The 144,179-nt window shown below is 42.3% G+C and overlaps 3 protein-coding genes across 3 annotated transcripts in view; 1 reads left to right on the plus strand and 2 right to left on the minus strand.

Annotated features, from left to right (window-relative positions):
• Positions 1–9,947: 9,947 nt before the first annotated feature.
• On the minus strand, positions 9,948–67,320 carry ETFA (electron transfer flavoprotein subunit alpha). The gene is made up of 12 exons (XM_080930406.1): positions 67,163–67,320; positions 57,350–57,496; positions 54,451–54,532; positions 54,268–54,350; positions 49,901–50,000; positions 48,445–48,555; positions 47,740–47,841; positions 41,213–41,281; positions 38,717–38,799; positions 20,629–20,694; positions 17,619–17,699; positions 9,948–10,205 (listed from the first exon to the last, which is right to left on the minus strand). Exons 1-12 carry the CDS (start codon positions 67,199–67,201, stop codon positions 10,167–10,169), a joined length of 1,002 nt encoding a protein of 333 aa, XP_080786532.1. The 5' UTR covers positions 67,202–67,320; the 3' UTR covers positions 9,948–10,166.
• Positions 67,321–94,161: 26,841 nt separating this feature from the next.
• On the plus strand, positions 94,162–98,445 carry ISL2 (ISL LIM homeobox 2; the record flags this gene model as incomplete). The annotated part of the gene is made up of 6 exons (XM_080929707.1): positions 94,162–94,219; positions 94,995–95,184; positions 95,305–95,567; positions 97,004–97,287; positions 97,841–98,008; positions 98,329–98,445. The coding sequence occupies 6 exons, from the start codon at positions 94,162–94,164 to the stop codon at positions 98,443–98,445; spliced, it is 1,080 nt and encodes a 359-aa protein (XP_080785833.1).
• A 5,202-nt stretch (positions 98,446–103,647) lies between these two features.
• SCAPER (S-phase cyclin A associated protein in the ER) overlaps positions 103,648–144,179 on the minus strand; it is a 322,094-nt gene continuing 281,562 nt past the window's right edge. The window contains exons 29-33 of the mRNA XM_080929740.1: positions 136,049–136,283; positions 129,395–129,544; positions 108,583–108,774; positions 106,039–106,090; positions 103,648–103,779 (exon numbers count right to left, since the gene is read on the minus strand). Coding sequence (XP_080785866.1) covers positions 103,676–103,779; positions 106,039–106,090; positions 108,583–108,774; positions 129,395–129,544; positions 136,049–136,283 — 733 coding nt within the window. The 3' untranslated portion in view covers positions 103,648–103,675. The remainder of the gene's footprint in view (positions 103,780–106,038; positions 106,091–108,582; positions 108,775–129,394; positions 129,545–136,048; positions 136,284–144,179) is intronic.

Consider the following 144,179-nt stretch of genomic DNA (forward strand, 5'->3'; position numbering starts at 1 on the left):
GCGAGTGGTAGTAAAGTAAGCAGCCACAGCCGAAGGGAATCAAGACAACAGACCTGCCTTTAGCAGTGCCTAACCTGAGACCGTGCCTGGCTGGACTTGCTGTAACCAACAGCTCAAAAGCCTGTAGCCACAATCAGCTACCCACAAATGGAAACAGACAACCCAAAAAGCTCTCTCCATTTTTCTTTATCTGCTACTAAGAAGTTCTGGGAATATGGGGATGGGGGGGCTCTCAGTTCTCTACCATATCCTGCAAGAAAAACATCCCAGGGGAATATCGGGGCTGTACCTCCTGACAAAAGACAATTGGAATTTTGTTTGTTTGTTTATTTGAGATCTAATTCTGCCCAGTGCTTTAAAATGTAGGTGAGTAGTGACTTTGGAGGGATCTTGGGACGAATTTGTCCCATCTTCGGTGAGATGGTAGATGAGAGATGAAGTAATCTTTGGTCTGGGTTGCTCGTTCCCTCCCCACATCCCCCAGTCCACCTGCCGGGCAAGTCCAGCCTGTCATCAGGAAGCAGTTAGTGTGATTTAGTCTTCCCAGGAGAGGCTGGATCAAGCAGTGGGATTTCCGTACCGTGTTCTTTGGACTCCCTTGTGGCCATGTTGACCCAGGCCCACACAAAGGTTACTTTCTATGTAAACCACACAAGCTCCAAGGGGCAGCAGAAACTCCACTCTTTGACTGGGTACATGCTATATGGTAAGTGTTTCTCAGCTCCAGCCTCACATGATCCCCAAACCCAAGGTCTTAACTTTTAACTCATCCAAGGTAACAGCATGGGAAGGCAGAGCCAGATGCAGAATGGGAACAGTAGACCATATCCTATTGGCCCATTGCACAAATGGCCAAAGGTATATCCCAGAGCCAAGAGTTATCTGCCTCATTCTGCAGCCCACCCACCTACCAAATCTAGTGTTAGACATTTATAGAGAGCCCAGAGCCAGGCCAGCTGGCAGACAGGGTTGTCATTCCTCACAGTCTTCCTCTGCTGCTCATTGCACCCCTATGTGGTCCCTGTAGAAGCAGGCTGGAGAGTGTGACTTGGCCCTGAGTCTAATGCCAGCCAAATGACACAGGGCCATTGGTTCTCTCAGACTGTCAAGCAAGAGGTCAGCCATGCGCTGGGCCTGCATTTAGGTCAATGCTACTTTGCCCATTTTTTCAACAGAAATTGGCCACTGGTATCCACCTTCCCTAGCACATTAGCAGAGAGGGCGGATCCAATATCTGATCATCCTCTCTGCTGCTCTGGGGTGCTGTTCTGGGAATGCTTCCTTTATTGACAACACTTGGCAGAAACCGTAGAGCACTTAGGAAACGCGGGAACCAATGACGGCCACAGCCTATCAAGCTTCACCCAACAAGAAACTGATCTTTGTTGCCCTTAAGTCATGCTCACAGCTGTGGAGACTCTTCACCCTGCTGTTTACTCATCCTGTCACTACACAGTGAGTGACAGGTCCCACCAAAGGCTACCTTTTATCCTCTAGTTTTCTGAGAGGCCTGTGTTCAGATAAATTCCTTTCTTAAGGCCCATGGGTCAGAGAAATCCCAATGGTTGGGGCACAGAGAAGGGGATCTGTCATCTCCTTTCCAGAGGATCCTCTGAAGACAGTAAGGTGGGTGTGGGTACCCATGTTCTCCTCCTCCTCATTAGCAACCATGAAAGGAGGGAAGCCCGTTCCAAATATCTGTTTTTATTGGTCTAACTCTTCAATTGCCTGTACCTTAAAGAATTCCTAATCTTATACAATCCTTTATTCAAATATGCCTCGGGAGAAAATGTTCCAGGCGACCCCTTTTCTCAGGTTTATAGTCTGTAAGCAAGCAGGGTAATCACTCAGAATGAACAGTTTGCCCATGATCTAGAGACTGGAAAGTGAAAAGGCTTATAAAGGAAGCAGGAGTGCCCAGGGCATGATGGGACAGAACCTAAAGCTGGCCATGAAGAGCAAAGAATAGAAGAGTAGGCAGGAAGAACATCATCAAGACTCAGCAGAGTCCTCATCTCCAGCCTCCCACCCAAGCATGCCGGTCCTTCTCAGCCTCTAGCTGTCACATGTACCTGGGAAACCGCTCCTGAGGCAGAGGGTCCTAGACACAGTTTGTTAAGCTGTAAGCCCTGTAAGGGCTACTGAGAATAAACAGGTGAGCAAACCACGAGTAAGGGAAGTAATAGCCTTGCCGCTTTGGGATAAGAGCACGTGGAGATGAGGTGTGGGGCTGCCGTTCCAGTTCTGAGTCCTGATGGGTGAGATGGCACTACTCTGTCATTTGCAGGACAGGAGCCTATCAGGTCCGTAACCAGGAACCTACCCCCCACAGGACTGAAACCAGCCACCAATCTACTGAACTCTGTTGTCCCTGGTCCTGAGCTTGTGCAGCTGATTAAGCAGATTATCCACTAGGGTCTGAGCCAGGTGAGCGCTGCAGGTCCTCTGCCAGCCAGCACCCATCTCTGCTGTGAACCACAGGGCAGTGGGGGAAACCATGACAGGGCATTTTAAAAAGAAAAAGAATATCACTCTTTAATCGAGCACTTTTGACACAACTGCAAGATCGAACCACTTCCAGAAAACACGAGCAGGGGGTTATGGATTGTCTCTCCCAACTGAGAGTCAGCTGTCAGACCATTAGGATAAATGAAATGTCAGGTAGAGATGGAGAGACAGCCATGCAGCAGAGGTGTAACATGGAAGGGAGGCAGAGACCTGTGAGAGCAGGGAGAATTCTTGTGTTAGAAAGCAGACAGCAGAGTTGCCAAGCTGTAGGGTGAGGGTGTCTGAGACCCTGGTGTGTAGATAGCTGTCCTTGGTATCACAAGTATACACAGGACATTATACAGCAGTACCGTTTCTTCTCCGGAGCCCTCTCAGGAGAGAGGGCCAGGGCCAGGCCTAGGTTACACCCTCATTAAAGAACGACCCCAAGGCAGATACTCCAGGCCTGTGGTAAAAGCTCTGGCTTTCATGGCTCCCCAGAGTGCTATAGCTGGGGGCCTATGAAGGTGGCCCAGCACTCCTTAGAAGGTCTCCAGCCCAGGGAAGAGGCTCCCTGTCCATTAGTCCTTCAGAAAAGCCCACTCTGGGGTCCCAAGGGAGACTCCACAGAAGGGGGGCAGCTTAGGTAGCAGTTGCTGCGTGCTACAGAAGTAAGAAGGTGACAACAGAAATGGCTATGATTATTTCCTAAGGGGAGAGGTGCTTTGGACAGTCTTGCACCCTTGTCGCTGCCCTGCAAACAAGGCTTACTTCTTCTGCTTTGCAGGGGAGGAAACACAAGTACCCCAGGATGAGATCGCGAGCTCCTGCTACAGACAACTCACTAGTAAAATTTAGTGGCAGGATTCAAACACAGGACTGTTGATGATGCCATGTGGGAGGTGGGGAATCAAACCAGGCCCCATCAGGAAAGCCTAAGACATACAGAATTCTAGACCCCACCCTCCCAGTGCTCTGCTGATGCTGTGCCCTAAAGGGCTGCCCTCCTTGCTCAGCCTCGCCTTTGGAGCCTTGAGAACTTTGTGACCATCCTAGCAAGCTGAACCCAATAGTAAGGAGAGCAAGGCTCAGAGCCAGCAGTGAATGCCCAGCCTGCAGGAACCCTGCAGCCCTGGCCAGAAGCCATCCAGGGCTGGGAACTGGAAGGCCTTCTCTCAGTGGCATGACCGGTCACCCTCCTGAGCTCCCAGCAAGGATTCAAACCCAGAGCCTAACTTTTCAGGTCAGGTCTCATACAGACAGGGATGGGAGAGGAGTAGAGGAGTTCACAGACCATGTATGGACAGAGGTTGGTATAGGGTATTTATTCCCTCCATAGCTGAGTGGGTCCCTGTTCACTCCAGGACTACCCTGGGCTAGTCAAGAGAGCAAGGCTCTTATCACTAAAGAGAGACCCTAGAGCTGGGTCAATATTACCCTGAGCCCTACCAGTGATTCTTATAGCTGCTGAACAAAGGCTCTCTAGAGCCTAGAGTTGTGTGTCTGACACAACTGACAGTGTGCAAAGCCTGGGTGTCTGTATTCCTAGACCAGCTTTGTGTCTTGCTTTGTGACTCCAAGAAAAACCCTTGAGCTCCTCCCTCTATGCGCCCCACCCCTGAGGGTTGCTGGGATAGCTAATGACATAATGGAAGGGAAAGCCCTTTGAGAATGTTTCAAGGGAAACACAAGCTGAAGGCTCCCTTATCAATAATAGATGCCTGGGGTGTGTTTCTGCTAGCCAGCGCACGCTCAGCACTTCTGGGGCGGATGCCCATGAGATGCTGCTTATTTCATTTGCTGCAACTGAGAGTTCAGAGTTGGGAGCACGGTGCTGGACTGATGGGTACCCTGTCCTAGCTCCAATAGCCAGCTCCTGAGCTCTTGCTGCTGGCACATCCTATCTGTGCCCTTGTAAACAATGTCTCAGAGTCACCCAGTTTCAGACAGAAGGTACCTGCCTTTTCCTTCTCCTATACTGGCACTAAACCTACCTTTCATACATTGAGGAAATCACAATATTGCAATTTTTTTTTCTTGGCTCTATTGCTCAAAAGTTTGGTTTTTGTGTCCTGATGCATAGTTAATTTAATTATCCAAGGAAAATGATGGAACACTCGCTACTAATTTATTACCAGCTACCAAGGACACAGCGCTGACATAATTTCATACACAGTCTGAGGCTGCAGCTTAGGAAAGCAGGCTGCCTACTCACCCTGAGCAACCAAATGAAATTGACTACCCAGGAGGTCAGCCAGGACATTAAACAACGTGATGACTGTGGCAGAGCCCCGTGCCTGAGATTTACAGCACGCCTTTCACCTCACACTCCAGGAGCCTCCCCAACATCAATTAGGCCTCATAACTAGGAGGACTCACCTCCGCCTACATTGCTCAAAGAAGAGGCATGGACCGAGGATCCTGGTTGGGACAGTGCTACAGGAGGAAGCAGACTGGAGCCATTCTGTGGCTCAAAATCCCCTGCTTCCTGAGGAAGCACAGGGGAACAAGAACCTAGAAGAGGCCTCAGGAATGACTATCAGATTGTTCTTGGGAACGCCTGTGTTTGTTTATGCTTGGCCTTCTGCTTCAAATGCACCCCTTCCTGTACTCCAGACTACCCTGGCTGGGTCTCAGGGTAAGGCCCTCGGTTGTCTAAAGTTACTACTAATGCTCAGTCCCCGAGGCTATAACTCTGTCAGCTTTGGTCTTCTCATCGGTAGTATGTCGGATTCATGAGACTTTAATGAGACCATGCGTCTAAGCATCTCAGCTCAGCATCTTGGGCATACAAAGCTCTCAAAAACAGATGGCCTTCACCCACACAGTGTGAGCTCTGTCTACACACCCAAGAGTATCTAGTTCAAGCCACTGTCTTGCAGATGATGAAAATGAAGTCTAGGTGAGGAAGAAAACCAGACACGGTGAGTCATGCTGTTATCCTGGTGCTCTAGATGAGGCAGAGGATAGCTTTGTGAGTGTGAGCTATATGTTGAGTTCTAGGCAAACCTGGCTTACAGAGTATGGTAGTGTCTCAAATAATTAACAATTATGATTATAATATTTTATAATAAAAATAATTATCATTCAAAAATTAAGAGAAGAGAAAAAATAAATAGGCACCTTTCAACTAGGGTCGGGTGATCAGCCTAGTTATCCCCAGGTGGCCCAATACAGGGACAACAGCAGAAACTTCTAGAGAGATGGAAGGAAGTCAACATCTGCCCTGACTGCCTAGGCCATGTGACTAGTTGTACAAGGTGATAAAGGTGATGATTCTCAGCAAGCCACACTTTTCAGGGCCCCGACCCACTAGATGACATGGAAAACAAGTGCCAGCCTCCTTCAGAGGACACCTAAGAGCTACCACTGCACCTTGCTGCTAATGACAAGATGGGAGCTCTGAAGCCACAGACAGATGAGGAAGCAGCTCATGGAGAGGACAAGAGTCCTGGAGGAGCTGGGGTGTGAAAGAAGCTGGGGCAGCGGAAAGGCCATGCATCTCCAAGCCAGAGTCCAGTGTGGCCCCGTATGTCAGTACCCACATCTGTGGACATTATCTCTGCCCTCGGCTCTGCGCAGGAAGCAGCGGCAGTGTGACCGATGCATTAGGATCATCCAGTGTGCAATCAATTCTTAGTAAGCCATATTTGCCAAAAGTTCTGCTTTATGTTCCAGTCCTCCCAGTTGCTATGTGACCTGGGGCAAATTCCTGGGCATCTGATTTCCTGAACCGCTTTCCTACTCACTAGCAGGATGGTGTGCACTAACATTTTAAAGGCCGGGGTTATCAGCCAGTCTTCCTCACTCAGGCTCCAGAGTCCCCCCAAACCAGGGTTACATGAAATCCTGACAGTCTATCCCCGTACATGCTCTTTTACAAGATTATCAGTCATGAGCCTCCAGCTAACTACACCCATCTGGCACCATCGGCCGTGTTCTCTGGGTTTGTTCTCTGGGTTTCACACTTTCTCCAGCTCACTTTTATGTCCACCAAAACAAACCCCCCAGTCAGAGGCAGCATGAAACACAGCCATACTGAGCGTTCCTTTTAGAATGAGAACATAAGGCGCATTTATGGCTGGGGTTTCCAGCCCTCCAGCCGGCGCAGACACGCCCAGGCTCTGGCGGCAACCCGGCTCCCCGGCTACCCTGGGAGGAAAAGCTTGCTCTCTCCCAGCCTCACCCACAGCACTGGACCCATTTACACAGTCTCCAGAGACCCATTTTGTAACCAGAGCATTTTCAGCTAAACCAGTTCAGGGCATGAAGCCAGAGGACTCCTGTAACCACCTCCAAATGGCTTCCATCTTGTCCTCCCTCTGTAACCGAGAAACACCACTAGGTCTGGCTAGTCCACTAGGCAGGTCATAGGCCTTCCACAAAATCTCAGTAGCTTTCCATTACCAAGACCTGCTCAAGTGGCAGGACCTTAGGTTGTGGAATTCTTTACAGAACACCCAATAGGCTGATTTTTTCACTTTGATTTTGTTTGTGTGTTTGGTATACATATGTATATGAGTGGAGTGTGGGTGTACATGTGTGTATGTGGACAACCAAAGTTGAAATCTGGGAGTCTTCTTCAACGGTGCTTTATTTATTGAGGCAAGGTCTCTCGGTAAACAAAATTCTAGCTAGTTTGGCTACTAGTTAGTCAATCCTAAGATACAGCCTCTTGCAGGTGACCCCCACACCCACCAGGCTTTCACATGCCAAACCCTGGTTCCCATGCTTATGTAGGAAGCATTTTACTGGATAAACCATAATCTCTGCCCAATATGCTGAAATTTAATTATAAAACACTCAAACAATAGCTACCAATTAGCAGAGGATTTTGAAAGTATTCAACAAAATCACCCGATATGCCCCTAAGACAAAACAAAAGCAATGGATCAACAGGCTGAGCCCTTTGTTCATTCTCTTGGGCATCTGCTCATATTGCCTAAAAAACAAAGGATACAGACAGCAAAGTTTTAGCAAAGGATGTGTAATGGTTTACCACGGGCACATTTCTACAGACTGACTGTCTCTCTATGCTATACTTTCATGGAACCATCCTGAGATAAAGTTTGAGAAACACTGAGTTAGGAGAGAAAGTGCCTAAACTTGTCAATGACTCCTACAAACTGGCTTCTTTAGCCCACACTTCCCAAACTCCACCTCTCTGCCCCTCACTGCCTCAAGTACCCTCAGGAACTCTGAGCTCAGCTTCCTCCTCCTTTTCTACATGCTAATGCAAAGCCTCCAGCCCAGGAAGAATGGACAGATCTGGCCCACAGGGGGATCCAACAACAATGCCAAGTGTTTGCTCTCGGCTTTTGCATCTCCTCTCTTCTTTCTGAGTAAAATTCATGCCTTCAACAGTCCATGACTCAGAGATGTCTTCTCTGACAAACAAAGCTAAAGCTACTCCAGGTTGTGGCTCTCACACATCACAACTGTGGAGCCATCAAACACTGCAAAAATGCTCCCTGCAGCATTGCTGAGCACATGCACACACTGGGAGGGTCACCACTAGGCCTTGGGCTGGAGAAGTCATATAACCTCACAGTGGTTGTAATTATTGCTGTAAACCAACAGAAGCAGATTACAACCTATGGATCATTATGGAGACTGGAGGGGTAGCAAGTGTTTGAACAGTACCTGGCTATCTGCACAATATAGTCAAGGACTGCAGAACACCTACCTAAGAGACAGTGGTCCTGTAAGACCACAATGTGGCTGCCAATTCTCTATTGAGTGGTAGTACCAGGGCACAATGTATTAGCCACACATCTATGAGACAGGTGTAAACAAGTCAACTGTGCTGCTGGTCACATGAACACACACACTATGGACACTATAAAGTTGGCTGGGCCATCTAGGTTCGTACACTCAATGGCATCTGGAGATCAAAACGGCCATTTCTCAGCACTTACCAGCTTGAAAAGTGACTTGGCTAAATGCTATGGTGATGAGCAGCAGCATCTAGTAAATGCTGGTTCTTGGAGCTAGAAGAGAGCTGCTAGGAGGAATCAAGTGGGAAAAAGATAATCAGTTCAACTCAGAGAAGAGGTATTACTTGCAGTATTCTCCGATCAGCTTATCTCAATGGGGGTGTCCCTACAGCTACACCATCTGCCATTTCTCCTACCCCCACAGTTGGGATAGAAGGTAAATGGAGAAGCCCTTTAAAAAGTGCCTCAAAGACAGGGAGATACAGTAATCACTTTCATGAGGTGACTGAAGTCATATATGCCCAGGTAGTTCAAATCATGGTTTCCTCTCCTCTGTGCCTCAGTACTTCAACTGGGGCAACCAGAGGCACAGCAAGAGGCCCCACAGCTCTGGTATCCTAGGATCACACTGTACTGATGCGTCCATAACTTGTGAAGAGCTATCGCTTGGCTGCTGTCCTCTTACCTAAAAGGCTGAAATGCTGCAGCTTCCAAAAGTGCTTTGTAGCAAGTGATTCTGAGTCAAAATAGGCTCAGTCAGGCAGCAGCAGAGGGCCAGGCTGTCCACATGGGGTCTAAAGGTCCCAATCCCTTCCCTCACTGCTCCCTCACTGCTCCTCCTTGTGGTGCTGCATGCTCAGTCCAGGGCACACCTCAGTTTCTGAAGACATGCTTCCAGTTGGCAGCACTTCTGATTCGACTTTGCAGATGACTCCCACGGCCTCCCCGCCTCTCTCAGACCTTCACTCATACTGACTTGTACTCTTGCTACATCAGAACCCTAAGGCAGAAGAGGGCAAGTGATGACTGCACGTGTGGAGGATGCAGGAGCCCAGTTCCTTTTCCCCACACAGAGGAAACTACCAGGGGAGTAAAGGGAAGGACAGAGCATTTTTCCAAGCAGAATTTTAAACATCCACAGTAGTACCAAACTATCTGCATAAGAGGTTATTCTGTCTCAGTGTTGTCCCTCCCTCTCCACTCCCCATACTCCGCAGACCTATAAACAGACAAACTCTTAACATGGACAACTGACATGTAAGTTAAACCAGCCAAATACTTCCAGCACAGTCAGGCTTGAGTTAGGTTTACTTCATCACATTAGCTGTTTTTCTGAAGACTAGACTGTTTCTGGAACATTCACACTTTGAGATCAAGGTCAAGCTTCTGTAGCTCTAAATTTGCCAAGCCCATTCCTATCTTTTGGGATATGGCATTCAACAATTATATTAGGGTGACCAAGCAATGAGGATTTCCATGCTCACAATCTTGCCTAAAACAAACGACACCCATGAATGAGACAAGTGGAGAGATAAGTGATGGTGACGGTGACAAGACCTAACTGTGCCATCCGGTTTGTCCAGGAACTTGCTATGTAAACTAGGCTAGTTTTGAGTTCAACAAGATCCATTTGCCTTCAGGGTGCTGGAATTAAAGGTGAATGCCACCACACCAGCCTAAAACTGTATTTTATTCCTTCTTCAGTTTGTTCTTTAATTAAGAAGCTAAGCATGTTCCTGATAGTAATTTTAAAAGATGACAAAACTTTATTATATTTTTATTACAGAATTAGAAAATGTCAAAAAACAATTGTTTGGAACCACAAATAATTAAAAAGGAACATAATAATTGATTCATCAAAAGACATTCTAGCTGCTGTTAGCATTTTTTCTCCTTCGGATTATGAATTTCTGTGATTTCAGTGGAATACTTTTGACAGTTTCCTTAAGATATGATTTTGACTTATTTTTTCTTCAGTATTTCTGTCATTTCAGGAACCACCTGCAAAACAAACAGAAAAACCAAAACAGTGGTTAAGCTTCTTGAGCCCTCCCTGAGATAGGGCCATTAGCTTTGGGGAGGCCATAGGCTAAAATCATGGCAGATCTCTGTTCAGCAATAAGTGCCATCCAGGCACACATATTTCCTGCTCACTTGCTCTCTCCCTCCATGAATGGTAAACCCTCCATGAGGAGACCATGAAGAACAGAGGCTGTCAGGGGCTACAGCCAGTTTCTGCCCAGACATCACTGGAAATACTTAGCAGTGGGCTGTTTTTCTCTCCAGGGCTTAGAGTAGTGAGACCTTAACTCTGTATCCCCAGCATCTTTCCTTTTTACCTCTGTATCCCCAGCATCTTTCCTTCTTACCTCTGCATCCCCAGCATCTTTCCTTCTTACCTCTGCATCCAAGCATCTTTCCTTCTTAACCTCTGTATCCCCAGCATCTTTCCTTCTTACCCCTGTATCCCCAGCATCTTTGCTTTTTAACTCTGCATTCCCAGCATCTTTCCTTCTTACCTCTGCATCCCAGCATCTTTCCTCTCACCTCTGCATTCCCAGCATCTTTCCTTCTTACCTCTGCATCCCAGCATCTTTCCTCTCACCTCTGCATTCCCAGCATCTTTCCTTTTTAACTCTGCATTCCCAGCATCTTTCCTTCTTACCTCTGCATCCCAGCATCTTTCCTCTCACCTCTGCATTCCCAGCATCTTTCCTTTTTAACTCTGCATTCCCAGCATCTTTCCTTCTTACCTCTGCATCCCAGCATCTTTCCTTCTCACCTCTGCATCCCCAGCATCTTTCCTTTTTAACTCTGCATTCCCAGCATCTTTCCTTCTTACCTCTGTATCCCCAGCATCCTTCCTTCTCACCTCTGCATTCCCAGCATCCTTCCAGCATTTTTCCTGTTTTCCTCTGTATTCCAAGCATCCTTCCTTCCTTCACTGTGCACCTCACTTTCCTTCAAGTCTGCACACAGTGTCACTTCTCACAACTGCCACCTCCTTGAGCAACTCTCTCTCGTTCTTGCACTGCACACTTCACAAACATTTTGTTGGCTTTCTCAACATGTGTTACTATCAGATAGCACATCCAAATGAACTGAACATGCCAGTGTAATTGCTTTTCATTAGAATCCAGGTTCTGCCAAGGTGTACAAGGAACTCAAAAAGCTAGACACCAGAGAATCAAATAACCCTATTAAAAAATGGGGTACAGAGCTAAACAAAACGTTTTCAGTTGAGGAACACCGAATGGCCGAGAAACATCTGAGGAAGTGCTCCACATCCTTAGCCATCAGGGAAATGCAAATCAAAACAACCCTGAGATTCCATCTCACACCAGTCAGATTGGTCAAGATCCAAAACTCAGATGACAGCAGATGCTGGCGAGGCTGCGGAGAAAGAGGAACACTTCTCCACTGTTGGTGGGGTTGCAAGCTAATACAACCACTCTGGAAATCTGTCTGGCGATACCTCAGAAAATTGGATATAGTACTACCTGAAGACCCAGCTATTCCACTTCTGGGCATATACCCCAGAGACACTTTAATACACAACAAAGATATATGCACCACAATGTTCATAGTGGCTCTATTTATAATAGCCAGAAGCTGGAAGGAACCCAGATGTCCTTCAGAAGATGAATGGATACAAAAATTGTGGTACATATACACAATGGAATACTACTCAGCCACCAGAAACAATGACTTAACCAAATTCTTAAGAAAATGGCTGCATCTAGAGAATATCATCCTGAGTGAGATAACCCAGTCACAAAAGAACAGACATAATATGCAGTCACTGATAGTGGGATGCTAACCCCAGAGGCTTGCACTCCCCCAGAAACAACTCACAGACTGTATGAAGCCCAAGAAATAAAGAAAACAAAACAAAACAAAAATATTTACAAAACAAGAAAACTTTAACTATTTCCATGTTACATTTTGTTTTACATGTACTTTAGCTCATTGTAACTATTAAGTTTTCAAGGCATACAACCAAACCTTGAAAAAAAATCAAGTACTGACTAAAAAATATATTCATATAGTTTTATATAAAAATTATGTTAAAATCTAAAAAAAGTACTGACAAAAATGTATAATTTTAAGCAAAAAATGTTTAAAATCTGTACATTTATCTTTGTTTTGTAAAATAAAGTTGTTTAAAAAAAAAAAAAGAGAATCCAGGTTCTGTGCTGATGCCCATTCTGAACAGCTAACTGCAGCCCTATCTTGTCAGGACAGTGGCTGCAGCTACAGTCTCGTGTTCTCTCACTGGTTGGACAGCCTTGAGCAGAGAGTGGGACTGTGGGATGACAAACGCACATTCTGAACACTAGCTGGGCTACTTGTGTAAAATATCAATTTCCCAGTCCTGCAAAGGGCTGTGGGCTGCCCTAGCTCACAGAGATCTTTGTTGACCATTACACTGATGAATGCAGCCTCTCAATTATTTAGAGAGCTACATTTCCACCAGGTGGAAATAATGTGTTCCTACAAAATTTATTAAGGAAATTGTCGACATGTTGTTTCTTCCGAATGTCACTTTGTCTCCAGCCTATTAAAAGGCCTGTGTTTACCATGCAGCCAGCAGGCATTCGCTCAGGGCAGCACTAAGTGCTGGCACCGCTTCCCCTGGCTTTCCTCAGTGGAGGGACCATGAGCTCATGCCAGTCACAGGGTTGACATGCTCCATGTGGGTCCAACGTGTTTCATGGGGGAAAAAAGGCATAGCCCAACATCTTTCCCCAGGAGGTCAAACATTTGTAACAAAACAAAACTACACTCCAGAATGTCCCTTCTCCACACTCCCAGTCAAGGGGATTTTCTCTTGTCATCATCTGCTACTCTTAGAGCAACACAAGAACTCTATATAATCCATTGGGGAAAATGCTAAGTGTAAAGGCTGAAAGACCTGGATTCTTACTTTCATTTTCCTTTAGATATTGCAGGGGTACCCATTCTACCTAGGAAGGGCACATCAAAGGAGACTTGAATTTAAAAAGGAGGCAATCTACTGCCATAAACATATGAGCATGTTCCCCTTAGCCTTGGAAGAGTGGAGATGTCTGGTAAGTGATTCCTCTTCAGTGTGCTGAAATATACTGGATGAAGTGATGGCTGTTCAGCTCCACAGAGATTTTAAAAGTCAACCAACTGCATATTGAGTTTGTTGAGCAATTCTACAACGAGAGATAATACTCTAAATGTGGTCATCTTATACCAAAATGTAGGAGGAGAAAAACAGTGTTACATGCTACAAATTCAGAAATTCATAGAAGAGACCAATGTAGCATAAAAAAATTCAGGACATCATCCTCGAGGAGAAATGAAGTTTGGTTGAGGGTGGGAGGCAGGGAGATAGAGAAGCCAACAGAAGTAAATACTGCAGGTTCGAGAGGGAGCAGAGAGTACAGGGGTTGTAGTGGGAAGATGGGCTTAACAAGTCCACACTATAGTCTCTTCAACACACAGTGCAGAACAAATGGAGATCCATATGGAAAAAACAAAGGTAAATGTACTCAGAACGGATGACTGTAACCATGAAGCTGTTAGAAGAAAACCTAAGAGTAAATCTTCATTACTTTAGGTTGGTCATCAACTCTCAAGATACAGTAACAAAACCCCAAGGAATGAAAGGAAACAAGAGACAGACTGGAATTCACCAAAATTAAGGACATTTGTATATTTGATATTACCAAAAAGTTAAAATAAAGTTGGACATAATGATACTACCTTTTATCCCAGCACTTGAGAGGCAGAGGCAGGCAGATCTCTGTACCCAGCCTAGTCTACATAGTGAATTCCAGGCCAGTCAGGAAAACAAAGTGAGGCACTGTCTCAAAAACCAACCAACCAACCAATCAAGCCAATCAAACCAAACCAAACCAAACCAAACCAAACCAAAGCAACAACAAAACTTTACTCAGTGGGAGGAAATATTTGGAGATCGAATATTTGATAAGAGCTTTGTGTTGACATACAAAGAACTCCTACAAGCCAACAAAAGACAAACCTAACCAAAGACTTTGGATATGGCTCAGTATCCTAAAATGCATAAAGTCCTGGTTCCCACCTTTAGCACTGAGAAAAAAAAAAGGAAGAAAGGAGGAAGAAAAGGAAGAGACTTGGGTAGAAATGTTCAATAAGCATTATGTGCTTAACTCTCCTAAACATCATTAGTTACTGATAAATATAAATTAAGACTATAACTGAGGCACTTCAGCCCTTAGATGGCTCTAACTGAAAGAACAGAAAACAGTACGCTCTGGTGAGGCTGTGGGAACAGCCTTATTTATACACTACCAGCAAAAATGTGAACTAGTCAAACAGTCTAGAAGGTCTTTGAAAAGCTAAGAAAGAACTACTATATGACCAGGAAATTCTGTTCTGTGTACATGCAAAGAAAATAAAAGCAGGGATTTGAACATGTACTTGAAGGAAAACATTTTCTTAGGTATACCAGTTAAAGCTTAGGTAAAAAAAACAAAACAAACAAGCAAAAAAAAAAAAAAAAAAAAAAAAAAAAAAAAAAAAAAAAAAGGACTAGTGAAGACTTACTTAATCAGATTTAAGATGTCTATACTCTCATGAAAATGAAAAGCCTCAGAATGGGACCACACTGGAAATCACTCCTGATCAGCTTACTTCTAGAACCAATATTACTTACAATATTGTTAATTCATAACAAAAACAAAAAGGCAACAAAATGTAAAACCACAAGAGTCATTTCTACAGAGAAAATATGTAAATGGCTGAGAAGAATCCAAAAAGATGGTCAACATCATCAGCTATCAGAAAGGTAAATCAAAACCATAAGATACCACTTGAGATCCACAAGGACCTGTATAATCAGAAAGACAAGCAGTAACGTGTTAGTGCGTGTTAGTGCATGTATAGAAGACTCAGAGCCCCACTTCCTTCTAGTGGGATCATGAACTGGTACAGCCACTGTGAAAGCAGAGAGACAGACTTCTACATCAACTCTAACTGAGAAAAGAACTCCAAAGAAATAAACACTCTTGTCTCTACACAAATCTATACACTGATGCACACAACGTCACTATTCACAATAACAAAAAAGCAGAAACAACTAAATAGACAAACGTGGCTTATTTCAGCAACAGATGCCGTTTATCTGGAGAAGGAAATGAACACTGAAATGTGCTATGGCAAAGCTGAAACCTGAGCCTTAAGCTCAGGGAAAACAGCCAGAAAGATGACAATATGAATCATTTCAGTTGTACAGTAAGGCCAGAATGGGCAAGTCTGGGGACTAGAGGTAGATCTGGGGAGTGTACTACAGAGATGCGAGTACAGGGCTTCTCTACAGTGGGACACAACTATATGAACATTAGGTTAGTTAATAGCAGCATGAATAGACTACCAGTGTATTATGTATTTTTATCTACATTTATTCACGTATAAGTATGCGGATGCATGTGCATGCATAATTATGTATGCAGTGATGATAACTTTGTGGGGCAGGAATAACATATGTTCTCTCATTTTACCATGTGAGTCCTAGCAATCAGTTTGTCAGGTATGGAAGTGAGTATAATTATACATTTTAAAGAATACATAATTAAAACTATCTAAATTGCATGTCTGTGGAGGTGTGTGTGTGTGTGTGTGTGTGTGTGTGAGAATGCAGGTGCTCACACAGGCCAGAAGAGAGTGCTGGATCCTCTGGAGCTGGAGTTCCAAGCTTGTAAGCTGCCTGATGTCAGTGTTGGAAACCAAACTCAGATCCTTCACAAGAGCAGTATGTGCTGAGCCCTTCAGCCCTGAATGCTACATTTTACAAGGGTAAATTTTCTAGTATGAGATTTTTTTATATTAATAAAACCATTATAATAAGAAGGTCAGGTCATTCTAATAACTTTAATAATATTTACCAATTACTTTGAACACATACTCTATATCTGAACAGAAGAACATACAAACAGGCTAATATTTATTATAGACTGCAGTAGATACAGTATAATCACAATTTTTATTGCCTTCTTTAAGGAAGGCAGTAAAATAATTACAATACTTATGATGAAGGTAACATTCAGCAAGACTGATTTGGTTGAGATAATCTAAGTGGTCTCAAGACAGGACAGAATCACAGTAACTCCACCTTGTGTCCTAGTTCAAAACTTGTGAAGGGATAAGCTGCAAAGAGACAATAACATTTTTTCTTTTGTGGGACTGGGTATAGCTCAGTAGTCGAATACTTGCCTAGCATTTGTAAGACTGTGACTTAAATCCATAACACACGCATGCAATCACACCTACATGCATACACCCACACCTCTCCCTTTTTCTCACACCAGCTTCTTCTCTCACCAGACATCTCAGTGGCTAAACAACTCCCCTAAGCTACACATCTAGGTCAGCGAAGAGGAGCTGACCGACACACTCTCCTTAACTTAGAACCTCAGCATCACTGAAGTGAGGTTATATTCCTCTGAGACAAGGCCTAGGCCCTTTAGAGGGTCCCTGAGTGGAAGGCCGACTTTGTTGAGTGAGAGCAGCCTCCTAGTTTTTACATGCAGTCTGAGCCAACAGAACTGTCACTGAGTAGTTGAAGGGTCTCCATCCACTCTTCACTGCCCTGAGCCGTCTTCTGAAAACTGTGCTGTCTTTATTCTCAGGCTTCAGCCTTTCCAATGTGCCTTGCATTCCCTCAAGGTAGTTCCTTGTCAGGGATTCCTACTGCAGCAAACCGATTTCTCCTAGGGCTGAATGCTTACTTTCAGTGTTAATTTCTCTACGAGTGATTCTGTACAGACAGACCAGTACAACAAGAGCAGCCCTGGCCAAGCACGAGCTATGTACCTTTAAATGTGGCCAACTACACTTCAGGTGATCAACTATAATTTGCTAAATAAGTTTATATGACTAAAGTAGTCTTTCTTGTGGGGAAGGCAAACACATATAGAGTAGCAGGGTAAAATGGAGGGGAAAATACACTTTCCTTAAAACTGTCACATGAGACTTTAACTTTCAAACTCAGTAAACAAACCATTCTTGTTGAGCCAGTTATACTAGACCAAGTGCCAGCCCCTCCCTGAAAAGCTTCAGGTCCTCAGCAATCCTGGAATGAAGAGCTTGATGGTCATGGCTTTAGTGTATCTGCCAAATATGGTCCTAGGTTCTACGCATGGTGTCACTTCACACTGTGCTGATTTAGTATGTGAAATGCCGAGAGCCCTGTGGATATTTTACAATCCAGAGTTCTTTGAAAGAAGCTACGTTATATAGTAACATCACAAAGCTGTTAGAGAGATTACATTTTAACTAGGATAAAATTATAAAACATGTAACAGCAGTATACAGACACTCAACACACATTTTGTCTTTCTTTGAAAAAAAACCACTGGATGACAATGTTGATAATATCAATCCCTCTCAAGAATAGCTTACCTTAAATAAATCTGCAACTATTCCATAATCTGCCACTTGGAAAATTGGAGCTTCTGGGTCTTTGTTAATAGCCACAATTGTCTATGAAATGAAAATACAGAAGTTGGAATTTCATTAAGAAAACAAACCATTCTGTTTGGTGGTTCTATTTTAACCGCCCTCTTACAATATACCTAATATTATTTAAATATTCATCAAGACTAATTTGGAAGTTCCATGCCAATACTATATATGTATATAAATTATATATGTATTAGAAGTTTGGGTTGTATTATAGTAAAATATTTACCACCTAGCCTATCTCAGAGTAAAGAGTTAAATTATTATTTTCTTGAAATTCTTTCTAGACTGAAGTAGGAAAGAAGGTTGATTTTTAGGTAAAATAGTAACAAATCTATAACCCAAATCATTGTTTGTCAACTTTTGTTTCCTATATATTCTATCCCATTTATTATTCTAAAATCATCCTGGGTCTGTTCTGAGAATATAAGCTATTTATCTTGCCAACCTGCTATTAAAAGAGAACTCAAATGTTCTCGTGTATCTGGCAAATATATACAATAAAACAAGTTACTGGGTCTCTTGTAAAAACTACCGAATACTGGCCTTAACTATGAAAGGTTATGTTGGTTATTTACCAAGTAGGGGAAATGGTTTTGTATTTCTCATAGTTTTTTGAAAACTATTGCAATAAGCAAGGTTAGAGTGGTGACTCAAATGTAGTTTTAATGAATAGTAGATTATAATTCAGTTCTCTAGAGGCAAAGTTAAATTTCTAAGTACCTGTCATTATATCTTGAGAAACACACTGGTATTATTTTGATGTAGTCTGACCTAAAATAAAGGCTTCAGAACATGTCTAATTCCTCTAATAGAGCTCCTGAGATGGACATCAGAACATGCCAGAATAACTGGGATAGAGCCAGCGTAGCCTTGATGGTGGCTAGCTCAGAGGCAATACACAGGTTTTACTGTGAGTCTTAAATCTAAACCTGTAAGGGAAAACACACTGCCTCACAGGCCCCAGTGTTCACTGAGGTGCTTCTCTTCTGGGAATGTGTACCTTGATTCACAGCTAGAAGTAAAGATTTATTTAACTGATGACGATTAACGATTCTCTTGGAGGCCACCTAGTCAAACATTTGACAGTTTAATCATCTAAAAGCATTTCATCCTACTACATAAAAGTTATTTTAAAAGAAAGCACATAACAACGGGCTGGGAACCACAATGACATTAAAAAGAGAGTGGATGGGTATACTTTTCTGGATTGCTGAAATAGTATTCTTATATTATCAACTGTAAATTTGCTATGATAAAGCCTTACTTGCTCTCAATAGCTCCTTGTAAATTCAAGATTTCCTCCTCCTATTTTAAATGGACACATTATATTCAACTACACTACTGAACTATCACTGTGTATATAGTTCAGTATACTGACTAATTTGCTACAATAATCAAATCTCACAATATACTATCATGCTAATTAAAACTGCAGCTCATACACAATGTAATTATCAGATTTAAGCCATTCTACTATCCCATTTTAGAATTTAATCAAAATTACTAACAGAAATCATTGGCTCCCACATAAAACAGACATAATAATAGTTGGATTTTTTTATTTTTCTACTTTTTTTTGAGTCAAACACTATATAGACCAGGCTAACCTTGACTTGATCTCCCTGCCTTAGCCTCTCCTGTGGTGGGGCTGAAAGTGTGTACCGTCACATCTGCTAGACTAACTTTTATTCACTTAATCATTTTATTATGTATCTGTTGAGTGAGGAGATGTCACCATTTACTGTCACACATTATACCCCAGCCCTGGTCTCCACATTTCAGCTGTCCCTAGCTTGCTTACACATACACTATCAAGTCTGTTTGATTTCCCTCAGCAACTAGTCCTGTTGCCAGGTGAGAGGAATATTCACCAGGGTCTTTTTGGCACACATGATTCTTTATTTTGGAGAAGCAGTATTCTAGACAAGAATTATTCTAGCTAAAAATGTTAAGGTTTCTGATACTGAAGAGGTTTTGTGTGCGCGCATGCGTGCATGTTAGTGCGTAAGCCACATTTCCCCAGTGGCACTCCTGTCTTCAGAGCTCAGTAAAGAAACCTGCCATCCAACTGTGAAATCTGACTGGATCTGAACCAATTCACTTAGAAGCTACAAAGAGACACTTCATGTATTTCTTCAAGTTAGAACTTAAGCCTGTTAAAAGTTTTATCATCTTTTATATCCAGCTTCCATCTGAATGGATAAATGTAGGTTTTCAGATCCATCTCTGTCTTCATGAAAGGTAAGTTCATAATTCAAACCGTACATTGTTATGCATGAGTTAATATGTCATACTTTGAAATATATGTTCAAAGTTATTACGGAGGATTTCCAAATGTAGTCCAAGTAGTGAGTTAAAAATCAAGTGTTTGACTTCACAGTGCACCATCAACAAAGGTATAAGAATGGCCTGATATTCTAACCCCGTGCTTTTCAGTCTTCCGAACATGCAGCCCTTCCTCATGTTGTGCTGACCCCAACCATACAATTATGTCATTGCTACTAAACTGTCATTTTTCTACTGTTATGAATCGTAATGTAAATATCTAATATGCAATCCCCAAAAGGTCTCCAACCACAGATAGAGGATCACTGCCCTAATACAAAATGTGTCAGTTACACATTGCTAATAACCCGAAGAGGGTGGTTCTGATAGCCCACCAAGTGAAGCAGATTAGAGAATCAAGGATCAGAACCTGGTTAAGCTGCTTAAGTCTCAAATCTACCAGAGTGTCAGAGCCAAAATGGACACTGGTAATCACCTAACACCCACATTTAGTGAAACTGAGGCACAAGCTGGCAGAGCCCAGCACATAGTAATCGAAGCTTAGGTTCAGCTGTGCCTTGTGATTAATTATAGTGCATAGTGCTCAAGTACACATTAATTACACGTACATAGAAATGTGAAAGCTTTTCCTCTTGGCACCCGAATTATAGCACAGAATTACCTTGCTGTCCTTCATCCCAGCTAAATGCTGGATGGCTCCAGATATTCCAACAGCAATATAAAGTTCCTGAAACAAGAGACCACATTATTAATATGCATTTATATTATATAACACTTTTGAGGCAGAGTCATAGTTATCCCAGGCTGCCTCAAACTATCTAGTTGAAGATAACCTTGAGATTCTGATCCTCTTGTCTCTGTTTCCCAAGTGCTGGTATTATAGGCATGCACCACACCTGGTTGATAAAGTGCTGAAACTGAATCTTTGTTCTATATGCTTTGTGCATGCTAGGTTAGCACTCTATACCACCTATGTGCTACATCCCCAGACATATAATAGTTTATAAAGAGTATACCATTAGCAACTGAAGTCTTATGCAAAAGATTTTCGAAATGAGTTACCCAGCAGGCATGACTTAAATGCTTTTCTTCTCCAATTTTTGTACCATAGTTCTCTTTTTCTAGTGACTTCCTACAGTAGTGGTGTTATAAAATACACATACACTGAACACTTACAATGCATCAAACACTGCTCAATGTACCACAGCAACCACCCCACTTCCACACTGGCACCTATAGCACTCACTTGGGCATCTCTATGCAACTCACATGCTGTATCTACCCATTTGCAGCATGAACACATTGCATATTAACATATAAACACATTCAAGTGTATGAAAATACATTTTTTGCTTGTTTGCCTTCTCACAAAAGAATATTTGTAATAGTAGTAATTAGGAAATTAATTAAACTTAATTAATTGATTAAACTTCCTATTTATAAAGGCCAGAAATACAAATTAGTGTCAAGAGGTTCTAAGCATGCCTGTGTTCAGACAGATGGGTAGATGGATGGGCGTGTACAGGCACACAACAAACTTCTTAAAAGCACTGGGTGAGGCTTTCCAGAACACAACACAAAGGCTCCCACATGGGAGTTTCTGAGTAATGATGGCATTTGCACCTCTTCCTGCCCCCTGCCCCCAATAATTACAAGAAAATCATAGGCAACTACTGTTCTATCCCCTTATCTAAATTTTTTAAAGTACCGATGTTTGGAAATTAAACTATCATCATGGAAGAGTGATTTAACAAGCACTTAATTACACTTAGCTCTATTTTGTCTACGTATAATTAAAACTTCAACTGAGAACCTTTTCCCACCCATAACCTGGCATGCCCTGGCCCCGGTGGGAGGGGCACTGGCCACATGTAACCAGAATGTCACTACTTTGGGGTGAGTAATATACTCACTTTATTACAAGGCAAACACTTCAAAGCCACTGGCAGTGTCAGGTGGTCTCACCTTGCTTTTCTATTGCTTATGATTTAACCTAACAACTGCTCACTACATCAGAGAACATTCAGCAGGGATATGGGAGTAATACAGTCCTTCATTGTTATACTTCATAAAACCTAGGCACACATGGACATGTGTGCGTCATTTCCTCTCCTGGGGTCTCAGTCTACGGGTGATTTTCCAAGAGCACCACGATACTCTCAAGAGAAACCAGAACTGTGCACCATAAGCAGTGAGATCTTCAAGTTTCCTGCAGCCCCTCTCACACGTTGTTAGCATAACCATGAGGCTTCTTTTTAAGAGTCTAAAGTGCCCAAGTGCTTCCAGAACATCACAGTGCCTCTATGTAACTTGAAAGCAGTCTTATCTCCAGTAAGTTAATCAAGTTAAAAGGAGCTGAGCTTGTTTACTGAGACAGCCGTATTAGTCTTTCTCCAAGTTATTCTTATAAAGAGACCATTACTATCAGCTGTTAAAAAAAATAGTACTGTCAATGTGACACAGGAGGTATGACTCCTTTCCTCAAGCCTGCAGACAGCAAAAGCAATTTGCCTTAAAGATTTTGTATTTTGGGATGATGTGTCAACTATAGGAAGTGGAGGTGGCCCGCTAACACAAGTTCTGTCCTGAATACACCAGTACTTGCACAGCTGGACTGCAGCACGTGCTACCACACCCAGCTGACGTAATGATGTGAAAGCAAATTATTCAGATGGATATTCATTTGTCTCACTAGTCCCTCTTTCTGATCACTCTTCTAAGTAGATTCTCAAAGCAAGCATTGGGATGGTTCAGTAGTCCTAGTAGATATGGCTCCTTTTGACATATAAATTAAAATTCAACATGTCTTAAAAGCTCCATTTGTAGCATGAAATGCTAATAAAAATGTTAGTTCATTCCGGCAGTAAATACAAGCACACCGTAAGTCTACTTTGAGCTTTTGCCTCCCATAAATGAATCTCATTGCCTTTCACTATACATGTACCAAGGAGACAACAGAATTTTGGCCAAAGTCAACCCAAGGCAGGTGCTTCAAGGTTACAGGACAACTCCTCTATAGACATCAATCTAATGGCTCCATGTGACCAATGAGATTTCATGTTTTGTCTTAAAACCTGGTTCTCTGAGTAAAAACAAAAACACTGAAATAAGAGCTCAGGAGGAGCTGGGGCTCAGGCTGCTGTATTGAGTCCTGTGGCTCTCAGGCAGGAAGAGAAGCTTTCTTCTTCCTTTTAAAAAACATGTCCAGGCAATTAGACTAATATCCAAGGCTGCTTCCTCAGGCTTCAGAAAGCATTTTTCTGTGTTTCAATAGTAATAATTAGTATGTACAAAACTCTACAGATGCTAATTTATGGAGCATTTCAGATACTGACTGTTTCACAACACAAGGCAATCCCTGCCCTGAGGCACTTTCCTTCTAAATCAGTAAAATAACTGGGAGAGAAAATGAGAGAAGATGTAAAAGAACAGCAATTAAGGTTCAAGAAGAGGTGGGGTTAGAGACAGAAACATCTTGGAAGGAGAATGCATCTTGAAGCTAATCCTAGGGGCTTTAGTAAATGTAGGAAGAGAAAAGGAAAACGGGAAGGAGGAAATGAGGGAGGGAAGGGAAGATAGGCAGATGGAACAAGAAAGATCAGGAATAGAGAAACAGACTCACCACATAGCAGTGGGAAGTTATAAAGCTATGGGATAGAGAAGGACCAAAGTGATATAGAAGAGAGACAGCACCAATAACCTTCCCCAGAGGAAACGCGAATGCTTTTGTTTCCCAAATGTTAAAACTAACAAAACCCTACACCTACAGACCCACCAAAGAACTCAAGGGCTGAGCTCTCTCAATGGACTGCCAAACACCAAGTCTCCGCTGCTGCTTATAGATATGTACAGAAGAGCAAGCTGGGGGGACTAACTCCAGCTCCCGAGACTGTTCAGATTCAAATCGGTTACTTAACTTCTTTATGCCCCTGCCACTTGCTTGTCTTAAAACTGGGATTGTAACAGTCCCTACTTCTTAAGATTGTTGCTGAGGGTTCAGTCTTTAGCAAAGTATCTGGTTTCCCAAGGCACACTGATGCACCACCATCTCTCACAGTCTGAAATCTGTTTAAACCTTAAATTCCTAAATTCACTAGTGGATCTGAGTGGACAACTCTAAGGTGGCCTTAGAACTACTTTGTACAGTTAAACAGGTTGTGTACACTGAGCAACTCTGGAGAAAAGCACCGTTTATGCCAGTCGTTATTAATGTACACTTCTATTACAACCATGTTCCAACAGATGGCAGCACAGGAACTTGAGAAAAGGGTACTTTTTAATTCAAAGGCACCGAATGGAGTGAGGCAGCCCAAACCCTCTATGATGCTAGTAATAAAACGTTTAAGCATATCAGATCAGGAAAAGTTTGATGGTGATGGTTAGGTGGAGTTTTTTTTTTCTTTCTACCTTATATGTATACAGCCTCAGGCGAGAGGTCAATACCGGGTGTCTTCTTCAATCTTCTCCCCTTAAATTTATCCCTTGGGTATCTCATATAATCACAGAACATATTTTGCTCCTATCCTCCCCACTCTTCCACATGTTCTCTTTTTTTAATAACACACTAAGTAGAATTAGTGATGTCTTATGGAATCAACTACTTACTGGAGCCTGGGTAGCCTCTCCTTCATCCTTGAAGAAGAGTCATCAACTACCAATAGCTCCTCAGATACAGGTGGGAACCCCTCCCAAATCTATGCTGAAATCCTGAACGGCCTGATATTGACCAGATCTTATGCAAGAAGCCACAGCCACTGTGAATTCATGAGAACAGTCTTATCATGTCCAGAAGACTCTGGAGGTAGTCTTCTAAAATCTCTGCCCCTCAATTCTTCTGTCCCCCTTTCTGTGATGTTCCCTAAACCCAAAGGACAAAGAGGTATGGCACAGATATCCAAAGTCATTTACTCTCTTCATTTGGAGCTGTTATGTGTCTCTGTCATAACCACTATCCACTGCAACGAGTTTTTCTGATGAGGTACTAATCTATGAGTATGAAGGCAAGTATTTAGAAACAATTAGATATGCCATCTATTCAGTAATAATAGTCATAGATTTTCCTCCAGGACTTATGACCTCCCATGGGCTCTTGACCCAGATTACAGTATCAGGGCATGAGGTGTGTCCTATGCAGTGGGCCTTAAAGTGGTTGATTACTCAGCCCCTCTGCTCACTCCATGATATTCATGACACTACTGTACCACTATGCATATCTTACCAGACCAATCATTACAATAGCTCTCCAAATAAGATTGTTAATGATTTTTCTCCTGTCAACTTATATAGCAGCACCCTCTAACATTACAAAAGCTAGTCAGTAGGGAGGAAGCTTCCAGATTAGCACGGCCTTGATTTCTCCATGTTCTGTGTCACATCTTCCACATCAGGGTTGTACTATCAAGTTCTGGTGGGTAACCAGGAACAGTGGTAATAGCTTGAACTGTTTGTGTGTGTGTGAGGTAGGGCATTCCCTGACCAACGTCTTAAAGAAAGTATCCCATGGGGTCTTTACATGGACACTGGGGCTTGAAATCAGGTCCTCATGATTGCATAGCAAGCACTTTACAACTCAGTAAGCTCCCCAGCTTCGCTGTCTGGTTTTCCTATTGTTAGTGTTGTTGAACCTTACAAATAATATAAAGCTTGCAAGTTCTTTGCCCTTGTCCTCAAGAAGTGTACAGTCCAACAACACAGCTTAAGCAAACTCATAACAAAGGAAAGGGGCAAAAAAGAATGACATTTCTGGTCTCTTGTATAAACTCTCAGTTCTTGATTGGCCATTGAGAAGTATAAAGGCCTTTAGGAGCAGGAAGCAGACAGGGGTGGAGGGGACACCACAGTGCTTTTACTCTCTTGCAGTCTATCTGACCCTACTTTCTTAGTCCTTCAAAGCAATACACAACTTTTATAGTTCTAACTCAATACATCTAAGGCCAACTGAAGGAGGCCAAACTTAGTACTTCCACAGAAATCTAAGGACCCTGATGAGTTCAATGATCAGTGAGGTTTGACCTCTGTAGAAAGCATTAATATCACTGATTCAGATCTCAAGCTGGAACTCTAAGGCATGTAATCTGAGCCCTGCTTCTCCAGGGAAGCTGAATGCAGAGGCTAAAGGGAAAGCTGTCTCCTACTTACAATACTGATTGTAGCCTAACACTATTAAGTCTAAAACAGAGATATTCAATATAGATACCTTGTAAGCCACATGTTTAAAAATTTTATTCAGTCGTGTTATGGTAAAAGGAAACAGCTGAGGCTAATTTTAATAATATAATCTCAATTTAGACTAACCACATTTCCAATGGCAAAAGCTTACAAATCCAAAATAACAGAACGAACTATAGAGGAGCTTTTTATAAGCTCTGCTAAGGACACTGCAGGAAGAGGAACTCTCTAACCAGTAAATTTTATTTCTTAGTAATATATATATTTATAGTCTAGTGGAATCTAAAAAAATTTATCCTTAAAACCTTAGGCCCTCAAAATAAAGACCTAAAGTATCAAAAAATTAACATGGAAATTTAAAATACCTGAAATGAAATACAAAAAAAGGGGGCAGAGTATATCACAACATGTGAGATTTAGCTGAAGGGATGGCTACAAACATATTAACCTGTTAAGTTAGAATTTTTGTCTAAATTCCTAAATGGTGAAGCAGGAAGCTGGGTGGACTCTGATGCAAATTGTTAAGACAGTGTGTGTGTGTGTGTGTGTGTGTGTGTAATGAATAAAGCTGAAATTAAACTAGTTTATAACATGAACTCATGAATTCTTTTTTTTTTCCCTTTTTTTCCTGTAACTGGGACTGTGCATGGAGCAACTTAAGATCTGCCTTAAACAATAGAGAATGAAGAGATTCAGACATTGACTTATTTGTTTATCTGAAATATGGATATGAGCAAGACTGGTTTTATCTAGAGCACTCCGAACAGAAAGCTAAGGCACTATTGTTTCTACTGTCAAACTTAATCAGGTTTTACATTTCTTTTTTTTACCAACACTTCCCTTCTCTAGATAGAGTTGGAGGAAGGAACATGAAAAAACTACATTTTGCCAGGGGGGGGGGGGGATTAAAGCACACTATGCAAGTAGTTCTCATTAAGTAAGTACAGTAAGTACAGACGGTCAATGTTATATGCCCAGAAATAAAACTCCATGCTGCCTGATACACGAGCTCTGCGTTTACTTCTCAGCTCTTTACTCAACAGTCTGGAGGCAGAGGCTAAGCAGCAACTGTCACAGCTACACAGAAAACAGGCCACACGCCAGGTGAGCCTAGAAATGAATTTATCTCAGCAAATAACAAATGTATCTTTGAGGAATAGGTTGACTGAACCATATTTTCTAATTATTGCAAGCCTCCTACGCATTAATGTTGCTATATTTCATCTTCCTGCTGTTCATTTTAAAAAGCCAAACTATTTCTTCTGTTTGCCAAGTTGTGTTTAAGACTTCTTTTTGGAAGAGGCTCAAAAACTGCAGAGACAACTATCTGTGACTCTTCTCAAGCAGCTCTCTGCTTCTATGACCAAGCTGTCCAGCAGGGTTGTGGCTAAACTACATTTTACATGAATGGAAGTTGGACTCAGTCTCACCTTAGAACTGGAATTGTATCCATGATTTTCTTGCTTCAAGGGTGATCAGGATTCAAGACTGAATGCCCATCACCCAAACATGTTGGTAGTGATATGCCAGCACTGATTATTTTATTTTACTGACTTAACAAAAACTCTACAAGAAAGAACCTATTCCCCTTGTATAAAAGAAAGCAGACTTAGGCAGGTTTACTAGGCTATCTGAAGCTATATCCACCTAGAAAAAGGCAGGCTTTTTATTCCTAGCTTTATTAAGGTATTTTTTGAAAAACCAGTTATTGATGTGGAAACACTGGGTGCACTACAGTGTACTGTTTACCACAGTCAGCTGGCACACTTACCACCTCCTGTCATCATGTTTCCCTTCTTTGCTTCAGAGATGGAATACTTGTGATCCACTGTCTTAGGGCCAGAGGAATAACTCAGGCACAGACACTTGCCTACATGTGCAAAGCTCTAGGCTTGATTCCTAGCATTGAAAAACTTTTGTAATGTACTCTCAACACAATTCAAGTATCTAACCTAGTATTAATTACAGTCACCATTATCATTCTGGAATTAGATCCCCAGAGGAAACTTCATACCCTTTGGCTATCCTCTCCTCATTCATTCATCACCAACAACCCTCTACTCTCAAAAAAAGATAGGCTTCTTAACATAAGTCCTTGATTCTAAAGTCGACGACACCTTTTCTACTATACCATGGATGGTTAAATGAGGTTACAGTACTATAATATGCTTCAAGTGAAGTCATCAGTCAGCTGAAACCACAGCAAACAATACACCTACCATAGAGAAAATCCCTGCAGCACTACAAGGTCAGATGAGACTGACCACAGAAGTGGCAAGACCCCGAAGTTACTGCTATCTTTAGTGTTAGTGATGCTTATTTAGTCCGTGAAGCCTACATTGAAAACTAGCTGATAGTTTTTGGTTAACAATCAATAAAGTCAGTATCTGGTTCCAAATAATCATTACAGGAAAATAGAAGCAAAGCCACTGAGTGGGTACTTCATGACTTAGTAGATGGACCTGGTGTTTATAAGGAGTATGTAGCTGTGGCTTCTCAGTCATGGGTTCTCCAAACACTTAAATTCATGTAAATTCCCCAGTCCCTCACCTGGAAACTGGCGTCCTCTTCACAGCCAGCTGACTTACAAATGCCGAAAGCTGGTGATGCACCTGCCCACCACCTTCCAAATTGCTAGGGTGATACCACTCAAAGCTTTATGGGTTTTATTTATTTTAATTTTTACTTTTAATGTGGGCATTAAAAATATTATACATGTTGGTGGTATACATGTTGAAAAATTATATATAAACAACAAAATAAAAATTGCCCTTGACCTTTTTTAGTATTATTTTAGCTACTGGTTTCAATTATACAGTTTATATAGGACCTGAAGCAAGTTTTCCTTTAGAAAATGTTTTCAAAATATGATTTAATTAGATTTTCCTTTACCTAATTTGATTCTATACTAATTCATAATTTCTTCCATTTGGAGAGATATAATTTTAGTATACCTAAAATAACAGAAAGCCAAATATGACCTTGTACACTTTGCTAAATCTTCTTATGTGGTTAATTCATATTGAAATGTGTGGGTATAAGGCATAAAACACCTAGAATAATAACATACCATAGTCAAGTCTATTACAAAGTTTTTTAACTTACAAAGTCACATAGAAAGCTTATTTTGACCACAAAATTGTTATCAGCAAATTTCTTAATGGATCCAAGTATGTAATATTTTACTTATCTGTAAAATTTGGGAGCTGTAAAAGACCACTGTGATTACCTATGCCATATACTTCAATCATTAAAAATAAGTGTAGGGGGCTGGAGAGATGGCTCAGTGGTTAAGAGCACTGACTGCTCTTCCAGAGGTCCTGAGTTCAATCCACATGATGGCTCACAACCATCTGTAATGGGATTTGATTCCCTCTTCTGGTGTGTCTGAAGGCAGCTACAGAGTACTCACATATATGAAATAAATCTTTTTTAAAAAGTAAGTGTAGCTTACAGAAAGGAACCCAGACTCTGACCTCCAAACAGTATTTCCACTTACCAAGCTGTTCTCTCCCAAAATTTCTAAAATCAGGCCATTACTTAACAAAGACTGCTCGCTCCTTCCTTCCTTCCTTCCTTTTCCTTCCTTCCTTCCTTTTCCTTCCTTCCTTCCTTTTCCTTCCTTCCTTCCTTCCTTTTCCTTCCTTCCTTCCTTCCTTCCTTTTCCTTCCTTCCTTCCTTCCTTTTCCTTCCTTCCTTCCTTCCTTCCTACCTACCTACCTACCTACCTACCTACCTACCTACCTACCTACCTGACTAGGTTTCTTTGTTTCTCTACAATAATATCATTTTAGGAAGTGAGCTAAGTCGGTGGCATACCTGTAATCACAATATGGGAAGAAGCAAGATAACAGCCACAAGTTCAAGGCCAACAGCAGACACTGAAGATCAGCCATGTCTACACAGTGAGCTTCAAGCCTCCAAAGCAAGACATGGAAACCCTGCCTCAACAACACACACAAGGGAATGAAACATATACTCCTGTTCTCTGTGGTGGGGGGAACTATTTCCAAAATTCCATTGTCTTTAAATATGAATATATAGTTAAACTAAGTTGTTAACATTTTTTTTCTTTTTCATTTTAGTTTCCTGAAACGGTCTTGCTCTAGCTCTATGACACAGCTAACCTGGCTCTAACCCTAAATTCGCCCTGAGTGTACAATCCTTCTCCCTCTGTCTCCTAAGTGAGAGTATGGCACTTCAGGGGTATGGCACCATACTCGGCTTTAACTTTTAAGTGTGTGTGTGTGTGTGTGTGTGTGTGTTTGTGTGTGTGTATTTGTTTGGCCTCAAAGTAAATCTAAGCACTGAATGTGCTAAATCCATTGGCTGTATTTCCATCTGGTACAGTGTCTTATTCTTTGACATTCAAATGTACAAGTATTTAAGTCACACACACAAATATATATATATATATATATATATATATTCATTTTTATATGAAAGAACACAAACTACTACACTGTGTTAGTTTTTCAGAATGGAAATTTACAAGTTTTATCTCTTTCAAATTACGATTTCAAGATGGCTAAAGTAGATTTGCTATCGGCTCTAATTGATTTTCATGTCAGCTGTTAAATTAGGTTGACTGTACAAGACATGTCAATCTATCATTCAGTAGCTTTTAAGCAGATAAATGAGACAAAATGGGGGGATGAATATAATAGTCTCTGAAATTTAAATAGTTTAACTTTCTATAATAAAGAGGTAATGGGTAAAAAAAAAAAAAAAAAAAAAATCCCACTAATCTAAACCTTCTGGAATAACTGGAAAGAAGTCATCTTGATAAATGTTAGCTGAGAAAATAAACCAAGGATATAAATAGAACTGCTAGTTTTTGGCAACTGCACTACTGCACAATGTACACATGCAGACCACAACCTACAAATGCTGCACCTTCTCTTTGTCACTGACGCTTCCTTGTAAGGGCTTTGATCATCCAGGCCTTGTAATTACCTTTTAAGAAGCATGCTTAGGGTGTTTTCTGGACTGTGGGTCCACACAGCATCTCTCTTTGTCCTCTTGGGGACAGAACATCAATTGCTTTCAGCCAAATGCACTCACATATGAATATTTTAGTACAATTTAATGCTTCTATACCAACCCCAAAGGAAAAGCACATCAATTTGTGAACACAGTTCTCTTAGAGCTAAAAGCCAAGCTAGATAATGCAGCATGAAAGCAGTTGTCAATCTTAGCTTTTTAGCAAGTTAGAGGGCAGCCCATCCCATAAACTCATTCCCAGTTGTATACAAATAACTCTAGAAAGTTTGTTTCCACACTGACTTTTCAACACTATCAAAATTTTTTTTAAAAGGTCAGAAATAAAATGTACTGTCTTGGTAAATTCTCCTAAACTGCTTACTCATCTGGGAACTTTGATTCTATTAATTTAATCCCAGAATTATAAACAGGAAGTTGATTCATCAGTAAAATATCAAAATAGAGGCAAAGTAATCCACACGTACTAAGAAGCTGCAGTAAGTGTAAGGATACTGCCTCTGGCAACAGATAGTAGATTCTCTAGTGATTACAACATGCCTATGTGTTTGGATAGTTAGGAAGGTCAGGTCAGCATAATCAAACAGATCACTGAGAGCAATCCAAAAGAGTACTCCCAAATACATCGACTTAAAAAGTCATATTAACTAGATATTAACTAATTATATTAACAATGTAAACTTAAAACTCTGAACTCTAACAATCAATAAATCATAATAAAATCCAATGAGCTTGACAAATATCAGAGAAATGACTTAATGATTGTTCATGATTTCAAACAACAGTATCTTTTAAGAATCTATAGGGGCTGGGGAGGTGAACCAGTGGGTAAGAGCATTTCCTGTAAAAGCAAGAGGGTCTGAATTCAAACACAAAGTACCCATGTAACATCTGGACATAGTCCATGTACCCTGTAACCCTAGCACCAGCTACTGGAAACAGGCAAATCCCATGCCTGTTGGCAAGCCAGCCTAGTTGAAAAGGGGGAACCCCAGGTTCAGTTGTCTTAAAAATTAAGGTGAAGACCAAAAAAGAGAAACAGACATTATCTTTTGGTCTCTGCAAACACATGCAGGATGCACACCCTATGTATCAACACATGTGGTAACATATACACATACAGATAATACACATACATAAAAAAGAATTTGTAACAGTTACTGTAAAATTATCTAGGGCACAGCATTTGTAACATTCCAGACAATTCTATGTGACATATACACATGGAATCTCTCATTTAACCTGTTTTACATAAATCAGTTCACTTATTAGGAATAAATCTGTGAAACAGGGATTATTATCGCCATTACATATCCCAAGAAACTACCACAAGAGGTTAAGGTCAATAGAAGGCAAATGGTAGGTTAAGAGCAGAACTCAGGCAGCTTGACTGCCATCTAGATTCTTAACCAACCTTCCTTCCTTCCATCCTTCTTCCTCCTTCCCTTCTTCCCTCCCTTCACCCTTCTTCCTCCCTCCCTTCTCCCTTCTTCCTCTCCTCTCTCTCATTTTTTTAAAGATAGAGTCTCGCAGTCTAGCCCAGCCTGGAACTATGTACAACCTGATCATCCTGCCTCCATTTCTTAAGCAATAGGGTTAGAAGTATGTACCACTATCTCAGACCCTCAACTTGTACATTTTATAATGTGGGTATTGCTATCACTATCCAAATAAACAACCCAAATCAAGAATTTACATGGGTATGCATGTAAGGTTTAACTTATAAATCTAAGTAAGACTATACAATCCATTCAGCAGCGGTCCCTTAATCACTCTCCAGAAAGGATTATACATTATGCCCACAGTGTGTAACTGCTAGTAAAGAGAACACAGACAAATCCATTTTGAGATATTTCTGAGTATTGCTTTTTAATTCAAGGCTTTAGACCATGGCTAAAAGCCACTGATTCTAGTACTTCAGGAGCTAAGAAGACAATCATCTCTTCTTTGGATCTGAGAGACCTCTTCCCCCTTACTTTCAATTACTCTGACACCACTGAACAGTGAGTACTCCTCCCTATCCCTAACATACAGGCCATCTATAAAATATCTATTAGAAAATGAGTCAAGTGTGATATATTCATGTAAAAGGATACTGCAAATTGATGAACAGACAAAAAAAACCAGCTGCCTGCATTTACATGAATAATCCTCAAAAATAAATTATCTAGGCATAAAGAATCCATATAGTGTGTTGTCACTGATATTAAAAACAAAACAAAATTGTGTATCGGCGCTTTTCCTTAACACATTATTATACTCGATAAACTATCCTAAGTATAAAATATATAAGGCACATATATGTGAACACCTAAGGAGTCATTCAGAAGCAAACACATCAGGCATCATTGAACTTCAGAAGTTAAAGGAAATCTGTGAGGTCCTCTTGTTAGTTTCTCATCAATTTAAAACAAACATTAGAGTCACAGGGGAAGAGGGATGCTCAGCTGAGGAATGGCTTCTTTCCTACTTCCTGTGGGCATATCATACTATATTTCCTTAAACGATGACTACTATGGAAGGAGCAAATGTCCTCTATGGTCACTGCTTTCCTGGGCAGGTGGTTGTGGATTGCATAAGAAAGCAAACAGAGTGAGCCAGTAAGCAGTGGTCTCTCGTGGTCTCTGATTCAGTTCTTGACAGAGGTCACTGCAAGAGTTCCTGGCTAACTTTTCTCAGAGGCAGACTGTGACCGTGGAGCTGTAATGAGAAATAACCTTTTCCTCTCCAACTTGGTTTGGGTCAGTGTTTAATCACAGCACAAAACAAACCAAGACATCCTCCAAATTCCCCAGTTTCAAATTCCAAGATCACATCTTTAGGTATTATTCTCCATGGAAAAATTAACATAATTCCTTTACAATCTAATAAATTTGTCAAAAGGCAAAAAAAAAAAAAAAAAAAAAAAAAAAAAAAAAAAAAGGTACAGAAAAGGAGTAAATAGAGGAAAGACCTGAGTCCATGGGAAGTTCCTAGGGAGGCAGGAATGATGAGCTCTAGTTAGCAGGTACAGTACTAGCACCAAACAAGGAAAGGGCAGTGTTTGCTCTGATGCAGGGATAAGCTGGAGCTTTGTTTTGTATGGTTTTCCCTTTTATAGCGAGCACATCCATTTGCCGTTGTGTCCTAGATAAGTAGTGTTTACCCTGTGCTCTAGGCTCTAATTATCTTGCAGAGGGCAAAAGCTGAACTAGCACCTCTATCTACTCACCTGACTGCAGATCTAGACTTCCTAATAAAATTCATTTGAAGAAGGGTTTGACAACTTAATTACCAGACTGAAGTTTTACTATAACACCAGACACAGAACCAAATAGTTTCTGCCTCTCTTGGAAATGCACTTGCCATACAATTGGCCCACACTGAGGGGCATTCTAAAACAACCCTATAAAACTACCATCCTATTTATAGTAAAGATACTGTTGTGGATGTCAATCAATAGTGTCTTCTTTATATGGACTCAAGGGATATATCTCTGATCTTGATACCAGGCCAAATGATACTTCCCATGTACAATTAGTTTGTTTTACCTTTGGGACACTGTAAATCAGGGCACTGATCTTGTTTCCTAATATGAACTGACTTCTAGAAAGCTAATGCCAAATTTGTAGCCTACATTTAGAGAGGGCCACATAGCTTTCCAACCTTTCTTCATTTGCCACCTAAACATTCTCAAAACTATCTAAAGTGTCACCTACCACAAAGAGACTGGAAAAGCTTGCCTGTCATAGATAGATAGTAGGAAATAGGGTCATGAATAGTGAGAAAACCTGAGACTGAAGCCAAATACAAACCAAGCACTACTGCTCACAACCAAGAAAGCGACGGCTAAAGAGGCAGTACAATGTATGCACTACTTAACTCAAAGGTAGATTCTGTACTGGGGGTCAGGACTAGTAATGAATATGAAGATAAATGATAAAGTTGGAATATTAAAATACAGAAAATGAGGCACTGGAGAGATGGCTCATTGGCTGATACTTTTCAAGTTGTTACAAAACTGCCAACAAGTCAAAATACTGAATATTCTAGCAACAGAATGGGAAAAAAAGAGAAAGCTATGAAATGCTCAAAAGTGACAACGTGGGCCCATTTCATAAGAATAAGTCAACTGCTGTATTTAGCTTTAAAAACAAAGAATGCTGCATTAATATTAGTAGAAATGTACTTATTAGCACACAGTTCAAATGGGTGGAGGTGGTGAAAAATTTTGTATATTCAGAAGTGTTATTCTTGCCAATGGTGGGATATGGCTGCCAAAAACTTAATACAATATTAAGTAGCACTAATTAGTATATTATTTAGGGTAATAATAACCCAACTTCACTCTAGACAGTGAACATATAAAGTAATACATTCAATTCTGGGCCTCAGGTTTCCTCATGCCCCACAGAAATAGCTTGTATCAGATTTATCTTCCTGCTAAAACAACTATAAATCAGGTTCAAATACAGATAGCAACTGTTTAAATATGTTGGAGATCAACACTGACAGGTAGAATTTGAGCAGCCAAAATTCTGTAGGGGAGAGAAGCACACAGATATGAGTCCAGCATACTTCTCTCCACAGGGATAAAGGCCAATCAGAAACCAAGCCCTTTAGATAAAAAATGACATCTGACTGGTTGAAGAAATACACAGAAGATATGTGGCGACCACACTAGCTGGAAGTGTGGAGAAAATTCCAGAGACGAGAGAACCACGAGGAAGAACTACAAACTCTGCAAATGAATCCCATTCATTGAGAGCTTGCAGCAAATTAGAAATAGCGAAGAAGTTCCTCAGTTAGATATCATCTCAGGAAAAAAAAAGAAGTATACCACAGATGTGGAGAAAGCAAACAAGAAACTTACCAGTAGACTATATTTTAAAACTTCTGTAAATCAATAATAAAAAGCAATTTAATAAAAGCAAAGGATCTCAAAAAAAAGACTTTTAAAGGAAAATACCAAAATAGCCAGTAATACACCAGTTAGTTACCCTATAATCTCCAGTCCCGCATGTGAAAGTAAGACTGAGAATCTAGGACTGAAGGACTCATGACTCTCAAATGGTCACACACACAAAAAAAGATTTAGAGCATGGTGTGTGTGTGTGTGTGTGTGTGTGTGTGTATAAAAATATACAATTTATACATTCATGCCTGTAATGATCAATCTTCATTGTCAACTTAGAATCCTCACTGAAACAGAAGCATGCTTTTGTAGGTGGTTTTGAGGGTATTTCCAGAAAGGAAATTAAGCAGAGCAGCGAAGTCCTACTCTGAATGTGGATGATACTATCCCATGGGACAGGATTCCTGACAGAATGAAAAGAGGAAAGTGAGCTGAGCACCATCATTCATCTGTTTCCTGACTGGACTCAGTGTGACCTTATCAAGCTCCTGTCCAGTCTTCCTCACCATGATGGACTGAACACTGAAACTGTGAGCAGAGGTAAACCTTTCTTCCTTCATTTTCTTTTGTCTGGTATTTTGTCTCAGCAACAAGACAAGTGACTAGCACAGTGCCCAAATAGAGAGCAAATACATTACAATTCTCTGATGGGTTATAAGAGCAATGGTAAAGTCTTTGAAACATTTAATGTTTGATCTCATGAGCCAAATTCGGTAGTTCTATATTCTAAGAGTAATGCTGAATAAAGCTGACTGTTTGAAACTTACTTTCAATACAAGAAGGGATGCTACCAGCCACTCCCTGCACTCTGCTCCTATTTAATAACTATGAATGGCCCCTTTATGTCACAGCAAGTCTGCTGGCTACTTCAGAATATACACTGAGTTTCTTATAAAAGTAGTTTTGATTAGGAAGCTGTTGATCTTTTATGAATTCAAGCCTGAATGTGTCTACTCACATAAAACTGTACATGCAAGATTTCCACAAAAAATATATGTGTGCCACACCTAATTAAATGTCATGGATGGCTCCAGCTCATCTGCTCAATAAATCCACTTTCATTGCCAGACTAATGTGGTATGACAAGCAAGTCAGTCACACAGTGCTTTGACTTAATTTATGAAGGGTTTTAGTGCTTATATTCAGTACTAAGACCATCTCTGCTTCAACTAAGCTAAGTAACACAAAATATATTAACCAAAAGAAGAAAGATTGCATCACTGAACTTCGTTAAAGTGAAGCATTTCTTCTCATCAAAAGAAAAAGAACAGGAGAGTCCCAGTATGGGGAAAAAGAATCACAGTACACATCTGAAAAATAATTTGTATCCAAAGTATATAAAGAGAACCCAGAAAGAGACAATAAAAAGATAGACAATCCAACTTTAGAAGAACAAATATTTCAAAACAGGCTTCAAAGAAAAGCCTTAAAGGAGTTGGGAGAGAGAAAACACAATCAAAATATTTTGTATGAAAAGGTTTTAAAAGATGATTTTTGAAGTCATCATCTAATAATCTAGGGTTCTAGGGGATTTTAATGGATGTGATATAGTATCTTGTTTTAAAATAACAAAAAAACATTTTGTTTTGAGTTACATAAAAATATTTTCCTAATGTCTCATGCAATATAAATTTAAACTGAAAAATGGTTCAATATATTACTTATGAAATATGAATGGTCAGGAGATGTTTTAAAAGACTCAACTTTCAAGTCAACATTTCCTACATTTCCCTTTTAAGTTCTGCAAAGGGTTTTAGAATATTTTATCTGGCTAGGTGTGATGGCTTATGCCTGAAATCCCAGCACTTGGGAGGCAAAAGCAGGATTGATTGCTAAGCTCTTGGCCAGCTGGACTACTACAGACTGAGATTCTGTCCCATATTCTTGGCAAAAAGGAATATTCTAGAAGTACTACTTATCTGTAAAGAACAAAATTTCCTGAAATTCATGCAAACAGATAAAAATGGAGAACTAAAATAAGTGCTTAAGGAACACACAAGACTATCAGTAGTTTCTAATGCTAAGGAATATTGGATATAGGCTCAATTAAAATAGGCTAATTGTCTCAGCTGCTTTTATACTTTACAGACAACAAATATTATCAGTGTACATTTATAATAGCAACAATAATATAAGGTAGGAATGTGTCAGTGGACTAGCACCTGCCAAGCATGCAGAGTCCTAGGTTCTTACTCTAACACACCATACACACAAAACAACAACAAAGACAAGGACAGTAATAACACAGCATTGTGATCTCATACTGCTTTATGTCTTTTTGCAAAATAATTCCTAAGTTTAGAACTGCTAAGCGGGCTGGAGAGTTGGCTCAGTGGTTAAGAACACTGGCTGCTCTTCCATAGGTCCTGAGTTCAAATCCCAGCAACCACATGGAGGCTCACAATCATCTATAATGAGATCTGATGCCCTCTTCTGGCATGTCTGAGGACAGTTACAGTGCACTCATATAAATAAAATATATCTTAAAAAAAAAAAAAAAAACCCTGCTAAGCATTTTATTAAGATCAAAAACCTCCAGATCGTGTGAGGACACATTCACCATCACAATGGTTAGCTGTATATGATCACTGAGTTAAGATATAAATCACTGAAATTATTGTCCAACAAATACATACAGTGCTAATCCCCAGCAAATCTGCAGGGCGTATTTTGTTGTAGTACTTACTGGAGCTACTATTTTTCCTGTCTGACCAACTTGCATGTCGTTGGGAACAAAGCCAGCATCCACAGCAGCACGGGAAGCACCAACTGAAAGGGAAGAAGTGCCGTCGTACTTTCAAGTTCCGGTATTCAGTGAGAGAGCCACCAACAACTACAAACCACACCCTAATATTTTACGGTCAAAAAGTATTGCATAAAGGACTCACTTTTGAAAAAAAAATCCCGATCAATGACTCGTAATTGATCAAGGGTTCTAAATACTAAATGCAAGTATATTTTTCAAGAAAATAATTTTTATTGTGTGCTATACTCAAATTTATTTTTGTTTGATTGTTTTTGAGACAGGGTCTCTCTATATAGTCCTGGCTATCACAGAGCTCACTGCGTAGAGCACACTGGACTTGAACTCACAGAGATCCTCTTGTCTCTGCTTTCTGCTTATTTGAAGGCATGTACCACTACTCTAGTTGTAAATTTCAATTTTTGAATTTGACTGGCTTCTGATATTTGTTTCTTTTTCAAAAAGCATCCATAAATTCCATATTATAATCTACTTAAGGAATACTATACAATGTCTTTTTATAAACTAACTTTATGACTTTTAAGGAAATGCTGTATAATATCATTACCTCTTCAGATTAAGTCATATTCAATACAAGATTGAGGTTTAACAAGTATCTCATATTAAATTAATAAATAAAAATGTAGCTGGTTTCTTCTCCACAGGAGATCTATCCTTAGGGCAGAGCCACCCGTTCAGGAGAGTCAAGGGAATGAGGCACTCCTTCTGCATGCCACTGCATTAATTTGTTCTTGTAGTTTCCTAAGATGATTAAACTTAGACTGCCTGTTTTTTCTAATGCATATTTAGTACTGTACATTTCCCTGTAAGAGTTCTCACCCTGATGGTACAGGTCTCTACTCGCAGCTATGTGGGACGCTGAGGCAAAAGAATCACAAGGCCAGAATGGGCAAGGTAGTGAAACTGTCTCAAAGATTTGAAATTTAAAACTAAACAAGTAAACAAATAAAGGTGGGGAGGGGGAATATAGATACAGCTCAACAGTGGAGCTCCTGCCTAATGTGTGAGAGGCCCTCAGTTCAATGCCCAGCACTTGGATAAACTCCCCTCCCCACACCACTATCTTCATTGTACCATATACCTTTTTTTTTTCATTTAGTTCAAAATATTTCTTTTGAGATGTTTTCCTTTGCTCATATGTTACATAGAAATGTGCTGTTAATCTCTTTATGCATCTTGGGATTTTTCAGTTACGTTTTAGTTACAGACATACAGCTCAAGCTAAGAAGAGACAGCATAGGAACCCTGTTTCATAGTCCCAAATGCAGTCTTCCTTGGTGAATGCTTCTGTCAGTTTAAAAATTTGCTGTTGTGTAACAAAGACATCAATAGATGTTAATTCAATCCAGCTAACTGCTGAGTTCAACTGAGTTTCCTGCTTGTTCTATACATTCCATGGGTACAGAATTCTGAGTCTCTGGGGTTTCTCCTCTCAACACTTGAAGTCTCCCTATTCTCATCTTAACACAGTTTCTGAAAAGTCAAACGGACTTATCTTTGCCTCTTTTATAGGGTAAGAGACTCTTTTTTCCTCCACTTTGGTTTCTTTCAGAATTTTTATCTTCCTAGACTTGTTATAGCTTAGAATTTACACATATACATTGGTGCTTTTTGTTTCCTGGATCTTTGCTTGGGTGTCGTGTGATCCTGAAACTTCTCAAGCGCCCTTTTCTCCCACTTCCACACACCCATGACTCAGTTGTAGTCGTTTCTGCTTTGTTTTTATTGTGTCACTAGGACTTCTTAAGTGTCCTCGAGGTCCTGGATACTTCACTGCTGCTTCCTAACTCACTTTACCTTTGCTTTTCAGCTTTAACCATGTCTGGGCACATCTTCAGGCCCAGACATTCTTTCCTCGTCCAGTTTACTATGCTTGTAAGAGGCAGGCATTTCTGTTTCTATGGGCTTTTTATCTTTATCATTTCTTTAGTTCTTTCTCACATAAGTGCATACTTAAATTATACAGAGCACATGTGCAGGTAGAGAACAGCTATCAGAGAGTCTGCAGTAGGTTCTGAAGTTGGCATTTCAATACTTCAAAATTGGAAATCATGTTAAGCAAAATAAGTCAGATATAGAAAAGTAAATGTCTTATGTTTTCTCTCAAGTGGAATCTAGATTTAAAAAACAAACACATGAAAGTAGAAAGAGAATTATATAGAAAGAGGAGGAAAAAGAGGAAGGCAGAAAAAAAATAAGTAATGGGGGAAATATGATCAAAGTATGTTATATACACTAATAGGAATGCCACAGCCACATGCTATTTTGTATAAATGATAGTCAAACAATAAAGCTAAGTCAATGAAGGAAAAGTAGAAAGCACAATTACCTGAAGCTTTGCAGGACTTATAATAGAAGCATAACAGAAAACACTCCTAGCATAAGAGAACATTGTGCTACAAAGGAAAACGATCTTACCTGCAGCATGCAGCTGATCTGCCAGGTCATACAGCAGTTTAAAGTTCTCTCCACTCTTCAAGCCTCGACCTCATTAAAAATCAATAAATCAATAAATCATGTATATACATGTTGCACTCTGTAAAATGTTTGCCATTTTATATGCCCAACCTAATGTCCATATTACAAACTGCCACATTAAGCATACCAACTCTCTGAAAAACTTTTACAACATCTATGAAGCATTCAGCATTGCAGATATTTAACTACATAAAGAACACTATAATTTCCTGTCTACATCTGTGCCCTGGAACAGTCCTGCAGCCCTCAGTACACAAGTCCTGGCCTGAGAGAGCTGGTCTCCCAGGAGTGCTCTCACTCCTAAGCCCAAAGGTGAGACCCCACTTTTCCTCAAATGACTGTCCAAAGAGGGACCTGCCAAACGACCAAAGGGCACAGTAAACTTGTAGAAGCTTGGGACAGGACCTTCCAGTCTCCAAAGCTGTCCTACAGCCCTCCATACCCAAATTCCGACCAGAGAGAGCTGGTCTCCCAAGAGTGTATTCACTCCTAAGATCACAGGCTCACAGGCCCACAGAAGAGACAAACTCCAGTCACAGGCAACAAGAAAAACTAATACCAGATATAACCAGATAGGAAACCAAAAGAACTTAAGCAACAGAAACAAAGAGTGCTTGGCATCAGCAGAACCCAATTCTCCCACCACAGCAAGTCCTGGATAACCCAATACACCAGAAAAAGAAGATTTGGATTTAAAATCATATTTCATGACGATAACAAAGTACTTTAAGAAGGACATAAATAACTTCCTTGAAGAAATACAGGAGAATACAGATAAACAAGTAGAAGCTCTTAAAGAGGAAACACAAAAATCTCTTAAAGACTTATAGGAAAACAACCAAACTGATAAAGGAACTGAACAAAACTATCCAGGATCTAAAAATGGAACAGAAACAATAAAGAAATCACAAAGAGGGACAAACCTAAAGATATAAAGCATAGAAAAGAGATCAAGAGTCTTACATGCAAGCATCACCAACAGAATGCAAGAGAAAGAAGAGAGAATCTCAGGGGCAGAGTATACCATTGAAAACACTGACACAATAATCAAAGAAGATGCAAAATGCAAAAAGTTCCTCTCCCAAAACATCCAGGAAATCCAGGACACAATGAGAAGGCCAAAACTAAGAATACTAAGTATAGAAGAGAGCGAAAATTCCCAACTTAAATGGCCAGTAAATATATTCAACAAAATTATAAAAGAAAACTTCCCTAATCTAAAGAAAGAGATGCCCATGAATATACAAGAAGCCTACAGAACATCAAATAGACTAGACTAGAAAAGAAATTCCTCCCATCACATAATTGTAAAAACATTAAATCCACAAAACAAAGAAAGAATACTAAAAGCAGTAAGAGGAAAAGGCCAAGTAGCATATAAGGCAGACCTATCACAATTACACCAGACTTCTCAACAGAAAGTATGAAGGCTTGAAGATCCTGGGCAGATGTCATACAGACCCTAAGAGAACACACTAGATATGTAAACAGCACTCAGCATTTTGCTGCATACAGGAAACACACCTCAGTTACAAAGACAGACACTAACTCAGAGTAAAAAGCAGGAAAAACATTTTCCAAGCAAATGGTCCCAAGAAACAAGCTGGAAGAGCCATTCTAATATCAAATAAAATTTACTTTCAAAAGTTATCCAAAAAAGATATGGAATCTCACTTCATAATCATCAAAGGAAAAATCTACCAAAAGGAATTCTCAATTCTGAACATCTATGCTCCAAATGCAAGGGCACCCACAGTCATAGAAGAAACTTTACTAAAGCTCAAAGCACATGTTGCACCACAAACAATAGTGGGAGACTTCAACACCCCACTCTCATCAATGGACAGATGATGGAGACAAAAACAAAACAAAGACACAGTGAAACTAATAGAAGTTATGAAGCACAGATTTAGCAGATATCTATAAAACATTTTATCCTAAAACAGAAGAACATATCTTCTTCTCAGCACCTCATGGTACCTTTTCCAAAATTGACCATATAATCAGTCATAAAACAGGCCTCAACAAATACAAGAAGATCAAAATAATCTTATACATCCTATCAGATCACCACAGACTGAGGCTGGTCTTCAATAACAACAAAAACGACAGAAAGCACATACACATGGAAGCTCAACAATGCTCTACTTAGTGATAACTTGGTCAAGGAAGAAATGAAAAAAGAAATTAAAGACTTTTTAGAATTTAATGATAATGAAGGCACAACATATCCAACCTTATGGGATACAATGAAGCAGTGCTAAGAGGAAAACTAGTAGGTCTGAGTACCTCCAAAAAGAAATTGGAGAGAGCATATATTATCAGTTTGACAGCATACCTGAAAGCTCTAGAACAAAAAGAATCAAATATACCTGAGAGGAGTAGAAGGTAAAAAATGATCAAACTCAGGGCTGAAATCAACCAAGAAGAAACAAACAAAAAAAAAAAAAAAAAACAAAACAAAACCAGGAGCTGGTTGAGAAATATCAACAAGATAGATAAACCCTTAGCCAGACTAACCACAGGGCATAGACAGCATCCAAATTAACAAAATGGGAAATGAAAAGAGAGACATAACAACAGAAATTGAGAAATTCAAAAAGTCATCAGATCTTACTACAAAAGTCTATACTCAACAAAAGTGAAAAATCTGGATGAAATGGGCAGTTTTCTAGACAGACACAAGGTACCAAAGTTAAATCAGGATCAGATAAACCATCTAAACAGCTCCATAGCCCCTAAAGAAATAAAAGCAGTCATTACAAGTCTCCCAACCAAATAAAAAGAGTCCAGGACCAGATGTGTGTAGTGGAGAATTCTATCAGACCTCCAAAGAAGACATAATACCAATACTTTTCAAACTATTCCACAAAATAGAAACAGAGAAAAAACTACCCAATTCCTTCTATGGAGCCACGGTTACCCTTATACCAAAACCACAAAAAGACCCTATAAAGAAAGAGAACTTAAACAGAATCCAAGAACACATCAAAATGGTCATCCATTATGATCAAGTAGGCTTCATCACAGGGATGCAGGGATGGTTCAATATACAGCATTCCATCAATGTAATCTACTATTATAACCAACTCAAAGAGAAAAGCCACATGATCATCTCACTAGATGCTAACAAAATTGACAAAATTTTATCCTTCATGATAAAAGTCTTGGGAAGATGAAGAATTGAAGGCCCATACCTAAACATAGTAAACATAGTAAAAGCAATATACAGCAAACTAGTAGCCAACATCAAACTAAATGAAGAGAAACATGAAGCAATCCCACTAAAATAGGGGACTAGACAAGGCTGCCCACACTTTCCCTATGTATTCAATATAGTGCCTGAAGTTCTAGCCAGAGTAATTAGACTCCCTTCCCCAAATAAAAACAAAAAAAAAAAAAAAAGAAAGAAAGAAAAAGAAAAGAAAAGAAAAAAGAGGTCAAAGGAATATAATTGGAAAGGAAGAAGTCAAAATATCTTATTTGCAGATGACATGACTTAAGATAACTTAAGTGACCCCAAAAATTCCACCAGAGAACTCCTAAACCTAATATATAACTTCAGCAAAGTGGCTGGATATAAAATTAACTCAAACAAATCAGTAGTCTTCCTCTACTCAAAGGTTAAACAGACTGAAAAAGAAATTAGAGAATCGACATCTTTCACAATAGTCACAAATAATATAAAATACCTTGCTGTAACTCTAACCAAGCATGTGAAAGATCTGTATGACAAGAACTTCAAGTCTCTGAAGAAGGAAATTGAAGATCTCAGAAGATGGAAAGATCTCCCATGCTTATGGATTGGAAGGATCAACATAGTAAAAATGGCCATCTTGCCAAAAGCAATCTACAGATTCAATGCAATCCCCATCAAAATTCCAATTCAATTCTTCATAGAGTTAGAAAAAGCAAACTATTCTCAACAATACAAGAACTTCCAGGGGAATCACCATCCCTGACCTCAAGCTGTATTACAAATCAATTGTGGTTAAAAAATAAATAAAAACTACAAGGTATTGGTACCAGGAGAGGCAGGTAGATCAATGGAACAGAATTGAAGACCCAGAAATGAACCCACACACCTATGGTCACTTGATCTTTGACAACGGAGTTATAAATTTCAATGGAAAAAGGACAGCATCTTCAACAAATGGTGCTGGTTCAGCATGCAGAAGAAAGCAAATCAATCCTTTTTTATCTCCTTGTACAAAGCTCAAGTCCAAGTGGATCAAAGAACTCCACATAAAACTAGGCACAGTGAAACTAATAAAAGACAAAATGGGGAAGAACATAGACACAGAGGAAAATTTCCTGAACAGAACACCAATGGCTTATGCTTTAAGCTCTAGAATGGACAAATGGGACCTCATAAAACTGCAAAGTTTCTGTAAGGCAAAACACTGTCAGTAAGACAAAACAGCAACCAACAGATTGGGAAAGGATCTTTTCCAATCCTACATCTGGTAGAGGGCTAATATCCAATATATACAAAGGACTCAGGAAGTTAAACTTAGAGAATCAAATAATCCTATTTAAAAATGGGGGACAGAGCTAAACAAAGAATTCTCAGCAGAACCAAATGGCTGAGAAGCACCTAAAGAAATGTTCAACACTCATCAGGGAAATGCAAAATAAAACAACCCTGAGACTACCTCATAGTAGGTATAATGGCTAAGATCAAAAACTCGGGTGACAGCAGATGCTGGCGAGGATGTGAAGAAAGAGGAATACTCCACCATTGTTAGTAGGTTTGTAAGCTGGTAAAACCACTCTGAAAATCACTTTGGCAATTCCTCAGAAAATTGCTACCTGAGGACCCAGCTATCCTGGGCATATACCCAAAAGATGCTCTAACATACAACAAGGACACACATTCCACTATGTTCATAGCAGCCTTATGTATAATAGCCAGAAGCTGGAAAGAACCCAGATGTACTTCTTCAGAAGAATGAATAGAGAAGATGTGGTACATTTAGACAATGCAGTACACTCAGCTATTAAAAACAATGACTTCATGAAATCCTTAGGCAAATGAATGGAACTAGAAAATATCATCCTGAGTGAGGTAACTCAAACACAATAGAACACACACAGTATTCACTCAGTGATAAGTTGATATTAGCTCAAAATCTTGGAACACCCAAGATATAATTCACAGATCATATGAAGCTCAAGAATAAGGAAGACCAAAATGTGGATTCGTCAGTCCTTCTGAGAAATGGGAACAAAATAGTCACGGAAGGAAATATGGAGACAAAGAGTAGAGCAGAGAGTGAAGGAAAGGCTATCCAGAGACTGCCTGCCACACCTGGCAATCCATCCCATAAACAGCCACCAAACCCAGTCACTATTGCTGATGCCAAGAAGTGCATGCTGACAGGAGCCTTACTTATAAAGATTAAGATGCTTGCAGCCAACCATCGAACTGAGCATGGGGATCCCAATGGAGGAGTTAGAGAAAAGACTGAAGAAGCTGAAGGGATTTGCAACCTCATAGAAAGAACAACAATATTAACTAATCACCCCCCCCCCCGCCCCAGATCTTCCAGGGGCTAAACCACCAAACCAAGTACACATGGGAGGACCCATGGCTCTAGCCATATTTGTAACAGAGGATGATATAGTCTGGCATTAACAGGAGGAGAAGCCCTTTGTCCTGTGAAAGCTCATTTTCACAGTATAGGGGAATGTCAGGGTGTTCAGTTGGGTGTGGGTGGGTGGAAGGAGGGAGAGCATCCTCATAGAAGCAGGGGTTGGGAGGATGTTAGGGGGGAACCTCAAAAGGGGATAACATTTGAAATGTAAATACATAAACTATCCAATTAAAAACTTATTTAAAGTTTCTTTACTATAACGAAAACACTTTAAGTACAAGATGCCTGATCCACAGCTCTGAAGGGTCACTGCCATATCTGTGATATTAGCAAACTCTTATTAGCGTTTGGTAAATATTCCCTACATAACTAAACTAAATTCTGGCTAGATTTCAAAATTTCTGAGAGCAAACACTCTGTATCTATTATTTTCATTTCTCCAGAAAATGAAATGATTCCGACCACTTTTTCTACAATTTGGAATCCAATCTAATGCCACAGAAAAACATGGGCATCTGTAAAACCAAGATACCATGTGGCAGAGATGTGCAGATGAGATTTGTGCCCTGCTCCCCAGTGTTAGATATGAGACAGGAAGCCCACATTCTATTTATAGTCTAATTTCATATTCCTAGTAAAATATTGCTTATACTTGCAATTTACCAACTTCTGTCATTTGTAAAGAAAATTAAAACCAAACACCTACACTTTAGACTATGGATTCAGCTCAGTAGTCTAGAGCTTACTTACTGGGTACAAGACCCTGGGTTCCACCCCCAGAACCACCAAACCTAAATAAAAGTCTGTCCCTTTAACGAGGTCTATGTACTACATAGCCTGTGCCATCTTTTAAGTTACCATTGCACTTACCACCAGAGACCACCACTTTGGCACCAGTCAGTTCTGGCCGGTCACTTTTTGTCAATTTCTGGTCAAGCCACTCTGATATTCCTGCTGAAGAAGTACTTGGTGCTGCATACATAGACAGACAAATTAAAAATTATGATGATTTCAAATATACAATGGTAATTATTTTTAAGACCAACACACAAACATCCAATTCTAAGAAACTAAGTTAATGCATTTTCACGGTCCCAAATTCATTTTTTTAATTAAAAAGCATTAAGAGGGCATGGCTCTTTTGAGAGGTTAATACTACTCATAAGTTCATCTGTAAAAACCAGAATAACCCATTCTCTCTAGTGTTCAAATAATGTGCCAGACATGTTAAAGTGGAACCCCTATTTCCTACTGTTATTACATTCTTCTATTATGTTGAATCACTCAAATGCCACAATAGGAAACAATAATGAGAGTTAAACAGCCCTGACACAAACGTGACAGTTTCATCATGATTGATCTTCTCGCCTACTCTTTAATCTACCAAAGTGATTGTCCTTGTACCAAGATGATGTGAAACAGACATAAATTATAATTATTTATATAACCTTGGAATATGAGTCAGGTGAATTTTTACTTTGCACCAGAAATGAAGTAGAGGTTGTCCCTTATTCTAATCTAAGCCAAACAAACAAGAAATGCCAACCTATCAAAAAGGTTCACATGAACGCTTACCCTTTTCTGAACTGGCACTACCTCCACTTGTTGCTGCAGCCTCAAAAGATGTTCCTCGAACAGAAAACACCTTCACTTTCTCATCACACTTCACTGTACACAATGCATTTCCTGAAACACAAATTTTATTATGAGGAAGGAATGCCAAAAGTATTCTTCGCAGGGTCAAATTTATTTTATGAAGACAAGGCAAAAATAACCATGGGCAAGTTGTTTCCTACCCCAGCTAAGTCTAGGCGCGGAGGAGCAACAGAGTGAAGACCTTCCCCAGGGACCACCTGCACACTTCTGGATGTCTTTTAAGGCCACAGTTACTACAAACTGAAGCAGGTGGCTGCAGCGAGAAGGCGCCTACCTCTCAGCAGGGAGTGGGAAGAAAGCTTTTTTCTCCCAAACCAACTCTATCCGTAACCTAAAAATACGAGCTGCTGTGCCTTAATACACATGCCATTGCTACACACGCCAACAGAGATACGTGAAAGCATGGCAGGACATGAAATGCAAGTTCAGAAGACCAAAGTTTTAAAAGGATGAGACATTTCCCATTCTGAGTGACTGACACATGATGAAATACTTGAATATTACTGAAGATTACAGGTCTAAAAGACCATACAACAATTTTAACTAGAACAAAGGCAGTAACCAAAATTGCTGCCTTCTCTAGCCCCACTAGAAATATTTGTGCTTAGAAATAATCAATCAAATAAAAAGACACTGAAATGAACTGTTTAATGCACTCTGAACTTCAACTGCACATTGAAAGCAAAGACTAAAAATACTATTTTCAAAAGAGCTTGCCTTTCAAGGTACTACTTACAAAATACAGCTACTTAATGAAGACCTGAACAATGACAATAGCAAGAGACATGCTACTGTGGAAGGGTGAAATCTCACAGGTCCCATCACTAGACAAAGAAGTACAGGAAAGCAATGACTGCTGAGAGAGGGATAACTAGTCTCAGCGATGAGTCCTTTAATTGGGTATCCATTACAGATGGCTATCTAAACAGAAGTAGCCAGCTCTGAAATATACACACAAGCAAAATAAACAGGCATAGTAGATGTTTTTAAGTAGTTATGCATATGTGTATGTATGTGTGTGTAAAGAAAAATGGGTCATCAACTGACAACAAATGGAATGTCAAGGAGAGTTTGGAAGGAAAAGTGATATAATTACATCACAATTAAAATTTTGAAATACATATATATCAGATGGCAAACTTAATTTTTATCAACTACTGGGTGAATAGCTCTTATCACTCCATAAACTAACTGTACTGTGCACATAATAAATCAGACAGAATGCTATGTCAGGGTCTAGTAGCTATTCTCAACCAAAGCATTTCTCAGAAACTTTTAGATGGTCTATTTAATCACCAATTTATTTCCAAATCCTATTTTTAAGATTTATGTATACTTGAAAATTAGCATGTTGATTATCTTCCTTAGAACTTACCTGCATAGATAGTTCTCACGAATGTGTCAGGTGATTTGATCTCAATGATGTCAGAAACTGGGGCAACATTAAGTTTGGCTGCTACTCTGGGCAGAAGGTTCTAAAAGAAAAGGAGCAGTGAGCTACAAATGCAAGCTGACTGATATAATAATCAACAATAGTATCTTCTAAAACCCTTTAAAGGGAGATATAGCTTCTGCATAAATTTTAATTCAAATTTAAATATTTTATACTTCACATGTATCTTTAGACAAGAGGTATCAGCCCAGCTTTTAAGATAGTCTTTGAAATTAAGTGCCTACCATTTCTGTATATTAAGAGTTATATAAGATTTATAGTAATAAGAAGCTGATTCAATTTGATAAATTATGAGATCCATTGCCCTAATAAATATCAAGTACAAAATGTGACAGTTATGGATCCCTGAATTTAAACAGGAGAAAGAGCAAACAATTAGTAGAGTAAAATACTGGAAAAGCTTTTATTATATATATTTACTAGAAAACATAAAAGAAAAAATTTCAACAGACAGTGCAACCTTTGTCAAGTTCATGTTGTATAAACAGATCAATCACAGCAGCTTGTGTGTCACATATAAAATGAACATCAGAAACAAGCACACGTGCTCTAGCTGATACAGGCACATAACAGTTATATGTTATACATGTATTGTGAAGCAGAAGAGAGTCCACAAAGACTGAATTTCCAAATTCTGGACTGAGGTTCTTTTACATAATACATGTAACTTTAAAAGAAACCATTGCTTTTTTATAAGATTTATTTATTTATTTTATGTATGTGAGTACACTATAACTCTCTTCAGACACACCAAGAGAGGGTATGGGATCCCACTGATGGTTGTGAGCCATGTTTGGTCGCTGAGGATTGAGTCAGGACATCTGGAAGAGCAGTCAGTGCTCTTAAAACACTGAGCCTTCTCTCCAGTCCTGAGAAGCATTGATTTTTATCCCACAAAGACACTGACTTCATAGCTCATTCAGTGGCACCTCCCTGGTTTTATGACACTACTTCTGGAAGGCATGCATTCAAGGTAACACCACAAAATAGTTCTCTCTCTTCTGTAAAGATTCTTTCAAACTATCTGTCATTCTACCTCATTCTGTATTCTCCCACAGGCACATATGGTTACAATGTATTAGCCTTGACTAGCATGGACTTTTGTTCTAAAATAACTTAGTATCTACAGTGTATGACCCCTAACTAGGATTCTAAACACCCTGAAGATAATGGTTATGTCTTCTAGTTCTCTTCGTTCCCAGCCTGTTTCTACTCAGTAACTTCCTACAAAGTGATGGTCATCTTCTTGACTGTAGTTGCTGAGGGAAAAGGTTCTAATTTGCATTTTGTCATACCTGCATTAGATAGTAATCTCTTTTAAACATGAATAAAGAAAGAACTCTGACCTTGACTACTAAAAAGTACCTATGTTAGTTTCCTTGCTCTGAAGATCGTCCTCTTCCACCCTTTCCCCATTCCCATTTCCACTACCCCTCCACTCCAGGGGTCTCCTTTCCACCTTCACTGTGTTCTACCATCCTGCCCAACTTCCTAAGCACCCCTTCTTTCTTCTGAGGTCCCCTTTCTACTTTCATGACCTATACACATATATATAAACATTCAAAGCTAAGAAACACTCACCAGAGAAAGAGTGTGTCTATTTATCTTTCTGAATCTGGGCCATCTCAATATATATGAGCTTCTAGACTCATCTATTTTCCTGAAATTTTCATTTTTATTTCTTACAGCCGAGCATTCACACACTTTTTGCATCCATTTATCTGTGGATAGACATCTAAGCTGGTTCTATTTCCTTGCTATTGTGAATAATTTCACAGTAACGTGTTCAAGTACCTCTGTGGTAGAAAATACTGTCTTTTGGGTATAAGCTCAGGAATGGTACAGCCCACTCATATGATGGTTCTACTTTTAATTCATTGAGAAACCTGATTTCTACAATGGCTGTACTAGTTTACACTTCCACCAGCAGTAAATAAGGCACCCTCTTCCCCTACATCCTCACCGGAATTCTCCGTTTTTTGTTTTCTTGATGATGGCTACCTTGATGAGGATGAAGTGGAATCTAAAGTTTTATGTGCATTTCCCTTATGGTGAAGGAGGTTGAATACTTCGACAAGTACTTGAATGCACTCCCCCTGACCCCTGACCCATGTGCTGAAGGCCTGTTTCTAGTATTTACTGCACTTGGAGATGATGAGGCCTTTAGGAAATAGGACCTACGGCAAAATGGTTGCTAGTGTACTTCAAAGGAGATCTTAAAATGCTCATTCTTTCGTCCCCCTTCTCTTCCCTTCCACCTTCTTTCTGCTTTCTGGCTATTATACAGTTGTCAAGTATGTCTTCTCATATACTTCTATCATGAGCCATGACCTCCCAATTCACCACAGGGCCAAAGTGACAGGACAAAGTGATTGAAATCATGGGCCAAGATAACATACCTCCTTTTGCTCGGGTTATTTTTTTCACAGTGACAAAAAAGTAATAAACACAATTTACAGGTTTATCACAGACCTACTATCGTCTCCCTATGCAATTCCTCCTATGGACTTTTCCTTATTTCAAATGCATTTATAGGTTACAGCACAAGCATCTATTTATTTTTGTCAAACTTTTATCTTTCTTCAAGACCAGAGCAAAAAATTTGGAAATTAAAACACAGCAAACACGGTTTGTTGTTGGGCTCATTTTCCAGATAAACTTTTGTCAACCAAACTTAAGATTTAATTACCCAACACAGAAGCAGTACTCTCAAGAGACTGGGCGGTCCACAAAGATTCATCCATCCATTTAGAGAGAGATGTTAAAATTTATAATACTGTTGTTGGCAATTTAACAATTTCTACCAAAATGTTTAAAGAACAGTCTCTCATTCAACTGTTCTACTTTTAACACTCAATATTAAAGACATGCTAACACAGAGTATTCTAAGATGTATGTGCAAGAATATTTTTTTGAAGCAAGTGACTAAAAACATCCTATCTGACCTTGACTAACTTGGAAAGTTATGTAGACAAACACATTGTGAGCTAATATTTTCAAGATGTTATTAAGCAAAAACTCCTAGTCACAAAACAATACAAATATGTATGTACATGAACAATTTAAAGACTGATCGAAAGAGACCTAAGAGAACATGTCATTGCTAAGAGCTACACTCCTGAAATGGGCCAAGTAAGTTAGAAATGTGAAAGGGATCTGCATCCTTGTTTTTTATACTACCATACTATATCCAACTTTCCTACTCAGAGTATATTTATGCACAGCTATTTTTCCTGTACTGAGGAATGAACTGGGTATGTTGTACACATGAGTAGTCAAGTTGATTTACAAATCAGCCCCTTTTCCTTCTGAGGTATGTGTATGTTTGTATACATGCACCTAAGTGCTCAAGTGTACACATCTGTACACATACATCAAGTGCCCAAAGCAGAACCTTCTATTGCTCTCCACCTTATTGTCTTGAGGCAAGGTCTCTCACTGAACCAGAAACTGACCCTTTGGGTTAGGCTAGTTGTCCAGCAAGCTCTCAGTATCTTCCTGTAACCAATGACCAGTTTTAGAGTTATAAGCACATGCAACCATGCCCTTATGTGGGTGCTGAAGACTTGTACTCAGACCCTCATTCTTTCAGAGCCAAGTTCTTACCCACTGAGCCATTTCCCTAGGCCTCTCTTTTATTTTTTATTTTGAGACAAAGTCTTTCTAAGTGTACTTAAAAGGAGATCTTAAAATGCTTATTCTTTCGTCCCCGTTCCCTTCCCTTCCACCTTCTTTATGCTTTCTTGGCTTTTTTACTCTGGTCTTGAAGAAAGATAAAAGTTTGACAAAAATAGATAGATGCTTATGCTGTAACCTATAAATACATTTGAAATGAGGAAAAGTCCATAGAAGGAATTGCATAGGGAGACCATAGTAGGTCTGTGATAAACCTGTGAATTATGTTTATTACTTTTTTGTCACTGTGAAAAAAATAACCCGAGCAAAAGGAGGTATGTTATCTTGGCCCATGATTTCAATCACTTTGTCCTGTCACTTTGGCCCTGTGGTGAATTGGGAGGTCATGGCTCATGATAGAAGTATATGAGAAGAAATACTTGACAACTGTATAATAGCCAGAAAGCAGAAAGAAGGTGGAAGGGAAGAGAAGGGGGATGAAAGAATAGTTATCTCTGAGACAAACTGAAGAATTTGTCTTGAAAGAATAAATGTTAGCAGTATGCCCTTTAGTGCAAGTAAGTCAGGACTGGCTATTTAAGCAAAGCCCATTACATTTCCAGCTCATTGAAATTCATACTGATCAAGTAGAAAGGTCGGATAGCACTTCTCACCTTTCCAAAAGCAGACGCTCCAGCACAGATGTGTGTGTAACTGAACTGCTTCTGAGTTTCCAAAATCAATGGTGTGAGTTCCTCTGAGAATGAAACACAATAGGTGAACCACATTTTATGCTGTCTTCATAATCATATATTTGAGCAGAACAGACACTCCATTTTCCCACTGGAACAGCTCACCTGGAAGGAAGCCTTTGTATGCATCATGCTGAGCCACCAGAACTTTTGCTATGCCAGGAACTTTACAGAGATCCTGTACCACCTGTGATAGAGAAGGATTTGTAAGTATCCACCTAAGAGAAACAATGAACCAACACTGCCAAGTTTTAATCAAGCATAAAATCTTTTTTTCTCTTTTAAAAAAAAATTGGATATTATCTGTATTTACATTTCAAATGTTATCCTCTCCCCACTCCTACCCCCTCCCCCTCCACTTGTTCCCACTCCCAATCACCCTCTCCACCTCAGTGCCTTGGCATTCCCCTACACTGGGAAACCGTGACTTCACTGGACCAAAGGCCTCTTCTCCCATTGATGCCAGACAACCAAGCATAAAATCCTAATGGCCAGTATGAAAAATTGCTTGTTGTCTGTTTTGAGATGACGTGGAGGTATAAATAAGAACGCCTCAAAGCCTCATACACTTGTATCCTTAGTCTCCAGCTGACCAGCTGATGACTCTGTGAAAGGATTAGAAGGTGTGTTCTTGTTGAGGTGTGTCCTTAGAAGTGGGAGGAGAAAGAGAGGGCATGGGGTTGAGGTTTCAAAAGCCCACACAAGGCCCAGTCCGCTCCCCCAAATCAATCAAATTAAAAACTATGTCCTACAGACGTGCTCACAACTGATCTTATAGAGCCATTTTCTCAACTGAGGCTCCCTCCTCTCTGACGATGTGTCAAGTTGACATAAAACTATCTAGAACAGTCAATAAAAATAATTTAAAAAATAAAAACATTGCTGCTTTTTTTTTTTTTTTTTTTTTTGCCTTACTTTGGTATTCTTTCTCCCCAGAAGGGTCTTGCTACCAGCCTTAACTGGCCTAGTATTTACTACGTAGCCCAGGCTGTTCTTGATCTGGCAACAATCTTCTACTCAGTCTCAAGAATACTATGATTACAAACATTCCACCATACTAGGCTTTTAAAAATTATTTTTTTAAATAAAGTTTAAAAAAATAGCTATGTGTATGGGGAGGGCATATATGTATACAAGAGTACAGGTGCCTAAGGAAGTCAGAGGCACTGGGTGTCCTAGAATTAACATTACAGGCAGATGTAAGTAGTCAGCATGGGTGCTGGGCATCAAACCTGGGTCTTCAGCAAGAACGGCCTGTATGCCACTGAGCTATCTCTCCAGCCCTTTCTTAAAAAAAAATATTACTTAAGGAAAATTACAAGCCAACTGATTTTACTATGAACTGACCTAATTAGTGACACTATAAAAATTCTACCTTAAAAAAAAATAAATAAAAACCACAAAAGAACTGGACTGAAGAGACAGTTCAACAGTTAAAAGCATTTGCTGTTCTCAAAGGGGACCTAGGTACAGGTCCTAGCATATACAAGGCAGCACAGAACTATCTGTAACTTGAGCTCCAAGGGATCTGACAGCCTCTTCTGGCCTCCAGAGCACTGCATGCTTGATTCCTATACAAGCAGTCAAAACTCATATACATAAAACAAAATAAAATCTTTTTAGTACTAATTGATAAACCAAAATCAACAGTCTTTTATTCAAATTTAGCTAAAAACCTATGTTTTTTCATTGATGCTAATTTAAGTGCATTATTTTAGGAGGTGAAAAGTAAAAACTGGATGTAGTGCCCAGCTTTGGGAGGATAAGGTAGGAGGATCACAGGTTCCAAGCCAGTATGGGATAGAGGGAATTCAAATCTCACAAATCCAAAGGAAAAAAAAGAAGGAAGAAAAGAAAGTTAGGATTAAAATGAGATTCTCTTCATAGATAGATAGACAGATAGACAGATAGACAGATAGACAGACAGACAGAGATCTCCAAGCGAACAACATGCATTAGACCCGGGACCTGTTAGGAGTGAAGGCACAACTTCTCTAATGTTGACTGCACTTCATTTGGCAATAATTTCTTCTGAGAGTAGGATTAATAATTCCAAGAACTAGAGAAAAATCTTCAATTACAGCCCATTGTCAACATGGAGTTTCTGCCTGCACAAGAAGCTGTGCCTTCTAACCTCTTCCATGGACTAAATGGCCTCACAATAGTCACTGAAAGGACACAGGAGGACTCTGCCGGGCCGAGTGCTGAGCAGCACATCACACTGTCGTACACAGAGATGTACTAGTATTTAGCATCTCTGTTTAGCAGGTTTTGGGTCATGTAGGTTTCTTTATCTTACCAATCTCATGCAAGAAATCCAAAGTGACACTAGCATTCTGAACCTGCATTATTATGTGCTCTACACCAACTTAATAAAATATATAACCCGCTAAAAAAGAAACATTCTCTCTCTACGTTTACTCCTTCATGAGAGTCAAACTCCCAGTCATACACTCAGCAGTTCTGACATAGTGGAGGGGAACTGGCAGCTAAAGCTCTGTAGTCCTAATAGGCTCTTGTCTGCACAGCAGAATAAAGTTTCCCAAGAGTTAGTTTCCAAAGCTGTTACTTAACAACCACAACAAAACCAACCAGCCTTAATTTGAGAAGAATGAGGCTGAGATTTGAATTCTTCTACCAATTAAATATTAGCACCCCTGATACTTTGCCCAGATTGACCACTTTCTGGAATTAGAAGCAACTCATCAGTACCTAATCTGCTATTAACCTCGAAGGAGACTCAGAAAGCACTCTACCTGGTACCTGATGGACAGGATGGTGCCAGCAGAACTAAATCAAGCATTCCACCTCATTTTGAAGATAAAATGCTTCATGAGAAAACCTTTTGGCTTTTTCATGCACAATAATTTCTGTGACACTGGCCATTGAACTGAGGACTAGAGCCCAGTTTGGTTATACTGCTAGGCATCAGTCTCTGCTGCCCTCTTCCACTGCCTCTTGGTGGAGATTATATTTTCTACGGCTGCCCTTAAGAAGGTCTCACCTTGTCACATTTGGTTCCAGCTACTAAGCAGGACACTTCACCTCCAAGACGTCCAGCAGCCGTGATGGTATTTAGAGTAATGGGTGCTAGGGAATCATTTGAATGCTCAGCTATTACCAAGGTACTCTGAAAACGGAGCAATGAGACCTAAAAGAAAAGGAGAGGAATGTTAATGTAATCTTTCAAAATAACTGTTATACATGTGGACTTTAAGGAAAACATTTTGATATGCAATGCTCAGTCTTAAGTGTATTAAGAAAATATTTTCTTGATGGCATAAATTAAGCTGTGTCTACCTTTACAATACCAGACCCTTACCCAACAAAAATCAAGAAGTCTTATGTAACGTGACACAAACTAGAGTTATCTGAAAGGAGGGAACCTGAAATGAAAATGTTCCCATAAGACCTAGCTGTGAGGCATTTTCTTAATTAGTGATTGATGGGGGAAGGGAGGGCCTATCATATTTTAAGTGGTTCCATCCCTGGGCTAGTGGTCAGTAAACAGCATCCCTCTATCAGCTCCTGCCTCCAGGAGTGCTTGAGTTCCCATCCTGACCTCCTTCGATCATGAAAACCAATATGGAAGTATAAGCCAAATAAACCCTTTCCTTCCCAACTTGCTTTCTGGTCATGGTGTTTCATGACAATAGAAACCCTAAGAGAGTTTCTTTTTTCTTTTTTAATTGGATATTCTCTGTATTTACATTTCTGATATTTACATTATATCCCCTTTCCCCCAATCCCATCTCCCCTCCCCCTCCCATTGCCTCCATGAAGGTGTTCCCTCTCCCAACCACCTTCTCACACCAGCATTCCCCTACACTGGCAGAATGAGCCTTCGATGGACTAAAGGCCTCTCCTCCCACTGATGTCAGACAATGCTGTCCTCTGCTGCATATGCACCTCGGGCCATGGGACTCTCCATTCAAACTCATTGGTTGGTGTTATAGTCTCTGGGAGCTGTGGTGGGTTTGGTTAGTTGATCATTTTGTTCTTCCCATGGGGTTGAAGACTCTTTCAGCTCTTTCAGTCCTTTCTTTAGCTTCTTCATTGGGGTTCCCATGTTCAGTCTGATGGTTAGCTGCAAGCATCCTCCTCTGTATAAATATAGCTCTGGTAGAGCCTCTGAAGAGGCATCCAATCAGATTCCTGCCAGTAAGCACTACTTAGCATCAGCAATAGTGCGTGGGTTTAGTGGCTGCATATGGGATGGATCTCCAGGTGAGACAGTCTCTGGATGATTTTTTTTCTCTAATCCCTGCTCCTCTATTTGTCCCTTTACTTCTTCCCATGAGTGGTTTGTTCTCCCTTCTAGGAAGGTCTGAGGCATTCACCTTCTGGCCTTCCTTCTCTTTGAGCTTCATAAGTTCTGTGAATTGTTTCTTAGGTATCCCGAGCTTTATGGGCTAGTATCTGCTTATCAGTGATTACATACCATGATAAGTGGATACTAGCCGTGAGTGTTCTTTTGTGACTGGGTTACCTCACTCTGGAGGATAGGTTCAAGTTCTATCCATTTGCTTAGGAATTTCATGAAGTCATTGTTTTTAATAGCTGAGTAGTACTCCATTGTGTAAACATACCACAATTTCTGTATCCATTCCTCTGGTGAAGGACATCTGGGTTCTTTCCAGTTTCTGGCTATTATAAATAAGGAGCTATGAACATGGTGGAACATGTGTCAAGGACAACTTGTTAGACGTTGGAGCTTCTTTTGGGTATATGCCCAGGAGTGGTATAGCTGGGTTCTCAGGTAGTACTATGCCTAAAACAATTTCTTTCTGTCTTCCTTCCTTCCTTCCCTCTTTCCTTTCTTTTTTAGTTTATTCTAGATAGGTTTCTCTGTGTAGCCCTGGCTGTCCTGGAATTCTCTGTAGACCAGGCTGGCCTCAAACTCAGTAATCCACCTCCCTCTGCCTCCTGAGTGCTGCAATCAAAGGCATGGGACACCACAGCCTGGCTCAAAATGCAAATTTCTTAACACTAAAACATCAAAACCATTTCCACTATGTCTAATAAATATCTGACAGAGACCTCAATTTAAAATCCTTAAACATAATCTATTAACTGTCGAGCTAGGAGCTAGACAAATTCTATCAAATTATATTCAGTTATACACCAGTCTTGTACTGAGAATATTATGGCATTAATTAGTATATTCAGAAATAACAGGTTTGAATTAGTTGTGAAAGTTGATTCCCATTAATTTGGGTGAAAAATCATTCAATATCAAAGTAGCTAAAAGCAGAATCCTATTGTTAAAAGATGACACTAAAGATTGGAGGTATTCACTTGGTGAAGGCACCTACCCTGTGCTGCAAGTCTTGAGTTCCACCCCAGACTCACATGGAGGAAAGAGAGCAGAGATTCCACAAGTTGTCTTCTGACCTCCATGTGTGCACTGTGGCATGTGCGTGCACCTTCCACTGAAAGATGTAATTGTAAAAAGTTTCAAAGATACCAAGCAGCAATTCTGCTGGTGTTTCAATGGTTTGAATATGCTAAACTTCAGCATCCTTATCAGTTTTAAAGAGTTCTCTCTGATAGTTTTCTATAGAGGTTACTTCGGGGGAAGGCGGTTGTTACAGAAGCCTATGTCCTTCTTTCTCAACTGTAATTCTGCAGTTATCAATACCATGGCAAAAGTATTGCCCTCCCTTGCCCTTTACAGTCAGCAGGAGGATGGATCAAGGACTTACACATGGTTTCTGGCTACAGTGAAGACCAGACATCCACATGGTCCTTGGTGTCAGTAGATGCCACTGACCTCAGCATGGTCTCCTGTGGCAGTGTAAAGCATGGACATCAACTTGGTCCTGTGCCACCAATAACAGGCTTTGGTGGCAGCACAGGAAAAAGATATCAATGTGGCTTCGGGTTACAGTATAAGCATCATTCAGGCATCATGGTGGACATCTTTAATCCCAGCACTCATGAAGCAGAGGAACTTAGTCTGAGGCCAGCCTGGCCTACAGAATGAGTTCCAGGACAGCTGAGATTGTTACACAGAAAAATAATGTATCAAAAAAATCCACATGACCCTCCTGCTTTAAAGCATATTAGGGGACTGGAAATGAATAACAAAGTGGCCTCCTTAGAGGTCTTTTGAGGAGATCCAATCCAGAAAACAAATCATTCTTCATCTTAGACATCCTGTAACTGCTCAGAGCCAGGCCAATCATGCAGGTGGGTAGCATGTTTCAGGGCTGAGTCAGAGTGGAAGCTCGAGGTTGCTGCACATCACTGTTAACTGTAGTCATCTCCCACCCATCCACTGCGACCTTCTCACATGGCTGTTATCACATCTCTAGTACTGCCTCCCCAGTACTTACTCATCACTGCATTCCTCTATCTTTCCCATATCTCCATCCAGTATTTATTTATTTTAGTGGCACTAAAACCTGCAGTTTGTCACATAGCCTTTTTTTTCCCCAGACAGCTTTGCATACAAATATTCATTGCAAGGAGTTGTTGGTCAGGTTCAAGGCTTTTTGGTTTCTAAGCATCAAAAATACTGAACCATTGCTGTGACTCTCAGCTATCCTGCTGTTACCCAGAGTCAGGGTGATCTTGCAGCTAAGTAGGGCTTTCTGGGGCAGGTCTGTGCTCAGGCCTGTCTGCTGCACACCTTCTTGCCCTGAATGTCTGGCATTCCAGGGTTTGCCAGGCTCAACTCTTGTGTCTGTAGCCTGTGGGCAGCACTGCTGCCCTGTGCCTTCTATCTCCCAGCAGGCCACAGCTACAGTGGCTCCATGAGGGAAGCCAGCTGGTAGGCCTGGAGCCAAAGGGATGTACATCTCCTTGTCCTGGGTGCCAACAGCTCCACTGCTCATCGGGAATGACTTTTGTGCTTGCAGCCTGCTGGCTGAGACAGAACAGCACAGGGAACAGACTCATCATTCTTCTGGCTCTGTTCAGCCATCTTTCCTTGCAATTTTGTGTATCCACACTTAAAAAGCATCTACCCATAAGCCTACTCCATCTTTTTATCTAGTTGCTCAGGAGCTATTGCTGGCCCTGCAGACTCTTTTGCTCCTAGGAACCTCCATGGATTTCTCAGACTTTAAGCTCTGCAGCAGGTGCTGGTGGCCACAGCCATCTTTCTCCTTCTCCTCATAAAGATAATTTTAAATAATCAATTAATATGACAGATATTTTGTTCCTACTTCAGCTTCAGAAACACCAGATTAAAAATAAAAACATGTTAACATATAGGACATGGACAGAATCAAAACAATGGTAAGATAATTGATTTCAAACAGACAAAAGTTAAAAAAAATGAACATTTTAATTTTAGATATATTTATGTGTATGAATGTTTAGCCTGCATGTGTCTATTTACATGCACCCCTAGGAGCCCACAGAGCTCAAAGAAATCTATTAGATCCCAAAACTGGAGTTATGGATGGATGTGAACCACCATGTGGGTGCTGAGGCTCCAGCACTCTTAACCACTGAGGCATTCTCCATCACATAAAAAAAAGTATTTGTGTGTGTATGCACACGCGCACACACACACACACACACACACCATTCTGAGTATGTGGAGGTCAGAGTATATCCTAAGGGGTTAGTTCTCTTCACCATGTATATTCCAGGGACCCATCAAACTACAACTGTCAGACTTGATGGCAAGCACCTCTACTCACTAAGCCATTTCAACGACTTACAATTTTAATCTATGAAAAATCTTAGCTGGGTGTTACAGACCTAGAATTTCAGCTAATAAGTCTAAATTAGGAAGAACACAAATTCAAGGCCAGCCTTGGCTACAAAGTTATCAATCTGAATCAAAGTAAAAAGTAAAATGCAATGGGGTATAAAGACCAATGGTAGGGTACTTGTCTAACATCCCTGGTGCCACAAGCAATAAGAATATAAAAAGTTAGAGAAAAACCATCATTTTCATTACTGTGTAATAAGAAGCTTAGTAAACTTTAGTTTCCTAATACTCTGCAATGCCCTTTTAGACTTTCTCCAGCCCCCAGAGGAGTTCATGCTCCCAGCATCCATTCATTCATTCATTCATTCATTCATTCATTCATTCATTCTCCCTACACTGATTCTAATTAGTGTGCTTAGCACGTGTCTTCTCCAGGCTACCAGACAGGCAGGGATTGCTTTCACTATGAAGTCAGTATCTACTTTTGTGCCTGGCATATAAGTGGCACTCAGCAAATGCTGAGAGACTAAAGTATTTGAAATCTAAAAAGCAACAGTTCCTGGATCATCTGTAGGTTAACCCCTGCTGTGACCTGATAAGAAGCAACTCAATTAGAAAGGGTCTGCTCTGGCTCTATCTTAAGAAGACAGAGCTCATCAGGGCAGGGAAGATGGCAGAATTCACAGGGATGGGAGCATTCAGATGGGCTTCCTTCCTGGAGCAGAAGAGAGAGATGAATGCTGGTGCTCAAGTGGCTTTCTCCTTGTTTATTCCAGTTAGAACATCAGCCCAAAGGATGCTGCCACCACTTTCAGGATAGGTGACCCTCCTCAGTTAAACTTAGTGCCCAAAGATCTGACTTATTAATGCCTACATGTTTGATTTGTTTTTGTTGTTGTTTTAAAGACAGCATCTCATATATAGCTCCAATAGCCTGAAATTCAACATATATGCAAGGCTGACCTCCAGCTTAAGAGATCTGTGTGCCTCTGTCTCCTGAGTGCTGGGATTACAGACTAGTATTACTACTCTGGGCTCCCTAATCCAACCAAATTGTCAATCCAATTAATTGGTCATCACAAGGCAGTACCTGATTTCCTAAGTCACTGACATAGATAACCCACCATGCTTCTTGGGAATTTATCTAGATACTGACTATACTTAATTCCAAACAGTAAAATGTGATTTTTTTCCTCTTTGCATTCCAGCCATTTGCCTGTATAAAGCTTACTGGTCTGTCATCGAGTAGCATACTTCCTGAGTGCAGGGTTTAAAGACATCATCACCCTCCCTACACCTTCTTAGAGCCAAACTTATAACATCCACAGAGCCCCCTACTATCTCGCCTTTTTCTCCTTTACTCACACCAAGCTGGCCTCCATCTCTTCCACAGCACTAAGCCAATCTCTTTGGTCACAAACACTCTTGATGATCTTGTCCAACGGACACATTCTGGCCCGTCTCTTACTCAAACTCAACACTACTGACACTGTTTTGTTTACAGTGAGTTTCTTAGCATTCATCTCTGCAACTCCACAACCTAGCACCCTAGCAAACCCCCTCACAGCCTAGAACAGTAAGAACTGCACTAACCCATTTCTTCCCAACCTCCTTTAAATAAATGGAATGAGGACACAGGGAACATGTATCAAGGGGTGGGGGAAGGGATTAAGGCTGTGTTTTACTTTTCCTTCTTAACTAAAAAACAAACAGAAAACAGTGAGAATGAACTATAAAATCTTGCCAAATACTATTTAAAGGGATTAAATAATATATACTTAAAGTCTTTTATCCCTACTTAACATACATTTTATCATAATAAAATGTATATTACATTTCTGTACTTAAACTGCTTTAACCTCTTTAGTAATAAAACATAGCAGCTTTCAACCATGACTAGAAAAGTCATATGACATTGATTATAATATTAAAAACAGTCAATTTTCTTCATTTTAAAAACAGACAAGACTCTTAGTAGACACATTGGCAGAGAGCATTAATTCTAATGAAATTACTTTATGCAATAAATTTTGTTTCAGAGTCACACAAAAATTGGCTCCCTTCTTTCAAACAAAATTTAAATTTGCATGTGAATCACAGAGTTTAGTATAATTCATCAATGTTGGACAATGGCCTCTGAAAAATGTTCTGTCCTTAATAGTTCATAGCTTCTCAGTCATGACAGATGCTCTTTCCTGTCTGCCAATGAACACAGACACAAGAGCACTCAAATGACCTGAAAGTGTTGCTTCACTTACTACATAAAAAAACTTTTTAGGCTATTACTAACCGACAAAAAATTTTTTATATAAATTAATAATAATTCATCAAGAACATCAACTGCAAATCCTAGACTATTTTCTTTGTGTGTACTCTCTAGCTCTGTAACTTTGTACAAATTTGCCTTTACTGAGGAGTATCATAGTAACAGAGTGACTATACTACCAATGTTTGATATTCAGAGACAGGAGTCTGGGGCCAGCCAAGTCTAGACAAAACCTTATCTTCAAAAGACAAAATAAAATCACCTCCGTTCAGATGACTTTGAGGATTTCCTCCAGAAGAACATTGCTCAGTGACACAAACCAGCTGAGACTGAACCGGCTTGGATAGTAAAAATGCCATTAGTAAAAACATGTCTTTAGGTTTTTTCAAAGAAATCATAGCTACAGAAGTTTTGTTTGATTTTTTTTTTTTTTTTTTTAATTTAAGAGTAGAAGCTGGAGAAAGAGCTCAGTGGATAAAGCACTTGCCTAGCCAAGTGTGAGGGGAAAAGTTTGAATTTCCAGAACCTACATTTTTTGTTTTTTTAAAAGCAGATCTATTGGCTGCCTGTAAGAACAACTTCAACAGCTAGAATACTCAACTCCTGCATGCTTCACACACACACACACCAACACCTACACATATGCAAACACAAATACATCACATACACAAACATGCAAAAAAAGAGCAGAGATTTTATATAAATCATTTTGGCTTTATAGTATCATCTGTTATTTCTCAATTAAAAATCAAGTGCAAAAATTAGTATGTGGACATCTGTGAGAAACAGCTTTACACAGTCTCACTCTATCTTTGTAGTCAGTTAAAAATTACACAGAGTGTATTTACATACCATTGGGAAACCCTGGCAAACAACGTATTACCTAAGTAACTGAAGTTAAGATCTTTAGTAGTGGGACAAACTAGTGTCGTGTGCCTCCTAATACAATGTACTGAGAGCCCAAATCACTTCCGACATCACTGCTAACAATACAGAATGTACAGGAGTAGTCACGAGGAAATATCGGGCAGACCTAAATTGGGTGAGAGTCTACAAAACAGAGGCCTGTGCTCCATAAAAAGGCCAATGTCAAATTGAAAGGATGAGGAACTTTTCTAATAGAGACTAAATGAGCACGAGAACCAGAGGAACTGGGCTGCCTTGGGAGGGGTTGTGTGTGCACTGTAAATCCTTGACTGCCTGGTTTTTCTGTACTGGGACTACAGCAGAAGGCGTGGGCTTTACTACAGAGTGAATTCCTTAGCCTCATCCCTATAAAATACCTAGCAACCATTGAGAATTATAGGGAATGTCTAGGACACTCTCAAAGAGTTTAGAAAAACAATGTGCGTGTGCACTGAGAGACGAAGCCCATGTGCCAACTGTGAAATTCGAGGAAGGGTTCTGGAAATGGTGAGGAATTTTGCAGGGGCACTTTTCTGTACACTTTAAGTTATTTAGAAATTTAAAAAGTTAAATATGGGCTGGAGAGATGGCTCAGTGGTTAGGAGCACTGACTGCTCTTCCAGAGGTCCTGAGTTCAATTCCCAGCAACTACATGGTGGTTCACAACCATCTGTAATGAAATCTGATGCCCTTTTCTGGTGTGTCTGAAGACAGCAACAGTGTACTTACTTATAATTAATAAATAAACAATTTTTTAAAAAGTTAAATATATGTTTGTGGGCCCACTTGAGTGTATTCATACCATTTGTTTCCTGCTTGCAGTTCAAATCTTAAAAATATTAATGACTTCAGAAACAGTACTCTACTACCCTTGACTTCTAATTTTAAAAATAAGCCAAGGTCACAATTCTTGGCAAATCACAACAAAGGTCTGGCAATGCTGCCTATGTATGAACACTGGCTGTGTGAACTTTTTCCCCAGTAGCTCTACAAAATTACCAAATCTTAAATTCTCCTTACCACAAATATGATGGGCATAAAATCCGAAAAATTGCCTTGCAAGTACCAAATAGGTCTTCAAGTCAGGTATTGGTACTTGGGAATTTCCTCCCAAAACATAGCTTTCACTTGCTTATTCTCTTATAGAAAGGAGGTTTTTAAAAATCTCGTAGGAGAAAGATCCTGAACAATGTGTTTTAATTAAAAAAAAAAAAAAAAAGTCTTCAAACTTCCAAGAAACCCCTAAGTTGTGTCCCAGACAGAAAAATTCCAGTGGTGATTGGGGTAAAAGGCACTGAAACAAAAAGTAGGTAGAAAAGTTACAAGACGTCTGGATAACTTGTAGGCCAAGGCTGACGGTATTGCTTCTATAGCAACCTAAATGTAAATTAGAAAATCTATAAACTCCTTGATTGTCTTGGAATTGGTCAGCCTTCAACTGCTGTTCCCTTACAGCACTCCGACAAGGGGGAAAAAAAAGTTTTGTTTTGTTTTTTAAGTCCTCGGAAAACAGCTAAGTGGTAAACTTTGTCACTACGGAATGAGCATTGAAAACTTCCCACTACCAACAGTGCCCAAGCTACTGGATCCCCGGCTGGTACGCCCCAGGCCCTCCACTCAGCCCGGCCCCTGCCCTTGACAGTTGGCGCTCAGGGCAGCCACGGGGGCGGGGGAGGGGAGCAGGTTTCGAACTCTACCCCACGGCGGCATCTGGGGACGCAGCTCCCCTCCAAGCGCAAGAACCTCGAAGCCCCATAGTGCCGCGCGAAAGCCGGGGCCGTGGGAACCCTGGCTGGGGAAGCGCGACCCGGAAGAGGTCAAGGCTGGAGGCTTCAGAACTTTGACCCAAGGCTCGGGCACCGCACCTCCTGTCTACACCGGCGGTGGGAACTGTGGGAGCCCGTGACCTTCGCCTGACAGGGTCAGCCGGCTGCGCCTCGGACGTCACCTGCTCGGCCCTCCCTGTCGGGACTCACCGCCCGCCGGAGCTGCCCAGGCGCCGCTGCTCGAAACATTGTCTCAGTATTCTAGTCAGCCCAGCGGTACCCTCGGCCTCAGCGACCCGGAGCGCGCGGGAGCCGCCTCCACCTCCGCCAGGGAAACCGAACGCTCGCGAGACGCGAGCACGAGAGTTGACCGCCTAGGCCGAGACTGCGGGGTGGAGGGGGGGGCTCGCACTTCCCCGCACGCCTATTGGTTGGTCACGCAGCCAACGAGAAGAGCGGAAAGTTAGGAGGCGGGACTTGGGAGTAGGGCGAAGGTAAGGCTGTGCACCGAGCCCTTTGCTGTGCACTCCACGCCCGTGTAGGCAGCTTTCCACCCGTGAAGGGAACCCCTTCTTCTCTCTATCCCTTCTTTTCCTCACGCATTTACACGCAGTTTCAGCTCTGCACGTGCCAACCAAACCCAGTCGCAGGTGAGGAGAATTTTAAACGTGCCTTAGGCGTCCGTCCAGGGGACCGTACGGGACTCAAACAAAAAAAAAAAAAAAAAAAGAAGAAGAAGAAGAAGAAGAAGAAGCTATTAATAAATGATAAAAATAATTTAATTTTTGCCACTACCTTGGAAGGATCTATTGAGTTGGTGGTGTGTGAGCTGGATTCTTGAAGGTTGAATCGGGCAGGGAGAAAGCTATGATAGCAAGATCCCAGTACAAACCACACAGAAGGAGGCAGAATAGGATGGAGGTGGGCCACACCAGCACGCTAGAGCAAAGTTTGAGGTATACACAGATCTTCTCCCTACTCTTCCCTACCCTCAGTCAGACCCACCTCCACCCCATGGTATCAATGCCTGTGGCTGTTAAAATCTCTCTTGCTCTTCGGATGAACCAATCTGGACTGCTCAGGATGTTCCCTCAAAATCTAAACCCTACCTCACAGGAGTGAATTTCACTTTTAAGAGCTAGCCCACAGTGGGGTTTCTTCACAAAGGTCTTCTCTGGTCCCCGGCAATGAATCTTCATCTACTTCAGTTTCTTTATACAAGGCCATGCTTGTGGAAGACTGGGGCTGTGCCACCTAAGCTCTGTGGGAGGGACAACTAATATTCTATTTATCATCACTTTCTTCTTCCAACCCAACCCCCACTGGGCTCAAATCGAAGTCCTATTGAAAGAAGAGAGAAGAGTACATTAAGTAAAAACCAAAAGAGATATTTTTATTAAAAAATATTTTTAAATGAGATATGAACTACTTCCTTCCTGCCTCCATGACAAGGCAAAATACCAAAGAGGAGAGAATCTTCCCTCTCCCGTGAGATGTCTCTGGCACATCCTAGTCTCCAGTGAATCAGTAGCCTTGAAGAGGCAGAGAGCTAAGGGCATGGTGGTTCCAGCCAGAACGGAGCCAGTGCAAAGAAGACAGAAAATGGCCCAAATATGTAACAAATCACCAGACTCACTCTGAAGACAGAAGAGTGTGCCTGAAAAACTTTTGGAGGAGTTAGATGTGTTTCTACATTTACATGTATGTCAAGTACCAGACAAATGTACTTATGAAATAAGCATATGAAAGATGGTTGTTAAGAAATTTTCCCAATAGGAGTTTGAATGCTCTTCTTTCCCACTGGCTTATAGACGCTTTGGAGGCAGAAGACAGTTTCTATTAGCTAGCTTATATATGGCTGTTTGCTATTTGTGGAAATAATTGTACAAAGAACGAAGGAAGGAGGAGGGAAAGAAGGAGAATTGCCGTCAGCCAGTCCTTGAAGTCTGACTCACTTAGGCACAGCTTCTCCGGGGTTCCTGGTGGAAAGAAGTTAGGGGGACATTCTGCAGCTCTGGCTGCTCGTTGTCCCCTCCCTCTGCTATGATATCCACTGAGCTTGAGCTCAACAGGTGCCTCCAGTACTAAGGATCCGAGTCCACCAGGCCTTTCTCAAGCCAGGGCCACCGAGCTGCCTTCACTGCCTCTTAGATCACTGTTGGTCACCATTGGGCCCTGCCCATAAGTGCCCAGAGTTCCTGGATGATAGCTGTAGCTCAATGGGAGTAATCAGGTCCAAAAGGAAATCAGGACAAATGGCTAACTCTGGTGCTCATTAGCATACCAAAGGGTCTGCTGGTCAGCAGGCTCACTCAGTACCTGGGGCTTCTCTCAGCTCTTCTTATCCGACTCTCTACCCCAAACTTATGCTCATGCGCTTCCCTTCCTCCATCTTCTCATTCCTAAATAACACTACCATTTTGCAGCAGGTGTGTGAAGTAAGGACATGACTACTCAGATGTATGGTTGAGGAGAAGGTTTTTATTGTAGATTGAGGGAGAGCACAGCTAGAGGTGTGTGGAGTCCAGAGCAGGAGAGAAAATAGAGGAAACATGACCAGTAGACTAAACCAGGCCATGGGGGTGATGGGAGTGAGAGGAAGAGAAGACAAGACAAGAGAAGATGGGGGGGGGGTTAGGAAGGGAGAGAGGGAGGAAGAGAGAGAGTGCGCAAAGATGAGCAAGCAAAGGCCAAGAGAAAGGGGGCCAAAGAAAACCAAGAGAGCACCAGGAGGGTAGTGGGCCAAGTTTCTTTTCGACCTGACAGACAGGGTTTCTCTGTGTAACCCTGATTGCCCTGGAACTTTCTCTGTAGACCAGTTCTGCATTTGAACTCAGAGATCCAAGCTCAACAGGACTCTTGCTGGTAGAAGATTTCTCCTTCAGAGACAAAGATGTCCCTTGTAGAGCTCCAGGTCACAATACCACAGAAACACATTTGATTTGTGACGCTTTGAAAGACGTACCTCAGTCCTTGTGAAGTCCTGCCTACGAGGTCTGCTGCACATGGGCCCCTAGCAGGTCTCTCTACTGTCCACCAACATCTGGATGCTAGAGTGAAACTTGAGATACAGCGATCCTTGACTCATCTCTGTAAATTATAACAAGCTCAGCTGCTCCCCTTCCACTCTCGTTCGTTTGGCCACTAGCTCATGGGAATACTGCCCTCATTGTGACGGTCTTTACTTCTTAATTAAACCTGCTTGGAAACTCTATCATAGGCATGCCTTGAAGTACCTTCTAGGTGATTCGAAACCCAGTCAGGTTGACAAGATTGACCGTGACAAATAGTGACCTCAGCCTTTGTAGGTGGAACCCATGCTGTTACACTCCTGGTGCTCTCTGCCTTGTAATCATGGTACATATTTTAGTACCAGCACAGGGTGGAAAATGACAAAGGCTGGCTGAGTGAGCTATCCCAGGAATTGTTGTCTTGATTACTTGGTTCCTCTTCCAAGCTGAATTCTTCCATATACTCACCTTTATGCCTCTATCCTAAGCCTTCTTGTGCCTGGCTTTCCGGGTCTCTAGCCTCTGCTTCTCTGTGCATATAAAATAGATGACCTAAATACCTTTCTGAAGCTCTAGCTCTTAAACCTTCTTCTTTCATGCACCTGTCCTCCATTTTCAGCCTGAACTCACATACTGAAGAGACACCTTATAAGCTACATGTGTGATTTCTCCTCCACTTGTTAGCAGGTAGTCAGAGAGTCTCCCTATAACCAAGTATCACCTGGAGCAGACACAACAGTGGTCATGGGGACTAGCCTACCATCTTTACAAGTTACTATGCCCCCTAGTTCTACTTTCACTCATTCCTAAGTATACCACCCTAGAATAGATCGGTTCTACCTCCCTGATACTATGATTTGATGGTCTTTATGGAGTCCAGTTCATGATGGCCGACTCCAAACACTTGGCCACTTGATACTCTATGATCAAGTCTAATATCAAATCAGAAGCCTTTTGCTGTAGTTATTTGATGGTGTTGTTTTTGTTTTATGCTTTTAATGCATATACATTTTCACTTCAGATGTCATGGTTTGGCAGATGCCATAGGGGTTTTTGTGTTGTGACACTCTAGCAAAATGTGTCATAAAGTCTCTACTATCTTTTTATAATCGGGATGGAAATGCACATGACCAAGTAGCAAGGCTGTCTGTACTGCAACTTAGGTCCCCTGCATTGAGCTCCACTCAACAGCTGACAGTCTTTTGTGTCACTTGATCTGTGAGCTGGGGCAGTATTTTTAGGTATAGAATAGAGTGTATACAGAGCACAAAGAGGGCACAGGGTTATCAGGTACAGAATTACTTCATATTGGGAAGTACAAGATGTGCTCTTTTTCTTTTCATTTGGGTGGGACAGCTGAGCACGTTGCTATCCCCTAAATATCTTATGATGCAGCAAGCCCCTGAATCTTAAAGTGGGTACACACACACACATGCACACACACACACACACTCACACATGCACACACTCACACATGCACACACTCACACATGCACACACACACACTCATACATGCACACACACACTCACACATGCTCACACACTCACACATGCACACACACACACTCACGCATTCTGAAGTACATGTGTTAGCCGGATGTCTCTGATGTGCTGTACACTTTTGTCCATCTGGCTGAATTAAAGCGCTGTCTTGGATATGGGAGTTCAGCTCTCTGCTGTGTGTCCAGATGGTCTTGCTCTCATCAGGATGTTATGACAGATGCTAAAAGTTAGCATAGCTCTGGAACAAAACTGTAAATATACAGCATTGCTTATTGTATCTGGGTGGATAGTTCTGAATCTGCTTTCCTCATAGGGGTAGAGGAAAGTCAATGACCGTTAAACTGTATTAGACACTATGTTGATCTACTGTGGTAAAGACACCAGAAGAGGTATAGGGACTGCTAGACAACTTCTATTGGATTGGGTTTGGGTTCCACGTTCAGTCAGATTTCTTCAGGGCTAATACTGGTGAGCTGAATATGAAACAAATCTTAAAGGTCAAACCCTGATGCTTGTTTGATTGTGTACTGCTAAGGCGATCTTTCTATTTTAAATGTTGATCCCGACTGACTACTCCTAATTTTCTGTAATATTTTCCTAGAGCAGCCTAACCACTCCTCAAACTAGTTTCTTTGTAGTTACTATCACCTCTGTCAAATGCCCAGTATGTTCCATACCAGAAGCACACAACTCTAACTCAACGCTAAGGCTATCTGTGTCCCAGCTCCTGGCTGTGGTGAGGTCCTCAGTGCCAGTGCTCCCAGTGAAGTACATCTGAACCCCCACCTTGCATTGTCTGCTTCTTCAGATGCTGTTGGACTGAGTTTTTCTAAAAAGCCTGCCCTGAGAAGAGGCTAGTGTGCATATGAAGGTATGGTCTAGGATTTATCTGTACGTTAAGGATGTAATAGAAGCCGAACTGGACAGTGGGAAAAGATGGGCTAGTTGGTAAACTGAGCAACAGTCCAATAAGACATGAGTTATTCTGTTGTTAAACAGGATAGCAAGACATTGTATATCCATGCTAAAAGATGTGATATCTTTGTTTATTAGCAGACCAAACACCTACTACAATAGGCTTCATAGACCAGCCAACAGAAAAATTAGAAAAATGGCCTTAGGCTCGAGTTGGCTCTTTTAGAGGACCTGAGTTTGGTTTCAAGCACCCATGTCAGGCAGCCCACAACTGCCTGTAACTCTAGCTCCAGGGGGAATCTGATACCTCTGACCTCTGTAGGCACCCACCATGGTGTGCCCATACTCATATACAACATACACATAATTAAAGATAATAAAAGTACAGTTTATGACATAACCTGTGGGTATTTATTTATTAACTTTTAATTGATTCTTTGTGAATTTTACACCATCCATCCCAATCCCTCCACACCTGAAACCTTCCTACAAAAGAAAACAAAAAATAAATAAATAAACAAAAAGAAAATAAATAAGTAAAAATATCTTGCCATGGAAGCTGAGGTGTGTCAGCCTTTTGCCCAGACATCTCTACTTGCAAATGTTCGTTTTAATGAGGTCTGGTTCGAGGCCTCTGGCTTCTGCTACACTATCAATACTGGATTGTCACTGGATGTCTCTCTGACGCTCTGTTGTTACTCCATGTCATGGAAATCCTGTAGCTTTGGTTCTGTAGAACTGGTCTCTTCACACGCTCTAGCGGTTCATAGATGGGGTCAGATCAAAGCTCTGGATCTGGGCCTGGGTGGTAGCTGAGTTGGTCAGTCTGCCAGCCCTACTGTGCCCACGCTGCTGGGGCAGCTCTTCCACACCCATGCCATCAGAGCTAGGTCTTTAGCACTGTCCTGGTGAGGGGCAGGTTCAGCTCCGTGCTGGACACCCTCTGAGGCCTCTGACACCAACATGGATGGCCTCAGATGACAGCCCAGACCAGGACTGTCCATTTGACTTTTGGCTGTAACATGGTCCACAGACTTCGAGACAGATCCTTGCTCCTGCAGGGTCACAGACCCAGACATGACCCACAGGCCAGGACATCATCATGGCCTCACGTGGCAGTGCCGGCTGATTCTCAGCACACTTGAGTCTCCCATTCCAGCTCTCTTCACAATGCTCTTTCTCTCCCATCTCTCCACCACAAACTTGTTCACTGTAGTGGTATTCGCAGTGGGCAGGCCACATGGTGAGTGGAAACCTCTGGGTGTCTCCACAAATACATTTTTAGGATTGTGTTTAAGAAAACAAATCACATGGCCATCTCAACTGAGAGAGAAAGTCCTTTGACAAAGTTCAGCATCCCTTCATGATAAAGACCTAGGAGTCCATGCCCAGAATAGGAAAAAACACAGCTGACCTAGTAAAGGATGTGTATGACGAACGTATCCCTCGTGGGGGCAATGGAGAGCGTTTCATTTAAAATAAGACTTGAAGGACTGTTCTTTGCTCCTACTCAATTCGGTGTTCGAAGTTTTGGAAACATCAACAAGACAAAGAACTCTCAGATTTGATGAACACCTTTTGTAAAGTGGTGAGGCATAAAATCAACTCATAAAAATCAGTCCTTTTCTATATTCCACTAATTACTTTTTTAGAAAAAAAAATCCAATTCCCAACAGCCTTAAAACGTGTGTAACATTAGGACTTTTACAAACGTTCAGAGACCAGAGAGATAAAGAAGGCAGCAGATGATGCTAAGGCCATGTTTGTCTGAAAATGTCTGTTACTGAAAGTAACCAAGTAGATTGAACATACTTTCCATCAAAATCCCAATGACGTTCTGTACAGAATTAGAAATAAATGGTCCCAATATTCACACAGGAGCATGAAAGACCTAAGTAGCCAACAATCAATCTACACAACTACAACTACCTAATTTTTTGATAAAGTTGTCAAAAACATACATTGAAAAGCAGCCTTTCAGCCAGGAAAGGGGAAATGAGGTTCATATGCGGAAGAGTGGAGTGAGATGTTTCTCTCCCTCTGAACAAATATCAATCCAAACGCTTTAAAGGCTTTAAGTTCTGACACTTCAGAACTTCCAGAAGAAAGTATGATGAGACACCCGGAGATCCAGGCTTTGGCAAGAACATTCTGGAAAGGGCTCCAACAGCCCAGGATGTAATCCTCAGGACTGGTGAATGGACATACACGGAACCAAAAGCCTCTGCACAGACAAGGAAACACTTGCTAAGTGAAGAGACGGCCAGCCGAGAATGGAAAAGAATAGGGTGTGGGCTTGGCTCAGTAGAATAATTCTTGGCTAACAGGTTCAACCCCCAGGGCTAGGATAACAAAACCCAGCAACAGCCAAGCAAACAAAAACAAAATGAGAAAAAGTCTTTGACAACTGCCCATCAGACCAGGAATTAGTATCTAGAATATATATAAACTACAAAACATAGATAATAAATAGGCAACCGTAAATGGGCTAATGAATGATATAGAATAATCCCAAAAGAAATACTCATGCTTTGGGATTCCATCTTACCTCAACCAGAATGGTTATTATCAGGAAAACAAGTGGTGTTAAATGCAGGCGAGGATGTAGGAAAAGAGGAGGCATTGTTCACTCTAGTGAGAGCGTGAACTGGTACAGCCACTTTGGAAGTCAGTGAGGGGCTTGCTTCAAAAGTAAAAACACAACTACAATACGGCCCACTCTTGGGCATGAGTTCAAGGGACGTCTTAAGTCAGCGCAGCACAGAAGTACTTGTTCACTCATGTTTACTGTTTTTCTGTTCTCGATGGCCAAGAAATGGAACCAGCCTAGATGCTTATCAGCAAACAGATAAAGAAAACATCACACATATACACAATTGTATTTTATTCAAATGAAAAATAAAAATAAAAGCATAATATTTGAAGGAAAGTGGATGGAACTGGAAATCATTATGTCAAGAAAAAAAAAAATAAGCCAAACTCAGGCCAACACAGTGCTTTCTCTCACATATAAAATCTATATTTAAAGGTGTACATATGAGAGAAAGAGGAGAGACTAAAAACATTATGAGAGGAAAACGCTTAAGGAAATGGGGAGAGGCAGCATTGTTCATAATAGCCAAGGTAAAATAATCCAAGATCCTTCCGTTGATAAACAAAGTGACAGACAGCCACACAGTGTTGCTTAGCAAAAGATGGTGAAGAACTGGTCCCTGGTACAACACAAATGAACTTGAAAGCATTATGCTAATATTCTACTTAGCTTCAGCTGTCCACTTGACACAACTGGAGTCATCTGGGAAGAGGGATTCTCAGGAAAAATAAATGCCTCCATCAGATTAGCCTATGGCTTGTCAGTGGAGCGCTCTCTCAATTGCTAATTGCTATAAGGTGTCCCAACCCACCGTAGGCTGTGCCATCTCTAGGCAGGTGGCCCTGGGATGTATAAGAAAACTGATTTTCTTTAAAAAAAAAAAAAAAAAAAAAAAAGCAGGGCTGGAGAGATGGCTTACAGGTTAAGATCACTAGCCACTCTTCCAGAGGACTCGGGTTCATTTCCCAGCACCACACGGTGGCTTAACAACCATCTGTAACTGCAGGGTATCTGGCGCCCTCTTCTGGCCTCCACAGGCACTGCATGCACATGGAGCTCATCCATTACATTCCATCCATCCAAACATTACAGATCTCTACGGGTCTCTCTGTAAGATTCCAGTTGGTTACAGTCCACTCCTCGTGGCTGCTCCAGAATGTCTGGATAAGAGGGTGGCTCAGAGATGTGTCTAGAAGCTTTGCTTTCACAGCGGATCTACTGTTTTTACTGAGTTTGGAAGCTCATGAAGATTCCATGGTCCTGGTCAGAGGTGGTCCTTCAATTCAGTGTGGGCGATAGAAATGTATTCCTCCTATTTCCATGTTCATGTGTGTTCTCAACAACCAATAATTTTTGCCAGACAGCCTGCCTTTCTAAATACAGGGTATGAGAATGGACTTCTCAGCAACATCTGCCAATAAGACTTCTTTTTTGTTAAGATTTATTTATTTTATGTGTGTGAGTACACTGTAGCTGTCTTCAGACACACCAGAAGAGTGCAGTGGATCCCATTATAGATGGCTGTGAGCCACCATGTGGTTGCTGGGAATTGAACTCAGGACCTTTGGAAGAGCAGTCAGTGATCTTAACCACTGAGCCATCTCTCCAGCCCCAAGACTTCTTTATTTGAACTGAAAATACTCTCAAGTGCTTTTGCCTGTTCCCTTTTCAGTCGTTCATCTTGGCTCTACTTTTCCCCCATGGATTGTCATCTCCATTTGAAAATTATGACTGTGAAACCAAGCATTTATAGGTTATGCAAAGTTTCCCCTGGCATAGTTTTAATAATACATTAAAGTCTTATTATTACCAAATGTTGAAACCCCAACTGGTACAGAGGGACAGACTTAAAGCTTAGGTTGTCTGAGCGAGAGAAATGTAATGACTGTTCACTGGGAGCTAGTAGATGCTTGACCTGGGCTTGTATTCAGTGTTCTCAGAAGCTTTTCACCCAAACTCCTCGACCCCAATTGGCATCATATTCAGAATTGTTAGTAGCAAAACAGAGAGGCTCACACCTCCTGCATGGGGTGTGGGTGAAAGTATGTGTGGTGCCATGTTGTGTTACTATGACAAAATACCTTGTGGGGGGGGGATGAACAAAAAAAGGGAAAACTTTGAGCCCACTGCTTTAGAGGTTGAAGTGTATAGCCTGCTGGCTTCACTGCATCTGGGTTGTGGTGTGGTGAAAAGGAAATCGTGGAGCAGAGATGCTTCCCTCATGGTAGCTACCTAGCAGAGGGGGGAAGATAGGGCCGGATGGACCCTTTAAAAGGCCACCGGGTGGGTGACTTGCTTCCCCCAACCAGCTCCACCCAATTGCCCATTCAGTATGAGCACATCAGCAAATGAACCCACTGGTGAAGCTAGTACCCTGATGATCAAATAACCTCCAAGAAGCTCTCCTGAATGGGGCTAAGCTTTTAGGACAGGAGCCTTTGGAAGGTTTCTGGGTATCTAACCTACAGTGCTACCTGTGCTGTTTAACAAACATCTCCACACCTGCCTCAGTATCAACCAACTCCTAGTGCTTTACCTAGTGTTTACAGCTGTGTTGTCTTGGAGAGACTTAGCTGGTGGCCGTGGCTCAGGACCTCCTTTGAAGTTGTATTCATGTAGTGGCCAGGGACGCTGTCTCCAAAGCTCAGATGGGACTGGAGAACTGCTTCAGACTCACGGTGCTGCTCTGTTGGCTGCAGGCTAAAGTTCCTTATCGCATGGTGTTCCCTGCTCCTGCCCCCTTCCTGTCTTTCCTAACCTAAACTCACTACTATATGTCATCGGAATTGCTAATTCCACTAGTGACTTTAGTCAATGCTGGAAAAATCTAGGAAATGATTATCCCCAGCAGGAGGCTGGGATCCCTGGGAACCATCTTGGAAATGGCTGCCACCAGTGGGCAAGTACTCAGGATACCCAGATGCTATTAACTGCTACTTACTGAGCTTTCAGTGTGTGTGTGTGTGTGTGTGTAGACCTCTGTCTTATTTTCTATTATGGTTGCTGTGATAAAATACCCTGATAAAAACAACCTAGAGGAAAATGGACTTATTTTTAGATCCCAATTCTGGGTTATAGTCCATCATTACTGGGAAGTTGATGTGGCAAGAATCTGAAGCAGCCAGTCATGTTACATCTGTGTAGTCAAGCTCCAGGAGCGAATGAATGCTTGTGTTTAGCTCCCTTTCATTACTTTTATACCGCTCAAAACCCCAGGATAGGGGATGGTGCCACCCATAGTGGGTGGGTCTCACATCTCAATTAACATAAGAAAGTCACGTCTCAGTTAACATAAGAAAGACAGTCCCCTAGAGACCTGCCCACAGGTCAGTCTAAATTCCTCATTGGGACTCTCTTTACCCGTGATGCAAGAAAAGTGTTTCTCAACATTTTTGGTGTCAAAGGACTCTTTCACAGGGTATCTGTCCTAAGATCATCTTTATATCAGATATTTACATTATGATTCACAACAGTAGCAAAATTACAGTTATGAAGTAGCAACAAAAATAACTTTATGATTGGGGGTCACCACTACATGAGGAGCTGTATTAAGGGGTAGCAGGGTCCAGAAGGTTGAGAGCCACTGTGGTAGAGTGTGTCAGCGAGACGATTAAAATGAGCTATCACAGTTCTCTTCTCGGCTTAGGAACATAGACACAGCACTTGGGCTCAAGGGCTTCCGTTCTAGAGGGCTGCAGGGAACAGTGTTCCAGAAATAGAAAGTTTTCTCCCCGTGGGAAAGAGAAAAAAAAAAGAGACTCACTTAAAAGATGTTCTTGGTAATTAAAGTATCACCATGATCCAAGTGATGGGCAAAATAGTGAATCCACTCCTTCCCCACTGTATTGTAATTACAAGTCAATGGACTGTAATCTTTACTTTAGAAGCTGAAGACAGGCATAGAAATTGTGAGAAAGGGCTGGAAAGACAGCGCAGAGGCTCTACAAGTGTACCTCGGCTTATCTTTCAAAACATGTCTTTTAGGTTTTGTTTGACTCTAGCGGTACACCAATAAATTGTGTGTATCCATGCGTGTTGTATGTGTGTATGTGTGCCTGTAGACATGAGCATGTGCATGTAAAAACCAGATGTTGAGTGTTGTCCTTAATCTCCACTTTTTAAAAAAGACACTGGCATTTTGGTCAGGGAAGTCCAAGAGACTTCCGGGCAATGTAGGTCATTGTTATAGCTCTTGGTTGTTCTCCAGAAAAAAAGGAGCTAAGACCCAACTCCTGAAGATTCCACATATTTTGGATTCCGGACCTGGAGGAATCATTTGGATCATACATGGGAGTGTCCTTCCTAAGGACTGGTTCTCAGAGTGCCTGAAGGGAGCTACCCAAGCTGACAACGGAGAAAAGCAAACACTCCAGCGGGGATGCCTGAGGACCTAACAAGGAGAGAAAAGGCAGGATGTCCCTAAAGGTGCAGTAGTGGTTCTGAGATCCCGGGGGTACCAACAGTCACCTAATTGGACTTAAGGCCTGCTCAGTCAGAGGAAATTCCTGCCTGTGACTGTTAACCTAGCCAACCAGCCTGGACGACAGTCTGCTGTCTCCACTTTACTAAACCACATGCTAACTGCATGCTACATACTTAGCCTTATGTCTACAGTAGGCGTGGCTCTCAAGCTTCATCAAAGAAACTTTCTTTTTGGACAAGACAGAAAGCCACAACTGGTCAAACGTGGAGAACTGCTGGCTTTGGGGTGCCCATTTTCCACCCCAACACAGCACCCACAACACAACCTTTCTACGCTGGTTCATACCATGAACACTGAAGAAGTGGGGGTGGAAAGATTATAAGAGCCAGCTAGGACTTGTATTGGTAAAGAGTATCTTCTTAAAACTAAGGATATGAAGTGGGCACTGGGGGCATACCCTTTTAATCCCACCACGTGGGAAGCAGAGGCCCGCAAATCTCTGAGTTCAAGGTCATTCTGGTTTACAGAGTGAGTTCCAGGACAGAGAAACTCTGTCTCAAAAAATAAATGAATGAATGAATGAATGAATGAATGAATGAATGAATGAATGAATAAGAAAGACCTGGGAGGAGTTAGGGGAGTGAGAAGTGTATGAAATCCTCAAAGAACCAGTAAAAATGGCTATTTAAAAATTACTCCCTTTTATTTAGCTATTTTGGGGGGGGGTTCACTGGGAGTCAGACTCACATGTCTTGTTTAGTCTGGTCCTCTGTTACTGAGAGCACTGGTACACAGGAACAGCGGCCTCTCTGCTCTCATGGGTACTGAAGTGTTTCAAGGAATCCCAAAGGGGAACCCCTGAGAACGGAGTGGGCACTTACTCCTGGGAGGTCTCCGTGCTTACCTGCTGTGGAACCTGCAGTGAGCCAGGGAGCCATGCTCTGTGGCCAGGCTTTCCTCTGCGGGGCTCATTCCCAGCCCCACCTTTGTTCCTGAGTCTAAATTGCTTTGAGCAACCTCCACATTGCCAGTCTCTGCCCAAATGGTCCCGCAAGGCCCGGCCTAGAGTCTTGACAGTTTATTCTTTCTCAGGCAAGGGATAGTGAAAAATTCTCAAAGTAGGTTTTCTTCACTGGTGCCCACATGGGTTTTTGTTCGTAATGATGAAAATGGCAGCTAAACGTCATTCATTCCTTTGTTCAGCAGCTTTGTGTGTTTGATCATTCACTTATTCCCCTGTTAAGCTATTTTGTGTGGGTATTTGTGCGTGTTTTTATGTGTGTTTTTGAGATAGCAGTTCTCACTGAGCTCACTAGTTCAGACAAACTGTCTGGTCAGGGAGGCCCAGGGACTTACTTGTCCTCAAGCTCCAAGCACTGGGGTCACAGGGCACACCATTGGGCTTGCCTTTCATGTGACTCTGCAGGTGGAACTCCGACCCACAAGCTTGCGCAACACCTTTGGCCTTCGGGGCTGTCGCCTCAGCCCTGTTCGATTTGGCTTTTAGATAGAGTGTCACACTGTAGCTCATGCCGGCCTGGGATTGCTACTGCCACCTCAGCCTACAGAATGCTTATGTTAAATACATGCACCACCACACCCAGCTAGTAGTTGTTATTGATTATTGGTTTTGAGACAGGGTTTTACCATATAACCCCAGGAAGCCTGGAGCTTGTTATATAGACCAGGCTGGCCTTGAACTCACAGATTTCTCTGCCCCTACCTTCTGAGTGCTAGGACTAAAGGTATGTGTTAACAAACCTGGCTGTCAGTATATTTTAATGTCACTTGACATCACAGAATGGGAAAAGGCTATCTCCATTGGGTCTGTGATTGTTTTCTATGCTCTTGAACTGTGGGCCTGGGAACATGGTATAGGTCAGTACAGCCCATCCTGCAGCCTCCTCTTAAAGGCTCACTCCTGTTATCTTTGAAAAGATACTCATCTCAGTATCCGAGCATGTCTGAAGGCCTGGGTTTCATCCTTAGTGATGTGGAAAGAAATTACATTTACCGTGTGTTCACATGGAAGTCATATGCAATACAGGACAACCAGTACTTTGAAAACCTGCAAACAACCTAGAAAAAAATCCCCTATATCTCCACCTCTCAGACTTGTTTTTAGTTAGTTTTTGTAACTTAAAAAGGATTATATATATATATACATATATATATATATAAACTGTATATATGTATACATAAGTATATATGTATATATATATATATATATATATATATATATATACACACTGTTTATAGGTATATATACTGTAACTGTCTTCAGACACACCAGAGAGGGCATCAGATCCCATTACAGTTGGCTATGAGCCACCATGTGGTTTCTGGAAATTGAACTCAGAACCTCTGGAAGAGCAGTCAGTGCTCTTAACCTCTGCGCCATCTCTCCAGCCCTTAATTTTTTTATTTTTTTATTTTTACTTCATATGTATGAGTTTTTGACTGTATGTGTATCTATGCACTGTAGGCATGCAGTGCCTATGGAGGCCAGAAGAGGGCACTGGATTTTCTGGGAACTACAGTTATAGCCGGTTGTGAGCCACCACCGTGTGGAAGCTGAGAATTGAACCTGGGCTCCGTAAGAGCATAGCTAATGCTCTTAACCACTGAGCCTTCTCTCCAGTTCCTTATTTATTTAACTTTCAAACAAACACAGACTTAAGTAACAAAATCCTTACACAAGCCTTTTGTTAACTCCACCAGTGTCTTAGCTAGGTGTCTCTGTAATAAAAATACAGTGAAGAAAGTACTGGGCTCACAATTTGAGTCACAGGCCACACCCCATCACTGGGGAATGTCAGGGGCAGCTCCGAAGGCAGGAAGCTGTGGGCAGGGATGAAAGCACACAGATCAAGGTGGGATGCTGCTTATGGGCTTGCTCCCCAGTTTCCTTTTTATTGGATATTTTCTTTATTTCCATTTCAAATGTTAGCCCCTCTCTCAGTTTCCCCTCTGGAATCCCCCTATTCCTTCCCACTCCCCTGCCTCTAAGGGGGTGTTCTTCCACCCACCCAATCCTCCCACCTCTCTGCCCTGGCATTCCCCTACATTGGGGCATCAAGCCTTGACAGGACCCAGGGCCTCTCCTCCTGTTAATGCCCAATAAGACCATCCTCTGCTACATATGCAGCTGGAGCCGTGGGTCCCTCCAGCCATGTCTACTCTTTGGTTGGTGTTTTAGTCCCTGGGAGCTCTGGAAGGTTTGGTTGGTTGATATTTGGTTGGTTGGTTCTTCCTATAGGGTTGTAAACCCCTTCAGTTCCTTCAGTCCTTTCTCTTAACTCCATTGAGGACCCTGTTCTCAGTCTGATGGTTAGCTGCAAGCATCTTAGTCTGTATCAATAAGGCTCTGGCAGAGCCTCTCAGGAGACATCTATGTCAGACTCCTGTCAGCATGCACTTCTTGGCATCAGCCATAGTGACTGGGTTTGGTGGCTGCATATGGGATAGATCCCCAGGTGAGGCAGACAGTCTCTGTATGGGCTTTCCTTCAGTCTCTGCTTTACACTTTGTCTCTGTATTTTTTCCCTTCAGTGTTTTGTTCCCCCTTCTAAGAAGGATTGAAGTATCTACACTTTGATCTTCTTTCTTCTTGAGATTCATGTGGTCTGTAAAGTGTATCTTGGGTAATCTGAGATTTTGGGCTAATATCCACTTGTCAGTGAGTGCATACCCTGTGTGTTCTTTTGTGATTGGGTTACCTCACTCAGGATGAGGGCTAATATCCAATATATACAAAGACCTCAAGAAGTTAGACTCCAGAGAATCAAAAAATCCTATTATAAAATGGGGGACAGAGCTCAACTCAGTTCGTTTTCTTATACCATCTGACACTGCCTGCCCAGGGGTGCCCCAACTCCAGGTGAGCTGTGCCGTCCTCACGTAAAACTTTGATCAAGAACGTGCTTTGCTGGCTTTGCTTACAGGACAATCTTTTTTTTTTCTCTAACCACAGCCTTCATGCCAATTTGAAAACTACCACTTGGCCACCCTTCCTCAGCACACTGGACCATACAGATGCAAGCTAGTGAGAAATGCTTTGTCTGAACACAAATGCTTTATCGTCCAAAGTTCTTCATAGACATTCTCTGCTTCTCTTCTACCCAGGAGCATCTCATATCCCCTGCCGCTTACAGGACAATCTTAAGGGGACATTTTCTCAATTAAGATTTCCTCTTCCAAGATATGATAAGTTGTGTCAAGCTTAAAGAGAGAGAGAGAAAGAGAGAGAGAGAAGGAAGGAAGGAAGGAAGGAAGGAAGGAAGGAAGGAAGGAAGGAAGGAAGGAAATCAGCCAGCATGGCCAGTAAGCTGCCTCCTCCTCCTCCCCATCCTCCCTCCTGTCCTTCTCCTCTTCCCTCTCCTCCTCCTTTAAAGTTGCTCACACTGACATGGTCCTGTGCATGCTGGGCTTACACATGAATGAGACGTCTTCCCCTCAGAGGAAACTTGGAGGTGGGCACTGTTATGTCCCTTCTTGTCATTGAGGTGCAGTGTTTCCCAGAGTCTGGACCTCTGCCAGCTGTGCTCAGAGCTTGAACCCTGATTCCAAGGCCCTGAGACAGCGCTTCCACTGTGCACAGTTTATTTAGCCCAGCTCCTGCTTTTGTTCATCTCTACTTTCTGGTCTCTGGTATTATAAATAACATTTCAGTGTAGAAGCACATGATTAAATATTTCATTACCTGTATTTCCTTAATATACTTTCTAGCAAGATCGCTAGGTCAAAGAGATTAGAGTTAGACTTTTTAAATAAATTTGGATAAATGTTTTCAGAATGCTTACTGCCTGACATGCCCTCTACAAGCTCTCAGAGAGAGCCAAGTTCCCCACTCCTTGCCCACACAGAATTTTCAGGTTTTTGCCTTTTCAAATCTTTGTTAGTGTGAGAGACAGAGACCACCTCCTACAAACAAACAAACAAACAAACAAACAAACCCAGGCAAGACATAAAGCTAAAGTCCCCTTGCTTTCTTGACTTCCATTGTGACCCACATACCCTAAACAGACTTCCAGTGAACTCCTCATGTTCTAGTATGGTCTGGATAAACACCATGACCAAAAGCAATTTAGGGAGGAAAGGTTTATGCCGTCACACACTGCCTGGTCACAATGTACCACTTGTGCAAATCAGAGCAGAAACGCACAGCAGGGACCTGGAGGCAGAATCCATGGAAAGATGCTGCCTACTGGCTGGTTCTCTGGCTCTTGATAAGTGAGCTTTTTTTATAGGTTGAACCTCCCTGTACCAGAACACCACCCATTGTCGGCTGAAACCTCCCACATCAGTCTTTACAAGTCTCTCACAGACAAGTCCATAAGCCACTCAGATTGGACAATCCTTTGCTTGAAGCTCCCTCAAAATGACTCTAGGCAGTTTCCATGTGACAAACCAAGCTATATAGGACACTTACACTCAAATAATTGTGACTTTTCTCCCAAAACTGCAAGGACATGAGTTCTGTCATCAATCTGATTTTTGTTTGTTTATTTTTTGTTCCTCCCCCATCCCCTCCCCAGACAGGTTTTCTTTGTATAGCCCTGGCTGTCCCGGAACTCATTCTGTAGATCAGGCTGGCCTTGAACTCACAGAGATTCACCTGCCTCTGCCTTTTGGGTACTGGTATTAAAGGTGTGCATTATCAGTGCCCACGAGTTCCGTCATCGATTTGAAGGAACCTGAAAGCCAATGCTTCCTTAGTCAGACCTCAACCTGATAATGTTGACAGGCACTTCCTGAGCCTCAGGTTTGTGATACTCAGGACAGAGAACCCACCTCAGCCAAGCCCAGCTTTCTGACTCCTGAAAGCTGTAAGACAATGGCTGTGTGTGGCTTTATGCCACTGGATTTGTAACACAGCATAGATAGCCAATGTCACTCACTAAGCTACAAGTCTTCATGTTGATCAGAGGGTCTCTTTCTCCCAAACTGTTTTTGTAGATGTTCATCATGTTCTTAGCAAGAGTTGAATTCGGTGTATCACCAAGAGTTCTGTCGGGACTCCCACCCCTTGTCTGCCATGAACAACAAATAGCTGTAATCTTCCTACCCAGATTCTTTTTGATAACACCACATGGAGGGCCAGGCTCACCCCAAGCTGTAGGAGAGGCACACATGTACTTACACAGTACCACTTGTTTGTATCATTCCTTTGAATCTTGAGTTCACATGAAAAAGATTTGAGTGAATGGTGTGCAAAGAAATGGGTCAACCAGGTTGAAGGGGCGGGGCCCAATGGCAGAGCCCGGGATTCCATGCAAGAGGGCCTGGTAAGTGTCCAGCATGAGGGGTCACCTATTGTGTATTCATTTCCTTGCCATGTAATAACTGCAAGTCAAAAGTCTAAGTTTTTCTTTTAAAATGCATTGTTTACCTTTTGAGAATTTCACACAGGAGTGGGGTGTTTACATCATTCCTGTCCCGTGCTTGCTGCTGTCCAACTCCTATATTCTTCCTCTTGACTCATGACCTCTCCTTTAGTTATTATTCTTCCATGTGTATACACACACACACACACACACACTCTCTCTCGCACACACGCATACATGCACACACACGTATACACATGCATGCATACATGCACACACACGTACACACACACACACACGCATACATGCACACACAGATACATGCACACATGTACACACACGAATGCATGCACACACATGTACACACACGCACGTATACATGCATGTGCACACATGCACACACACACAAATGTGCACACAACACTAGCTGCTGCACCCACAAAGTGCTGCTCTAGTACAGGGCTGTAGAGATGACACTTGGGATCTTGGGATTAGATAAGGTGGGGGGTCCTTGCTGACTGCCTGTTGTTCTTCATGGAGTGGGGTGTCTTTCAAGGTTCTCCATGCACACTGGTAATTTGGCTTTTCCTGGCTTTCCCTCTGCCCATTTCCATCTCCCAACTGTCTCCACTGTTAGGACGTCACCATAGATTTGAGTATGTAGTAAAAATAAAAATCACATCTCTCTTTGATAAACTTAGAAACTTGACTTTTTCTGGAACCTTTTACCTTCATTTGTCTTCAGAATTATTTTATCAAACTCCACTAGCAGTTTAATTATATTTGTGCTATGCTGGTTTGTTTCTTTTAGATTTATACATCTATTGATTAATTAGGGGAGAAATGATCTCCCATAACTCATACCAGAACATGCTTTCTTTCCTATGACTGAAGACAGCTTCCTTCATATTGACCTAACACATTTCTTGTTGAATTAATGGCAAGGCTTTTAGTATTTTCTTTTAGACTGTGCTAACTCTAAAGTGGGTTTATTCTTGTTTATTGCTAGATCATAGGAGAGATGCTTATTTTTACTTACTTATGCAACCATGAGTTGTCAGTGTGTGACAAAAAGCAATGTTTTGTGCTAAGGCCAGAACTCAGTGATGGGAGCTCAGTTAGTGTGGATGAGACTTTGGGTTTCAGTCCCGACCACGACAGACAAAAGCTATGGATTGTTTATCACACTTTGTCACACTCCTCTACATCACTAGAAAAACAATTTTTATTTGTAAAATATAGACTAAGTATGTGCAAACGGTTTTGTTTTCCTAGAGAGCTCGTTCGTAACCCTTTATCAAGTTCTACCGAGTCATGCTTGCACCTCTGCTGAGTCTCAGCCAATAAGGGGTACACTGCTCCTTGCTTGTGATTGCTTTGGAAACGGGTAAATCTATTCCAGTTTGGGCTGGTGAAACAGAAAAGAGGTTTTCCAGGTTCTGAAGACAAGGCATCTTTTCCCGCTGGTTGCAGGTGAGGAGGCATCTGGTTCTACTGTTTTGGCATTCATTCTGAAGTCATAAGCAAAAGGAGTTCATAGTGTAAAGCCAGGTTTTGGACAAAAGAAAGAAAGAAAGAGAGAGAGAAAGAAAGAAAGAAAGAAAGAAAGAAAGAAAGAAAGAAAGAAAGAAAGAAAGAAAAAAAGAAAGAAAGAAAGAAAATGCCAGAGCAGAGAAACATAAAAACCTACTGTTGATGAGGTTGAGACCCAGATCACCAAACTCTCTGGTCTGCCTTAGCTTTGCTTCTGTTTGAGCCAAGTAATTTCCTCTAGTTATAGCTGGGGTTTCCTCCCTCTTCCCCACCCCTCAAGGAAGCCTAGATGTATGTAGTCCCAGCTGTCCCCTGTGCAGAGGCTGCTGGGAAGGGAGCCAGGTGAGCCTTCCTCCCTTCTCACTCACCAGGCCTTGTAGCCTTCTCTCCTGGAAGCAAACTCAACCCCAGCTCAGGCAAAGCCAGCAGGCCTTACCCTGTGGCCATTCCATTATCTGGTTTTCTATCCCCACCTCAGAGAGGCAGGGCCATCCTTAAAAAACATTAGCCAGCTCCCTAGCACTGGGCTTACTGCACTTGACTCCAGCCTGACGCTCTAGATATGTGATAATGAGGCCAGTGGTGATAAATCTCTTCTCCCTGGAGCAGTGAGGAGGAAGAATGGCAGGGTGAGCTGTAACTAGGGAGCATTATGATTTTGTTCTCAACTATAAAGGCCTGTCTAAGGCAGCTATAAATAACACACAGGCTCCATAATTCAAGTAGATCAAAACAGAACTCAGCGCAGCAGTGATGTGGAGCAGAATCTGCTGCCTCCAAACCAATTACGGACTTCCAGCAGATGAGCGCCTGACTGGAGTCCCCCCTGCAGTGGGTTAATGCTCACCCTGTCTCCCTAATCACTAATCACAATCTGTCTGTGATTAGACCTTGGACAGTCACCTCAGAAGAGAGGTGACAACCCAGATTCTGTCCTCTCCTATATTACCTAATTTGGGAACTCAAACCTCCAGGGGATGTGAGAACTCTGTTCCGTAGGCCCCTGCCAGAGCCCAGTATTGGGTGCCATTGTTTTTCCGGTTGTGATGCAGGGTGATGAGTAGGCAAAAGAGGGCAAGAATCTCTGGTTCTTGTCAGGAGGGGAAAAACCCAGTCATTTGGTTCCTTGTAAATGTGTGGTGGAGAGAATAGAAGATATTCCTAAAAGCCATTAAAAGGGGAAGAGCTCAATGAAGGGAAAGCCCATGTTTGAGCTAGTCATAAACAAATGCAAACACCCTAACAGGCCTCCAAGTCTGTAAAATTTAAATCCAATGCATCCTGGAAAATGTCAGATCTAGGTACGATATTTTGTTGAGGTGGAGAGATGGCTCAGCTGTGAAGAATGCTTGCTGCTCTTGCAGGGAACCCAAGTTTGCTTCCCAGCATCCACACACTGTGAGTGCAGCTCACACAACTGCCCAAAATTCCAGCTCCTGAGCATCTGACATCCTCTTCTCATTTGTGTGTACTCCTACACTCACACACTTGCACAGACACCTTAATAAAATAAATAGTTACTTTGTTATCTTTCTGTGTAGGTAAAATGGTTAAAGTGCTTTATTAATGTATATGTTTATGATTCCTCTAATGGAGTATAGTGATGCTGTTAAGTGGACACGCAGCTGGGTCTGGTGATACCTGTCTTCCTGGGAAGATCAGAAGCCTTGTGTGGATTCTACACGTTAGTGAGTTTGAGGCTAGGCTGGTGTCTTACATGAGACCTTGTCTCAGAAAACAAAACTAAATAACTCGGGAGACAAGTACCTAGCTCCAAGCCTGTCAGGTGCCTGGGGTAAAATTGCTGGGAACCACTCCCAGGTCACACTGAGCTAGCCTGGTTTCCCCCTTCTGGAAAGATGGGGAACTGCAGCTTTTCCCTAAAGCTGCACTCAACCCTTTCAGGCTCCTTTTCCAGAATCTAGCAGCAAGCCTGGCTTCCAGTTCTTTTCTCCAGCTGCCTTTGAGGGTGTGCTTTAGAAAAAGACAGTTGTTTTCCTCTTCCCTCCATCCCCACCCCATCCCCGTGTGTGTGTGTGTGTGTGTGTGTGTGTGTGTGTGTGTGTGTGTGAGAGAGAGAGAGAGAGAGAGAGAGAGAGAGAGAGAGAGAGAGAGAAGGGGGGGAGGGGAGGGGAGGGAGGTGCTCATTTGTCTCCATCCTCTATAGTGACTCTGTGGTTAATTCTGTGATCCCCGTGTCTCACCCCAGTCTTCTCATAGTGACTGTCCCAATGACTATGAGTTTGCTTGTTTGTTTAAATATGGAAAGATTTTTATCCCATGTCTGCCCACTATAAACAAAGTAACAAACAGCACAGAAACATTTTCATCTGGACAGACCACAAGTTCATGACTCATGTCCTGAAGTGGGCTTGAATCTGTTTTATCTCTTACTAATGGTATTGGCTTATGGAGTTTATTGATTTTTGAGCTCCTTAAAGATGATGCTAGAACCCGCCCCAATGCTGCAAGGCCGATTTGGCTTCATGGAGCCACAGCCTGTGCAGTTACAAGGGCTTAATGCTGTGTTGTCAGGGTCTTGGTGTCCTTAGTAATGTTTGAGCAGGAAGCTTTGCAGTTTCATTTCAATGGGCTCTGCAAATTAGGTGTCTGGGTGCTTTAAACAGGGTCTTACCTGAGACCCATGGCCAATTCTGTAGCAAGTGCTGCGGAAATGTTAGGGAGGGGAGAAGGGGCAGCCAGAAGACACCACTCTGCTTACAGGGGTAGGAGAGGCAGGCACAGCTCTCAGTGTCAGGGGGCCTGGTGCCTCATCCTAGCTTGTCAAATTTCTTCTTTTCCCCAGGCCTTGCTTCACGAAGGCATGGCGCCCTCCACTTCTAAAAGCCTCTGGAGGTAAAGTCATGAATTCTGACATTTGCAACAGTCTTTGGATTAAAAAGAGAGGTCTGTGGAAGTGGGTTTGGAGGGGTTGGGGCAGCGGCAACAGGAAAGGTTGCCGTGCACACCCGAGAGACGCTCAGTGGTCCCGGACCACAAGGGCAGGCTCTCCAGCAGGAAAGCCCGCCCCACCTCCAGCTCTCCGTTACAGGCAACACAATGGAGCCCTCGTCCCCTCATACTACTGTGGTGTAGATTTAAAATGTCACCCCCACATAGCTCGCATATTCAGGGTTGTTACAGCTGGTGGCACATAAATCTATAGATAAGTTTGTAGTGGGTGGGCTATTAGGAGGGGGGTCAGGTGTCTGTGAAAGGAATGTCTTGCCCTGGGGCTCTCCCCGTTTCTGTCTTGCCATGAAGTTAGCAATTTGTCCTATCCTACCTTCTACCATGATGCTCTGCCTTTTGGAAGCACCAGAGCAATGGGGCTACCCATGGACTGAACTCGGACACTGGCAGAATAAACCTTCTTTCTTTAACTTTTTTTTTGGTCAACTATTTTGTTATAGTGATGGAAAGATACCCAGAGGATGGCTCCTTCCACTACCAGCAGCTCCCTCTGTTGGGCGGAGGCTGTACTCATGGCTCCACCTCTGCAGCTGATTGGCAGGTAATGCTCACTGATGAATCTACAGACACTGGACTCAGGAAGCCTCTCTGTCAGTTGCACTGACCCGGTAGGAGTTACTTACCTTTCTACATCACTGTCCCTCAGCCATGATGTGGGGTTATGTGTACCACAGCAACTTATTCCTAGGGGTCCTGCGAGATATGTTAAAGCACAGTCCTGAGAGAGAATGGCTGTCGTTCCTCTGTGTGTGTGGCTGCATGACCCTGCGCGCACAGGCTGACACACGCTAGCTATCTGGGTCCCTGAGCTGGGACCTGTGCCTGCATGTGGTACTTCTGCCCTGTCAGTCACGGGGAGCATGACAAGCCCTCTGTCCAACAAGGAGAGAGTCCCCAAAAGTGTGTCCTGCTTCCTGGTTTTAGGAGGAAAGAAACGGGGGGGGGGGGGGAGAGTAGAAAGGATGGAGAGTTTGATTAAACAAAAACAAACAAAACCCAAAACAAAACGAAAAACCCAACAACAAAACCCCAGAAAAAAAAAAAAACAAATAAAAGCCAGTTTGTTTTCCATTGCCTGGCTTTTGTAGGTGACTCCCAAGCCCTGGCCACAGGCTGAGGTGGCTGCAGGCAAGGGTCCTCAGGAGGGGGCTGTTGTCACTACAGAGTGAGCAGCCACCTGACTTTCTCAAGGGCCTTGGAGGGGGAAGAACAGGAAGCTTTCTCTGTCTTCCAACGTCAGTGCTGAGGCTAGGGCTCACAAACCATGGCCACTACTCCCAACAAGGGCAAGAAAAGAGGAGAGTTTCTTGGGTGCCACAGTCAGCGGTGTGGAGAGCAGATAACCCAGGTTTTCTCTCAAAGGGGTCTCTGGGGGCCGAGAAGCAGGCTGGACCAAATTAAAGACACCATGTGAATCACTTATGCCCCTCTCATTCCAGCACTGGACTCCTGGGACAATGGGGACCCGGAGACCCAAGCTCAGGGACCTGGAAAATGGTTTTACAGCGGCAGAGAAATGGAGGAGGTGAGTGCCCCTCCCCCACTCTTAGCATAGTCTCGAGAGACTCGGCTTCTGGTTAGGAGCAGGACTTTCTCTAGGCAGGAGAGGGTTAAAGGTTGAGCCTAGGACTCCTGCGGAGATAGACAGACAGTACCTAGGAGGTTTGTGGGATCTTAGGGGTAGTGGGGGCCAGGCATGGCCCAACATCGCCTTGGGGTGGAGGGTGAGGTGACAAGCCTATAGCAGGCACAATGCAGAGCCCAATCACTGATTTTAACAAGAAACTAAGTCCACACCTAGGGCAGGCATGCAAAGCAAACATTCACACACAAGCCATTGCCCAACAGGCAGAGATGTGCTTAGACCTCACTTCTAGCAAGGCCCACACAGATACCTTTCCAGGAAAGGCACCCTTGGGAATATAGGGTCCCAACAGAGACCACTGTGCATACACTGAGTACGAACTCTGCCGGGTATGATCCCAAGGCTTTTCCTGTGACTAGTTTAAATTTTTTTTTTTAACAAAGCAGAGACAGCTGTTCTAAGCACAACCCATTTTACAGACAGGAAAAGTGAGGGATGGAGATGAAATGAAACACCCGAAGTCACAGAGGCCAGCGCAGATCCACCGCTCCTGACTTTCCTCACGGTTTGTGGTTTACTAGCACAGGCACATTCATGCAAACTTAACCCTGGCCCCAAAGCCGGAGCTGCTGGGGCAGTGGTAGGAATGGTTGGGAGGGGTCGGCCTGTTGTCAGCGGGGTTTGTAGGCTGTGACAAAAGTCTGGGTCCAGAGAGCACTAGCCCAAAGGCGAGGCGGGGTCAAAAGCCACAGGAACCCGGGTGGAGTGAGGTGCCAGACTGTTTCCAGCGCTGAAGCATCTCCGAGCAGCGATTTTTCAGCACCCAGGGCCTTTCTAACCCCGACTTTGTGCAGAGCCTGTGCCAACGCTCGAACTGCAGCTATTTCCCAGCCCAGCAGCCCTCGGCCCTTAGCCGCAGGACCGCCGCGCAGGAATGAGCTCTCGGGCAGAGGCCTGCGGGATCCAAGTCCGGACTTCGGGTTCGATACACACTTTATCCCAGAAGCTCACCCGCGCCCCACCTAGAGCGACACCAACTTCTCGGTGTCCTTTCAAAATGGGAGTGAGGGACTAACAGACCCTCGTTGGATAAACGCTGTTTGTATCTCACCGACTTGTCTTTCAACCCTTTGGTACAAAACTCACAGCGAATTTTGTTTAAGAAAAAAAAAAAAAAACAAAACTCCCGAGTCTTAGACTTTGCAGATTTTTTCAGGGATTAAAAAGCCACCGGGAAGACGGTAAATTACCCCGCGCCCCACATTTGTTTCTGATTATTTGTGTTAATTTGTTTGTGTAATCCAAAATCAAGAGATTTCGAAAAAACAAAAAACAAACAAAAAAAAAAAAAAAAAGAAAGAAAGAAAGAAAAACCCTTTACTCTGGAAGAGTAACACATCTCAGCAGCGTTCTTAGGATCTATGCCGTTAAGAGGAGAAAGGAGAGGGTGGGAGTCAGCATCAACTTAACCAGAAGAGCAGAAAGAAGAGAAGGGAGGGGAAGTGCCTAGGCCGGGTGGTTGGGAGGACTGTGGCCGGCGAATCTCTGGATTCCTTTTAGCTTACCCACCTGCAACATCGAGTTTTCTATAAACGGCGCGGGTGGGAAAGTCCGCATAGAGTTTATCCAAACCCTGGTGGTTATTTCCTACCCGTTCTCCCTAACTTGGACCCCGCTGAACAAAGGCTCAGGCCCACACACGGAGAAAGGTGGCCGGCTGGACCAGTGATGGTCGCGGCACAGCGGATCCTCTTTTCTCCCTCAGGTCTGCCGTTCCCAGGAGGAATTTTTAATTTAAAAATTATAAAAGAAAAACACTTTTAAGGGAAAGAGGACTCCCATCTAGCCCCAGAAGTCTATTGCCCTGCTAGGAAGCGACTGGGGCAACCGCCCTACAAGTCCGAAGGAAGCGTGGCGCTGCAGCAGAGCCCACTGGGTGGAGATGCGGCTTCCTAGGGATTGCGGGACCCGGGGCTGCAGAGAGGATCCAGGAAGGTTTCGGGGGAGGGGGCTGCGCTCCATTGTTCACTCCGAGCCAATCAGAGCTTCCCCACTTCCTCCCAGCCAATCTCCCAGCGCCCCTGTCTCTACCCCAGCCCACCCTCCGGGTCCCCGTCATCTCCTTAGCAAGCCCCACGGCGGTGGGAGAGCTGGGTGACGCTACAGGTCCCGCCTCCAGCTCGGGCCCCGGGCGAGTGCGTACTGACGTCATGCTGCGTGCGGGCCGGTGCGGAATCGCTCCTTCAACTCCGCGGGGCAGGAGTTAGTTAGCCAAGAGCTGTGGCTGGGCGCGCGACCCTGGTCCTTCTGCCCCCCGGCCGCACGCTTTGCTCACATCTCCCTCTGCATGGTGGATATTATTTTTCATTATCCTTTTCTGGGTGCAATGGGGGATCATTCCAAGAGTAAGTCTTTCTATGTGTTGGGGGTGTGTATGTGTGCTTGGTATGCAACATTTCCAATGCAGAAGAATGTTTAGCGGATTCTACAAGTGTCTTCTATTTGACAAAATACTTTGGGGGGGGGATAAAAAAAAACAATGAGCAGCGCTGTTCGCTGTAACAGTGTTTATTCGTTGGAATCCTACTATTTTATTTTGTAATTAGACATTATTTCCCAAGTTGGCTGGATGACCTCAGGCTGTGAATTTTTTCTCTTTTCTGCTAGGATGATTAGGTTTGACTTAGGGAGATGGGCTTCTTTTCTGTCTTTCGAAGCTAGAGGGGTTTCAGTCCCTTGATCTGAGATGTTTAAACTAAGAGCTGTCGAAGAAGCTGAGAGGGGACAGGACTGAATGCTGCGGTGTTGGTGTTGAAATAGGAGGGGAGTCGCTGGGAGCGGGAGCGGGCGGAAATCCGGGCTTGGCCGACTGTGTGGACACGGAGGCGTCCGGGGCTCCCCGGTGTCACCGTGCTGCCGTCGCCCGCCTCCCGTTAATTTCGTCTCTAGATGAACTGATACTACGCCCGCGTTCAAAGACGGTGATAACGGAAATGTCAGGAGATTGTGTTGTTTTCGTTTCCTATTCTGGATCATTCGAAAGCTTACGGTTCCCTTGTGGTCCCACTTCTAAGAGCGGGAGAGCGAGGGAGGGCGGGTTGGGTTGGGGCTGCAGCGGGCCGAGGCCGGCTGGGGTCCAGCAACCGGGCCTGACGCGGGCCCTGCGCCCTTCCCTGCCAGAGAAGCCCGGGACGGCCATGTGCGTGGGCTGCGGGAGTCAGATCCACGACCAGTTTATCCTTCGGGTGTCGCCCGACCTCGAGTGGCACGCCGCCTGCCTCAAGTGCGCTGAGTGCAGCCAGTACCTGGACGAGACGTGCACGTGCTTCGTGAGAGACGGGAAAACGTACTGCAAGCGGGACTACGTCAGGTGAGCCAGCGGGACCCGGGGTTCGCCCCCCTTGGGCTGGGGGTGAGGTTGGGGGGAGACAGGGCCGCGCGTCCTGGGCTCGGGTCCTTGCGCTGACGCCCGCCGCGCCCGGGCCCGCAGGCTGTTCGGCATCAAGTGTGCCCAGTGCCAGGTGGGCTTCAGCAGCAGCGACCTGGTGATGCGGGCGCGGGACAGCGTGTACCACATCGAGTGCTTCCGCTGCTCCGTGTGCAGCCGCCAGCTGCTCCCTGGAGACGAGTTCTCGCTGCGGGAGCACGAGCTGCTCTGCCGAGCCGACCACGGCCTCCTGCTGGAGCGCGCTGCGGCCGGCAGCCCGCGCAGCCCCGGCCCGCTCCCCGGCGCCCGCGGCCTGCATCTGCCAGGTAAGCCGCTCTCCCGGCCCGCACCGCTGCGCCGGGTCAGTGGGGATGTGCGACTGTGTGTAGCCGACCGCCGAGCTTCCGACGGGAAGCCGGTGTGAAAGGCCGCGTGCGCTGGGAACCCTGTTACGTGTCTGCGTGTGCCGGGCAAAAATTGTATGTTTGTGAGCGTGCGAGCCCCGGGAGTTGTGTTCTCCGTGGCCCGGACCGTGTAGGACGCAGGCTAGGATCTGGGAGTGGAGGACCTGTCTGGGTTGTGTTCAGAATTTCTTTGATGAACAGGTTACTGTCAGGGAGAAAATGTGTTCCACCCGGAGCCTACGGAAGGCCAGCGGCGAAAAAGAGAGAGGCCTGTGTTCTTGTTTTGATATTCAGCTCGCCTAAAGGTTCAGGGAGTTTGTTGAATAAAACCCTCCTAGGATCATGGGTGCCCTGGCCAGGAGTTGTTCAGACTAAGAAAAATAAGTGTTGACAGGAAGCAGGTGGAGAGGGTGCCACAGAGACCCCAGTTCCAAGAAGCCAGGGGTTCTGCTACCCAGCCAGACCAAACTAGCCGGGGGGGGGGGGGGGGGGGGCCTCCTTGTGCTGTGTAACACCAGGGACTCCTTCCTCTCCATAACTCCATTTCTGTGCGGTAATGGAGGAAATTGGTTTGGGTGGGCTATCTGTAAATGTTTATCCCGACCTAGAAATGCCTGGAGGGGACTTTAATGTAAACAATGCAGCTAATATCCAGTGGGTGTGTAGACCAGGTTGGAAGTAAAACATAATGGAGTTGGTGTTGAATGAACCCCATCTGAGTTCGCCCAGGGTCTCCCCTTTGTTTTGAAATGTAGGCTTGAGGCTATTCGAGGTGGGTGTGAAAATCAGCAGTCAGTGGGCTGAGGAAACCCAGAGCTATGGAGGGAATCTCAGACTGAAGCCTCAAGGCAAGCAGCCAGGAAGGAGCCATTCTGTGCCCAGGAGGCCTCTGCTGCCCCAAGTCGGAATCTTCCCAGTCTGAGAGTGCTCCTAAGGGCGAGATCAGCCTAGCAGATTTAGGAGTAGAAAGAGACACTCCCAGTCTAGGAGTTGTGCTATGACCTGGGTCCCTGTCCCTTTCCTTTCCCCTTGGGAGTCGCACTTCAATTTCCACCTCTTCCTCTAAAACTCCACCTTCTTCCAAAGGGTTTGTCAGGCTGGACGCAGTTGGGTTTTTCCTAGGGTGTATTTAGTACCGCAGCGGCCTAGAGCAGAGCTCCAGAGTCCTGTAGGACTGGGGAGACCGCGGCAAGGCAATCGGGCTAAGGCTAGGGAGGGAGGGACAGAACGAAAAGCATTCTCCCTTCGGGTAAGGCAGCCTGTGGAGAGAGAGATGAACGAACGGAATATCAGGGAAACGAAATGTTGGGGAGAATGGCTGTCGGCCCGTCCGACCTCCTGTCTCTTGGCCCCTGCAGACGCCGGGTCTGGACGACAGTCCTCACTGCGCACGCACGTGCACAAGCAGGCGGAGAAGACAACCCGGGTGCGGACTGTGCTCAACGAGAAGCAACTGCACACCCTGCGGACGTGCTACGCCGCCAACCCGCGGCCCGACGCGCTCATGAAGGAGCAGCTGGTAGAGATGACCGGCTTGAGCCCGCGGGTCATCCGCGTGTGGTTTCAGAACAAGCGTTGCAAGGACAAGAAGAAGTCCATTCTCATGAAGCAGCTACAGCAGCAGCAACACAGCGACAAGGCGGTGAGGGGCTGGTGGCGGCGGGAAGGCGGGTGGTAGCCGCCCGCGGCTTTCCAAAGCCCCGTTCTGGGGAGACCTAGGCGGAGTTGGCACCCGCACCTTAGGAGGAAGGCTGGCCTTGGCGTTTCTAGTTGTGGTGGTTGGTGGTGGTATCTTGTGCTGGTGACAGCCCGGAGTTGAGGGGCCCTCGGCTTAGAGAGGACCCTGGGGTGCGGTTGGGACTGCGGTTGTACCTTGGTGGGGTGGGTAGGGCTCGATCTGAGTTTTTGTTTGTTTGTTTGTTTTGTTTTGTTTTGCATACCTGGCTAGGGAAGGGCATAAAGGACTTCCGTTTCCCTGGCCTGGTATTTGACTCCTAGGAGTGAAAGGAGTAGCAGGTTTGTGGACCCTGGGGTGTCTCCACTGAGGAATGGGGACTCGCTGTGTGCAGTGGAGTGCGTCTCCTCCCCAAAACAACTTAATTCCCCAATCAGTCGTCAGAGCCCAGGGCTCTATGATCAAAAGTGGTGCAGAAGCTGACCTAAGGCCCTGTGCTGTCTGTCTGCTTGCCCCTCAGAGCCTTCAGGGACTGACTGGGACGCCTCTGGTGGCGGGCAGCCCCATCCGCCACGAGAACGCGGTGCAGGGCAGCGCGGTGGAGGTGCAGACGTACCAGCCGCCCTGGAAAGCTCTCAGCGAGTTCGCACTCCAGAGCGACCTGGACCAACCCGCCTTCCAACAGCTGGTGAGGCCCTGGCAGGCTCCACAGTGGGAGTGGGGTGGAGGGGACTTGCTCGCACAGGACCAGGGCCATGGGGACAGATGTGGGAATGAGAAAGCCTGCTGAGCCCACAACCTCGCTGCTGATATTAACCGGGTTTTAATGTGTCCCCTACTGGGTCCCAATCCCCCTATGCGGGTGGGGACGTGGCACCCCTCTCTTCAGGGTTTGCTCAGCTGACGGCACGTCTGCAGGGAACACTCCCGGTCTGAGCAGGCGACCCTGGAGCAGCAGCTTTGAGCATGTGCTCACTTGTTTTTTCCCCGGTGTCTCTGCCCTCCCAGGTCTCCTTCTCCGAGTCAGGCTCCCTAGGCAACTCCTCAGGTAGCGACGTGACCTCTCTGTCCTCGCAGCTCCCGGACACCCCCAACAGTATGGTACCTAGTCCGGTGGAGACGTGAGAGAGGAACCCCCTCCCTGCCAGCCCGCGGACCTCGCATGCTCCCTGCATGAGACTCACCCACGCTCAGGCCATTCCAGCTCTGAAAAATCTCCGGCCCTTGTAATTATTGTTACTTAAAGCGAGCGGGCAGAGGCACGCGACAGCGACGGGACGGCCAGCAGCGCGGGGACACTAGCCTGCCCCGCTGAGCCTGGAGACTCCTGCTCCAAGGACTTTTCTGTTTTTTTCTCATGACTAGAATTTGGGACATTCTGGGTTAGCTCCGCCCTCACCTCTCCCTCGCTGCGTGGGGAACTGCCACTCCGTCTCTCTGCGCCCCACTCGCCCGGGAACCCATCCGGTGGGGACCTACAGGGCCCTACTGGCAAGGACGCCTGCTCCGAATTCGCCTGCGCTGACCCGAGGCTTTGCTCTGGACTTGTCTGCGAGGACGGGACAATTCCAAGAAACAGACACAACTCCCAAAGCGCATGACTGCCGGACTGAGTAGAAACCAGACTGTATTTAAAAAAAAAAAGTGTTTTAAATTATCAGTCGACGGAGGACAGTGAGAGCCTTTGCCGAACAAACGTAAGTTATTGTTATTTATTGTGAGGCGAATAGTGGGACGAATATTTTGATCTTAATAAAAAACAACCCGATGCCATGCCGCGCCTGTGTGCTGTTGGCGCGTCGGGAGCCAGGCGAACGCCACTTCGCGAGTGGGCCTCGTTTCAGCTTCACCGGCCCCACCCGCCCTCGTGCTGCGGCTCTTCGGCGCCCGACCGGCGGGCCAGACCCTGATTGGGCGCCGAGGGCGTGCCCGACGGGGATTGGGCGTCTACGGGGCGGGCCCGACACTTATTGGGCGCCGACGGGGCGGGGCAGGGCGGTTCCGGTGCGGTGTGAACTGCGAGGCGTTTCCGGAAGCGCTCCTTGCGGGAGGACGCTGGGTGACTGGTGCCCGATTGTAGGTTGACCGGTTAGGGAGCGAAGCCCACCCTGCGCCCCCCGTCTCTGCGGCGCGTCCTCCGCGTTGTCCCTAGAGTGGATGCGCGACGTGATCAATCTCGCTGCATTTATTAATTCCCCCCGTCTAGACAGAGGAGAAGGCCGGGGCGGCTCCTTATCTACGTTTGGCATCACCTGCAAGCGATACACTGAAGGAGCCACAACAAGCCCCCGCTAGGATCGCGGCTGCAGGAGAAAATAAGTCCACCCAGAACCAGTCTGGCGTGTCCTTGGTTTATTTTCTTTCCAGGCCCGAAATGGAGGGGGCGGGGGATGGCCCCTGGATATGTCGTGCCCAGGTCACTTGGTGTGACATTTCAAACCCCTGCGACTTGTTTTCTTGAAAACTGGCTTTAGTGATCGCAGGAAATAACCAAGAGATACTGAATCTGCAGCAGGCCCCCCGGGCAAGCAGAAAAAAAAAAAAAAAAAAAAAAAAAAATCCCGGCAGGCTCAGGTTTTACCCTCTACAAATATTTAACCCTTTGGCAGTCTGGGACAGTTCTTTCTCAAAGCCAGCATTCTGCCCTCCCTGGCTGGTTCGGAAAGCTGCCAGCTTCCAGCCAAACCACCATCCTGCAAAGATCTGACATTTCTATTTTCTTGTCTCTACAGTTAAATGTCTACCAGGTCGTCCCTCTATGTCCAGGTTTTGTTTTTTTGAAGGAGTGTAGTGCCCTACTGGGTAGGGGACAGTTACCATTTCTAGCTAATAACAAATGTACCGAAAGTCTGGGATAGAGGAGTAGAAACCCTCTGTTAGAAGCAGTTGGGCTGTCCAGCAGTTTCACACCCATCTACCCCACAGCCCCAGTTAAAGATGGAATGGTTGCTGACAAAGAAAATTACAAGTGGGAAAATTGAATCGGATTTAGTTTACTTCCCAAAAGTCAAGGTGATGCTAGCACTTTAAAAACGTGAGCATGCTCTTTTTTGGGGGGATTTAGGAAATGGTCTGCAAATGTTCCTACACACACATATATATCCTGTATATCTATATTATATGCACACACAGATTTAATTAGGGCCAGGTTTACCTCTTAAGGCTAGTTCTTTGGGGCGTTATTCCTTTAACTTAGACCATTCCCTTCCAAGCAGAAATACAGATTCTCCGTTTTTGCTTCTGGTTGGCTATTGGATAGGAAATGACACTATAATAAATCTTACTTTTGGAAACTTGCCTATCAGAATATTTTTTACTTTTTTACTAAAAAGGAACGGGTCCTTAAGGGATTTCATTATTAGCACTAGATTTTTGCTTTGGACAGGTTGCAGTATTTTACAAATACCTACCCGCCTATTTACTATGATCTCTTCCCTCATCATTTATAGCTTAAGCCAACCAACAACCCATTTCCACTGGACACTCTTGTGTGCCTTTTATTGTTTTGGGGGAATTGCCCAGGTAAAGCAGTTGTGGTGCAGAGAGAGATGTGTGAGTGATCACAAGCTTTTTCTCCCACTACTCACCCAGAGGAGTGTGTGGTGCTCTCAAGTTCCCAAGAGGGAAGGCTTGTAATGTCCTTGGCAAGGTATCAGATCTACAGTTAGTTACCTTAATAAATATCAATTTTACTGGTTCCCAGGTCATCTTTAAACATCTTTTGTAATGAAGTAGGGATTTCCTAGTAAATTAAATTACCTGTGACAATTACAACTTTTGTACTAATGTTGAACAGAAGACATCCAGATCTGTAGGAAAATCCTAGTTCAAGGAAAGGGGCTATGGGCAGAAAAATGAACTTAGCGTGATTCACTTCAGATACAGTTTCCTCAGAAGACTTAACCAATTATTTGCTTAGCTCTGTTGAATTGAGGCAGGAAAAGGATCCCAGAAACAGATACATTTTTGGCCTCACAAATTTGGTACACATTGTAAGGCTGCATAATTCTGTAAAATTCAGAGTCCTTGTGGCAGTACTCACATTGAATCTTAATATTAGATGAGTGTGGGACAGAAATCAGCCTTTCAGTTTTGAATATGGAGTAGGTTAAAGCTCAGTCTTGTCAGAGCCGGGAAGACCGGGTTTAAATGAGCCATTGTTCTAAGACCGCCCTCCCCAAATGCCAGACTCTGCCACTTTTGCCTAGGGGTGGGCTTACACTGCCTGGCAGTTAGCTACGTACACCAAGGGGAGAGAATTAGCTAAATAGAAGCCTGCTGGGGGGAGAAAACAGTGAAGGAGTAGGTTTTTGCAGAGAAACAAGTTCCCAATGGAGCTGCGATAAAAGCAGGAAATTCGGAGTTTATTAAGCTGATGCACGGGCAGATTAGAGGCTTTTAACTGTGGGTCTGATTGATGTAAGAGTAAACTTTCTTTAAAATGCTGAGATTCAGTGCTGTAATGAGGATTGTGTGACCAATGATAGGCTAGCACCTTGTTGATGAAGACTGTGAGTGGAGAACACAGCTAAATAGAGCTAGGTTGAGAGTAGTGATGGGAGCAAGAAAGGGCACCAGGAAGTGCTCCTCTCAGATCCAGATGTGGGGGCAGGGAGGGGTCTTTGCGCCTTTGGCAGCAGTCCCCGGCCAGGCAGCAGTGCTTGGTGGATCCAGCCTTTGGTCCAGAAGGTCTGCACCTAGAGGAAGAGTAGGTTATCAATTGGACTCAGGGGTGGGTAAAAGTTTGTCTGTTGGGAAGTTGGATATGTACCTGAAGTGTGGGGCCTGAGAGAGGGACGATTGGGGACCTAGAGGACAGTGTCCTCTCTGATAACCACTAAAGGGGGGGGGGGGGCGGGCAGGAGCCAAAAGAAAGATGCAGGTGTTTTTCACAGCTGCTAGGGTATGAAGAACAGAGGTTAAGGTTAGAGCCTGGTCTTGACCTAGGCCTCCTGGATGCTGAGTTCCAGATTCAAGGTCACAATGCGATCGGCTACTGCCAGAGTCTGGCGGGGTGAGGGGGTGGGGGTGGGAGAGCTGCGCCTGAGGAAGCTGCAGTTCTGAAGGTGCTCTTAGACTTTTGGAGTAACTGACTCCGAAGAGTTTAGGGGTAATTTTGTTACCCCAGATGCAAGTGTTGCTGCTTCACAGGTACAAGCAGCTTTTCCTCCTCGGGTTTGAATTCTGGGCTGGTGGTAGGTGGAAGCCGCGGGAGAAGGGGACACATCCCACAGAAGGGCAGTCGGACATGTTTAATTGCGAATTCTGGGAGGTTAATCACGGTTGTCTCTATTATTTATGGTCTTTTGGCAAATTTCCGAGCAGATAAGAGATATATTCCATCGCGAATAGCCTCGCAGGAAACATTATAAATACTTGATGCCCCCACTCCCCACCCCGTGAGGACCGCCCTCTGCCTGCTCCCCCCATTCTGGCAACTTTAGTTGTTCCTCTCTCCTTCCCTCCCCAGAGATGGGGAGTACAGGGTTCAAGGAGGAGCACTCATAGTGCTTGGCATGGCTTACATCACACTTCTTTATTTTCTTTCGATTTGTAAAACAATAAAAACCACTGAACATACAAAACTCTGTAGCACCATTAGGTTCAAAAAAGAAGTGCCAGGAATGTTAGGTAAGTTTGCTTTTCCGTAAGAAAGGTAAGATTTATTGTGTTCAGCTTCCTGTGACAGTCTTTAGGTTTTCCACAGCTAGATCTTTCTTTGGTAATTGTTACCAATGCCACGCAGGGTTAAGAGGGTGCCCTGTGGCCAGTCCCACAGGAGCTGTGTGCCTGTGATTGTATCAGGATACGGCCACCCTCATTGCTTCTTTTCCACCGTGTTGTTTCAAGTAAATTATTTAAGAAAATACTTGATGTCCTCATTTAAAAAATTATTTTAGAAGCTAAATTTAGCTCAGCAACACTAATAGTTCACAGTGCTATCCCCCAATGAAGTCCCAACCAGTGGTTAGGCGCTATAATTTCAAACAGTCCCCAGGCTCACTGAAAGTGTTAGTTACACGGGTCTCAACTTCAAGTTTTAGAAGAAAAACTTAGAATAGGGTTTATAAACTCTGAACACTTTCTCAAATTTGTACTGCTTTAATGTGAAAAGTCAACACTGAAATTGTGCTACTCCATTACAAGGAGGATACTGTCTCATTTTACCCACATCACAACTGCAAGTTGCACAGCCTGGAAGTAAACAAACTCAATTTGCAAAGTTAGGAAGGACAATGCAGTATGTACACTTTATAAACAATGGGAAGAGGAGAGTACAGACAGACCAGAGGCCTGTGGGAAACAATGGAAAACACCAACGACCGAACTCAATACAGAATTAACTAAAAAACATTTATTTTTTTTCTTTTTTCAAGAAAAATTGCCGGGCTTCTTCCCAGGCCTGCTGAGGAAATCTGTTAGCCAGCTCCAGATAGTCCCCGGGGTTCCCGAATTTTCCTGAGGGAGACAGAAAAGAGACTAAAAAGTAACTTTTGAAGGCTGAGAAATTAAACTTATTTTGATGTCAGAGTGCAAATGGAGCCATACATTCCAAGTAAAGCACTGTGGTATAAGTGTTATAAACATGTATTTTAGCCACAATTCAGTCTGTGCTTCTAACATATTCAGACATTAGCCTACATAAAAAATGTTATGAAGTATTTATTTTGGGACTTCAAAATAAGAGAATAGGTACAGTGAACATAACACAGTGACAGCTATGTATAGTCTTTCGTGGGCACATCTGTATGTGAATGGTGACTTTATTATGACCTGGACAACAACCTAAAGATAACGAACACATTTTATTAAGGACTTAATCTAAGTAAGAAGGGAACCCATGTAAAAGCTGTAAGTTGGATTATTAATTTTTCTGAGTCAGGTTTCATTGTGTAGCCTGTGCCTATATCATACTGGGACATGCATATGCACACACGTGCACACACAGAGTCAGAGGCATTGGATCTCTTAGATCTCCAGTACAAGGAGCTGTGAGCTGCCTGCCATGGGTGCCATGAACTGAGCCCAGGTCTGGGTCTTCAGCAGGAGTAGCCTGAGCCTAACTGCTGAGCCATCTCTGCAGCTCTCGGGCCACCTCTCCTTAAGTTAGCTATGAATTGTCACTAAGTGCTGAGAGCAGAGCAGAGAACACCTGTCAACTGCTGTTTTGTGTGTGTGAAGTCTGTAGAAATGCAAGGAAGGCACCCACCCTACTGTCACCCCCATCCCTGAGAAAGAAGGTTGGGACTTCCTCTGGCTTTGCTCAAACAAGCAAGGAAGGCAGCTTCAGCTTTTGGGACTTGGCTTTCCAGACACTTAAATGTGACTCATCTTTTTTAGGGCAGAAGAAAAAGAAAAACATCTACATAGTTATACTGGCAAAAAATATTGTTGCTTAATTAAAAATAAATACATTAGAATATTTGCAAAAGTATTTTCATATGCTTAAAAATTAAACACTTGTTCTGTAAAAAATAGTAACAAACTGTAATGATTTCCCTCACATTTACTAATAGCTTAAAAAAAAAAAAGAAAAGAAAAAGAGACAGAGGCTGTGACCAAGTGAGGGTAGACCTGAACTTGCACGTGGAGTCTAGAGGAACTATTGGTGCTGACTTGAATGTCTGAGAAGTTGCGTGGCTTTCTGTTTACTTAGAAAAGTATCTGAGTCAATAAAGCCTCCCATTTTTTTTTCATGACACTGTAACAGTTTTGTTGTATTTTTTTTTTTTTGTGTACTTTGCAATACCTGCCTACTGTAGATTTTTTTTTAAATGACAGCCAAATTGTCTCCAAGTAAAGGCTTCTTGCTGGGTGCTGTAAAGAACCTATAAGGTAGGAGTGGGCCTACGAACACCAACTGTTAATATTTCATTTCATGAAATAGGTTCTTATGTAGCCCAGGTTGGCCTCAAACATACTATGTGGCTAAGGGTGACTTTGAAAGGGTTCTGTGTCTACCTCCCTGTGCTGGGATTACAGATGTGTGCACTATGTCCAGTTCTGAAGAACACTCATCACTATCCAACTAACGAGGTCTCTGGAAAATCTAGAGTGGGATTCATTAATCTGAGATTCTGCCACAACAGCAGAGACCAAACTGCACTTCTCAATTATAGCCCGGGTAGCAGGCTATTTAAGATATTTAAGATCATAAAAATAAAGCTTAAAGTTCTACATCTCTACCTCTGACCAGGAGAGCACCTCAGCAGGAACAAAAAGAACAAACAAATGCCTGAGACTCTACTTCTAGAACTCTGCTAATGGGAGGTTAATGCTTCTCAATGTAAAGTTTATTTTCAATTAAAATAAGTCAAGTACTTGAATTTAGGGGTGTAGCTATTGTCATGGTACTTTTTTTTCAACATGGACAGAGAACCCATGTTAGGGACTGAAGCACTTACGGTGATTTGTATGGGCCAATGGTAATGTTATGTGACTGGCTTCTCTGTTGTTAGTAATTAGTCAGCATTTAATAGATCTTGTACTAGGTAAAGTCCCAAAGATGGTTTCTGTTTTTTTTTTTTTTTTTATATTTCTATGAGTCTTCTCTGTAGATTCGTATGATATAGTTGCTTTCTTTTCTCCTCAAATATCTGGTGTCTGAACCTCACATACTTGAGGTGACACAGGAATTCTCTAATTGTTCTGGAAAAAGGAATGCAAGCCCATTCACTTAGCTACATACACATGGGGTTTACTTTCAATGGGACCCACCTTTGGGATTTGAAGACTGGTTATCCACATGACCCGGAGTCTGTGCGAAGTCCTGTGTGTAAAAAGAGAGAAATGGAGTTGAGACAAACGTTCTGACCAGAACTGTACAAGGTCCCTCTAATCATGTGTCACAGCCCCACGAATTATCTGGGCACAGAGCAGCAGCAGAGAATGGGACTGTGTGGCCAGACTCTTGAAAGCTGAAACCAAGTCTCCTGTGTGAGCACCACCGAGGGCCAGAGTACTGTCTACACCACAGCTGTACACCCCAAACTGGAAACCTAAGTCAAATGTACTATTTTAAGCCAAGAAGACATCATTTTAAGGTTTTGGGGGGGTGTGGTATAAAAGATTATGCTTTTCTTACTCTAACCCAGGCTGGACTCAAGGAGTGACCCTCTTTCTTTATTCGGACTCTTGAGTGCTTGACTATAGGTGTGTGCCAATATTCCTGGAGGGAGTTCTTATAATTCAGAACAGCCAGGACTGTTACACAGAGAAACGCTGTCTCAAAAAGCTAAACAACAACAAAAAAGTGTTGTGCCTCTATCTTACAGTCTCCTCACTTTACTTTTAGATGGAAATTGGAAAAAAAAAGTAGTATATAAGGTATATATCTTCAGAAATCAGTGACAGGCCATAATCTCATTTTAACATTACTATCTAGTGATTGTTAATAATCTATATATGGAACCATGACACATTTATAAGTTAAAATTTAAACTAATTTTCTTAAGTACAATTATTTACAGAAAAAAAGATCCAACTTCACTAGTCTAATAATACTACTCCAAATTAAAAATAAGGTTATTTTTGTACTACTTAGAAAAATTATATTAAATGTGGTTTATTTGGAATAGTTGTGATATTACCCACCAAATGGTATGTGTGTATACATACATACGTACACATGCACACACACACACACACACACACACACACACACACACACACTCATAAATAAATTTGGATCTCATTCATATTTGTGTTTTTTGATACAGTCTCACTATATAGTTTAGGATGGCTTCATATTATCATCCTCCTGCGTGCTTATATTTTTAAGGTATTTTTAAAGAAACTACTGTGGCATGCATGGAGACTTGTCTCAGCTGACCTCTGGTTTAAGCTCTATACAGCTTCCTTCCTACCAGGCCCTGGCCTTGCTCCACAGCGTTCACCTCCTGTAATGCTACTTGGCCTCTTTGTTTCATGACCTGTCTTGAAGATGGGTTTTATCTGTCTTATTCATTGATACAACTCCAGGGTCTTGAGCAGAGCCCAACACAGTGAATGGTTTCAACAGAGAAGATCACAGTCTGAAAATGCCCAGTTACTTAATGACAGAGTCTCTCTAAGACCAGATGAAGAGCCCAGAGCTGAAGTGAATGGCTTTACAGTATTAAGAGTTTATTAAGATTTTAATCTAATCATGAGCCAGTTTGAACTCATGCTCGCATATCCGAATACATAACTTGAATGCATTTTCAGAAAATAGGACCCAGATTCAAATACAACTAAACTGAAAAGAAAACAATTCTAAACCTCGAGAGCTGTGATTATTAACTGATCCTTCAGAGAGAGATGGAGTATGGACTTCGATAAAGAAGGCCCGGAAGTCCTCCACTCTCTGTGGCTCTCAGGCAGCTGCACATGCTCACACTCTGACAGAGATATCTGAGCACTAGCCAGCACAGGGACAACACACAAAACTCTGCTTCCTGTTTCACTGTTAGGAAGAACAGGAAGTATGTGCAGCAGGAAGTAATTTTAAGAGTGGAACATTTGGGGAAAAAAGAGACATTTCATAAAATAATCCACAAAGACTGAAAATCCTGAGTTTGGAACTGTCACCTTGGTTTTGCTCTGCCAGCTCAGTGAGCTACTGGGCACCCGGCCTCACACACCGATTCTGTCTTCAATCCTACAGAATTTTGTTGTATCAAATACAAGGTTGTACTTCAAACTTTTAGATTAAAAAAAAAAAACAAATAGGTTTTATCCCCCCTTTGTACACATATGCAAGTCATATTTATTATTTTCAATCTATTCATGTTCAAGTTTTATTACAAAAATATGGAACACTTCACGAATTTGCATGCCACCCTTGCACGAGGGCCATGCTAATCTTCTCTGTATTGTTCCAATTTTAGTATATGTGCTGCAGAACCAAGCACATCATATTTATTTTTAAAATGTTCAAATAAATTCAAATTTTTATCTTTCTTCAGTGGTTATCCTTTGTAGCAAGAGTAAAAAGCAGACACATGCCAGTCGAAGCCTTAAAAAGCCTGGTGTCCTGTTAAGCAGTTTTAACTAGGTCCAAGTTTTCATTTTACCAACAGCAAACAAGCTCTTAGCTTGAAATCCTCCGGGCAGAAGAGTCGGCACTCCACCCACTAGTAATGTGACTTCAGGCTTTAGAAATTACATTTTGCAGCACAGACACAGGTGGAGGGCGAGAAGAAAGCTGCCTCGAATTTACTGCCTCTCAGTCTCACAGATCTCCCATAAAACCGGAGAAACAAGGCATTAGGTTGAAGGTACCTGAATGAATGTGGCGAGTAAAACACAGCTCATCTCTTGCTCCAGAATGAGCTTGTTCTGATGGTTGTTGTGACACGCAGCGATAAGCGAAGGGAACAGCACTTTGATGAGCCTCGGGTCACTGAAATACTGGAAGGGCAGCTGGCAGAGCTTCTGCAGAACCGTTGGGTGGCGGCCCGACTGTACAATTACCTACAACAGACAAGGAGATAGTCAACTGACTCCTGAAACCCTGGCCTGCCTCTTAGTCAGCTGTTGTTAGTCTGAACCAGGGACCATGCTGAAGGAGGTAAAGATAGAAAAAGGCACTTGATTCCTTACCAGAGCTCAATGTAAGCAATATCTGAAAAGAGCTAAACTTTTTAGAAACCCTATTTCTCAACTTTAAAAAAGAAAATATTCCAAAGGTTTTGTGGTCATTTAACAATTATAATCCACGTTGAAGGGCACACCTTCCACGGAGAGCTGTCACCTAGAGAACAGATTTAGGACATGTCCTCCAAGCAGTCTCCAGTCCCTAACAAAGTAAGACAGTGTCTGCAGTGGCCCTGCCCACTGCAGTCTGCCTGACCTGGCTCACTGCATACACTGCATGCAGCTAGATAGGTTCCTTATGTAGACAAGTCCTAGAAAGAAAGGGGGCTGACTGTGGGGGAATGGAATGGGTTCAGCTAGTACAGGCTCTAAAAGATCCTTCCTCCAATCCCTACTCCTTATCTTGGTTTCCATCAGTGCCATTGAGTCTAAAAGGAGAACTGTTTAGATAAATGAGACTGTTGTCTTGCAGCAGTCTGGGTTTACAACTGTGTACACTTTAATAGGGCAATGCAATTAGTGGGCTGGCAGGGAAGCTCTCCTAATTCACTCCCTAGGCTGAAATGATAAACTAAGAAATGCCAAAATCAGATCTGTTTCAAGTAACTTTGATTAGACAATTCTAATATGAAAGAGCAGGGTGACCCAAAGCCCACTTCGCAGTATGGGAGGAAACTAGAGAACATTAGGGACACTGCGAAAGCTGAAGGTCAGGACTGTAAATTGTACTGGGGGGTGGGATGGAGGGAGAACACGACGTTACAGGTACACACCCAGACAGGATGGCATTCAAATTGAAACCAGAAGGACAGAGTGAAACAGCAGAGACAGGAGAAACATAAATTACTGGGATTTACAAGTTTTCAAAGTACTTTTAACAATATTTTAAGAACACATTCTCAGATGATAATGCAGTGTGCTCTAAGAACAAAATCAACAAAGTAATAGTTCGCATATTTTTGTTCAATAGCCAAAATGACATCAAAAACTTTTGGAGAATGTTGATAGGGACCTGTTAATACCTTTAAATCCAAAAGGAATTTTAAAGACTTGCACTGTGACAATTCTGCACACGGCTGCGCAGCGCCATTTCTGACAGCAACCGAGAAAACTTTGCTACACCATCCGCCTTATTGGTAAAGCTTCCAGTTAAATTTTTATTTTAATTATTATCTACATATTTTGTAACACAGCCAAATGGTTACTACTTTAGAATTTATAACAATGCCATTATTGAAACTCTTTCCCTCCCCCGCCCCTCTTTGGGCGAAAATTAAGAACTAGTTTTTTTTTTTTTCCTTTGAAACTTCATTGTTAAAATGCCATTATTGGACGACAATTTAGTAATTCAAAGGGTGTTAAAAGGGGCCAGTTTGGCTGGCACAGACACCATATCAACTCAAGGACGCCAGCTCCCTGGTCCTGGTAAATTAGCAGAGTGAGAACATCGGTTATACTCACTGCATTCAGCCTCCTGAAGCAGTGCTCCCTGGGAACTTGCCATCCCCTCAAGGAACAGCACTGATTATCCATCGCCTGCTCATAGAGTGAGTTTATAAATCTCACCAGCAGTGCAGTAAGCCGACCCTGATGGAGGCAGGTGATCAAATACCATCCTGGATTGCTTTACAAAATTTCCAAAAGTAATAGGAAGTAGAATTATCAGGAAACACAAGGGTCTTCCTGGATGTGCATAGTTAATCAGCTCACACTTACAGTACGGAGTTTCTGTCTACCTTCTTGATGGAGTTGTAACGACATCAGTAACCACTATACTGTTATCTTGCCACCCAAGTCCTAAGGTGAGTACTGGTCAGAATGCCATCCCACCTTTCAGGATATACTGGTTAACTGGGTTCCCAGCATCTCCTTCCAGAGCACTGCAGCAGTGAGATGGGAGTGCCCTGGCTGTGTGGTTCCTAGGTGGCTAAAATCTTCAGCTAGAGATACCATGGCAGGAGCAGATACAACCTTAGTAATAATGAAAACCTCTTTCAAATATATTGTCTACTTTCAGATGCTGAGTTGGGCTTCTATATCACCAAGAGTCTGGTCAGGTGACTAGTGGATAAAGGTGTTTGTTATCAAACCTGGCTACTTGAGTTTGATCTCTGGAACCCAGATGGGGAGGAGACATGGTGGAAAGAAAGAATCAACTTCTGTAAGTTGTCTTGGGACTATCACAGAATACTATTGACATGTAAGCACTGTGGTGTGTTCACATGTGCATACAAAAGTACACATACGTGAATAAACACATAAATGTAACAGATTAAGAGAGATGCAAAGTGACCTTGGCCATAGGTACAATTATGAAATAGGTGTTTGCTAGATATGATGGTGCATACCTTTAGCCCCAGCATTCAGGAGGCAGAGGCAGATGGGTTTCTGTGTGTTCAAGGACAGCCTGATATACATAGTGAATTACAGAACAGCCAAGATTACATAGAGAGATGCTGTCTAAAAAAAGTTGCTAATCAAAGAAAGAACAGGCGATCTGTGGGTCTGCCTTTATTCACTGATTAGCTGAATAGTCTTTGGCAAACTGTTCAATTGCTTTGGGTTTGAAAGTAGACAGTGTTTTAAAAAATATTTTCTTTGAAGTCTCTCACATGCAAATCAAATAGCTCAGGTTCACAAAGTAAACCAACAGAAATATTACAATACACCCCAATAAAGAAAGAAAAAATGGCCAAGAATACTGGATTTTTAAACATATTCTTTCTCATTGAAATATTTCTATATTTTAAACTCGAGAAAAGTAGTATGAAAGCTATCTGACTGGATCAGAAAGGCTTCAGCCACCTCTGATCTTGCTCTGCAGAGGGCCATGGCAGCACTGCTCCTCTGTTCTCTTAGGGAGAAGTCAGGGGCATAATTCTGTCCTTGCTGCCCTGCTGCCCATTGGGTTTTCTTTAGTGTCCTTTACGAGGGAGTCACAGGTGGCGGACAGGAGTCCGATGATGACTGACTACTCTCTTGTTACTAGCAATGATTCTGCAAGTTGTAGCTTTGGAAAAAGGAAACAGAATTCTGGAAATGTGCAGGGGGACCAGGAGGATTTAGATGTCAGAGAAAAAGGACTCCAGGTAAGAGGTTGTGAGGTGGTGTCCAGGATACACAAGTGAATTTGGTAGTTCTTTAATTTGTTTTGGATCCTGGCCACCCACTAGGCTTCTGGCACCAACCAGAGAGTGCTAACTTGAGCCTTCATTTGTGGTATGTGTCCCATGCCAAGTGATATACTAATGCCACAGGAACAAAAGAGAACTAGGAGTCCACCTCACACACAGCAAAGATGCAACAGGCTCAGCAGGATTGGTTTGACGTTAGTTTTGTGGGAAATGAGGTATTTATACATACAAGAAATCTGGTGAGGATGCTATACTGTGGGAGAGAGTATTCTGTGCCCACATTCTCTTGAAGCTACATTGACAGGGTGGATTATAAGTGGAAGATTGGATCAGATGCAGGCACTTGGAAATTATAGGTGAAGGAATTTTTGGTGGAGGGAAGAAACTCACAGATTTAGTATCAGTTTGTTTTAACTGACCAAAGCAAGATACTATATAGTCTGGAGGGACATAAGCAACACACGTTTATTTCCTACCATTCAGGAGGCTAGAAGTCTGAGGTCAGGGTATCAGCATGGTCAGGATCTTGAGGATCTTCTTTCTGTGTGCTTTTCCTTGCTTTAGTGCATATGGACAGAGCTATACTTCTACTATTCCTGTAATGAACCCACTGATCCAATGTCCTCAGAACGATGCTCCATTAGAAGGCTACTGTTGCTCTTCAGGTGCTGCGGAGAACACCTTCCCCGGGCTGTTCCATCTCAAGGGTATTGCCATTAGATAGCTGTGGTTCTAGGTCTGGCTCTGTCATGATCATTATAATCACTCAGCTAATTTAAATTCAGAGTCTTTTTCATAAAAGAGGTGGGTAGAAGGTTTCAAGGTTTAAAGGCAGACCAAATATATCCATGCCCACAAAGCAAAGATAGTATTAGTTAGGGATATTGGGTTATCTTACCAGTTTTCTGCTTTGCATTTTCTGTTGGGCCAGGAACAGAACTCACACCCAGCCTAACAATTGCTTCCCAGCATCCTTCCCCCATTTCCTTAGTGCAGAGGGTCTGATAGAGGCAGGCTTCAATCATCAGCAGGCTTAATGTCACCCGAGGAGCCATTACTGAGGTTGTTCCCTGGCCTTGCCTGTGCAGAACAGAGCTATGCAAACAGTGTTTGGGGTGCTAGCCAGGATCTTGTGGTGATGAAATAGGAAATGCATTCCGACAGTTTTGAAAAGAAAATCCTTGCATAAACATGGTCCAAGAAACACAGGTAAGTAGTACAGAGCAAAAGAGGCTTAGCACGTGTTCCCTCCCTCCCTCCCTACCTCCTTCCCTCCCTCTGTGTCTGTCTGTCTACATGAGTTTGAGACCACTGTGTTGGACTTGTTATCAAATCCAGGATGAGCTTCCCCTGACATACTTGAGGAAATCTTTAAGTACTTGAAGACACTGCAAGTACTACAGCTGACAAAGGTCAGTTCAGCCAGGTGCAGTGGTGCACACCTGTGACTACAGCACTTGGGAAAATATGGATGGAGGGTCAGAAGTTCAAGGCCAGCCTGAGCTGAGAAGTATCAAAACTTACCATACCCCAGCAGCAAACAGCAAAGTGATTGGATTTTGTGATACTCTGAGCTACATTGTCTAGAAGGACACCAGAACTGAGATAATCAAGGTCCTGAGCACCAACTAGGGAATTCTGGTTTGTCTATATGGAAAAGGTCTCCCTTTTATGGACTGGGTAACACTGTGTCTTATGAGGGATGAGGAGGTCAAGGTCTAGGACACTGTTCTCCCAGAACCTTAGCAACCTCCAGCTGGGCTGAGACAGTACTCAGGAGCCTAGCACCCTATATATAGCGTCTCAGGTCAACACCAAGGTGTCACAGAGGGACCACAGCTGTTATAAAGAGGGATTCAAGCTTCAGGAAATTCAAGAGATGTTAGTCTCAGACCCCATCTAGTCTGGGCCGGAGCTGGGGCTAGAAAACTCTAAACTCCAAATGTTTGCTTGTTCTATCCTCTCAGGCCCATCCAGGGCCACCTCACTTACAAGGCTGCCCGTTCCTGGGTAGAGAAGCTCTTGTTACCAGTTCTGAGCTTATTCCCATGACTGGTTATCAGTCAGCAGTGTCTTTAATGACAATATTAGCCCAGATAAAAATGAACATGACCCATGCCATTCTAAATAGACTGAATCAACCAACATACACACATCCAACTAGCACCAAAGGCCTGTCTCCTAAAACACATGCTTTTCTTGGCTCAGTATCATGTGACCAGTTCTTGCGTATATGCTGGGCCATGCCAAGAGCTTGTTTCAAATAATCAGTTTTATTAATGTGAACAAGAGGAATGGTTGGGAGTGGAGCAGGACTCCCAGGAGTGAAGAGTTGGAACATGTGACTCCAAAATGAGCACTGTCTTGCTGAGCACAAAGCCACCTCCAAAGCAGGCCTGTAGGTGCCTTCAACCCCCCCCCTTTCTCTCCCTCCCTCTCTCCCCCCCCCCTCTCTCTCTCACACACACACACACAAATATACAATATAAACACATATATATGACATAAGGACACACATTGTTATTTTATGTTTATAGGTGGTAAGAACAGTTTGTGGAGGTGTTGTCCTGGGGCCAGGCAAAGAATCTACACACAGCCCTCTGACCATAGTTTTCATGTTTTCTGGGCTGACACACTTTATCTAGAATTCTTAATTGGTAAATTGGTAATGAATTATCTATATAAATGAGAATTCATACATCTTCTGCCATTGTGTGGTCTGCTTGGGGCCCTTTCAACTTTTGAGTACAAAACTTGTAATTTAGAACAGTAACTGTTCTCTTTCTAGACAATGCTCATTTCTGAAGCCTAATCTTTGGTCTTAATTTTAAAAAATACTGTCATAGAAAGTGACACTAAACTATTAACACTTGGTATACCTCTGGTATAGCTTTGTTAAAAATCTGAATAGATAGATGAGGAAGAGGAGGGGAAGAAAAAAGAGAAAGTAGAAGTGGGAAGGAAGAATTTAGTCTGCAGACTTCTCCCTGTGTGCCATCTGCCCTACTCACTCTGAGATCTAAGAGTGGAGACATATAAACACGGAAAGCAGCCCAGTCTCCTTGGCCTTTGGAGAATGCTCTTTCTTCAACTGTGACACCTGGGCTGCAGCCAGAGCAAGCAAGGAAGCAAGCATGCAAGCAGGCCTCTGTGCAGAGATAAAGGCATCACCAGGCATTTATTGAGCATCTGCATGGCTGGCTCAGGACTGGGCTAAGACACTGACTGAGTCAGAAAACTCTATTTCTACAGAACAGACCATCTTCCTTCATGAATTCAGAGCAGTTACCCTGGAAGTTCTGCACACTCCAGCAAAGGGTAGCAATTCACACTTCAGAAGCCAACCTAGAGAGGAGGGGTTCTGGTCTCTAGCAGCGCAGCATTGAAAGTTTGAAAACAGTGTTGCAGAAAAGTAGGTGAAACTGACAACAGGAAGGAGCAACAGGGACATAAATAAAAGAAATAAGGATTAAAATGATTTCAAAAAATAAAATTCAGAAGTTGTTGGAAACCATTTGATGTAAGAAAAAACATCTCTCTTTCCAGTTTGGTTGTGGGAGCATGACTATATTATGGTAAATTCCTTATTAATTATAAGCAATTATCTTCATTTACTACTATGTACCTTTAAAAATTACTTCCACATACATGATGATCCTCACATACCTGACATTGCAGAAGGAACTAATTCCTTAAGGCAGCAAATACACACACACACACACACACACACACACACACACACACACACACAAAATCAATATGACACAAGAAGGAAGGAAATTAAATATTTCTTTAAAAGTGACTGTAAGTAGTTAATATCACGTTTTAAGGATAATCTGATCACCTGAAAACTTTACTTTGGGGGGTATACCACACTACCTGAGCATATCAAAGTGACAATAGTGAGCGGTAAACTGCAGAAGTCTTGTGCGGCTGCTTCTCGACTCCTTGAGCACACACTGCCTACAGTCTGCAGGTGCTAGAGTGACATCTACAGCTCCAGGGAATTCACCCACAAAACCAAAGCAAGAAAACACCAGAAACCGAACAGAAACCTATCAAATTCTGATTTATTTGTTTCTACAGAGGGATTCTGAACACCCTACTTACTTAGAAGTAGTCACAGAAAGCTCTGTATTTTGTTTTATCTGTGGGAATTTGTTGTTATTTGTTTTGTTTTTCTCCAAGAAGAACCTATGGCACATTCCTAAATATTTACTGTCACCTGAAGGCCTACTTTATCTGTCATTGATGATAAAATTACCAGGGCTGGAGAGATGGCTCTGTGCTTAAAAGCACCAGTTGCTTTTGCTAGAGGACGCAGGTCCAATCCCCAGCATAAACAGCAGCTCACAGCATCTGCAACTCCAGTCCAAGGGAATCTAACACTCCTCTCTGGCTTCCATGGGTACTGCATGCACATGGTGCACAGACATACATGCAGGCAAAATACTCACATAAAAATAAAGGAAAAATAGAGCGGGAGTGTGAGAGAGACTGACCGTGCTCTAGTTCAGTCTAAGACAGGCTGCAGTGTACCCCAGGTGGTAAAAGTCTCAGGCTGTGGAGGACAAGGGCGCCCCATGTCACTGTTACATGTTATCATGCCTAATGTAGTGCTGGCAAATGTTAGACGTTCTCCCAACTATTTGGGAAAAGAATGAGTGTTGGCTTCTAAAACCGAGCTATGAATTAGTTTTGACTTATAAGTTTTGATTTCAGGGGCTTGTGTTTACCACATCAGATCGCAGGCCCGGCCCACCATAGGGTTTTCAAGGCCCTCAGCTAATGCTGTCTTTGTAAAGGCAGATGGGGCAGATGATGCAGCTCTTTAGCATCTTGGCACAGTGGTATACGGATGTGTGTGCACAGCATGTGTGTGTATGTGTATGTATACGTCTGTTTGTGTGTGTATTTGTGTGCATGTGTGTGTATGTGTATGTATGTATATGACTGTATGTGTGTATTTGTGTGTATGTGTGTGTGTGAGTGTGTATATGTATGTATATGTATGTTTGTATTTGTGTGTATGTGTGTATATGTGTGTGTGTGTGTGTGCAGTGACCAATTCTATGTGTGTGCATGTGTATGCAGTGACCAATTCTATGTGTGTGTGTATGTGTGTGTATATGTGTGTGTGTGTGTGTGTGTGTGTGCAGTGACCAGTTCTGTCCATCAGTGTGATGGGGTAAATCGAGTATAGAGGAATGAATGCAAATAGTTAAATTTCATTAGGGCAAATTCCTTATGCCTAAGAATTCCCAATTTGTTTTTTTCCTTTTCTTTTCAGAGACAAATTGTCCTCAATGCAGGGGCAAAAATAGGTGTCTAGACATCTAAATTCACTAAAACAGACAGCTCAGAGAGTCTGTAAATCATTGGAACAAAGAATATTTTTCTAGCAGAACAGAAACAAAGTAGTTGGTGCATTCCTCTCTGCAAACCTGGGTTTGCACAGTGCTGGAGCAGAGGCAGCAGTGATGCTTCTGCCAGTCTGTCACATGTGCACCAATGCTAATGGCCAGAGCAGTATATCACAAAGGTCCTTGAGGCCAGCGACTTCTCCATTTTTTTTTTTTTTTTTTAAATCGCATGTCCCAAACACACACCTCTTGCTTCTTTACTTTGATGCCCTGTGGGGTAGGGTGGGAGTAGTAGCTTTATTTTAACATCCCAGGAGAAAAATCAGAAGATTCTGTCCACATATTAAATCATATCAAATCACAATGTAAGTAAAAAAAAAATCTGAGTATTCCTTAATCTAGTCCTGCAACAATGTTTTCTCTTTCCAAACTTGGCTCTTCAATAGGTATTTCTAGGATGGGGTTAACTGCAGGAATCTCACAGACTGCATAGGAGTAACCTTTGAGCAGCAGCCTTCTTGGTGGTTCTGAACTCACTGCTGTATAGCAGCAGTAGAGAATCCAGAAAGGAGGAAGAGAGAGGAGAAAAAAATTGAGAGGGAGCCAGGGTCAAGAGAAACAAAATTTACAGTAGTTGGGGACTTGGTATTTCCTAGATACTGGAAACCAGGTAGCCTAGAGACAGGGTCTTCTCAAGTAGGGAAAGGCAAGTGGCTGTCTCTCTATAGTCCAGTGGGGAAACTGAGAAGACCCTTAATTATCTTCCTGACAGAAATCAGCTCTGCTGCAGATGAATAGGAGAGGACTTCTGGGCAGGATCTCTCGCTTCTCTTCTGCAGGGGAGAATAAGAACTCATAACTATTGGTACAAGTTCCTGGATGCAGGGCATCTAGTGTGGAGGTCCTGTAACTACTTACCCATTCTCCAAATGCTGGGGTGTGATCTGTGTCTCAGCACACAAGCCGCATGCTAATAACACCAGGCTCCTCAATCCCCCAGTCCTTGGCCACCACATAGTCCTTCATGATCTGGGTTTTGCCTCATCTCAGGCTTAGCTCTTGTGCCCACTCAAATGGTCAGTTTCAGCCGTAATGAACAGCAAGCAGCTCCCTTTACCTGACAGGCTATTTTGTTCCTCAGGACCTTTGCTTATGCTCTTTCCTATGCATGTTCCTATAGTGTGACCTAGTAACCTTTATTTGACTTTTATATACTAGCACTGCTTTATATACAAGCACTGCTTCCGTTGTTTTTCTTTTTGTTTGAATTTCACTCTTCAGAATGTCAGTAACACAAAGGCAAAGACTTGGTCTATTTTATTTTCTACTATCCTGTGTGTCTACAACAGAGCCTGGTCTGTGGACTCCTAAGAACAGTATGGACTATAGGTATTTCTGAATCTCTTAGCACATGATTTTAAACAGGATGGGCATTTAGTAAAAGCTAATAAACAAGAGCAGGGATGACTGGTAAATGTCTAAAGGGCCACAAAATTTAGTGTTGGCATTTCCCCAAGAATATATCACCCTCTAGTGTTCTGCTGCATGATGAGGCCTCTTTTAAAAAATTATTATTTCTTAAATCTTCTGTGAGGAAAGAGTTAGTTTTAAAGAAGCACATTCTAAATCCCTTTTACACACATCCTGCAGTAGAAGCTTGTGCTGGATTAGTCACACACTTGGCCAACACTAAGCTACCAGTTCTAGGATTTGTGAGACTATACATAAACTGCTTCCGGTTTAACTAATGCCTGAGGAGGCTTGCACTGGTCTTGGAAATTGTGCAGAGTCATCACACCATGATCAATCTGATGGACTAGTTTGGATTTTCTCTGTGCCTGTGTCTCCACATCCTGTTTGCTGCTGGGAAGGAGTAGAACGAGGGAAGGCACTTGGAGCCTCTTTGGATAGGCTGTCAGAAGGACCAGCTCAAAGGCAGGCAGGAAGGCCTCTTCTCTGGCCACAAGGGAAGTCAGTTAGATGATCTTTGAAAGCTTCCAAGTTCCCAGACATCATCCTGTCCTATGTTATGAACATGCACACATGGACATACCTGTGCTGCCCACACTTACAGACAGTTCATATAAATATGGTAAATATGGTAAAGAGCAGGTTTAAAATATATTTTTTCTTAAAAAGAAATAACATTAGTTATAACATGAAACATACTAATTCAACCTCAGAGCCTAGGGTCTGATATTTAAAATCCTGTTCCTCTAAGAAAAATAAAGACTGTACATACATATTACATATACATATATACCTACATACAGGGGAAGAGAGAGACTGAGAGATTCGCTCATTACAAATGGTAGAATTTGGAGGTTGGGTAAGATAAGTGGAAACAAAGAATTTAGTAAAACTTTAAAATAATACTCCAGTGGCTCTTGCCAGCAGAACTGGGTAAGCATTCCTTCCCATAAGCTGCTGTGTGGTGTGAGAACGGCAGGGTTAACAAATGCAGAACACAGGCTGATAGGTTTTCTGACCATAATCCAGCAGCTGCCAGAAGCTATGGGCGCATTCCATGGAGCATTTATGGGCTCACCAGCACTAGTCTATGACAATTTTATTTAATCATAAAAATATAATAGTAGTCAAATCTTTTTGTAGTTTCAGTTTACTGCTTTCTCAAGTAAAATAAATGGTCTCTCAGATTTCTTCTGCTTTCATCTCTCTGCTCTAAGAATAGTAGGATAAGGTTCCAATTAAGGCCCATTAAATGTTCACATTGATTCATGTGAACCAGTTTCTAGTTTCTCTTCCTAACACAATCTCAGTGCACCTCGCAGCAATTTTAGTGCTTCGTTACCTGGCTAAATACAGAGATGTATTTGGGTGTGAGGTCTTCTTTCCCTCGGCTTCTGTGCCTACCTTCACTACTTTCCAGACAAGCATATACTGATTAGTTGTCAGGCAGGTTCAGCTTAACCAGCCACACCTCTAGGCAAGGCAGTCAGTTAGATAGAGCCAGACTGACAGTGGGACTCTTAGGTGGCTGGGTCAGAGCAGTGTATGAAGTAACAGTCTAAAGGCCTGGTTATGAGAAGACAACCTTGTGCTTTGGGTCCACAGAGGAACTGTGGAGGCAGGAGGCACACAGCCTTTTCCATCTTCTCAGCAGATGGGAGAACATACTCTGACAGCAGAGATAACCTACTTAAGATGGTATTAAGTGTCAAAGCTGACTTGAATGGATACAGGGGCTTTTCTCATTAGGAGCAGGGAATCTGGAGGGAAACAACAGTAGTCCATTGATATCACTGGTTAGCATTTGCTCTGGTCTAGGGAATGTGCTAATTGCTAAGCAAGTGATTTAATTCACTGTGCATAACAATCACATGACATGTTATTAATATGATCTACATATCACACATAAAACATAAAATGGGAAGGTAAGTGGCTTGCCTGGGATCACAGAGCTACAGATGGAACTGCTGGTTATATTAATCAATATATTCATGGCCAAAGACCATGCTCTTTTCATCAAGCTCAGGAGCAAACTATCTCTTAAAGCAGGAACCTAATGAGGATTCCAGCACATCAGGTATTATGAGGTGGCAAAGCTCAAAGTAGACTATAATGCCATGATGGTTTTTCTCTGTCATCCTGGTTAGACTGAGAGATGCTGAGTATATTAGTAAAACATGTGTGTGTATCTGTAAGGGTGTTCCCACAGGTGATTAACTCAGGGTTGAGAGGACATACTCTGAATGTGAGAAGTAGCATCCCAGAGGCTTGGCCTAGATGGTGGAATAAAATGTGAATAGAAAAGCCCACTTGCAGGGGTACAATATTTACTTCTTGACTGCCAAAAATAAGTATGTATGTCTGCTTTATCCTAAGTGTTCACTAAGTCTCACCATAGGCTCCAAACCTTCAAAACCAGCATCATTTGGACAATGATCAGGTCGGCTACAGAGTTAAGCAGTAATGACCACTCCATAAGCCTTGGACAGTGTCTACAGTGGACTCAAATTCTAGGGGATAGGGGTGGGGGACTGGATCTAGGGTACTTTGTTGTACTAATAAAAGTCTTGCCAACAACAGAAAATCAGGATCAAGAAGTGGCATTGTTGCAGTGACTACATGACCATGTGATTTCCGAGCTATTAGAACTGGTCTTTGGAGGAAATCTGGAGACGTAGGCTACAGAAGCTCTAGAGCTGCACAAGCAGAGTTCAGTGCTCAACTTTGTTAGTTAAGAGCTGAGGATGTTCGCAGGAATGTGGACATTACAAACTGTCCATGAGGTTTCAGATGAGAGTCAAGTACTCCACTCTGGAGTTGGAGCAGAAGCCATGCATGTTACAGTCTGGTACAGTCTGACCTACATTATATCCATGCTACGAGAATTAATTCTTTTGATAGACAGGAAACTGAAGTCCAGAGATGGGCAGTGACTTGGTCAGGGCCACATAGATAGAAAAAGATACTAGAGCAGTTATTACAGCTCCTTCTGCAACTGACAATGGTAATATAAAGTTTCCTTATTTCAGGAGACCTTGGGTAAAGACTAGGTTCAGTGTGTGTGTGTGTGTGTGTGTGTGTGTGTGTGTGTGTGTGTGTGGAGTGGCACTATTAGGAGGTGTAGCCTTGTTGGAGTGGGTGTGTCACTGTGGGTGTGGGCTTTAAGACCCTCATCCTAGCTGCCCTGAAGGGAGTCTTCTGCTAGCAGCCTTCAGAGGAAGATGGAGAACTCTCAGCTTCTCCTACACCATGCCTGCCTGGACGTAAGAGTTGCCTTGGTCATGGGTCTGTTCACAGCAAAAAAACCTTAAGACAGACAGACAAGCAGATAGAAACAGACAGACAAACTGTCTATCTCTCTCTCTATCTCTCTATCTATCTATCTATCTATCTATCTATCTATCTATCTATCTATCATATGTCACTGCACTAAATTTGTGTAGCAAAAGTCACAAATGATGAGGGGAGTGAAAGGCCGTTTGCTTGAATCCTGTGACGTGAATTGCACTATACATAGCCAGAATTAGTGGCTGGCAGCCTTCTTCATTTCAGTTGCAAGCACAATACTGATGAACATATTTAGGCAAATATTACTTTTAATGATCTACTTTTTTCCCTCCTGTCCCATGTTTTTCTTTGGTACTATGATACTGATAATAACCTTCTGAAAGGAGCTATATACTATCATAGGGAACAAATACAGAAAGGTCAAGACTGTGCTGATGCTGGGATGACAGCAAGGCCTTGAGTGTTGAACATGCTCCTCACGCTCAGCCCAATGCAGCAGCAGCTGCTTCATGGGCCAGATGAGGTCAGTAGAGTGTACCAAGTAGGTGGGACCCAGGATGGATCATCTGCCTTTGAGAAAGACAAAGAGTAAGAAAAGGATGTTTGAGCAGGACTTAAGGCCAGGTCTGAACGCTCTAAAAGTTGGGCTGTGACCTGGGAAACTGCCATTCTCAGAACACAACTGAAGCCAGGGATGTAGACAGACGAGTGCTCGCCTACCGTGTACGAGGTGCTCATTTCAAGCCCTGCCATTGCGAACAATACAAAGCACACAAAATGAGACAAAGCTCCAGGAGCAGTGAGATGGCCTGAAACGTGCCAGTGGCCAAGCCTGTGTTCCCAGAGCTCACCCCCACAACTGCTCTTTAATTTACACATACACATAAATTCAAAAAACAGAATAAAATTCAACACTATGAAGGAAAGTCTGAGGCTGTAGCTCAGTGGCAAATATCCTGCTAAGCAACTACAACAAACCACAACCATCTTCCTTGGCTGCAGTGGAAAATGGAGAAATTATTTACGTAGCAGAAACAACATGAGGGCAGCAGATTAAGACGGACGCCAGGCATGGTGGTGCACACATTTAATGCCAGCATCCGGGGCTGGAGAGATGGCTCAGTGCTTAAGAGCACCGTTTGCTCTTCAGAGGTCCTGAGCTCAACTCCCAGCAACCACATGGTGGATCCCATTCATCTGTAATGGGATCTGATGCCCTCTTCTGGTGTGTCTGAAGACAGATACAATATACACATATAAATAAAAATTAATAAAAAAAAATCCAGCATCCAAGCGACAGAGGTGAGAGTACCTCTGTGACTTGGATGTCAACCTGATCTACACAGTGAGATTCTATCTCAAAACAACCAAGTCCATGGCGGTGGCACACAGCTTTGATCCCAGCACTCCAGAGGCAAAGGCAGACAGCTCTCTGAGTTTCTGATTAGACAGCAATGCGCAAGAAAACCCTGCCTTGAAAAACAGTAACAACAAAATCCCCTAAAAAACCAAAACCAAGACAAAACAATAACTAACCACTCAAAACAAAACCAAACAAATAATAATAAAAAACCCTCAAATTAAAACAAAACCAGGAACAAAAAAAATTGAGTTATATGACTTGGAAATACCACACAATCACACGTCGAACCCCACTGTCTAGCCTCCCTGTTCTGGTCTTCCTAGAAGCATCAGGTGCTCTAATACAGCACAGAGCATAGGGTCACGCTATCTATATCCCCGCTTGTGGGATCATGACTACACACTCATATAAATGACTGAGGTAACTGAAAAGTGCTTTCAACATGCAATGATCAAACATTAATGCAAAATCAAATGTGATGACTCCAAGGTGATTTGGGCAGCATGTTCCCAAGTTATATCATCCACCTTCATTGTCATTGTGATTCTGAATATAAAATATGTGCACTTTCAACTACACATATACTTTATACCCCCAGCATCAACAAACATACAGGAAACACCTTGGCTCCGATTAAAGGCTATTCTATTTGATATGAAATAAAGTGCTTTTTACCATACAAAGGTTCTGCTCTTTTAGAAACATAATGGTTTAATTACAGAAAACAAAGACTTCTAATATTTCTCCTACTGTCCTGTAAGTATCAAATTAGTATCTTTGAATCGTGTTGTGTTCTAATGTTTGATTGTAAAAACTGCTGTTGGAGTTGTAAGCTTGAATTTCATAAAAGAAAAAAATCCTATAAAATGAATTTGTCTTTGCATTAGAAAAGAATTTCCCATAATTTCAAGACCCCTAGACATATTTTAAAAATTTTGAGACTAATTTAATTTTGTTTCCCTTCCCTTTCCTCTCTCCAAACCCTCCCATATACCCACTTCCTCCTCTCTCCTTCAAATTCACAACTTCTTTCACTGATTGTTATTACATATGGATCTGTATTTGCACGTACACATATAGTTCTAAATACAACCTGATGAGTAATGTCACTTGAATGTATGCTTTAAGAGTTGGCTTTGTGGTACTGAACAACCGGTTGGTGTGCTCTTTCTGCGCACACTCCCACCACTCAGACTTTTGCCATTTTGCACTAAGTATATATATGAAGTGATGGCCTTAATACTGATGTTTACAGATATCAGTCAACTCTGAAAACTTCTGAAGATTCTCTATGATCTGCAGTATTGAATATTCAGCCAATATTTAATTATTTATAAAAAACAAATAGGCACACCCATCTAATTAGTACAGCATTTGCTTCAGTTTTTAGTAAATAGTAAACTTATATTGTCTAAGGATTGTTTTAAAATAAATTTCTTCATGATTTTTATCAGTAAACATTCAATTTCTATACCTACTTTATATACTTGCCCACTCTGGGTCATGAAACAATTTCTTGGACAAAAAGGGGTCCTGAGTTAGAAAGTATAAGGCTCTGACCTTTCTTTCTGGCACCACAGAGAGGCGGATGGGAAGGTGGGCCAAAGTGACCTTTGCTTACAGTTGTTGTTAAGACTGAAGCTGGGACCTGGACTCTGTCAGGCCTTTCCTGGTGAGAGAGGCCTTCACTAATCAAAATGAATATGCAAAGGTGCTTATTCCCATGACAGTAATATTCAGGTGGTCATACAATCTTTCATTTGAGTTAATTTAATTATCAGACCAAATTTAATTATCCAATATAATGTAAATAAAGCGAGGAGCTGACAGCACATATTAATTATGTTCATTATAATAATTAAATGGGAAAGAATTTAGAAAGTCATGAAAATATAAAATACAGAGACACTTTTAATTAAAACATCATTTTAATTAGACACTGTAAACCTATAGGAAACAGATGATTGGACATCACGGACAGGGCATTACTTTTTATTATCTGGCTTACTCTTCTGAAGTGATCTGTGGTATTATGGGGCTCAACCCTTCTAGCTAATTGATTAAGTGGCAGCAAGTAAAAAAAAAAAGGCCAATCCTTTATGCAAAGCAGTCACCTAATCAAACAGACTTAGGCTGCAGCAAGATTTTCAGGACCCCCTGTCTTGTAGAGAAACAGTGCTGTTACCCCAGGAGGAGATGGAGGCTCCTCTCTGGAAAGTAATGGAAAACTTAGCTGAACTAAGAACCATCACTTCTCTCAGCAGGCTGCACTGATCCCTGAGAACAGGGGTGTGTGAGAAGAGGCACCACCACTGAGCCTGCCTGTGAGGTGGGGCTGCCCAGATGACTTTCTAGGATAAAAGCTCCACAGACATGGACCCAGGGGCGAGAGCTTATAGCTGCTCTTACTGTATGTATCTCCTTAGCAAATGTTCGCTTAGAAAATTGGTGCTTTTGTGGGAAAGGGAACAAGTTCCTTTTAAAAGGAAAGCACGACACAGCAAAGCTTCACAAGTCACCCAGAGAAGTCTGCTGTGTGTCAACGGTTCTCCTCCTTAGTTCACCCTGGGGAAGCCGGGAGATAGTGAGCTTTAAATTACAAGCTGCCACAGAATGGGCAGGCAGCTTATTGCACTGTTTGGTGCTGACAGGATCTGGAGGAGAGCAAGGAGGACCTGAAAACCAGATTCAGGTGTAGAGTCCCTCTGAAATCAGGTGCTGGTCTGTCTATGGTTCTAGTCTCAGACTTTTAATGTCACCAGCTCAAGGCATATCTTAGTACAATCTTTTTTAAAATCATGTGAAAAATACATAACAATTTAGCAGCTGAAACATTTTAGCATCACTCGAGCACGTGCGCACACACACACACACACACACACACACACACACACACACACAGTGGAACACATACACAAACACACAGGAGAACATACACAGGCATACACTGACACATATGTGTACACACACACACACACACAGTGTAAATGTCACTGCTCTCCAGAACTACTCTACTTTTCAACAGTCACAGACACTTGAACCTAAAGGAGAGGATTCATCTAAGATCACATAGGTAAGGTGGAAGCAGAGCTGAGCTAAAAAGCCCTCTACTTGCTAAGTTGTGGTCTGGGCTTATTTATAACTTCCTAAAGTCCTTATGAGTCTCCTTGAGTGAGACAAAACATTATGCCCAGAAACCCCTGTTGGCATTCAGAGGGCAGGAACTGCTGTCCAAGATACACATACTTGACCAGCGGATGAACCTGTTACACTCCTGACTTAAGGCTCCTAGTGCTTTTCTCTATTTCAGGAGGCTTAACTTGCCTCTTAGACACTATTTCCCACCTACTATCTGAGGCAGGACTTAACTTAGCACTGACCACACTGTGGTCCTGACTAGGTGAGAGACAACACCTGGTCACAACAGTTCTAAGATCTCCACAGGACAAAGTAGTGCTTAGAAATTGCATTGCTACAAATCTTTGTTTAGAATCTTCTTACAATCTTTTCTATTAGTTTTTAAATTTCTTTTGTACTTTAACATGTTCTGTTTTCTCCTCATAAAGTTGTGCTGCATTTCAACAACTGTCTCAGTGGAACTCCTTCTCTGGTTCAGTAGATATCAGTTTAGCACCTTGCCCTGGAGGAAGGCAAGGTACCAAGATACAAGGTCTGGCATTTTTCACTCTTCTAATTTTGTTCTCTGAGTGACATCATCTCTCAACAGTGACCTCCAAAGCTTACTGCATCCTTTTCTTCTTCCAGCTCAAGCCTGATTGGGCAGTGGCTACTGCCACCACCTCTTACTCCTCAACTTCTCTCCCTCCTAACCCTTCTCTGCTCTGCTCCTACCCCCATGCTCTCTCTACCCATTTCAGCTGCTTTTCCTTATCCTTTAAATACATGTTTCCCTGTTCCAGTCTGCTCACTCTGGTGAGTCCAATTAGCACAGGGTTTTAAAGTGGAGGACTACTGTGTGTTCTAGCATCAGTACAGAAACTCAGAAACCCCACAGAAGTCTAAATTCTATAACTTATAATAGAGTTGATATATGCAAACAGATTCAAAGCATAGCATCATGAAATGTATTGTAAGAATGAAACCCCTTGGTGTGAAATTGCACACTCACACTTAGTGTAGAATTGCTAAACGGCACACTCACAAACTGTTCAGTCTTTACAAATGCAGCAGATTGTCATGATATATAGCATAAACCACTTACATATAAAACAGGAAATTGTTAGGTAAACTATGAATGTCCACACATGGTAAAGCCATTAAAAATGATATTCTGGTATAAAATGAAATGCAGAAAGCAGGCTATGAATACACATGCAATATGACTTCAGCTACATCAAACTGTTCATTAAGAAGACTCTGGAAAGAAACCTGTTAGTGACCATTTCAGATTCTGAGATCAGAAACAACAGGGCTTCCATTTTATTTTTTATATTTGCCGTGTCTTTTTCATAACAAATAGGGAATGCTTTGTGGCCATAACCATGAGAAGATACTTTAGAGTGAGATAAAACCACTCAGTAGGTTGACACACACGAAGGAAAGAAATCCACACAGGAGAGTCCCATCACCAGTTGTTTCCACAGTAGTTTTTAAGAATTTTATCAGTTTAGGGGCCTAGTCCTTAAAGAGGACAAAGACCTGGCTGTTTGCGAGAGAAGGAGTTTCCTGAGTATCTTTACAGTGGGAGGCAACAAGCAACTGCCTCTTGGCAACAGGGTTTGGGAAAAGGGAAAAAATTAAGTATATTGTTCTTCTAAGCACCTAGATCTTCTACATTTTAACCTCAAGAATTTTTTGAAAGTGGACTGGCCATTCCTTATCCTTATAGAGAACGCACCAGAGGTCCACTTTGCCCCCATATTTACTAAGGGCTGAATGTTTTACAAATCTGTAAGTCTGTGACTCTGGTGCTCTGAGCCTGTCTTGTTCTCTCTCATCCTTTCCTCCTCACCTGACATGCACTGGCAGCTCTCGGTGTGCAACTTCTTGCTTTGTCCTTGGCTGTGACAGCACACTCACCTCTTCTCCTGCCTTCCTCTAGTGTGCTCTTGGCTGAAAAATCTAATAGTCACATTTATTTTAGATTTGCTTAAAAAATTAGTGAACTTAGAGTAAAAGTTAGTGTGGAATGTTTAGATATTTTTCTCAGCTATAATCTATACAGTCAACTTTCTAGATAAAACTATATAAATGAGGTAGTTTAGAATTAGTTTGATGTGTTAGTTGTGCCATGATTTATTTAAAAAATAAAGTGTAATGAGAAAGATGGTGCTTTGCAATTCATCTTCCAATCCATAACAAACATTCCACCTTCATAAAGCAGGAGAATTCATTCACAGAAGAAGCCCTATTCAGAAACCAAATAAAGTATCCATGAACAGAATTATGCCTGTCTCTCAAGCAGGAGAAGCCAGAACCTTGCTTTCTTAGCTTCTGCCCCAAACTATCTGGAAGCCTCTGAACATCCAGACAGAGCAAGGCCAAGGATAGATTTATATGTCTGCTAAATGATCTGAGCCAAGAGGTGCTGATGCTTCCTTATCCTAGCAAGAGTCTTTGCGTTCATATAGTATGGGAGTAGACGCTGGCAGTATAGGAGAGAATAGATGATTCTGTGTACTTTAAGAATATTTTACTAAAATATCTTACCTTTATAGCTTTAAGAGGAGGTCCTTGTGTTATCTGGTATAGATCAAATATCCTTTTAGAGATAAAACCAGCAACATATCCTGGGATGCTAGTTAAAGGCCTTTATACAGGACAGATGGGTTCCAGCAGGCTAGCCTGTCTTTTCTCACTCCAATACCTCACACTCTCAGTGCTGGGAGTAATCTGAGGTACCTCCTAAAGGCGCTTACCTGGTTATCTGGGTGGTTGACAGTGAAGTAGCCCACACAGACGATGACCTCATGGAGGAGGCTTTCACAGGAGACTTGGCTGCAGTGGCCCAGCAAGGAACTAGCCATGTGCCGGAATGCCAGGGACAAGCCCTCTGCCCCTACAATAGACTGACAGAGAAGGAGCAGTTAAAACTCCCATCCCAGGGAGAGCTGGGGCCGTGCGTCATACAGCAAGTCCAGGCTCTGCACACTCTTGGCAGTGTGGCTAGAGGAACATTACACTCCTTCCTTCCTTCCTTCCTTCCTTCCTTCCTTCCTTCCTTCCTTCCTTCCTCCCTCCCTCCCTCCCTCCCTCCCTTCTTTTCTTTCTTTCAACACTTGTAAGTAGCATGCATATAAACAGAGTTCCTGTTCTTAGAAAAATGATGTGGAAAAGGAACTAATGGTACAAGTTATAGAGGTTCCTAACTTTCAAACAGCCTTAACCGTCAGATGTTTGCAAGTAAATTTGCATGAACCTGGAGCTTAATTTATTTTATCAAGTTTCTACATTAATTTTTATTGAATTTTCATATACCATATCCTTTTACTCTTTCTAAACTGTACTGGATTCTTCCTACCCATGTCCCCAGGCTTTCTTTCTTTTAAAAACAAAAACAAACAAGAAACACATATAACCCCCAAATGGAAACCAAAATATACAAACAAAAGACAAATTTTAAAAAGCCCAAATGAAGCAATATGAACAAAAAATCTATAAAAATGTCAAGAACCTGACTTTTATACTCTGGGCAGCAATTAGTTCAGGGGTTCTTAATCTAATAAATGATCAAAATAAATGCAATATTTAACCTGAAGGACTGTAAATAGAGCAGAACAAATGCCCACAACACATATATTCAAAACACACTCTACCAAAAGCAGTTATTTATTCTGTGCTTAATAACTCACATGTTCTCATTAGATAAGAATTCTTATTGCAGAAAATATGTAGAAGCATAAATATTAAATTTCATCTGTGAATGTACTGTGTGAACTAATTTCTAATGTCTTTTTTTCTCTTGTACACAGCTAAGACACATCAGTGTTTTGTAGGCTCCGGGGATTGTACCCAGGGCCTTGGACATAACAAAAACCCTCCATCACTGAGCTGTGTTCCCCACCATTATACATAGAGATAAATACACACTTGAAATTATTTACTTATCTTTAAACAGAAAAGAAATCTAAATAAGAATTAATTATTATTCAAATAAATAGTGCTTGAAAACAAAGGCTACCAAAAGAATTTGAAAAACCAAACCAAACCAAAAAATCTTTCCTCAAACTAGGGAGCCCTTCAGCTATGAGGCTTCTGGGATCTTTTCTCCAGACAGGCTATGGGCTGTCAGTGGCGGGCGACTTGGGAGGAGAATCTGAGTCTGCCTGTGCAGCCTGAAGCTTCTATTTAATAAACATGTCAAGCAGACAGAGCGACAGGAGGGCAAAGGGGAGAGGCGAAGCCCACAGAATACACTGCAGCCCACACTGGAATGAAGCGCTGCTGCCGGCCTGTGGGAAACACTGTTTTAAATTGAGCTCTATTTGAGGTCTTGTTGAGTTTGAAATCAGGTCAGATGACTGTAGCTTGGGAATCTCAGTTACTTCACTGTCTAGCTTGAGTGAGCCATCCCTGCAGGTGGGTACCACTCTAGCCTATGACTGCTGACTTTCAGTGTCTCCCAGCACAGTTCTACTGCCCCAAGACAACCCCCACTCCAAGTATTTTTTAAGCCCCAGACACTTCAAGAGGGCTTTGCTCCTTTAAATCAAGTCTTGACACCTTCTCAGTCCAGCCCTTATTTAATTAGTCTCGTCCAGCATTCGGTGACCTAATGCCCTCTGTTTAACCTTCCCTGATAAGAGCAGGTCACAGGGCATGTATGTTTGAATATAAAAATCAAACCAATTTTTCAAGGAAACTATATTTCCTTTCTAGCCAGAATTAATTGCCAAGTCAGTACATTGATTTGTTTCTTGAGACCACCTTCAATTGTCAAAAACTGTCATGGCCAATGCAATATACAGTATCGTTGACCTCCAGGCCACTTGTGCCAATATGAATTCAGAGTAAATTCACAGTCTTCGCTGAGGGGAGACATTTTAACAGCCTTATTGGCACATGATGAAAACGTTCTAACGGAAACCCTTTTGTTGTCATATGATAAATTTTCACTCAAAACAAGTGTACAGATGTGTGGCTCTGAAGAAAAGTAGAGAAACATGAATGCTACACTTGGTGCCTTCTGATTTAACATTTCCCAGGACACTAAGCAGACAGTTTAACTTCACAAGCCATACAGAAAGGAACTCATCAATAGTGTCCACGGAAATGTCCAGCAAGTGGGTTGCTAAGACCCAGAGACTAGAGAGTGTCAGTTCATTTGTCTGGGGCCTAGTACATCCTGACCAGCATGACACCATTACATAACCTTACTTACTTTTCTGTTTGTGAGGTAGATGTTTCTAATTTGCTTTAGATGAAGGCACTGAATCTTACACGCTCAGATGGCTTGTCCAAGGCCATACACTTTATGGTGGTGGTACAGATCAGGGTCTGATGAGCCCTCTGAATTCCTGTGATACCTAGAGGTGTGACAGGGACCAACATGCTCCTCATGTCATCCTGTCTCATTCTTTAGTAGCTTAGGTCACCTGTCTCAGCTCAGTTTTGTCTTTAGTTTCTTCTAGCCTTTTGTGGTCACCTTCACATTTTCTCAAGTCAGGTCCATGCTGAATGTACATTTCCTTCACTCCTCTGGAAATGTCTCCCCATCCCTAATGAAATCTGACCTTTGGCATGGGGCCAATTCTATGAACTAGAACATGAGTTTTTCTGATCATATCTATTATGAAAATACTATTTACTTCCCAAATTCACTCACTGCTATATAGTGTAGACACCTTTATATTCATTTGAATATTGTATATTTGATCATCAGTGGTGTCTGTGTGACAGATGTGTCATAGAGCTTGTTAAACAGTGGTGCAGCTCATAAATGCCCTCAAGTATTCTTCCCTATGTCTCTCTTTCAATCTGGGAGGCTTATGAGTGATTCAACTAGTATGTGTGTGTGTATGTGTGTGTATGTATGTGTGTATGTGTGTATGTATGTGTGTATGTGTGTGTATATGTGTGTATGTGTGTGTGTATGTGTGTATGTGTGTGTATGTATGTGTGTATGTATGTGTGTATGTGTGTGTATGTATGTGTGTATGTGTGTATGTATGTGTGTATGTGTGTATGTATGTGTGTATGTGTGTGTATATGTGTGTATGTGTGTATGTGTGTGTATGTATGTGTGTATGTGTGTGTATGTATGTGTGTATGTGTGTGTATGTGTGTGTATGTGTGTATATGTGTGTGTATGTGTGTGTATATGTGTGTGTGTATGTGTGTATGTGTATGTGTGTGTATGTGTATGTGTATGTATATGTGTGTATGTGTGTGTATGTGTGTGTGTATGTGTATGTATATGTGTGTATGTGTGTGTATGTGTGTGTGTATGTGTGTGTATATGTGTGTATGTGTGTGTGTATGTGTGTGTATATGTGTGTATGTGTATGTGTGTGTGTATGTGTATGTGTGTGTATATGTGTGTATGTGTGTGTATGTGTGTATGTGTGTATATGTGTATGTGTGTGTATGTGTGTATGTGTGTATGTGTGTGTGTATGTGTGTGTATATGTGTGTGTGTGTGTATATGTGTGTATGTGTGTATGTGTGTGTGTGTATGTGTGTATGTGTGTATATGTGTATGTGTGTGTTTTTTGTTGCTGCTGCTGCTATTTTTTTGGGACAGGGTCTTATGTAGTTTTGGCTCGCCCCTAGCTTATTATGTAACTGAGGTCCTGAACTGCTCTCATCTTGCTTCCCCCTCTTCCTTTCCAACCATACTCGGCTTTAAAAATGATTATTATTGTTATTTTTAAAAAGATATATTTATGTGTATACTGAGTACTTGCAATTTACGCATATATGTACACCAAATGCATGCCTGGTGGCTACCGAGGTCAGAAAAGGCCATGTGATCTCCCGGAACTGAACTTGCATGTGGCTGTCAACTTCATGACGGTGCTGCGAACTAAGCTTGAGTCCTCTGCAGGAAGAGCCAGCGATTTTAACTGCTGAGTCCCCCTAATGGTACTCTTGAGTCAGGGCCTAACAGTGTGATCCAGGCCGTCTTCGCTTTGCTGTAGTCCTGCCTCAGTTTCCAAGAGCTAAGGTATACACAGGTGTATGACTTTTGAAACTAGATTGTAAAAGCCATGTAGCTGCTGTCCAGTTCTTTTAGAACACTTGCTTCCCAGATGCTTCCTCTTAGGATCTTCCCCTCAGGACTCTGACATCATAAGCATTTGAGAAGCCTGAATTATACAGATAGGTTATATATAGATACTCTGGCCAATGGTCATACACAAACAGTCTTAGAGCTATCCCAGGCATCAACTGTGAATGAAGAAAGCTCTGGATAGTTTCATTTCCTACAAGGCACACTTACCCTCCCTTTTCCTTTACCCTTCTGAGTCTCTTGGCTGAAGTCTTGTCATCATGTAATAGAGCCGAGGCATCCTCATGAGATATGAAGAGCCCGATAGGATTCCAGAACTCACAGAGTCTGAGATCACAGTAAAATTGATCATGCTGCTATTACTTACTCCATTAAGTTTAAACATTTGCTTTTAAATGCATAAAAATATCTGGTTTCAGTATGTACTTTTTCATAATCTATGAACAGGAAAATCATTTGATGGGAAGACTACTGAACTCTATATTCTGAGGTCCTCTGATAAACAAATAAATGTCATATGCAACCAGAAGTAAGACTCGTTGACATTTTCTGGAGCAGACATCTCTCACTAGATGTGCCTGTAAACTACTCCAACTGTGAAGACTGCAGATCATGGCAAAGGCAACTTCAACTGCTTTGGAAACAGAAACACACTAATGCTAAAGGAGGGACTTCTGTCCTTGTGATAAAGTAACTACAAAGTTAAAAAAATAAGCTCCAATGATACAGCTCACTAACTTCCTTTCTGAACAGAATCCTAAGAAGCCATTAATTAGCTGAACGAGTGTCATCAGTTTCACAGCAGAAGTGTGTCATCTGAGGACAGTGGCAACCGCTGTCTCCACATAATACAGCTCTAAAGCCCTTTCCTCTTAGTAAGTAATTCATCTAAATTATAGGTTCATCATCTGCCAAGTTTGTTCCCCTTTTAATGAAATCACTCGACAGTTAATAAACGGACAGGGAAACTCTATTCCTTGGGGCTTGCTCTATAACAGGTTCAGTGTTTTTGAAAATTAAATTTCCTACTTTAAAAAAGTCTGTTTTTAAGCTGACATTGTAGTATTATAGCAGAAAGCCATTTTCTTTCTCTATAAAAACTTAAATTATAGGGGTTTGTACAGTTATATATTAATGCACTTTACTTGGGACACAAATCAGTTAAATCATCCTTAGAGTTATACCAATCAAAACAAACAATTTTGGTTCTATTTCTGTAAGAAACTTAATTTTGTAAATATTTAAACATTGATGGGATGATAATATCTTTATCTAAAGAACTTAAGACAGAAGATTTATAAGTGGCAGTGTGGCATAGGTTAAATTTAAGGACTGGGGAGTCATGGGTGACTAGTTTTGTTTCTGCTAAATAGGACCTTAGGCAAATTATTTATTTGCCATCTTCTCCATCTGTAAAATGGGTACAATAACATTTTTATAAAGCTATGAGAATAAATGAGAAAGCACATTTAACATTTAACGTGAAGAGAAATCACATAACTCTACAAAGCAGCTTAAAAGTGGCATATGCACTTTATAATTCTACTTACTGTAATCTAGGATCTCAAATTCCAGAGAAGAACTTCCCATTATATACACATTAATAGATTAACTTTTTGGAAACTGGAGAGATGGCTCAGTAGTTGGAAACACTAGTTGTTCTTCTAGAGGACCCATGCTTAATTCCTTGCACCCAAATGGTGGCTAACAATTTTCTAGAACTCCAATTCCAGAGATCTGACACCCTCTTCTGGCTTCTGCCGGCACCAAGCACACATGTGGTGCATAAACACACAGGAAGGGAAAACATACAAATGGAAATAAATACATCTTTTAAAAACGTTTTTAAAAAGGTGAATTTGGGGGAACTGGGGAAGATATCTCAGCAAATAAAATAATTGGTGTGCAGGAATGAGGACTTCATCTTAGCTTCCTAGCACCTGCATAAGAAGCTTGGCCTGCCTTTGAGTGCCTTAACCCTAGTGCAGAGGGCAAGGGTTAAGAGGCTTGCCTGCTAGCAAGTCTATCATGAATGGCGAGCCCCAGGCTCAGTGAGCCAGGCATTGTGGCACACATCTTCAATCCCTGTACTCCAGAGGCACAGGCAGGTAGAGCTCTGTAAGTGTGAGGCTGACTGGTCTTTGTAGGAGTCTCAGCTAAGACTACACAGCGAGACCCTGACTGGGGAGGGAGCAGGGGGAGATGGAGAGCAATAGAGGAGAATACCCAGCATCCACCTCTAGTCTACACACACACACACACACACACACACATACACAAGGGTATACACACACAAACTTTTTGTTGGTTTTAAAACCAACCTGAACCAAGGTTTTAGTACCTGAAAAGCAGACAAATCAAGAACCGCAAAGCTGTTGAAGAAGCGTAAACTCTGAATGGCTACTTGGATGGTGTTCTGGGTGTAACTCTCCTTGGGACTAGTGCCGGCATCTGAGATGGTGCCATGGAAGAGGATACAGTAGAGCATGTGTAGAACTCCAGCCAAGTCTGTGGCCTGAAGAGCAGCTGTCAGCCCTGTGGGATCCTGGTGATTATTGTCAAATATGCTGTAAGACCTGAGAGAGAAAGCACAACTCTTTGAGAAAAATCTAGTTAAAGGATGTTAGGATTTTTATAGGTTAAATGGAACACACCAAGCAGACCATTAAAAGCAAACCCTATGAGTTGTGTAATAAGGTAACAAGAGACCTCCAGAAACAAATGTAGCCCTCCCCACTAAGTGCACTGTGGCTTCCCTTCCTTCCCCTGGGAGATCAATCAGCCTGCGCAGGAGCGGTAACTGAGTACCATGCAGTTGGTGCTAAGGCCGTTACTGCCTTCTCTTCACTTGGCAGCCCAGGATACTCCACTATCTCTAGTGCCTACATCTAGACAAACTGCAGAGAGTCTGTAAGAGCTTTGTGTACTCAGAGATCCAAACACTATAGTTTTCCTCTCTGGTTCTTCAGAAGGGATCTTCTCAGGTGAAGAGGCTACAAGAAAAACAGACCTTAAAAACCCACAGCATATCTGTACACTGAAGGGAGATGCTTCAACTGCTTGTGTAGGCACTGTTCTAGATTAAAACAGTATTAACGGATATATAAGGCCATGTCCCCAAACAATCAGATTCAGTCACTGAGGTATGTTTATTGATGAAACAGAAGAGGCAGTTCCGTGGTAAATGAATTCTTAAAGCCAACAGTGAGCCAGCAAGGTTTTGCTAAATCTGTCTGATTCCTGAACTAAGGCATACAAAGCAGGGAGGACCAGGAGCACACAGTCAAAGCAGATACTTCTGCCAAGTGCTCATTCATCACCGCATCCCTGGCTTCCAGGAAGAGACAACGAAGATTACTGTCTGCAGAGACACCCTCCTTACCTCACGGCTAGCTTGCTTGATGGAGTCCCTCCTTATTTACTCTAGCACAAGGTGTCTAGATCTAAGCTTAAACTGTACACATTATTCCCTTACTTGTTCAGCACATGTCACACTCAGAGTGAGCAGGCTGCAGAGGACCACTTTTGTCACTTCTCTCACTTTCCCTTTACTGGCTCCGAGAAGATGGGAGTTTTGGAGACGCAACAGACAGGAGCTCTAGCCACAGCAGAGACAAACCCTCATGTTCCTTGGTGCCGTTCCAAGAGGGTCAGTTTCTGCCTTTTTTTTTTTTTTTTTTTTTTTAAATGAGACTTGGCTTTTTCTCTGGGAAGTTGTAAGGCTCTGCTCAATGTCTTTCCTTCCTACACTATCATCTGTATGGCTCTCAGCAGAAGTGCCCTTGTCACCCCACTACCATGCAATGACACCCTTCCCAGGCTCCTAACATTAACAGGTTTTCCTTTATCAGTTGTCACCCCTTCAGGCCAGAATGTAGAAGGGAGAGACACTTACAATCTATCTAAGATCTCATTATCTTGCCCCAAACATTCAGAAGATATCACTAATTAAGTAAGAACTGGGAGGGCTGGCTAGTGAATTTCTTGTCTAAAGAAATAATTTTATTGGTTTTAACTTGGTATTGCATTGCAGTAGGTTTATTGAAGCCCTAGTCATCGTTTATGCCTCAGATTATTGTTTCAGGCATTGCTCAGAGCACATCTACAAACCATGACACAGGCCTGTGCTCCTGCGCTCTTCTCCTGGAATATATTACCTATGTGAAGTCTTCTCATAGTTGGTAGGCAAGGACAGCTCTCATGCACAAGGTTAAAAACTACAACTTAAAGTAGGTCACGTGAGCTTCTTAAACAGCAGACACAGGTGCACCATGCAGCCTTATTACGTATGCTCTGGCCAAGGACCAAAGCATCTACAAAGAACAGGATGTGATTTTGTATTTTCTCTGCCTTTTCATTAGTCGGAATTTGCAACTCACGGAATATTGTTAAACATAATAGTTTTGTGTCATCATAAGGAGATATTCTGTAGTATGCTACTTAATAAAGACTCAAATTTTAAAAAGGACTTCGATTGCAGGCATATTTAGAGCACTTTTTATAAAGCTTGTTAGTGAATATTAGTTGGTCCATAGTGCCATCAAAGTAAAAAGAATTAGGGGTGAGACCCTAACTACAGACATAAAAAGATACTAATTTATCCTATATGTAAGTTCTGAAAAGAGATCCATGTTTGGGTACAACTGACTGCCTGGTCAAACAGAAGTCAGAAGGCAGTCCTCCCTAAAACCAATTCCTAATCTACTTTCAGAACTCCAAGGATACATGACTCTGGAGACCAGAGTTTTACTATTTTTGAATATAAATCTGATTTCTCCTTATTGTGACTGCTATTTTCAACAGGTTATTAGCATATTGTAAAACAGATACTTAGGAGTATAGCTTCATTGCTAAAAAACTGTCAAACCTTCTTAGCAATTACAAAATGACATGAATTCATTATTTTTTTTCTTCTGAAGAATAAATGCAAAACACCAGCCAGTTAAACAAACAAAAAAAAAAAAAAAAAAAAAAAAAAAAAGAAAAAGAAAAACAAAACAAAACAAAAAAAAAACCAAACAAAAATATCAAAGAAGTCCTCAACACAGTGCATCTCTCTCACCATTATGGGCAAGGGCTGATTTGACAGCTAATGAAACAACACAGCTTCTATCTTTAGTGAATATTCTCCTAAGGAAATAAAAGTGTTGGTTGAGGAAAATTAACCAAGCATTCAGGGACTGAGATGTAGAAACGGTTCAAAAACACATATAATACTGCTTTATGGAAAAGTATATTTCCCTTAAAAGTGAGCTCATGGACTATAAAAAGGCTGTGAAGTCAAGTATGGCTCTTGACTTTTATGGACTAATGCAAACCTGAAGGGATGCTGGGGAAATATTTATTCTAACATTTTTAAAATCAATCAATCAATCAATCAATCAATCAATCATGTGTGTGTGTACATGTGTATGTACAGTATAACACATGTGCAGATCAGATGACAACATGCAAGTGTTTTGTGGATCAAACTCAGGTAAGTGCCTCTACCTGCTTAGTCACCTGACTGGTTCAATGTTTACTTCTGATTCAGCTTAAAATACAGATAATTTGTCCATCAGCAGGCTCCTGTTTCGTCTTAACTGTAAGTTATCTAGTTTCTTTAATTCCAAATGTTTATAGTCTAAGTCTTTATACATTATTAGGCATGTACTATAAAGTTTTTCTTAAAAAATAATTATGTTATTAAGAAAACTAAGGACACACATTGTGTGTTGTGGGGGTAGGGGGGCAGAAAAATGGGAATGGCTCTGGGAGGAATTGAGGAAAGAATATGATCAAAGTATATTGCAAGCAATTCTCAAAAGTTAATAAAAATCAGATGTGAAGTTCTGTACAGCACACTTTAAAATTTAAAAACTTTTAAATTTTTACTAGATTTTAAGTTTTTAAATTTAGATTACAGGACTAGAGATTTTAGTGAAATACTTAATCTGAATTCACTAACAATAGAGTTGAGTGAGAATAGGTCTAAATGGGCCTTTATTGTCTTGCAGCATCTGAGATCCAAACCTGCTTTATAGGAGCATATAGTTAGGTAAAAACACAGCAGTTTGCGTGGGCATGAACTATGGGCCATCCACTACATGGCTAGCCTCAGCTACACAGCTAGCCTAACACAGCAGTGTGTGTGTGTATGCACGCGTGTGTGCAGTTCTAACTTCTAGAACCCCTTCTTCCTCATTTGTTCCTAGTTTGATTATGTTCATCTTCCTGGCTTCCAGCATGCTATAGGGCTGGTGACCATCCAGACTATTCTCACAGCTTTGGGGATTTTGTTTACTTCTTGAATCTCTGAGGCATCTTGTGAAACTTTCATTTTAGCCCCAAAACATAAAACTTAACAGTTTGCACAGTGTTGGTGTGGAGTGGACTAAATCTGCATGGCTCAGTGATGGATGAGAACTTCACTGCACAAAAAGAAGTGAGTTATTTTTCAGCAGAATTCCAGTTTTTGGCTCTTAAATCTTGAAATATTCCAAGAAAGTCAATCTTAATCTAGTGACATTATCATATCCCAGGCTTTGTGTGAGCACAAAAGGAATGATACTCTCTTAGGTACTCTGATCAAAAGTCAAAGTGCTCCTGCTCCAATAAAATGAATGCCAAGAACTAAAAGGCAAGGGAGACCTGGCCCCTAAACTGGAGAAGGCTGTAGTCCAATAATGGTGGGTCTATCAGCTCCCCATTACTGCTAGAACAAACTGACACAATCTAGTGGCTCCAAACAATATGAATGTGGTATTTTATTGTCTTGGAGGTAAGAAACTGAAGTAATAATAATTGTGCTAAAGTCAAAGTGTCACATAATTTGTGTTCCCTCAGAAGGCTGCAGGGCAGAAGGAATATTTTCTTACTATTTCCAGCTTCAAGAGCGTACTCAGACCTCGCCAAAGCCCACAGCCCAGCATCTTCACATCTGTGCTTAATGCCAGCTGCCTGGTGCCAGCTGAGGGCTTACTGGTGAAGAGTCCCTGCATCTGAGCTTCTTCATGTAGTGGCTGGGCTTTGGCTAAGCCCAGGAAGAGGAGAAAAGAACAAGAGGCCCAGCAAGGCCTAGGGAAATGAAGTGACTGGAAGGGGAAGGAGATTCCTGCAGGGTGAGGAGGCAGCACAGGATGACTGACTGGATTAGCCCACATCTTGGAAGTGCAGACCAGGGATGTTGTGCAATATGCTTCTCATTTAAGACACTCCCTAGTTTCAAATTTTCATATTGAAAACAGCAAAGGGTCCTGTGCTGATGCATAGGTTTTGTTTTATCTTTCTGATTTCTAGTTGGGCAGCAGAGGCTTTGCCATAGCAAAGGATGAGTAACTTGGGTGATGGGAGGTCCTGAGGCACTATGATGACCACAGCCCTTTCTCACACATCTTCCTGGTTCCCATTCTCAATTTTTTAATCCCTTCTTCATGGAGTAAACAAATGCTTTTATTCTTGACTTTTAAAGTCACTTTTCTGTTTAAAAGCCTTCAACTGGCTTCCCATCAAGCTTAGAATAAAATTCAAATTTCTAATGTTTGTCTTCCCTCATCCCCTGGTACTTAATTTCCTATCACTTTCTTTTTCATCAAATTCAACACCCACTAGTTTTGTTTCTGGAACACAGCAACTCAGGCAGGATCTTGCCATTCTTTTCAACTAGAATATTCTTCCCTAGGATCTTTTTATGGTTGGCTCCTTGGAAGAGACAATTTCATTACCCCAGAGAAGCCTTCTCTGACAGATAGGTGAGTAAGAACTCGGATGGCCTCTAGTTTTTGAGTTTCCCATGGGCCTATACACTGAACAACAAAGATAACTCATCCTCCTCTGTACCTTGACAGAATTCCTGACCTACCACATCTGAGTGTAGAGTGTCTTAAGCTACTAAACTGTGTGTAATTTGTTACACTACCATAGTAACTGGATCGGGAGAAAAAAAGCAAAAGAAAATGTGAGACCACAGGCATTTGGGGAGAAAGTTAGGGTCTGAACGGTTTGTATGTCACTGAGGTACAAGCAGGACAAGCACGGGCAGCAGCCTGGTGTGAGGGGACACTATGTAAGCCTCAGAGACCCATCAGTGGCAGCACTGGCTCTGTAGTAAGTAGTAAGTCTATTCTAATAGAAAATGGCAAGGTCACTGAAAAGATCAAAACCTTATTGGAAGACCGAGTGATTTTAAGGCTCTCTTCAGTCAACAGAGTATGGTGGTAGATCGCATGCAGAGAAATGATCAGTGATGACAGGTCTGGAGCTGGATGCCTGAGGCCCGAAAACCCACACACACTTCTTTCCCTTTTGTCTTTTGTTTTAGATATTACTAATAGCCAGATCTACTTCCTTCCTTCTCTCTAATATATCACTCATACAGTACTTGTTAATGCTTCAAAATACGATTTTTAGCCAGCCATGTTTCTGCTCAAAGGCTATTAATGACACTACTGCCACCATAAGATATAAAATAATTTATATTTTTACAGTTTAACCTTGTCATCCAGGGGAGTTCATATAGGAAATACATACACATTATTTTTTCTACTTTTATGTCTTTGTTTATGTTATATTTTTTTTGTCTATCTTTTCCTGAACTCTACATATTACCATTTCCATTTTTTTAGGTCCTGGACGAAATTTTAGCTACTCTAGAAAATATCTAATCCTTATAAGCTCTGAGCAACCTCTTCCCCTTCTGCCTTCTACTGATACCGATGATAGTGGCCACCATTTATTAACCATTTACATGTGCCCGGCAGCCTCCTGAGCACTTGCATATGTTGTAATTCTAACCCCTCCCATTGTCTTTTATCATGGATATTTGTATCTGCACCTTCTTTTTCCTCCTAACTTACCAGGTTCTTGAGGACATAATCTGAGTCTTGAATCATTTCTGCTTCCTCCCAAGTCTAACATAGGACCTGGCGTAGAGCAAGTGCTGCATAAATATTTGTCAATGATTGAATGGGTAGATAGGGAGGCAGAACTCAAAGTTTACCTTTGTTTGAAGAAACGGTTTGGAAGCGTCCTTAAACACTTGAGAAGCACTCGTTTATATTCACATGATTAGTGGGCTAAATTGTAAATCATTCTGATATTTTTATGACATTGGCTTCCAAATGTTATTTGGCTACAACTTATTTTGTTAGTAAAGTTTGGATATGGAAATAGAAAACATATATACACATAACAAAAAAAATTTTTTTTATATGATTTTAGGAGTCAGATGTTGACTCTAGCCAATTCTTATCAACCATTTCTTACAAGCTCTTCTTTCCCTTCAGCGTTGAAAGGTTTGGAAGGATTATAATATTAATATATATATTTGTTTATCTTAGTGTTGGCCCCACTGCTTCTTGCTCCTCTGTTGCTCTTGCATGATTGCAAGCAGCGCTATGAATAGGTAAGTCACTGCGGAGTAAATGAAACAAACGCCTGTGTTGACGGTGACTTATAAACACTCATTACTTTCTGATCCTCTTAGTGCTGCCGAGGAGCCCACATCTCAGAACAGGCTGAGCTCAGCTGATTACGGATCAGGATGCCGCTCAAAACCTAAAACTATCTTTTTTTAAAAAAACTTTCTGTAAGACCAGGACTGGAAAATGAATAAACAAAAGCCAAAACCAAAGCATTTCTAAAAAATCCTACTATAAATAATTCAGATTTGTTTAAGTGAGTAAGAATTGTTGTTTGTGTCCAATTTTCATTTTAAAATTCTGTAGTAATCCTAAACTAAAACCAATTCTTTTATCACATTTTCACTTTTTACTTAAATAAAGGCAAGTTTATTGTTCAAAACAAAGCCTGGTTAGAAATCTTGGGGCAGTGATTTCTTCGCCTGTACTGAAGCACAGATTAACAGCACAGATTCTGACCCTCTAAATGTCTTTCAGAACACCTAGGTAAAAATGAGAAGATTAAGGGCACAATAGAAGAGAAGTGCACAGTGGACCTGCTCAGCCTCCATCACAAAGGCTTGGCTCAGAGTGTTTACTCAGAGCCTCAGCACTAGCAATTAGTTTGCTTAATTATCTCAGGCTCTGCCAGCTTGAGAGGCAATTTTTAGAGGCCACTGTGGCTCTTCTTTGTCTTTTATTCTGGTTACCAACAAAAGGGCTCTAAGAACAAGCTTTCCTTGACTTTCTGGTTTTAGCTAGTTTCTGGTAGCCAAAACAGGCTTTCTGTGAATTCTTAGAATAAAACAAAACCACAGGTCCTACTTCTTAGAATGGGCTGTGAGCTAGCACAGAAATTTTAACTTATGTAACAAAATGCTTGACCGGGTCACTACAGTTCATAGTTTAGAATAGGCTTTCCTTGAAGACGGGGACAGCACAGATGGCCTGAAGCAGGAGATGTGAGTGACTTTGACTGGTAGAGTGCGCACTGCCCTGGTCCTTAGTGTTTAGGGAATGCTGGGAGGCTGAACAATGACAAGAGTAAGTAGGGACCATTTTTTCCTCATTTTGAATAGCAGATTACACAAACTG

This window comes from Micromys minutus (assembly GCF_963924665.1).
Source record: "Micromys minutus genome assembly, chromosome: 16".
In the NCBI taxonomy this organism is placed as follows: Eukaryota; Metazoa; Chordata; class Mammalia; order Rodentia; family Muridae; genus Micromys; species Micromys minutus.

What these genes read in the sequence shown, in the direction of transcription:
- ETFA (XM_080930406.1), bottom strand. Translation starts at nt 67,201, where the DNA reads ATGTTTCGAGCAGCGGCGCCTGGGCAGCTCCGGCGGGCG. An exon ending in CAGGAAAAATAGTAGCTCCA is followed by an intron (nt 20,695 to 38,716) that starts GTAAGTACTACA and finishes CTCTTGTTTCAG; the next exon opens with GAACTTTATATTGCTGTTGG. An exon ending in CTGGGATGAAGGACAGCAAG is followed by an intron (nt 17,700 to 20,628) that starts GTAATTCTGTGC and finishes TTCATTTCATAG; the next exon opens with ACAATTGTGGCTATTAACAA.